The sequence below is a fragment of the Papio anubis genome, unplaced genomic scaffold (assembly GCF_008728515.1).
Source record: "Papio anubis isolate 15944 unplaced genomic scaffold, Panubis1.0 scaffold88, whole genome shotgun sequence".
Classification (NCBI taxonomy): domain Eukaryota; kingdom Metazoa; phylum Chordata; class Mammalia; order Primates; family Cercopithecidae; genus Papio; species Papio anubis.
In genome coordinates this window covers 1-144,179 of record NW_022169035.1, presented here as the reverse complement: position 1 = coordinate 144,179, position 144,179 = coordinate 1, and the positions used below count along the sequence as shown (strand labels likewise).

At 41.4% G+C, this 144,179-nt stretch overlaps 3 protein-coding genes, 2 long non-coding RNA genes, 1 other non-coding gene and 1 pseudogene across 9 annotated transcripts; 3 read left to right on the top strand and 4 right to left on the bottom strand.

Annotated features, from left to right (window-relative positions):
* The first annotated feature begins 7,898 nt into the window (after nt 1-7,898).
* On the top strand, nt 7,899-47,271 carry LOC101002710 (RNA polymerase-associated protein LEO1). Its single transcript, XM_003900946.5, has 12 exons — nt 7,899-8,106; nt 18,913-19,668; nt 22,975-23,079; nt 24,754-24,848; nt 25,447-25,592; nt 26,969-27,053; nt 31,082-31,176; nt 32,399-32,533; nt 33,353-33,488; nt 35,316-35,502; nt 37,894-37,991; nt 47,036-47,271. The coding sequence occupies exons 1-12, from the start codon at nt 8,049-8,051 to the stop codon at nt 47,138-47,140; spliced, it is 2,001 nt and encodes a 666-aa protein (XP_003900995.1). The 5' UTR covers nt 7,899-8,048; the 3' UTR covers nt 47,141-47,271.
* LOC116273565 lies at nt 31,636-51,622 on the bottom strand. 3 transcript variants are annotated; one of them, XR_004181878.1, is made up of 4 exons: nt 50,961-51,622; nt 47,626-47,882; nt 33,059-35,143; nt 31,636-31,981 (listed from the first exon to the last, which is right to left on the bottom strand). It is a non-coding gene; the product is annotated as an uncharacterized LOC116273565 (long non-coding RNA). The 3 variants fall into 3 exon arrangements; XR_004181877.1 differs by lacking the exon at nt 31,636-31,981 and having other exon boundaries at nt 33,082-33,817; nt 34,801-35,143; XR_004181880.1 differs by lacking the exons at nt 31,636-31,981; nt 33,059-35,143 and adding an exon at nt 47,448-47,497.
* LOC116273566 lies at nt 37,986-47,076 on the bottom strand. Its single transcript, XR_004181881.1, has 3 exons — nt 46,735-47,076; nt 45,252-45,531; nt 37,986-38,293 (listed from the first exon to the last, which is right to left on the bottom strand). It is a non-coding gene; the product is annotated as an uncharacterized LOC116273566 (long non-coding RNA).
* Nucleotides 51,623-53,845: 2,223 nt separating the features above from the next.
* Nucleotides 53,846-61,275, top strand: LOC116273563 (RNA polymerase-associated protein LEO1-like). The gene is made up of 8 exons (XM_031662706.1): nt 53,846-53,850; nt 54,263-54,272; nt 54,330-54,475; nt 55,510-55,594; nt 56,887-56,981; nt 57,866-58,000; nt 59,548-59,680; nt 60,838-61,275. Exons 1-8 carry the CDS (start codon nt 53,846-53,848, stop codon nt 61,165-61,167), a joined length of 939 nt encoding a protein of 312 aa, XP_031518566.1. The 3' UTR covers nt 61,168-61,275.
* Nucleotides 61,276-71,358: 10,083 nt separating this feature from the next.
* On the bottom strand, nt 71,359-132,970 carry LOC116273562 (tropomodulin-3). Of its 2 annotated transcripts, XM_031662704.1 has the most exons (10): nt 132,526-132,970; nt 117,985-118,184; nt 111,684-111,840; nt 95,325-95,447; nt 93,905-93,994; nt 88,965-89,095; nt 86,072-86,179; nt 82,608-82,751; nt 80,898-81,042; nt 71,359-74,687 (listed from the first exon to the last, which is right to left on the bottom strand). In XM_031662704.1, the coding sequence occupies exons 2-10, from the start codon at nt 118,108-118,110 to the stop codon at nt 74,653-74,655; spliced, it is 1,059 nt and encodes a 352-aa protein (XP_031518564.1). In that variant the 5' UTR covers nt 118,111-118,184; nt 132,526-132,970; the 3' UTR covers nt 71,359-74,652. The 2 variants fall into 2 exon arrangements, with proteins under 2 accessions (XP_031518564.1, XP_031518565.1); XM_031662705.1 differs by lacking the exon at nt 132,526-132,970 and having other exon boundaries at nt 95,325-95,449; nt 111,685-111,840; nt 117,985-118,186.
* Nucleotides 76,153-76,254, bottom strand: LOC116273568. The gene has a single exon (XR_004181882.1). It is a non-coding gene; the product is annotated as a U6 spliceosomal RNA (small nuclear RNA).
* Nucleotides 118,865-121,778, top strand: LOC116273567 (annotated as a pseudogene).
* Nucleotides 132,971-144,179: the final 11,209 nt, after the last annotated feature.

Below are 144,179 nucleotides of genomic sequence, written 5' to 3'. Positions count from 1 at the left end.
CTGGAGTGCAGTGGCGCAATCTCTGCCTCACTACATTCTTGACCTCCCGGGCTCAAGTGATTCTCCCATCTCAGTCTCCCAAGTAGCTGGGACTACAGGCACACGTCACCACACCCAGTTAATTTTAGTATTTTTTGTAGTGATGGGGTTTCGCCCTGCTTCCCAAGTCGGTCTCAAACTCCTAAGCTCAAGTAATCCACCCACCTTGGCCTCCCAAAGTGCTAGAATTATAGGCATGAGCCATCGTGCCCAGCCTATATTTACATTTTAATGGTAAATTTATATAAATATTATTCAGAATTTTTTTTCTTCTCCTTACCCTGTGTCTTGGAAATAAAATATTCTTTACTAAAATTATTAGTGTGTGGTGTTACGTTTTAAAAGTCAAATAATCCTACTAAACGGAAAATATGTTTATGTTATTATGTCTGAGCAAGTCTTCTTAGCTGTGTAGCTTAGGGCAAAGTCTCTTAGCCTCTCTGTTCTTCCTTCTCTCCTCTTTTCTTTTCTTTCTCTCTTTCTTTCTTTCTTCCTTCCTTCTTTCTTTCCTTTTCTTTTCTCTCTTTCTTTCTTTCTTTCTTTCTTTCTTTCTTTCTTTCTTTCTTTCTTTCTTTCTTTCTTTCTTTCTTTCTTTCTTTCTTTCTTTTCTTTCTTCTTCTCCTTCCTTCCTTTCTTCCTTCCTTTCTTCCTTCCTTCCTCTTTCTTCCTCCCTCCCTCCCTCCTTCCTTCCTTCCTTCCCTCCCTCCCTCCCTTTCTTTCTCTCTCTCTCTCTCCCTTTTTTTTTTTGTTTTCAAGGTCTCACTCTGTCACCCAGGCTGGGGTGCCGTGGCATGAGCATGGCTCACTGCAGTCTTGACTTCCCTCATGCCTCAGCCTCCCAAGTAGCTGGGACTACAGGGGTAAGCCACTATGCCTGGCTAATTTTTTTGTTTTTTTAGAGACCAGGTCTCACTATGTTGCCCAGGCTGGTCTCGAACTCCTGGACTCAAACGATCCGCCCACCTTGGCCTTCCAAAGTGTTGGGATTATGGGTGTGAGCCACCGTGGCTGACCCCTTCAAATTCTTGACATGTAAAATGGGAGGAATGTAATGTAATCTATGTTATAGGGTTGTTGTAAAAATGGAATAAGTTAGTTCTAGTCCACAATCCCTTTTTCAAAATTCTGAAATCCAAAAATCTCTGAAATTGTTTTCTTTAAAAAGTTTTTTTCTTGTTTTCTTTTAATAGTGTTTTAAGGTATCCCCCCCAAAAAAAATCTCTGAAATTGAGCATTCTTTCATAACTCATTTTGGTGGCAAATGCTGACCCAAACTGATCTAAACCTATTTAAAGTTTGTTTATCACTCTTAGTTTGAATTGTCATACATTTTACTACAGAAATCTCATTTTGATTATAGGATGCTGGTCAGCCCCTGCTGGGTGTGGTAATAGAGTTTAGATACTGTATTACTTTTTGAAATCTGAAAAAAAATCTGAATTTTAAAATGCTATTGCTCCAGGGGTTTTGGGTAAAGGGCTATGGACGTGTACATAAAAAACCTCCTGGGTTCAAGCCATTCTCCTGCCTTAGCCTCCCAAGTAGCTGGGACTACAGGCAAGTGCCACCATGCCTGGCTAATTTTTTTTGTTTGTTTAGTAAAGACGGGGTTTCGCCATGTTGGCCAGGCTGGTCTTGAACTCCTGACCTCAAGTGGTCTGCTTGCCTCGGCCTCTCAAAGATGGGAGACCCCGTCTCTACAAAAAATTAAAAAGTAAATTTGCCAGGAGTGATGGTGCACGCCTACAGTTCCAGCTACTCGGGAAAGAAACCTCTGCTGACTAACCTCCATCTACGTTGATCATTTTCTGGCTTTCAATTTTTAGCACCTCTTCATAGTTTATAATTAACTTCTAAAACTGAAATTGTTTAGATGTTTTAGAATATTTGTTTCATTTCCCCCAAATTCTTTTTTTATTATTATACTTTAAGTTCTAGGGTACATGTACACAATGTGCAGGTTTGTTACGTATGTATACATGTGCCATATTGGTGTGCTGCACCCGTTAACTCGTCATTTACATTAGGTATATCTCCTAATGCTATCCCTCCCCCCGCCACCCCACGACAGGCCCCAATGTGTGATGTTCCCCACCCTGTGTCCAAGTGTTATCATTGTTCAATTCCCACCTATGAATGAGAACATACAGTGTTTGGTTTTCTGTCCTTGCAATAGTTTGCTCTGAACGATGGTTTCAGCATCATTCATGTCCCTACAAAGGACATGAACTCATCCTTTTTTGTTGCTGCATAGTATTCCATGGTGTATATGTGCCACATTTTCTTAATCCAGTCTATCATTGATGGACATTTGGGTTGATTCCAAGTCTTTGCTATTGTGAATAGTGCCACAATAAACATAACGTGTGCATGTGTCTTTATAGCAGCATGATTTATAATCCTTTGGGTATATACCCAGTAAAGGGATGGCTGGGTCAAATGGTATTTCTAGTTCTAGATCCTTGAGGAATCACCACACTGTCTTCCACAATGGTTGAACTAGTTTACAGTCCCACCAACAGTGTAAAAGTGTTCCTGTTTCTCCACATCCTCTCCAGCATCTGTTGTTTCCTGACTTTTTAATGATCACCATTCTAACTGGTGTAAGATGATATCTCATTGTGGTTTTGATTTGCATTTCTCTGATGGCTAGTGATGATAAGCATTTTTTCATGTATCTGTCGGCTGCATCAATGTCTTCTTTTGAGAAGTGTCTGTTCATATCCTTCGCCCACTTTTTGATGCAGTTGTTTGATTTTTTCTTGTAAATTTGTTTAAGTTCTTTGTAGATTCTGGATATTAGCCCTTTGTCAGATTGTACAAATTTTCTCCCATTCTGTAGGTTGCCTGTTCACTCTGCTGATAGTTTTGCTGGGCAGAAGCTCTTTAGTTTAATTAGATCCCATTTTTCTATTTTGGCATTTGTTGCCATTGCTTTTGGTGTTCTAGTCATGAAGTCTTTGCCCATGCCTATGTCCTGAATGGTATTGCCTAGGTTTTCTTCTAGAGTTTTTATGGTTTTAGGTCTAACATTTAAGTCTTTAATCCATCTTGAATTAATTTTTGTATAAGGTATAAGAAAGGGATCCAGTTTCAGCTTTCTATACATGGCTAGCCAGTTTTCCCAGAACCATTTATTAAATAGGGAATCCTTTCCCCATTTCTTGTTTTTGTCAGGTTTGTCAAAGATCAGATGGTTTTAGATGTGTGGAATTATTTCTGAGGGCTCTATTCTGTTACATTGGTCTATATCTCTGTTTTGGTACCAGTACTATGCTGTTTTGGTTACTGTAGCCTTGTAGTATAGTTTGAAGTCAGGTAGCGTGATGCCTCCAGCTTTGTTCTTTTGGTTTAGGATTGTCTTAGTGATGCAGGCTCTTTTTTGGTTCCATATGAACTTTAAAGTCGTTTTTTCCAATTCTGTGAAGAAAGTCATTGGTAGCTTGATGGGGATGGCATTGAATCTATAAATTACCTTGTCCCCCGAACTCTTTTATATGAAAATAGTGCCTGGGCCAGGTGCAGTGGCTCATGCCTATGATCCAGGCACCCTGGAAGGCCAAGGTGGGAGGATAACTTGAGCCCAGGAGTTTGAGACCAGCCTGGGCAACATAGAGAAATCTCATCTCTACAAATAATTTAAAAAGATGTGCCGGGCATGGTGACTCATGCCTGTAATCCCAGCACTTTGGGAGACCGAGGTGGGCAGATCACCTGAGGTCAGGAGTTCGAGACCAGACTGACCAACATGGAGAAACCCATTCTCTACTAAAAAAAAAAAACAAAATTAGCTGGGCGTGGTGGAACATGCCTGTAATCCCAGCTACTTGGGAGGCTGAAGCAGGAGAATTTCTTGAACCCGGGAGGCAGAGGTTGTGGTGAGCCAAGATCATGCCACTGCACTCCAGCCTGGACAATAAGAGTGAAACTCTGGAAAAAAAAAAAAAAAAATAGGCCACGCGTGGTGGCATGCATCTGTGGTCCCAGCTTCGTGGGCGGCTGAGGCAGGAGGGTTACCTGAGCCCGAGATGTCGAGACTTCAGTAAGCTGTGATTGTGCACTCCAGCCTGGACAACAAAGTGAGACCCTGACTCAAAAAACAGCAACAACAACAACAACAACAACAACAACCACCTCACTGTGTCACCCAGGCTGGAGTGCAGTGGCATGATCTCGGCTCACTGCCACCACGCCCGGCTAATTTTTTGTATTTTTAGTAGAGACGTGGTTTCACCATGTTAGCCAGGATGGTCTCGATCTCCTGACCTCGTGATCTGCCTGCCTCAGCCTCCCAAAGTGCTGGGATTACAGGCGTGAGCCACCACACTCGGCCTATAATTAACTTCTAAAACTGAAATTCTTCAGATGTTTTAGAATATTTGTTTCATTTCCCCCACTCTTTTTTTTTTTTTTTTTTGAGACAGAGTTTTCCTCTTGTTGCCCGGGCTGGAATGCAATGGCGTGATCTCAGCTCACTCCAAAATCCGCCTCCCAGGTTCAAGCAATTCTCCTGCCTCAGTCTCCTGAGTAGCTGGGATTACAGGCATGCACCACCATGCCCGGCTAATTTTGTATTTCTAGTAGAGACGAGGTTTCTCCATGTTGGTCAGGTTAGTCTCAAACTCCCGACCTCAGGTGATCCGCCCTCCTCAGCCTTCCAAAGTGCTGCGATTACAGGCGTTAACCACTGCGCCCAGCCCCCCAAACTCTTTTATATGAAGAAATATGTTTGTTATTATTTTTATATCTGTATAGCACCCATTGTGGGAACCTAATTCAGTAATTCAGTAAGGAATCCAGTAAAGGCAGCCTGTTAGTGAATATCCTGTGTCTTCCAAGAAATGAGCTGAGTATTCACTTACTGCTATAGAGAGAAACTACAAGGTTCCTCTCTTGCTCTCTTTAATTCAGATCAGCCTGTTCCCTTCTAAAGGCCAACTCCTTCCACAAAGTTCTCAGAAAAGCCACATGAGCCTCCTGTGGAGTGGCAGTTTACCATAAATGGAGTGAATTTTCAGTGAATATATTCTGTTTAATCAATCTGTTGTTTTTCCTCTAAGTCTTTAAGGTGTTACACAAATTTAAAAAGATATATTCCTTTTTGTGTGATTTGGGGTAAGTATATATTTTATACATTTTTTTTTTTTTTTTGACGGAGTCTTGCTCTGTCTCCAGGCTGGAGTGCAGTGATGTGATCTTGGCTCATTGCAACCTCTGCCTTCCGGGTTCAAGTGAGTCTCCTGCCTCAGCCTCCTGAGTAGCTGGGATTACAGGCGTGTGCCACCACCCCCAGCCAATTTTTTCATTTTTACTAGAAACAGGGTTTCTCCATGTTGGTCAAGGTGGTCTCGAACTCCCAACTTCAGGTGATCTGCCCGCCTCGGCCTCCCAAAGTGCTGGGATTACAGGCGTGAGCCACTGCGCCTGGCCTCACCCAGACCTCTTTTAAAAATTAAAATATAATTGTGTTTTCCTTAAGATACCTTCTTCTTTAACCTGTGCAAATCATTTCATTTTTTTGAGCCCCTTTAAAGTTAGGGGCTTACCTAGCATTGACCATTTATGAAAACTCTATTACCGTCTGACTTTATAATGTACAACTAACTGTAGCAACATTTCCTAGCAAAATCAAGTTTTTCCTTGCAAAACAAAAAAGCCAATGGAAACCTCTGAATAATGTTTTTCTAGCTGCAGGTTGCAATCCAGTTGTAAGTAATGAAATCAAATTTAGTGAGTTGCACTGCCTGACAGCACTACAAAAAACTGAAATAGAATTAAATCGAATAGAAAATCTCAGAATGCATATTAGTAGAAAGGGAAATGATGCTTTGTGGAATACTTGCTTCAATTTTATACATAACGTATGTAAACATAAAGTGTTCACAAAGTGTGTTAGAATGTGCCTTTTCTGCTGCTCTAACAGAATACCACAAACTGGCTAATTTATAAACAGTATGTTTACTTGGTTCATGGTTTTGGATACTGCAAAGTCCAAGAGCATGGCACTGGCATTTGGCAAGGGTCAGTCACTCCATGGCAGGAGACAGAAGTGAGATGAGAAAATGGGGACCAAACGTATTCTTTTATTAGGAGACCACTCCTGCAATAACTAACCCACTCCCGTGATAATGGCATTAATCCACACGGGAGGGCAGACCACTCACGACCTAATCGCCTCTTAAAAGTCCCACCTCTTAACACCTTCACAATGGCAATTAAATTTCAACATGAGTTTTGGAGAGGACATTCAAACCAAAGTAGGAAGGAAAATCTATGATGTTTGAGAATCACTGCTCCAAAGCTGTGGTTGGATGGAGACTCTTTCAGGGGATCTCAGACAGCCCTGAGAGAGCCTCCCTTTTCCAATTACAAATGTATTTATGCAAGACCAGATTTTCTTCGTGTGTCTCAACAGATTGTAGAAACAGGTATGACAAATAAGACGTCTTCTTTTTTTTTTTTTTTTTTTTTTTTGAGACGGAGTCTCACTTTGTCGCCCAGGCTGGAGTGAGTGGCATCATCTCGGCTCCCTGCAAGCTCCGCCCCCGGGTTCCCGCCATTCTCCTGCCTCAGCCTCCCGAGGAGCTGGGACCACAGGCGCCGCCACCACTCCCGGCTCATTTTTTGTATTTTTAGTAGAGACGGGGTTTCACCGTGTTAGCCAGGATGGTCTCGATCTCCTGACCTCGTGATCCGCCCGCCTCGGCCTCCCAAAGTGCTGGGATTACAGGCGTGAGCCACCGCGCCCGGCAAGACGTCTTCTTTTAAGCTAGGCATTAAAGATATTTTCAAAACTAAAACAATTCCACTCTTCTAAAAATTTTTTTTTTTTTTAGATGGAGTTTCATTCTGTCTCCAGGCTGGAGTGCAATGGCACGATCTCGGCTCACTGCAACCTCCACCTCCCAGGTTTCAAGTGATTCTCCTGTCTCAGCCTCTCGAGTAGCTGGGATTACAGGCATCTGCCACCACGCGCGGCTAAAATTTGTATTTTAGTAGAGACAGGGTTTCACCATGTTGGCCAGGCTGGTCTCGAACTCCTGACCTCTGATGATCTGCCCGCCTTGGTCTCCCAAAGAGCTGGGATTACAGGCGTGAGCCACCGTGCCCGGCCTAAATATTTTTTAGAAAATAATGGTCTTTTCATTTATTTTTATTTTTTGAGATGGAGTTTCGCTCAGTCGCCCAGGCTGGAATGCAGTGGCACGATCTCGGCTCACAGCAACCTCCACCGTCCGGGTTCAAGCGATTCTCCTGCCTCAGCCTCCCGAGTAGCTGGGACTACAGGCGCCCGCCACCACACCCAGCTAATTTTTTGTATTTTGGTAGAGACGGGGTTTCACTGTGTTGCCCAGGCTGGTCGCAAACTCAGGAGCTCAGGCAATCCGCCCGCCTTGGCCTCCCAAAGTGCTGGGATTACAGGCGTGAGCCACCGCGCCCGGCCAAAAAAATGGTCATTTAAAGCTTAAAAAAGCTATTTGTTAACATGGATATTATTTTTAAATGAATTAACTTAAAAATTTATTGCCGTATTAGTAAGAATACAGTAAATATCAATAGCTGTACCCCACGTAAACAAAAGCTCTTTGGCATCCTCAACAATTTTTAAGAGGGTGAAGGGGTTTGGGATGAAACAACTGGATAATAGCTGCTCAGTAAGAAACAAAGGGCTTCAGGCCTGACTCGCGATAGGTTTAATTCAGCCAGAGGCCCTTCCCCAGGGAGCCCCAGTCACCGCCCAAACCATCCGCACCCGCACCCACACCCAAACGCAGGACGCCCCGCCCCCCGGTAAGAATCCTGGCAAATAACAGACATTGACGAAATGGCCTGGCTTGTATACCATACACACCCGGGAGAGGCTAGGTTCACTGGGCAAGCGAAAACTAGGTCACAGAAGGAAGTGTCTTCAGCGAATCTTTGCGACACTGTCGTGTTTCGGTGGTTCCGTGCCGTAAAGAGAGGCCGGGAGCTGCCCCTAGCCGAGGCAGCAGCGGACGTGAGCGACAATGGCGGGTATGGAGGAGCTCTTCGGGAGCGACGCCGACAGCGAAGCTGAGCGTAAAGGTGGGTTCACTGGGCTTCGGAGGATGGGTGCGTGGCAGGCCTTCCGCTGTGGGAGCCGGACAACCGTGGAGGCTCCGGCGCCGCGGGCAAGAGGTGGCATTTCCTCCACTCCTGCCTCAGCGCCCCCTGCACTCCCGGAGGTGCCATCCTCCTCCGGCGGGCGGGATGGAGAGTCAGACACAGTCTGCGCCTCGAGGCTCTGGGTGTCGGTGGAGTTGATGGTGCCTGGGAGCTTGTGGAGCGAAGGGGGCGCAGGGCAGTGGTGGAGGTGCAGGCGAGCCTGCGCAGCGCGGGTAGGAACGTTGGAGTCCTGTTCCGCCTTGCCTTGCACAGGCCAGCGCAGAGTAAGAGCTGTTTGTGAATGAATGGAAATGAATGCAGGAATATGGGATGGGGTAGGCGAATTTACAGATGACCTCAGAATGCCCTCTTGAATGAAACAAGAGCATGGTGTGATAGGGTGCTTGAGATGTCTGAATGAGGGATCTGAGACGGATAATGGGATGGGGTTACAGATAGATGTTTCACATTGGAGAGTATATGTTCTCTAAGAGCTTGTACAGAAACTACAGAATTTCCGGAGTCTGTGATGTTAGATTGGGGAGTGCATGGGGTTTGTGTGCAGAGAGGAGGAATGAAGGATTTGTTGATGAAATGAATGAATTAGTCTATGTGCATGTTGCATGAAAGTATTTCTGGCACAGGATTGTGGGTGTTTTTTTAAAGTTTACTTTTTTAGAGACAGGATTTCACTTTGTTGTTCAGGTTGGCCTTGAACCTGGGCTCAGGCCATCCTTCTGCCTCAGCCTTCAAGTAGTTGAGACTACGGGCATATGAAATATGAATAGGAGCTATTTGAAGTGAGAAAGAACCCAAGACCAAGTTCAGAATTCTTGCAACCCTCTAGGCTCCAAGTAACGTATCTGTGTACTTTTTTTCCTTAGTAAAATGCATTGTTCGGTGGTTCTTTTTCTTTCCTCCTCCATTTTCTCCAACTCCAATTTATTCATCATTTCTAGAGTGTAGTGAAGGCAGCACTAGGTTGAGGTACAGAGAACTAAATTCTAGTGTGAAGGCTTTACAGGGATGGGTATCCAGGAGATGCTAGTCAGAATAAGTGTGGAAATATAGAGCTCCGTATACTAACTCTTGTTCCACTACTTTTGCTCATGTTTTCATTTTTTCCTCATTTTTACTTGTGTATATCCCATTCACCCTTCAAGGCACAGTTCTATGTGAACCCTCCCATGGCTAATTTTCATGAAGTTATGAATTAATTTGATAAGTATTGATCCCCTATTGTGTTCCAGCTGTTTTGCTAGATTTTGAGGGCACAATGAAAAGATGATCCCCTTACCTCCCAGCTTACATCAGTGCTTAATACATAATTGATTAACTGGATAAGTAGAAACAATAGTTTCATAAGGTGTACCCTGCAGTGCTGTCGCATTGCAAACTCGGTGTATAGGGAGGTGAGGAGTGGAGCTGGTTGCATCTCTGGGCTTCATGTTTTACCTTCTTGTAAGTCCATTGAGACTTTCTTCCAGGATTTACTTCCAAATCTGGTATGCTATCCTTGAAGATTGCTGTTGGTCCTGAAGATTGTATGGATATGATTCCTTTTATGCCTAGCATATTTCATTATCTCCCTGGTCTGTGGGAGTTGTGGAAAATAACTACATCTGATAACTCTTGTTTTTTTAGATGGAGTCTTGCTCTGTCGCCCAGACTGGGGTGCAGTGACCCGATCTTGGCCCACTGCAAGCTCCACCTCCTGGGTTCACGCCATTCTCCTGCCTCAGCTTCCTGAGTAGCTGGGACTACAGGCGCTGGCCACCACGCCTGGCTATTTTTTTTTTTTTTTTTTTTTTTGTATTTTTAGTAGAGACGGAGTTTCACCGTGGTAGCCAGGATGGTCTCGATCTGACCTTGTGATCCGCCTGCCTCGGCCTCCCAGAGTGCTGGGATTACAGGCATGAGCCACTGTGCCCAGACTACATCCGATAACTCTTATTTTAACAATGAGTAGAACTTCTACCTAGGCCTAGCATGCTGCTTCCAAGTATAAATATGCCAGTTCTTAATTTCTTTCAACAATGTTTTGTAGTTTTCATTGTGTAAGTCCTGCACTTCTTAGGTTAAATTTATTACTAAGTATTTTATTCTACTGGATACTATTGGAAGTGGAATGGTTTTTTCTTTCCTTTTTTCTTTTTTTTTTTTTTTTTTTTTTTTGAGGAGTTTCACTTGTTGCCCAGGCTGGAGTGCAATGGCGCGATCTCAGCTCACTGCAGCCTCCGCATCCCAGGTTCAAGCAATTCTCCTACCTCAGCCTCCTGAGTAGCTAGGATTACAGGTGCCCACCACCATGCTCAGCTAATTTTTGTATTTTTAGTAGTGATGGAGTTTCTCCATGTTGGCCAGGCTGGTCTCAAACTCTCGACCGCAGGTGATCAGCCTGCCTCAGCCTCCCAGAGTGCTGGGATTACAGGTGTGAGCCACCACGCCTGGCTGCAAGTGGAATGGTTTTCTTAATTTCATTTTGAATTATTTAATGCTAGTGTATGGAAATACAACTGATTTTTGTATGTTGATCTTATATTCTGCAACCTTGCTGAATGTATGAGCTGTAATCTTCTTGTGTGTGTGTGTGTGTGTGTATTCTTTAGGATTTTCTATATGTAAGATCATGTTGGCTGGGTGCAGTGGCTCACACCTGTAATCCCAGCACTTTGGGAAGCCAGGACAGGAAGACCATTTGAACCAGGAGTCCAAGGCTGCAGTGAGCTATGATTGTACCTGTACATTCCTGCCTGAGCAACAGAGCAAGACCCTGTCTCTTAAAAAAAACTCTTGGGAGGTGGAGGATCACTTGAGGTCAGGAGTTTGAGACCATCCTGGCCAACATGGCGAAATCCCGTCTCTAATAAAAAGACAAAAGTTAGCCAGGTGTGGTGGCACACGCCTGTTGTCCCAGCTACTTGGGAGGTTGAGGTACAAGAATCACTTTAACCGGGGAGGCAGAGGTTGCAGTGAGCTGAGATCACACGACTGCACTCCAGTCTGGGTGACAGAGGAAGACCCTGTCTCAAAAAAAAAAAAAGAAAAAAAACACATATCTATGAAAGAGACAGTTTTACTTCCTTTCCAATTGGTGTGCTTTTAATTTCTTTTTCTTGCCTAATTGCCACAGCTAGAACTTTTTGTAAAATGTTGAATAGGAGTGGTGACAGTAGACATCATTGTGTTGTCTCTGATCTTAGGAAGAAACCATCTAGGATTCCACCATTACATATGATGTTATCTGTGAGTTTTTTTTTGTAGGTGCTTTTGATCAGGTTGAGGAAGTTCACTCCTGTTCCTAGTTTGTTGAATGGCATCAAGAGAAGGTGTTGGATATCAGATGCTTTTTCTGCGTTGATGATCACATGATTTTTTTCTTTATTCTTTATATAGTGTTTCGCTTTGATTCATGTTTAGATATTGAACTACCCTTGTAATACTAGGATAAATCCCACTTGGTCATGATGTATATTCTGTTTTTTTTTTCTCTCTCCTTTTTTGAGACAGGATCTTGCTCTGTTGCCCAGGCTGGAGTGCAGTGGCGCAACCTCAGCTCACTGCACCCTCTACCTCCAGGACTCAAGCCATCCTCACACCTCAGCCTCCTGAGTAACTGGGACTACAGGCACATACCACCACATCCAGCTAATTTTTGTAATTTTAGTGGAGGTGGGATGTTGCTATTTTGGCCACACTGGTCTTGAACTTCTGGGCTCAAGTGATCTGCCCACCTCAGCCTCCCAAAGTGCTGGGATTACAGGTGTGAGCCACCTCACCCAGCTTGGTATATATTCTTTTAATATGCTTTAGGGTTTGATTTGGGAGTATTTTTAAAGTGGTTTTTTCATCTCTATTTTGGTGGATAATTTGTCTGTAGTTTTCTTGTGATGTCTTGTTCTGGCTTTGGTAGAAGGGTAATATTGACCTCATAGAATGAGGTAGGAAGTGTTCCTTCACTTCAGTTGTTTGGCAGAGTTTGAGAAGGATAGGTGTTAAATCTTTAAAAACATTCAGTAGGATTTACCAGTGAAAGCATCTGGTCTTGGGCTTTTCTTTGGTGGAAAATTTCCCATTATTGATTCAAACTCTTGGTTATAGGTCTATTCAGATTTTCTATTCCATTTTGAATCAGTTTTGATAATTTGTGTGTTTCTAGGAATTGATCAGTTTCATCTAAGTTGTCTAATTTGTTAGTATATCGTAGTTTATAGTATTCTCTTATAATCCTTATTATTCCTGTAAAGTTGGTAGTAATGTCCTCACTTTGATTCTTGATTTTAGTAATTTTAGTTTTCTTTTTTTTTCTTTGTCATTCTAGCCAAAGCCTTGTCTGTTTTTTGATGTTTTCAAAGAACAGACTTTTGGTTTAATTAATTTTCTTCATTGTTTTTCTATTCTCTATTTCATTTATCATTGCTCTAATTTTTTTTTTTTTTTTTTGAGATGGAGTTTCGCTCTGTTGCCTAGGCTGGAGTGCAAGGGCATGATCTCGCCTCACTGCAACCTCCGCTTCCTGGGTTCAAGTGATTCTCCCGCCTCAGCCTCCTGAGTAGCTGGGATTATAGGTGGCTGCCACCACGCCCGGCTAATTTTTGTATTTTTGTAGAGATGGGGTTTCAGCATGTAGGCCAGGCTGGTCTTGAACTCCTGACCTCAGGTGATCCACTCGCCTCGGCCTCCCGAAGTGCTGGGGATTATAGGCGTGAGCCACCGTGCCTGGCCTCTAATTTATTATTTCCCTCTTTCTGCTTGTTTTGGGTTTAGTTTTCTTTTCAGTTTATTAGTTTTCTTTTTCTGATTCCTTAAAGTGAATGAATGGTTAGGTTATTGACTTGAGATTTTTTTTTTAAACAAAGTTTTTTACAGATATATATGTGTGTGTGTATATATATATATTTTTGTTGTTGTTGTTGTTGTTTTTTGAGACGGAGTTTCACTCTGTCACCCAGGCTGGAGTGCAATGGCATGATCTCGGCTCATTGCAACCCCCGCCTCCCGGGTTCAAGCAATTCTCCCGCCTCAGCCTCCTGAGTAGCTGGGACTACAGGCACGTGCCACTACACCCGGCTAATTTTTGTATTTTTCGTAGAGATGGGATTTCACTATGTTGGCCAGCCTGGTCCCGGACTCCTGACCTTGTGATCCACCTATCTCAGCCTCCCAAAGTGCACTGGGATTACAGGCATGAGCCACCATGCCCAGCCTAATTTTTTTGAGCACCTTGAGGACAGTTTTCATTGTATCCTTAAGTTTTTTCCCCCCAACCTCTGGGAGCACAGAACATGTTTCCTTACGTATTGGTATGCTGTGTTTTCTTTTTTCTTTTTTTTTGGGGGGGGGATGAAGTCTCGCTCTTGTCCCCCAGGCTGGAGTGCAGTGGCACCATCTTGGCTCACTGCAACCTCTACCTCCCAGGTTCAAGTGATTCTCGTGCCTCAGCCTCCTGAGTAGCTGGGACCACAGGCATGTGCCACCACACTCAGCTAATTTTTTTGTTTTTTAGTAGAGACTGGGGCTTCACCATGCTGGCCACGCTGGTCTCAAACTCCTAACCTCATTGTATCCGCCCGTCTCGGCCTCCCAAAGTGCTGGGATTACAGGCATGAGCCACTGTGCCTGGCCTGTGTTTTCATTTTTATTTGTCTCAAAATATTTCCTAATTTTCTTTGCGATTTCTTTATTTTTTTATTTTTTGAGACAGAGTCTTCCTCTGGTTGCCCAGGCTGGAGTGCAATGGCGCGATCTTGGCACACTGAAGCCTCAACCTCCCTGGCTTAAGTGATTCTCCCACCTCAGCCTCCTCAGTAGCTGGGACTACAAGTGCATGCCACTGTGCCTGGCTATGTTTTTTCTTCTCTTTTTTTCTTTTTTTTTTTTTGGCATTTTTAGTAAAGATGGGGTTTTGCCATTTTGCCCAGACTGGTCTCAAACTGCTAGACTCAGGCAATCTGCCCCCTTCAGCCTCCCAGAGTGCTGGGATTACAGCTGTGAGCCACCGCACCTGGCCCTCCATGTGATTTCTGTGAGTCCTTAGTTGTTTTAAAGTGTGTTTAATTTCCCCAAGTTTATGAATTTTTCAGATTTCTTTTTGTTACTGATTTCTAATTTTAATTCACTTGTGGTCAGAGAATGTATTTTGTATGATTTCAGTTTTTTAAAATGTTTGAGACTTGTTTTGTATCCTAGCATGGTCTATCCTGGAGAATGTTCCATATGCACTTGGGAAGATGCTATTGTTGGATGCAGCGTCCTATTGATTGTCTGTTATGTCTAACTGGTTTATAGTGTTGCTCAAGTCCTGTGTTTATTGATCTTTAATCTAGCAGTTCTATCCATTATTTTATTTTTTTGAGACAGGGTCTTGCTCTGTCACCCAGGCTGGAGTGCAGTGGCGTGATCTTGGCTCACTGCAACCTCCGCCTCCCAGGTTCAAGTGATTCTTCTGCCTCAGCCTCCCTAGTAGCTGGGATTACAATAGGTGCGTGCCACCACACCTGCTTAATTTTCGTATTTTTAGTAGAGACGAGGTTCACCATATTGGCCATGCTAGTCTTGAACTCCTAACCTCAAGTGATCTGACCACTTCGGCCTCCCAAAGTGCTGGGATTACAGGCGTGAGCCATCATGACTGGCCAGTTCTATCCATCATTGAAGTCTCTGACTATTATGTTGAACTGTCTATGTTTCCCTTCATTTCTCTTGGTTTTGTTTTTAGGTGCATATGTGTTTATAATTATTATATCTTCATGATGGATTTAATGATCCTTTGTCTTTTGTAACAATTTCTGTTATAAAATCTGTTTTGTCTAATATTAGTATACCTACTACAGCTCTCTTTTGGTTACTATTTACATGTAATATCTTTCTGTCCTTTTGCTTTCAACCTGTTTGTGTATTTGGTTCTAAAGTGAGTCTCTTGTAGACAACATATATCTAGTTGTTATTTTCATCACCCCCAAATAAAACACTGTGCTCATAAAGCACTTACTCCCCATATGCTCCTTCCTCCAACCCCTGTCTGCTATTGTTTCTGTACTTCTCTGTTCTGGGAATTTCATACAAATTGAATCATGCATTGTGGTCTTTTGTGTCTGGCTTCTTTTACTTAGCATAATGTCTTCAAGGCATTGTAGCTTGTATCAGTACTTCATTCATTTTTAATGACTTAATAATATTCCATTGAATGTATATATCCTAAATTTGTTAATCCATTTATCTATTGATGGACTTTGGGTTGTTTGAATTATGCTACTGTAAACATTCTTGGTTCAGGCAGGCGGATTTGCCTGAGCTCGGGAGTTGAAGACCAGCCTGGGCAACATGGTGAAACCCTGTCTCTACTAAAAATACAAAACGTTAGCCAGGTGTGGTGGTACATGCCTGTAGTCCCAGGCACTCAGGAGGGTGAGGCATGAGAATCACTTGAACCCGGGAGACAGAGGTTGGAAGTGAGCTTAGATTGTGCCACTTTACTTCAACCTGGGTGATAAAGTGAGACTCTGTCTCCAAAAAAATAAACCAATAAATTCATGTACATGTTTGGGTGCCTGTTTTTAATTTTGGGAGGAGGGTATTATGTAGGAGTGCAGAGTCATATGGTAAATCTTTAATATTTTGAAGAGCAGCCAAACTGTTTTCCATAGTGGTTGAGCCATTTTACATTACCACCAGCAATGCACCAGGGTTCCCTTTCCCCACATCTTTGCCAACAGTTATTTTAAGTTTTTATTTCTTTCTAAAATAGCCATCCTTGATGTTATCAAGTGGTGTCTCATTGTGGTTTCAGTTTACACTTTGCTGAAGGCTAATGATGTTGAACCTCTTTTTTTTTTTTTGACGGAGTCTCAGTCTGCCGCCGAGTAGCTGGGATTACAGGCACCCGCCACCATGCCCTGCTAATTTTTGTATTTTAAGTAGAGATGGGGTTTTGTCATGTTGGCCGGCTGGTCCCAAACTCCTGACCTCAGGTGATCTGTCTGCCTGGGCCTCTCAAAGTGCTAGGTTCAAGCGATTCTCCTCCCTTAGCCTCCCGAATAGCTGGGATTACAGGCGCCTGCCACCACACCCTGCTAATTTTTGTATTTTTAGTAGACATGAGGTTTTGCCATTTTGGCCAGGCTGGTCTCAAACTCCTGACCTCAGGTGATCCACCTGCCTCGGCCTCTCACAGTGCTGGGATTACAGGTGTGAGCCACTGCGTCCAACCGTTGAACATCTTTTCATATACTTATTGGCCATTTGTGTAACTTTGTTTGGAGAAATGTCTATTCAAGTCCTCTGTCTGTTTTAAAAAATTGGTTTTAGGCCGGGTGCGGTGGCTCACTCCTGTAATCCCAGCACTTTGGGAGGCTGAGGTGGGTGGATCACCTGAGGTCAGGAGTTCGAGACCAGCCTGGCCAACATGGTGAAACCTTGTCTCTACTAAAAATACGAAAGAAATTAGCCAGGTGTGGTGGCGTGTGCCCATAAACTCGGGAGCTGAGGCAGGAGAATCGCTTGAGGGAGGCAGAGGTTGCAGCGAAACAAGATTGACCACTGTACTCCAGCCTGAAGGATACAGAGAGACTCAGTCTCCAAGAAAACAAACAAAAAACACAAAAAAAATTGGTTCTATTGTTGAGTTATAAATGTTCTTTGTATATTTTGGGTAGTAGACACTTATCAGATACATGGTTTGCAAATATTTTCTTCCATTCTGTAGGTTGTTTTTTTCACTTTCGTTTTTTTTTTTTTTTTTTGAGATGGAGTCTCACTCTGTCGCCCAGGCTGGAGTGCAGTGGCGTGATCTCGGCTCGCTGCAACCTCCACCTTCCAGGTTCAAGTGATTCTTCTGCTTCAGCCTCAGCCTCCCAAGTAGCTGGGACTACAGGCGTGCACCACCATGCCTGGCTAATTTTTGTATTTTTAGTAGAGACGGGGTTTCACCATGTTGGCCTGGCTGATCTCAAACTCCTGACCTCAGGTGATCTGGCCAGCTTGGCCTCCCAGAGTGTTGGGATTATAGGCATGAGCCACTGCGTCGGGCCTACTTTCTTAATAACGTCCTTTGCTGCACAAAAGTTTTTCATTTTGTGGAAGTCCAATTTATGTTTTCTTTTGTCTTTCATATCACCTTAGTTTTTGAAGCATAATTGTACTGAATATAAAATTCTTGGTTGACAGTCTTTTTAGCACTTTGAATGTGTCCTCTTATGGTTGCCTCTGGGCTTCCTTGGTTTCTGATGAAAAATCAGCTGTTGGCCGGGCGTGGTGGCTCAAGTCTGTAATCCCAGCACTTTGGGAGGCTGAGACGTGTGGATCACGAGGTCAGGAGATCGAGACCATCCTGGCTAACATGGTGAAACCCCGTCTCTACTAAAAAATAACAAAAAACTAGCCGGGCGCGGTGGCGGGCGCCTGTAGTCCCAGCTACTCGGGAGGCTGAGGCAGGAGAATGGCGTGAACCCGGGAGGCGGAGCTTGCAGTGAGCTGAGATCCGGCCACTGCACTCCAGCCTGGGCGACAGAGCAAGACTCCGTCTCAAAAAAAAAAAAAAAAAGAAAAATCAGCTGTTACTCTTATTGAGGGTTCCTCATATCGGATGAACTGCTTCTCTTTTGCTGCTTTTGGAATTGTTTCTTTGTCTTTGACAGTTTGATAACAGTGTATCTAGGTGTGAACCTCTTTAACTTTATCCTACTTGTCATTTGTTGAACTTATTGGATGTGTAGATCTATATTTTTCATAAATTTGGGAGGTTTTCAGCTATCGTTTATTTATTTATTTTTTTGAGACAGAGTCTCGCTCTATCACTCAGGCTGGAGTGCAGCGGTGTGGTCTTGACTCACTGCAACCTCCACCTCCCAGATTCAAGCGATTTTCCTGCTTTCAGCCTCTCAAGTAGCTGGGATTACAGGCTTGCACCACCATACCCAACTAACTTTTGTATTTTTAGTAGAGATGGGGTTTTACCATGTTGGCGCGGCTGGTCTCGAACTCCTGACCTCAAGTGATCTGCCCACCTTGGCCTCCCAAAGTGCTGGGATTACAGGTGTGAACCACCGTGCCTGGCCTCAGCTATTATTTATTTAACAATTTTTTCTGCCCATTTCTCTTCTTCTGAGACTCCATTATGCATACAATGGTATAACTTAAGTGTCCCATAAATCTTTTAGGTTCTGTTCATTTCTCTTTATTCTTTTTTCTTTCTGTTTCTCAGACTGGACAGTCAAATTGACGTTATCTTCAAGTTTACCGATTCTTTCTTTTTCCTGCTCAAATCTTTGGTTGCGCCCCTCTAGTGACTCTTTGATTTTAGTTATTGTATTTTTCCTTTTCTTTTTCTTTTCTTTTCTTTTTTTTTTTTTTTGAGACAGAGTCTCACTCTGTTGCCCAGGCTGTAGTACAGTGGCACTGCCTCTTCCGCCTCCAGGGTTCAAGTGATTCTCCTGTCTCAGCCTCCTGAGTAGTTGGGATTACAGGCGTGCACAACCACGCCCGGCTAATTTTTGTATTTTTAGTAGAGATGGGGTTTCGCCATGTTTGTCCGGCTGATCTCGAACTCCTGACCTCAGGTGATCTGCCCACCTCGGCCTTCCAAAGTGCTGGGATTACAGTCGTGAGCCACTGCACCCAGCCTTAGAATGTTAGTTCTGACAGTTTTTTTGCCAGTTTCTTTATTGCTTTTATGTTGGGATGGACTTTGGGACTGCCTTACTCTGCCTTTTTTTGCTGATGTTATCCTATGTTTATATGATCCCATAGATTCTGATTCTGGATCTGACTCAGATTCTGATCAAGAGAATGCTGCCTCTGGCAGTAATGCCTCTGGAAGTGAAAGTGATCAGGATGAAAGAGGTGATTCAGGACAACCAAGTAATAAGGAACTGTTTGGAGATGACAGTGAGGACGAGGGAGCTTCACATCACAGTGGTAGTGATAATCACTCTGAAAGATCAGACAATAGATCAGAAGCTTCTGAGCGTTCCGACCACGAGGACAATGACCCCTCAGATGTAGATCAGCACAGTGGATCAGAAGCCCCTAATGATGATGAAGACGAAGGTCACAGATCTGATGGAGGGAGCCATCACTCAGAAGCAGAAGGCTCTGAAAAAGCACATTCAGATGATGAAAAATGGGGCAGAGAAGATAAAAGTGACCAGTCAGATGATGAAAAGATACAAAATTCTGATGATGAGGAGAGGGCACAAGGATCTGATGAAGATAAGCTGCAGAATTCTGACGATGATGAGAAAATGCAGAACACAGATGATGAGGAGAGGCCTCAGCTTTCCGATGATGAGAGACAGCAGCTATCTGAGGAGGAAAAGGCTAATTCTGATGATGAACGGCCAGTAGCTTCTGATAATGATGATGAGAAACAGAATTCTGATGATGAAGAACAACCACAGCTGTCTGATGAGGAGAAAATGCAAAATTCTGATGATGAAAGGCCACAGGCCTCAGATGAAGAACACAGGCATTCAGATGATGAAGAGGAACAGGACCATAAATCAGGTAATACATTTATGAGAACCAGAATGGCTCAGAAAGAAGCATTCAGCTACAGCAGGGACCCATTTAGTCTTCTTTCATTCCCATCTTTGTTACCCTGTTTTTTCTCTTCTGTCCCTCCCTTTCAAACTTTTCTAACTCTAAAATACATTTTGCTTCTTTTAAATCTTTCTAATCTACTTATTCTTTCTTACTGCTTTCCCTTCCATTTGTTCATTGATGGGTCTGGGGAAAAACAATTTAAAGAGGACTTAAAATTGAGTCTTAGAGAGACGGATATGGTGTAAGAAGAGCTACATAATGAGTTAAGTTGGTTCCGTTTCTGTGGATAACTGAAGAGCATGCCTCGTGTGAGAGAATAGATTAGCCTGGGGAAAAAACAATCCCATTGAAGTGTCCCCCCCACAGAGCAGCTGTACTGAGATGTGGGCACCACTGCTGCCGTTCAGCTTTTTGAGATCCAAAATTTGATCATCCAGAGATGGTGAAGCTCTAAGGAGTTTACTCAAACTAGTCAAATTTACAAGATATTAATATATAAAATGGAATTGCAAAATTGTTTCAAGAGGCTCAGTTATTTCTCCCTTATCATCATATGTTTCCCCAGGGGCAAATCTACAGTGGATGCCAAATTATAATAATCAGGAGGTTGCCTGGGGAGTGTAATATGTAGAAAGTGCAAACATGGCTGGGTGATCTTAGTGGACAGTGTCACTGAGCCAAGACAGATTGATGTGCATATCCTCACCCTACAGAGACGAGCTAGGATTAAAGCACTCATTCCCTAAAGACTACAGGAGGCATACACCTGAACTGTGGTCCTGGACCCTGCTTTTATCATTGCCATTTAGACTATTCTGCTCAAGTTAACACATTCTTCATATAGAATGTATAAAGAATTAGAGATCATATTTCTTTGTATTATATAAAAGTTACCTTAATTGAGTTGAAGTCTTCCTGAAGTGATACATGGATTGCTTCATTTCCATAGGTGATTGATTATATTAATTATATTTTGATCCTATCTTCTTAGCTTAAATAGCATCTAACACACACCTCACAGGACAGCATTCAAAAACCACATCTTGGTGTTATTAGAAGAGGAGGGCAGCATATTTCCAGAGATGAATATAGATCTGTGTAGACTATGGGACTGCAGTAAGTTTTGAATAACTAAATCAGAGTAGAGGCTTTTTTTTTTTTTTTAATACTTTAAGTTCTAGGGTACATGTGCACAACGTGCAGGTTTGTTACATAGGTATACATGTGCCATGTTGGTTTGCTGCACCCATTAACTCGTCATTTACATTAGTTGTATCTCCTAATGCTATCCCTCCCCCAGCCCCCAACCCCCCGACAGGCCCTGGTGTGTGATGTTCCCCACCCTGTGTCCAAGTGTTCTCATTGTTCAATTCCCACCTATGAGTGAGAACATGTGGTGTTCGGTTTTCTGTCCTTGTGATAGTTTGCTGAGAATGATGGTTTCCAGCTTCATCCATGTCTCTCATGTCCCTGCAAAGGACATGAATTCATCCTTTTTTTTTTTCTTTTTTTTTTTTTTTTTTTTGAGACGGAGTCTCGCTCTGTCGCCCAGCCTAGCCTGGGAGTGCAGTGGCGTGATCTTGGCTCACTGCAAGCTCCGCCTCCCAGGTTCACGCCATTCTTCTGCCTCAGCCTCACGAGTAGCTAGGACTACAGGCGCCCGCCACCATGCCCGGCTAATTTTTTGTGTTTTTAGTAGAGATGGGGTTTCACCGTGTTAGCCAGGATGGTCTCGATCTCCTGACCTCATGATCCGCCTGCCTCGGCCTCTCACAGTGCTGGGATTACAGGCGTGAGCCACCACGCCCGGCCACTCATCATTTTTTTTTTTTTTGAGACGGAGTCTGTCACCCAGGCTACAGTGCAGTGGCACGATCTTAGCTCACTGCAACCTCCACCTCCTGGGTTCAAGCAATTCTTCTGCCTCAGCCTCCTGAGTAGCTGGGATTACAAGCATGCACCACCACACCCAGCTAATTTTTGTATTTGTAGTAGAGAGGAGGTTTCACCATGTTGGTCTGGTTGGTCTCAAACTCCTGACCTCAGGTGATCTGCCCACCTTGGCCTCCCAAAGTGCTGGGATTACAGGCAAGAGCCACCATGCCCGGCCAAAAGTAGGGTTGTTTTTACGGTTATCGGAAAGAATCTTTAAGGCTCGTGTACTACATCCCAAATACTAGCAGACCAAGTCAAGGGCAGGGTCATAGTAGGGAACCTTGTAGCTGGTCATCGTGCTTATCTCTTACTAGTTCAACAGTGGTTCCATTGATTTTTGTGAAGTTTTTACGTAAACAATTGGACCTTCTAGAAATAATGATATATATGTCAGTTCCTTTCTAATATTTTTACCTTTTTTTCTCTGAAATTTGTCTTAGGTAAATTTGATAATAAGTTTTAGTGCTACTTTTCTCATTTCTACCAAGTTTTTCTATTTGCAGAAGCCAGTATTTATTTATTTATTTATTTATTTGAGACAGAGTCTCACTCTATCGCCCAGGCTGGAGTGCAGTGGTGAGATCTTGGCTCACTGCAACGTCCATCTCCCATATTCAAGCGATTGTCCTGCCTCAGCCTCCTGAGTAGCTGGGACTACAGGTGCACGCCACCACACCCGGCTCATTTTTGTATTTGTAGTAGAGATGGGTTTCACCATGTTGGCCAGGCTGGTCTTGAATTCCTGACCTCAAGTGATCCACCCACCTCGGCTTCCCAAATTGTTGGGATTACAGGAGTGAGCCACCACGCCTGGCGCCAGTATTTATTTTAAGAATTCTATTTTTTAAATCAACACACACTAGAGTTGATTTTTTTTTTGGCGGGGCGGGGGCGGTTCTGCATGTAAGCTCTATTCATGTTAACATATCTATAGATTTGTATAACCACCATCACAATCAGGATACAGAATAGATGTTACCCTGAAAAACTCCCTTACGCTATCCGTTTTGAGTCACATCTTTCTGCCATCCCTAAACCCTGGCACCTACTGGTGTCTTTTCTGTCACTATACTTTTGGCTTTTTGAAAATGTCATATAAATAGAGTCATATAGTAAATATGTAGTCTTTCAGATTGGCTTCTTTAACTTGGCATATAGCATTTTTGATTCATCCAGTTGGTTACATGTATCAGTAGTTCATTCCTGTTTATTGCTGAGTAGTAGTCCATTGTATGGGTGTATCACAATTTGTTTATCTCCAATATTGCTTTTAAAACACAAAATTCAACTAAGGCGACTGATTATGCAGAACTTCTAATTCTACCCTTATAGAATCTGCAAGAGGCAGTGATAGTGAAGATGAAGTTTTACGAATGAAACGCAAGAATGCAATTGCATCTGATTCAGAAGTGGATAGCGACACTGAGGTGCCAAAAGGTACCCCTATTATTATTATTTTATATATATATATATGTATATTTCCATACCTTTCTGCATTTAATTGTAGTGCATTTCTAACCCTGAGTGTGTTTATCCCAGATCGCAAGACCCACAGAAAAAGTGTGGATGCACTCAGTGTACCCAGAGAAGTTATATAGCTATGAGAAGCTGCTCATGCTTAATTAGTTGAATAAGAACTTGCTTCTTTGTAGTTTTTTTTTTTTTTTTTTCCCGAGACAGGGTCTCGCTCTGTCACCCAAGCTGGAGTGCAGTGGCGCAAGCTCAGCTTACTGTAACTGCTGCCTCCTGGGTTCAAGCAATTCTCCTCCCTCAGCTTCCTGAGTAGCTGGAATTACAGGAACGTACCACCATGCCTGGCTAAATGTTTTGTATTTTTAGTAGAGATACAGGGTTTCACTGTGTTGGCCAGGTTGGTCTTGAACTCCTGATCTCAAGTGTTCCGCCCACTTCAGCCTCCCAAAGTGCTGGGATTACAGGTGTGAATCACTGCACCCAGTCTGTTTATAGTTAGAGTGAATTCATTATTAGGGGGCTGGCCTTCTTATTGGGGTGGAGGTTACAATGTCCATTCTTCAGTTTGAATAATGACAGTCTCAGTGTTTTGTTCCTAAGTTCTTAACAGATGAAGAAACTGATTCTTTGAGCTGTGAGTTAGATGAAGAGCTCATAAAAACCCAGTGTTGGCCAGGTGCAGTGGCTCACGCCTATAATCCCAGCACTTTGGGAGGCCAAGGTGGGTGGATCACTTGAGGCCAGGAATTCAAGACCAGCCTGGCCAATATGGTGAAACCCTGTCTGTACTAAAAATACAGAACATTAGCGGGGCGAGGTGGTATGCATCTGTAGTCCCAGCTACTCGGGAGGCTGAGGCACGAGAATCGCTTGTACTTGGGAGGCGGAGGTTGCAGTGAGCCGAGGTCACACCACTACACTCCAGCCTGAGCAAGAGTGAGACTCTGTCTCAAAACAACAGCAGCAACAACACCACCTACCGCCGCCACCACCACCACCACCACCACCACCACCACCTGGTATTGTAAGTTGGAAGGATGAAAGTAGTTCTACCAGCCAGGTGTGGCAGCTTCCTTTTTCCTGCCTTAGCCTCCCAAGTAGCTGGGATTACAAGCACCCATCACCACGCCCGGCTAATTTTTGTATTTTTAGTAGAGATGGAGTTTCACCGTGTTGGTCAGGCTGGTCTCAAACTCCTGACCTCAAGTGATCCACCCGCCTTGGCCTCCCAAAGTGCTGGGATTACAGGCGTGAACCACTGTGCCTGGACTGTAATTTTGAATCTGGGATAGACGTACGGAAAATAGGTGTCTGTGGAGTGCTTCAGCCCCAACTTTGAGCATCTAGACTGTAGGAAACATTTGGGCTCCTGGGGAATAAAGGAAGGTGGGAGAACAAGGATGGTAAAAATGAAAGGAGAAATAAGTGCCTCCTGTGCAGCTTGCCTTTCACTAGATTTGCCCCCTTCCCTCTCCCCACACTGTCTTTTTGGGTCTTTTGAGAGCCAGGCTCAGCATTATGTTTTGGGTGGTTTTCTGATGCTGGTCCAGAAACCTTGGGAATGTGCTGAAGTGATGAGCTGTGAAGAACCTTAGTTACAGATAGTAACACTAATGCCTTTTTCCTTCTGCACTGAAGATAATGGTGGAACCATGGATCTGTTTGGAGGTGCAGATGATATCTCTTCAGGGAGTGATGGAGAAGACAAACCACCTACTCCAGGACAGCCTGTTGTAAGTCAATTACTAACATGAACTTATTCAAGGCCAAGTATAAAGTTTCAAAGGTGAAGAGTCTCCTTTATTCTAAGAAAGCAAGTTGATAACTGAATTCTAGTACAAAAATACAATGAACAGATGACTTTCTTCATTATGTAGGGAGCTCTTGGTTATAAGGGGAATGGAAATAATTGCCAAACATGAGGTTGGTGTCATGCCTTAGGGGACTGAACTGTGACGACCTGTGATTTGAGAACCATTGACTTGAATGTTTTTCTTGCTCATGCCAAGAAGTGTCTGCTGTGTTGATAATCTTCTCTGGTTTTAATTGATAGAGTGACTTCATATTAAAGTGTTAATTTCACACTTTTGTTGATGAGTGTTTGGAAGATAGATTTATCATAAAGGAGATAGTTTCTTGAACTGAGGTATCCAAATTGATCTTGTTTCCCATTTTGTGTGTGGGTGGGTTCAGATGGGGACTGGGGGCTTCTTTAGTCCTAAAGTGATATCTAATTATGTTTCTTGCACCCCAGAGTAATTAAAGGGTGGAGGTTGAAGGAAGCCATTTCTAAGCTCCCATCAAGCTCCAAACTTCTGATTCTTTCACTAGGATGAAAATGGATTGCCTCAGGATCAACAGGAAGAGGAGCCAATTCCTGAGACCAGAATAGAAGTAGAAATACCCAAAGTAAACACTGATTTAGGAAACGACTTATATTTTGTTAAATTGCCCAACTTTCTCAGTGTAGAGCCCAGGTAAGGAAATCCATTAAAATTTTTTCAGGATGTTGAATAGAAATACATAGAATGTTTATTTTTCTTATTTCGCATTGAGTTTACAAATCACAAAAATGGAAAATTGATCATGTATCTCTGAAAAAATTAGTCAAGCACATCCTGAGATAGAAAAAATATGTATTGGTAGGGGAGGCTTTTATTTTATTTTATTTTATTTATTTATTTTTTTTGAGACGGAGTCTCGCTCTGTCGCCCAGGCTGGAGTGCAGTGGCCGGATCTCAGCTCACTGCAAGCTCCGCCTCCCGGGTTCACGCCATTCTCCTGCCTCAGCCTCCCCAGTAGCTGGGACTACAGGCGCACACCACCTCGCCCGGCTAGTTTTTTTTGTATTTTTTAGTAGAGAGGGGGTTTCACCGTGTTAGCCAGGATGTTCTCGATCTCCTGACCTCGTGATCCACCCATCTCGGCCTCCCAAAGTGCTGGGATTACAGGCTTGAGTAGAGGAGGCTTTTAATGCTATAACTGTTTTGAGCAGTTTGATACTTTCTTATGAATTAACAGACACCACAGGTCTTCAAGATATTTTTTTAAGTAGTACAACCTTGAAAAGGCGGAAATTGAAAGTGATGAAATTTGCTAGAGAAATGCCAGTGTCCATTGTAGCAACTATTGTTGGTCTAGAAAAGGTAATGGTTTTGGACAATTAGTGTTTGATGGGTATTATTTACTAAGTTTATTCAAACTCTTGTGCTTTAAAAATTTTTTTTTCCACAGGCACGATGATGTTGAAAACTAGAGCATATGTTGCCTATTCTTTGGCAGAATTACATAATAAGAAGAAAGGATATTTTGAATATTTACCCTTGCTTGTACTTTATTTCAAGCAATATGTATTAACAACAAGTTTTAAGAAGTAAAATTATTGGCTGGGCATGGTGGTTCACGCCTGTAATCCCAGCACTTTGGGAGGCTGAGGTGGGTGGATCACCTGAGGTCGGGAGTTTGAGACTAGCCTGACCAACATGGAGAAACACCCTGTCTCTACTAAAAGTACAAAATTAGCCAGGCATGGTGGCACATTCCTGTAATCCCAGCTACTCGGGAGGCTGAGGCAGGAGAATCACTTGAACCCGGGAGGTGGAGGTTGCAGTGAGCCGAGATCGTGCCATTGCATTCCAGCCTGGGCAACAAGAGCAAAACTCATCTCCAAAAAAAGAGAAAAGTAAAATTACTACTTCCTTGAAGTTAAGCATGAAGATATTGATCATTATGATTTTAAAAATTATATTATGATTTTTTGATATAATGGTATTTATTAATAGAGATGTTATTACATAGCAGTAATATTCTTTATAAAATATGATTAATAGTTTATTTGGAAAACAATTTGTAGACCTTTTGATCCTCAGTATTATGAAGATGAATTTGAAGATGAAGAAATGCTGGATGAAGAAGGTAGAACCAGGTTAAAATTAAAGGTACCATTTCATGCTTTTTCCTTTTTTTTCTTTTATAAAGTAAAACCTGGAGAACTAACTTGAAACTTGAGCTTTTGAAAGTGATTTTTTTTAGGCCAGGCGCGGTGGCTCAAGCCTGTAATCCCAGCACTTTGGGAGGCCGAGGTGGGCGGATCACGAGGTCAGGAGATTGAGACCATCCTGGCTAACACGGTGAAACCTCGTCTCTACTAAAAATACAAAAGATTAGCCGGGCATGGTGGTGGGTGCCTGTGCTACTCGGGAGGCTGAGGCAGGAGAATGGTGTGAACCCGGGAGGCGGAGCTTGCAGTGAGCCGAAATCCAGCCACTGCATTCCAGCCTGGGAGACAGTGAGACTCTGTCTCAAAAAAAAAAAAAAAAAAGAAAGTGATTTTTTCACCTAACACTTCACTATATGGCTGTGTTCTTTTGATTGCTTTTGTTGACTATTAGGAGAAAATTTGTTGTACTAAATTCCCATTAATGCTTCTCTTTGATACCTCATACCATCTGGTCACACTATCCAAGGAGAGCCTCTAATCTTTTAAGTAAGGAGGCTGTAGGTTGAGTAGAAGTTTCATCTTTTTATTTTGAGACGTGGTCTTACTCTGTCATTCAGGCTGGAGTACGGCGGCACAAACACAGCTCTTGGCAGCCTCAATGTCCTGGGTTCAAGTGATCTTCCCATCTCAGCCTCCTGAGTAGCTAGGACTACAAAAAACATGCCACCATGCCCAGCTTTTGTTTTTTTTTTCCCCGTAGAGATGAGGTCTTAGCTGTGTTGCCCAGGTTTATCTTGAGCTTCTGAGCTCAAGTGATCCTCCCGCCTTTACCTCCCAAATTGCTGGGATTACAGGTGTGATCGCTACTGCACTTGGCCAAGTAGACATTTTAGAATTGAGTTGTACAAGGGAACAAGAGGTGGTTGAATGCATGATACTGAAACTGGAATTATGCATTTTCAGTTCTTAAATCTGAAGGATTTCCCATAAATTTCTTATTTTCCAGTGGGTATATATATATTTTTTGAGATGGAGTCTCGCTCTGTTGCCCAGGCTAGAGTGCAGTGGCACAATCTTGGCTCACTGCAACCTCTGCCTCCTGGGTTCAAGTGATTCTCCTGCCTCAGCCTCCCAAGTAGCTGAGATTATAGGTGTGCACCACCATGCCCAGCTAATTTTTGTATTTTTAGTAGAGACAGGGTTTCACAATGTTGGCCAGGTTGGTCTTGAACTCCTGACCTCAGGTGATCCACCCACCTCGGCCTCCCAAAGTGCTGGGATTACAGGTGTGAGCCACCACACCCGGCCTTGGTACCTTAAATAGTATTAAATTGTTAGAAAGGGATAGTCTGGCATTTTTTAGGTGCTGAATTTTTATATTTTTAATAGTACCATCTCTTCAATGTGGTGGATTAACAACTACCTAAATAACCTTGGTATAAGATGGTTTCTATCCAAAAACTTTTCAGTAGACTTCACTACTCCTCTTAATGGAAATGCAAATCAAATAAGAAAATTGAGATAAACAGATGCCAAGAATTTGTTCAGGATCACACAGTCAACAGATATAGTGCTTACACTATTTTTTTTTTTTTCCTGTCCTCCCTCTACCACCCATCTACTCGTCTCTGTTTATTAGCCCATCTGTTAATATTATTTCCATGGGACATGTGGATGTATTGATTTAGGCTTGTATCAATACATCTATTATATTTTTAGACCATGTGATACCAGATGCTAGTATGGGTATCAAACTTCCTAAATAAGGCTGGACATGGTGCCTCATACCTGTAATCCCAGTACCTTGGGAGGCCGAGGTGAGAAGACTGGCCTAGGAGTTTGAGACCAGCCTGAGCAACAGAGAAAGACCTTGTTTCTACTAAAAATAAAAAAAATTAGCCGGCAGAGATGGTGCATGCCTGTAGTCACAGCTACTCTAGGAGGCTGAGGTGGGAGGATTGCTTGAGCCCAGGAGTTTGAGGCTGCAGTGAGCTGTGATTGTGCCATTGCACTCCAGCCTGTGTGCCACAGCAAGACCCTGTCTCCCAAAAAAAAAAAAAAAATTTATAAATATGTATTTCACCCTAAAATTTCAGTGCATCAGACTATAAAATATTGGTGTTTAACATAAACTGTTGTCTTAAAACCTTGGTGTGTGATAGAAAATAACCCTGGACCCTTATTTTCTTGAGTGATGTTTAAGACTAGGCTGACCAGTCTTAAAGCATGTTGTAGTTAATTCTTTAAGAACAAGGAACCATGGAACCAGGTACAGCTTATGTACCTCTCTGAGGTTCCCCTGTCTTCAGAAATGCTATTATGTGTCCTTCATCCCGATAGATTAGGACCTAGCAATGTGTCCTATTATAGAATAATTACTATTTGAATCACTTTATATAATAGGAAGCATTTTTTTAGAATGGCTTCTCGATTAATAATGGCCTATTCGTTTTTTTGTTTTTTGTTTTGTTTTGTTTTTGAGATTGAGTCTTGCTCTGTCGTCGCCCAGGCTGGAGTGCCGTGGCACAATCTTGGCTCACTGCAACCTCCGCCTCCCGGGTTCAAGCGATTCTCCAGCCTCAGCCTCCCGAGTAGCTGGAATTACAGGCACGTGCCACCACACCTGGGTAATTTTTGTGTATTTTTAGCAGAGATGGGGTTTCACCATGTCGGCCAGGCAGGTCTTGAACTCCTGACTTCAGGTGATCCGCCTGCCTCAGCCTCCCAAAGTGTTGGGATTACAGGTGTGAGCCCCACGCCTGGCATATTTGTGTATTTATATGTGGCCAACCTATTGTGTGAGAGGGCAGACAGGAATAGTGACAGATTGTTTTGTTTTCATTCCTTACTAAGGAAAATTTCAAACATACGCCAATGTATTAAGAACAGTATAATGAACTCTCTCATGTGCCCATGACCCACTTCAACAGTCGTCAAGTTAACAATTTTTTGTCATCTCCACATTCCCCACCCCAGCTTCCCCAGACTATTCTGAAACAAATTTCAGGTATGACGCCATATTTAATTCATGAATATTATGGAGTTATTCAGTCAGCATACTTTATAGCTATTTGTGAGGAATAAATAGGGAAAGAGGAAAAACTGGAAGGGGGAATCATTAGGACCCAGTTGCACAGACATTTGCAACTAAGGGAGTGGAGATGCAGACGATCTCCTTGGGACTGGGAGCAGCTGTGTTTAGGATTGACACTGGGGGAACAGGCAGAGGGAAGCACGGTCTTGGCATTGGCAGTTTTCACATTGTTAGCTTCTGTCTGTCTGTTGCCAGCTTCATTCTCATTCTTTCTATCCTTGTCTGTCCTGTTTTGACTCTTCATTGTCATTTTAGTGGGTTTCCAGGAGGCAGCAGTGATAAACTGCATGCATTTAGCATGCTGTGTTTTCCTGGAGGTCCCACTGACTTTAATTTCAGTAACAGTGGTTTTCATTTGCCAACTCTGTCTGGTGTTTCCCCACCATGCAGGTAAGATAGGCTCTAAAACTATTGAAATCTGGGGTTTTAATTTTCATAGGGCACTTATTTATCCTTGCTCATATATGGGAAATTTTTCTCTTTGTGCCAATAGGCAGAGTTTTTTGGTCTCATTTTTCTAGAGTTTTTAGCTCTGTGAGAGAACCTGCTTTATATAGGGGTTTCAATTCAAAATTTCTGCCTCACATGGACTCAAGTTTTATCGCCTGTCCCTTGTAATTCTTACTGTGTCTTAACGTATCTCGGGGTTACTGTACATTTAGTATCTGCCATCTGCTCAAATGCTCTAAGCTTTCTCTATGATTCTGATACTGGGAGTTCAGAAATTCACTTAAGCATATTTTTTCCCCTGCTTTTAATTTATCCAACATCTCTAGGTGATTAAGAGGGTTTCAGTGTTGTTCATTTTCCTGCCACACATACATCTGTCACCTCTGTATGCTTATTCTGTGATTATGTGCCTCTTGAGGAAGAAAAAGATGCATAGAATCATTTAAACTGTAATTTTCTAAAGTACTTGTGTTGTGAAACAGGTAGAAAATACTATAAGATGGAGGATACGCCGGGATGAAGAAGGAAATGAAATTAAAGAAAGCAATGCTCGGATAGTCAAGTGGTCAGATGGAAGGTGAGCACAAAATGCCTAAAGGGTATTGACATACCCAGAATGGGTCAGGGATCAAGTTTTGAAATACTTTTTATTTTTAAATTTATTATTATTAGTTTTAGAAATGGGGTCTCTGTTGCCCATGTTGGAGTGCAGTGACATGATAATAGCTCAGTGGAGCCTCAAACTCCTAGTCCTAAGTGATCCTTCCACTTCCCAAGTAGCTGGGACTGCCTGGTGTGCACCACCCTGCATGGATTATGGGAAAAAATAAAAAAAGCCTGGGCACGGTGGCTCACACCTGTAATCCCAGCACTTTGGGAGGCCAAGGCAGGTGGATCACGAGGTCAGGAGTTCAAGACCAGCCTGGTCAAGATGGTGAAACCCCGTCTCTACTAAAAATTAGCTGGGTGTGGTGGCAGATGCCTGTAATCCCAGGTACTCTCAGGAGGCTGAGGCAGAGAATTCCTTGAACCCAGGAGGCGGAGGTTGCAGTGAGCTGAGATCGCACCACTGCATTCCAGCCTGGGCAATAGAGCAAGATGCCGTCTCACAAAAAAAAACCAACAAAAAACACTTTGTAGACACAGTTCTCCATATGTTGCTTAGGCTGGTCTTGAACTCCTGGGCTCAAGCGATCCTCCACCTCCCAAAGTGCTGGGATTACAGGCGTCAACCACCATGCCCAGCCACAAATTGACATTTTAGAAAAATTGCCCTTCACTGGGACTGTAGTAGAGCCTGGTAAATGTCCCAGCATGTGTTACTTCTTTGTAGTCAGTCAGTTTTTCTCATTATGACTTCTTATTTTCTTTCCTTCTGAATTCTATTTAAAGAGAGAGAGCAGCAGTTGAATCACGTTTTGTTTTGTTTTGTTTTTTTCCTTGAGATGGAGTCTCGTCTTATCGCCCAGGCTGGAGTGCAGTGGCACGATCTTGGCTTACTGCAACTCCACTTCCTGGGTTCAAGCAGTTCTCCTGCCTCAGCCTCCTGAGAGCTGGGACTACAGGTGTGCGCCACCACACCCAGCTGATTTTTGTATTTTTAGTAGAGACAGGGTTTCATCATGTTGGCCAGCCTGGTCTCAAACTCCTGACCTCGTGATCCCACCCGCCTCAGTCTCTCAAAGTGCTGGGATTACATGTTTGGGCCACCGTGCCCAGCCTGAATCACCTTTAAGTGAAGTAAGATGGTAGAGTGAAAGCTTTATGACTTTAGTATATGAAATGTTTCTTCTTTCCAGCATGTCCCTGCATTTAGGCAATGAAGTGTTTGATGTGTACAAAGCCCCACTGCAGGGCGACCATAATCATCTTTTTATAAGACAAGGTACTGGTCTACAGGGACAAGCAGTCTTTAAAACGAAACTCACCTTCAGGTAACTGTTATTATTATTATGTTTTTTTTTTATGGTAAAAGCAGTGAAACATAGATGTTTCTGTAATGCCTGCCACCTGATTGATGGAACCCCACGGTGTGATTCAGCAAGAACCAAGATCTTGTGCATAGTTCTGATGGTTCAAAGGTTATTTTGTCAAATACACTGAAAGTTGCTATTTCTTAGGGAACCAGGTCATGCTAACCAGACTTACAAGAGAATGTCAATGTATTTAATTCCAGTGACTATTATAACTACCTTGGGTAATGCTTATCTTTAGAGGGGGCACAATAATGTTGGTTATGATTTAGCTTTTTGAAATTGTAAAGGTCAACATACAGGCTTTGGAATCAGTTAGGCTCATATTTGAATTCCGTTTCCACTTGTGTGACCTTGTGCCACTTTCTCAATCTCTTTTTGCCTCAGTTTCCTAAATCTATAAAATAAGATAGTTATATTAACAATATTAACATATTAATACTAATTAAAAGTAATGGCAAAAGCCGTAATTACTTTTGCACCAACCTGTAGTATCTAATTCATGTTGCTTGAGCTCATCCATTTATTGCTTCTAGAAGGCGATCATGCCATACAGTCTTTTTTACAACCTTCTGTTTTCATTTGTGGAAAAAGAATGTCTCAGTGAGCCACAGAATGAAGAAAATCACAATCTTCCACCTGGTATATTCAGTCAAGTGTCCCTGCCTGTTTGTTCAGGTGACTAGGAAATGGTCACTGGGCTCTTCTGTGACGTGGGTATCACTGGCTCACAAATGTATCTGGTAAACAATGAGATGCTCTTTGTTTATTTCCTGGCAGACCTCACTCTACGGACAGTGCCACACATAGAAAGATGACTCTGTCGCTTGCAGATAGGTGTTCAAAGACACAGAAGATTAGAATCTTGCCAATGGCTGGTCGTGATCCTGAATGCCAACGCACAGAAATGATTAAGGTATGTTTGCTAAGCCTTATCCTGGGATTCTTTGTTAATTAGGAAAGTATTTCCCAAAATGCTTGTTCTTCATCTCTTATTGGCCCACCTTTTCCTCTTCCAACCGACATGAATAGGGAGCTGGATTCATTTCCTCAGCATTCGCCAAACAATGCGTGATGCGGCGATGACAGTAAAACAGACACATGGCTCAAGTTCTCTCTTCACCAGGCCCTGAGAGTTCAGCAACAAACCAGTGATTGAAATATCTGAATTTTCATGTATAAGTCCAAAGATCATTAAGTCTTCTATGTGTGGTTTAGAATCCATGTCAGAAGTCAGTGGAGATACTAGAGAGTAGTGTAAAATAGAGAAGAGACCAGGAGTTTGAATGAGAGAGTGCCTAAAGGAGACTCTGGTAAAGAATAAGACGAGCTTATGAGTTTTTAAGGTCAGTTTGTAACATTCTACCTGGTATATTTTCAAATGTGACCCAGCTGTTAATTAGGCACAAGTTTATTTGGGGCGTTGTACCTAATCGATAGAGCATGCGCTCATATTGGCCATTGGCCTTTCCTGCAGCACTATGTTTGAGAAGCCAGATGCAATGGTAGAGGCTCATCATTTCTCCTCTCCATCTCCTCTAATCCCTACTAGATTTTGGCCTTTGCCCAACCTGCCTTTGTGATTATATTGTTTAGTGAAGCAGGGCATGGTGAGGCTAAGACAGTCCAGTTGCCTCAGGGCCTTTCTTACTAATCTTATGGTCAGGCTCTGCTGCAGGTTTGGCTCTGAGCCCTTACTTTTTCCTCCATCCTATATTTGTTCATCGAGGCAGATTAAACCAGATCTCATAGCAGTACCTAACCCAGTGGTATATAGGGGCATTTGCTTTGGAGCTGGGCTTGTTCCATTTCCCCACCTTTTCTGTACAGGCTAAGGGAGTTGGAGGAACCTGCAGATTCCAGCCTCAGCATTACTGGAGGAGCTCTTGAACCACTTTAAGCATCCCCCTACACCCTCCTCCATGTCCCCAGCTCCTGTGAAAATGTAGACAAGGAGTCAGCTAGTTTGTTCTCAGTCCCTGTACTACTGACAGTGATTTTTACTCTAACCTCCGTACAGCCACATATTACAAAAACAATCTGTTTCATAGAATTCCTAGCAATAGATGTGGAGTTGTGTATGATAATACAGAGCAATTGGATGAGGAAGACCTTCAAAGAAATCCCAGAATATCCCTGAAACCTACTCGAACACCACTCCTACCCCCAACCTGGTTTAACATCAAGATGCAGAATGCCAGGCAGTGCAAAAGAAACGAAAGCTCTACCTTGTGGCTTTAGGACGCTCCCCAGCCTGTCATCAGGAGCCGTGAGGAGCTGTCTGGGTTGAGGGGCTGAGGGGCTGGGACCAGAATATCTGGAACTATGGGCGTTTGGTAGAGCTGGGGCAGATCAGGTGTCTGTGGTTCAGGGATGAACAGGAACAGCCACTGCTACTCCAGGGAGTCAGTTTAGGTGTCTGCTGGGCATGGATGGGGTTTCTCAGGCGGGTCGCTTCTCTCTGGGTTAAGTGGCAGCACAGGACACCAGCACGGCTCCCAAGGACACACCTGTGCCAATGCCAGTTGGGCCGGTTAGTGTCAGGGCTCCCTTGTGTTGCCTTCGCTCCTCCTGCAAACCAAACCAGAGGGTCCATGTGGAGGCACAGAGGTGTGATGGGGAACACACATGGGACAGCTGTTATCTTGACCAGACATTACATGCTGTTTGTGATAAAAGTGGGTTCAAGTGGGCACAAAAGTAGCTCCTTTTTAGGTTAAAGAGGTTATTTGCTTCTTTACAGAAAGAAGAAGAACGTTTGAGGGCTTCCATACGTAGGGAATCTCAGCAGCGCCGAATGAGAGAGAAACAGCACCAGCGGGGGCTGAGTGCCAGTTACCTGGAACCTGATCGATATGATGAGGAGGAGGAAGGCGAGGAGTCCATCAGCTTGGCTGCCATTAAAAACCGATATAAAGGGGGCATTCGAGGTGAGTCATGTGTGGAAATTACATTTCATCATTTCAGGATTCTGGACTTCATCCTAGCATTGGATGTAATCTGACTGCCAAGTCAATGGACCTTTTTTTTTTTTTTTTTGAGACAGAGTCTTGCTCTGTCATTCAAGCTGTAGTGCAGTGGTGTGATCTCGGCTCACTGCATCCTCTGCCTCCCGGGTTCAAGTGATTCTCCTGCCTCAGCTTCCCGAGTAGCTGGGATTACAGGTGTGCACCACCACACCCGGCTAATTTTTGTATTTTCAGTAGAGACGGGGTTTCACCATTGACCAGGCTGGTCTCAAACTCCTGACCTCAAATGATCTGTCCGCTTTGGCCTCCCAAAGTGCTGGGATTATAGGCATGAGCCACTGTGCCTGGCCAGGACATTTTTAAAGAACCGGTTGTCATGAGTGATCTTAGTTCATTCAGATGGGCTTGAAAGGTAGGAACTGCTGTTGTTCCCACTTTGGGTTTTATCCCTTGAGCTTCTGCTTTCTGACTTGAGAATCTGTCAATTATATTGGAACTTCTGTAAACTTTTTTTTATTACCTAATTGGGAATCAAGAAATTAAACTATTCCGAAATTATGTGATATTTTCTTTCATTCTTCTTCTACATTTCTCTTAGAAGCATATTTCCTCCTTTCGCAAGTATCAGTGATTTCTGATGGTTACCGTGTTTTCCACACATACTGAATTTTAGGCAGATGCTCAACACTTGACATGCATCCTATTTGATCCTCATAACAACATTATGATCTAGTTGCTCTTATTTCCTTGTTCTTATTGCAGAAACTGAGACTTTGAGAGGTTGAATAACTTGCCCAAAGGCACGTAGTTGCTAAGTGGTCAGTTCTTAAACCAAGGTCATCTGACTTCTGAGACATCTGTCCCACCTGGTTCTTACCCAGGGGTTCCCCCAAGCCAGTAGCAAGAAGACATGCTGAAAAGCAAACGAAGAAGACCTGGCTGGCCTCGACCCTGCCCACTCTCATCTCAGTCCTGCCACTTTTTAGTTGTGTAACTTCTGAAGAGTTACATAGTCTCCCTTAACTTCTGTTGCCTCATCATGACAAACACAACCTATTAATAATGGTAGTTAGAACATAAGGTTGTTTTGAGGATTACATGATATAATATATTTAAAGTACCTAGCCTAGAGCCTGGCATATAACAAGTAAATTTTTAAAACACCCAAATTTATTTTTCTCTGACTCTCCTGTGAAACTCATTTCTCCTTTTCTTGTAGTGACTGCATTTGGTCTGGTGACCTGTTACATATTACCTATCTATTATTTTTTTGGGGGCCACAGTACAGAGACCCTTTCTTTTTTGTCAATGCTGATTTCCCATAGAAAAAGATTCAATTGTGTGGAAATAAACCACACAAAAATTAAATAAAAATTTTAAAAATCTGAGGATGCTTTAAGGGAGAGAGGTATGTAACATTCAGGTCACCAGAGATTAAAAATCTAGCACATGAGTCTAGTAGTGCTCAGATCCATACAGTAATCAGATAGACAAGGAGCGGGGACAAAGGGAAGGCTTTGGGTTTTGAGGGGAGGGGCTTGGTCTAAAGTCCTTGGCTCTTATTCCACCCAGAGGTTCACCTGGGCTTGGGCAGCGGAGCAGATGGGCGCCCCTCTGCATCTCTCTTTGAAAAGTCCACCTGGCAACAAATGGTCTTTACAGGACCAGGAAAACACTTTCTTGCTTTACCTTCAAAGCTCATTTTGGAATTAACTGTTACTGGTGGAAGAATGTCTCAGGCTTTAATAGTTGACTTCGGAAGAGTAGGGTATCTGCTTCTTTAGAAACCTTGCACACAAGCCTTTTTGATCTTTAAAGGTGGTCAGGTTTTTGTATTTTGAGAGGCTAAGTCTGCTTTATTTCAACATATCTAAAATTTATATTTATCTTTAAATCAAAAACTTTAAAATTATTTGGTTCCTCTGGGAGGAAATATACAGAGGGAACTAAAGATATTTATGAGAAGAAACCATTTAAGAATGAATAGTTCACTGTCTTCGAAAGTCACTCACAGCTGGGCACAGTGGCTCATGCCTATAATCCCAGCACTGTAGGAGGCTGAAGAAGGAGGATTGCTTGATTCTAAGAGTTCAAGACCAGCCTGTGCAACATAGCAAGACTTCATCTCCACTAAAAGGAAAAAAATACTAGCTGGGCATGGGTAGGTAGTGCGCACCTGTGGTCCCACCTACTTGGGAGGCTGAGGCAGGAAGATCACCTGAGCCCAGGAGGTCAAGGCTGCAGTGAGCCATGATTATGCCACTTCTCTCCAGCCTGGGCCTCAAAGCAAGACCCTGTCTCAGGAAAAAAAAAAAAAAAAAGGTCACTCACAATCTATACTTTTGCTTTCAGAGGAACGAGCCAGAATCTATTCATCAGACAGTGATGAGGGGTCAGAAGAAGATAAGGCTCAAAGATTACTCAAAGCAAAGAAGCTTACCAGTGATGAGGTAAGACCAAATTTATTCAATTCTAGGGGTTTATCCTGTACTCAGGAGCCAACTGCTTTGAATGAAGAGCTTACAGATCAGGCAGGCACAAATTAGTTGTCTACACACTTCACTGAAATCCAGCGAGATAAATGCAGTAACAAGACAGAGTGCTCCAGAGGAGGGTCTGATACCAGTATTTAGAGAGGTCTTAGAAGGCTGCATGGAGGATGAGACTTCTTGCTGGGTGTTGAAGAGTGATCAGAAGCTTGCTGGGCAAACTGTCCTATATCTGGTAGGTCACTCTGGATAGATGGAAAGGCCTGGAAGAAAAGGTGCAGGTCCCTGACATACCAAGGCTCATCCAAGAGAGAGTGATAGATCATTCAGTGTGGTAGACCAGAGGGTGTATCTCCTTTTTGTAAAAATTCTCAGTATTTTTTTTTATTAGGAAAATAATTCATTCTTGGTTAGAGGTGGTGGCTTATGCCTGTAATCCCAGTATTTTGGGAGGCCTAGGCAGGCAGATCGCTTGAGCTCAGGAGTTTGAGACTAGACTGGGCAACATAGGGAGACCCCATCTCTCCAAAAAAGTACAAAAATTAGCTGGGGGTAGTGGTGTGTGCCTGTAGTCTCAGCTACCAGAGTCTTGAGGTGGGAGGATTGTTGGGGTGGGAGGATTGTTGGGGTGGGAGGACTGTTGGGGTGGGAGGACTGTTGGGGTGGGAGGATTCTTGAGGCTGCAGTGAGACATGATTGCACCACTGCGCTCCAGCTTGGGCAACAGAATGGGACCCTGTCTCCAAAAAAAAAAAAAAAGAAAAAGAATTCATTCTTGTGTTGGGAAAACATATTTTCTTTTTATTTAGATGAAATAGTATTTGGCCGGGCACGGTGGTTCACGGCTGTAATCCCAGCACTTTGAGAGGCCGAGGCAGGCGGATCACTTGAGGTTGGGAGTTCCAGACTAGCCTGACCAACATGGAGAAACCTCGTCTCCACTAAAAATACAAATTAGCAGGACATGGTGGCGCATGCCTGTAATCCCAGCTACTCACAGCCTCAGGAGACTGAGGCAGGAGAATCGCCTGAACCCGGGAGGCAGAGGTTGCGGTGAGCTGAGATCGTGCCATTGCACTCCAGCCTGGGCAACAGGAGTGAAACTCCATCTCAAAAAAAAAAAAAAAAAAAAGAAAAGAAAGTATTTGAAATTGTATTGAGTAATAAATTGAAATAAGTTTTCATTTATTATTGACAAAATAAATTATTTTAAACAGTATTCTTTTCCTATTATAAGAGAATAGGCCCTGAGAATTTTTCTTTTTCTTTTTTTTTTAAGCCTTGCTCTGTCGCCCAGGCTGGAGCGCAGTGGCATGACCTCGGCTCACTGCAAGCTCTGCCTCCCAGGTTCATGCCATTCTGCCTCAGCCTCCCGAGTAGCTGGGACTACAGGTGCCCGCCACCACGCCTGGCTAATTTTTTATATTTTTAGTAGAGATGGGGTTTCACCGTGTTAGTCAGGATGGTCTCGATCTCCTGATCTCGTGATCTGCCCGCCTCGGCCTCTCAAAGTGTTGGGATTACAGGCGTGAGCCACCATGCCCAGCCTCTTTCTTTTTCTTAATACCCCAGCAAGTATTTCACACCCCACTGGGTGATGCAGAGATACTGAGAAATTTAAAGTCTTTATTATACCAGTGAAATACTATATAAAGTAAAATACTATATATGGTAGAGCAGATGGTGAAAAGTGGTCAGGAGACAAATTCTGCAGGAAAGGGATATAGAGAATGTTCTGGGGGGTCTTGGGAGTTGGGATATTGTACTTTTAGAAATACTGTTCAGGGAAGCTCTCACTGGAATGGTGATCTTTGAGTAAGCATCTGAAGGTAGTGACAGTGAACTGTTCAGCTCTCTGGAGAGTGGTGCATGCAGAATTAGGAAGTGCAAAGGCCCTGAGGTAGGAACCTGCCTGGCATGTGTGAAGAAAGCACAGAGGCTGAAGCTGGAGCCTTGTGAGGGAGAGGGCAGAAATATGATGGGGCCAGATCACCTACGGCCTCACACCATTTGTAAGGCCTTTTTTTTTTTTTTGTATTTTTTGTAGAGACAGGGTTTCAGCATGTTGCCCAGGCTGGTCCTGAATTCCTGGACTCAAGCAATGTGCTTGCCTCAGCTTCCCAAAGTGCCGGGATTACGGGCATAAGCCACCATGACAGACTGATTTTTTTTTTTTTGGTTTTTTATTCTGAGTGGTTTTCGTTGGAGGTTTTCAGCAGAGGAGAGAAGATACGATTTAACTTTTAGTAGATCACTGACTGCTTTGTTGAGAGTATGTTGATTGTGCCTGTGAAATAATGGCCTTACCTGTTTCCCAGGTATCTATAGATCAAGGTAGCATAGCAGAGCTAAGAGAGTAGAGGCTTTGGAGTCTTAAAAGACTACCTAGGTTTGAATCCTGCTTCTACTACTGAAATCTTTTATCTTAAATATCTGGCTTTTCTGAACCTCATTTTTCTCTAAGCGTTGCTGTAAAATTAAAATTTTATATCATGTGTATAAATTAAAGTTTACACATAGTATATATAAAAGTATATAAATACATATTTATATTATGAAGATATCATTACTATTTCAAAGTGTGATGAAATTGGAATTTTTAAAAGGCACATGGAAACAGATTGTTGACCATTTCAGTTTGTTCTCTGACAAGTACGCCTAAACTCTCTTAAGATAAGGACTTCCCTTAAGTATCATTCAGGAGTAAATCAGTAATGTACCAGACAGCATGATTATTAGCAATTAAAAATTATAACTAATTTTTTAAAAATTCTTATTTCTATCCTTTACCCTAACTGGTACCTTTGTAAAGCTATGTAGCTGAAATTCCTATTTTCTTCGTTGGTATCTTTATCTGAAATATATTTTATCCTCTTGAAACATTTTCAGTGGTTATGCAATTTTAGAGCAATTTTCTTTCAGGAGATTTTTGGCTTCCATTATTATTATTGAAAAATGAGCTTTCTAATGGTGATTTCTTTTGGCACTTTGAATATGCCATCCTCTGCCTTCTGCCCTCCATTGTTCTGATGAGAAGCCAGCTCTTTATCGTCTTGAGATTCCCTTGTATGTGACCAATCATTTTTCTCTAGCTGTTTTGAGGAATTTTTTTGTCTTTCAGCGTTTTTACTGTGATGTATCTGCATGTGGTTCTCTTTGCATTTATTCTACTTGCAATTTGTTGAGCTTCTTGGATGTGTAGGTTAATGTTTTTCAACAAATCTGGGAAGTTTTCAGTCACTGTTTCATTTAATACTTTTTCTGCTGTTTTCCCTCCTCTCCTGCTGTTCCCATTAGGTATATGTTGGTGTGTTTAGTGGTGTCTCGCATTTCTCTGGGACTCTATTCATTTTTCTTCATTCTCTTTTCTCCGTTCTTCAGACTGCATAATCTCTTCGTTCCATCATTAAGTCTGCTGATCCTAGTTCAAATCTACTATTGTGCCCCTCTGGTCACATTTCATTTCAGTTACCCTTTCAGTGTAAGAATTACCATTTGATCCTTTTTTTTTTTTTTTTAATCATTTCTGTCACTTTATTGATATTCTCTCTTGATAATACATTATTACCAGGCCTTTCTTTCTTTTCTTTTTTTTTTGAGACAGGGTCTCACTCTGCTGCCCAGGCTGGATTGCAGTGGCGCAATCTTGGCTCACTGCAACCTCCACCTCCCAGGTTTAAGTGATTCTCCTGCCTCAGCCTCCCAAGTAGCTGGGATTACAGGTGTGTGCCACCACACCTGGCTAATTTTTGTACTTTTAGTAGAGACAGGGTTTCACTGTGTTGGCCAGGCTGGTCTCGAACTCCTGACCTTGTGATTCACCTGCCTTGGCCTCCCAAAGTGCTGGGATTAAAGGCGTGAGCCACCGTACCCAGCCTATTTTTAAATTTATTTAATTTAATTAATTTATTTATTTTTGAGACAGATTTTCACACTGTCACCCAGGCTGGAGTGCAGTGGCACGATCTTGGCTTACTTCAACCTCCGCCTCCTGGGTTCAAGCGATTCTCCTGCCTCAGCCTCCCGAGCAGCTGGGATTACAGGTGCCCGCCACCACGTCCGGCTAATTTTTTTGTATTTTTAGTAGACATGGGGTTTCACTATGTTGGCCAGGCTGGTCTCGACCTCCTGACCTCGTGATCTGCCTGCCTTGGTCTCCTAAAGTGCTGGGATTACAGGTGTGAGCCACCGCGCCCAGCCTATTTTTTATACACAGAGGGTCTCACTTTGTTGCCCAAGCTGGTCTCAAACTTCTGAACTCAAGGGATCCTCCGACCTCGACCACCCAAAGTGCTGGGATTACAGGCATGAGCCACTGTGCTCGGCACTAGACAAAATTTGTTGGTGTTTTTTTTTTTTTTTTTTTTTTTTGAGAACAAGTCTCATTCTCTTGCCCAGGCTGGATTGCAGTGGTGCCATCTTGGCTCACTGCAGCCTTCACCTCCTGGGTTCAAGCAATTCTCCTGCCTCAGCCTTCCTAGTAGTTGGGATTATAGGCACCCGCCACCATGCCCAGCTAATTTTTGTATTTTTAGTAGAGACGGAGTTTTGCCATGTTGGTCAGGCTGGTCTCAAACTCCTGACATCAGACGATCCACCTGCCTTGGCCTCCCAAAGTGCTGGGATTACAGGTGTGAGCCACTGCGCCTGGCCAAAATTTGTTTCATTGTTCTGCAACATACTTGTTTTAAATTAGATGAGGCAACATCTTAATGATACATTTATAGTGCTGAACTGTTGGCAAACGTGAGTCCTCATCTAAGCAGATGCTATCTTTTTCTTGGCAAATAGAAACTGTGAATGAAAATTGAGAAGTATCATGAGACTTCTGTCTATTCCTAGTATTCTCAGAAGTGAGTTTTTTTTTTTTTTTTTTTTTTTTTTTTTAAGTGATCCATCAGATAGCCTTCTTCTAGGCTGGGCAGTTGCAAACCTATACTGCCTGACTTAAAAATGCCTCTTGGGAATGGCCACCTAGCTATTACAGGAACCACCCTCTACCTCCCTTATCCAAATACTCTCTTTCAGGTCTTCCTGCACTCTTCCCTTTCCTGCCCTGACAACAAAGATTTTACTTCTTCCTGGACCTCTCAACCCCTGCCACTGCCTCTTCATGTTACCCTAGTGTGAGTCCTGGTCATGCGTTACAATGGAAGAAGGAATGGGAGCATTCCTGTTCTAAGTCCCTCTCTGTTCTTTGCACACTAAAGCCCACCCAAACATCGGGAGCCTGGGTATGCCTCTGATATTAAGGGGAGTTTTCAGACCCCAGGTCCATAGCCCAGAGAACACCATTATCATCATAGCATGCCTTGAAATGGAGGTGAGGGCCAGTCTATAGTAGAGTGAACTGCATCGATTTTGGTGCTACCCTTTCCCACTTGTATGGCCTTGGGCCAGTCATCTCGTATTTCTGAGTCTATCTCCTCATCTGATCAATGGAGTTTATGCTCCCTGTCTTGTAAAAATGTTGTATTACAGTATTAATAAACAACAGATTTGAAAGTAACACAATATGTAGTAGCTGAACAAGAAATACTATTTTCCCTTTTCAAACAGAGTCTAAGTTACCAAAAAGAAGAAAAATGTAAAGGAGAGCTTTTTATTCTCCCTCATTTTTTTAAGTAGTTAAAACTTTACAAAACCTCAATTACCTCAAAGATCTAGATAAACAGGTAGGGGGAGAAACCGTGTGCTGGTACTCTGTTCTCCAGGAGTCTGGGAAAAGGGAAAGGCCCGAACTGAAAGAAACATGGAGACAGTGGAAGGGAGAGGTATCAAGGCCAACCCTCGGCTTCTTAGACAAAAGAGGTACCTGCTGTGAAGGATTAGTTAGAACATGGTGCCAGGCAGCCTTCTCTCTGTGTCTCTTTCTCCAGCTCTCCCTCTTGAGACTCCATTTCCCCTCTGACAACCCTGCCTTATCTTCGTAACTGTGGACTGTTTCTGTACCTACAGGGACCTGCATTCGTGACTGTATTAGCAAGTTTTCTTTTAGACTTAATAAACATATTTTTGTCATTTACTGCATTTATATATGACACTGGGATCCATTCCAGTTATGTTCAGTAAGGCAGCATCCCACATCCTGAAGGCTTCTGTCACCTTTCTAAGTCCTGGGAGTCTGAGAAACTATACACCTTTGCTCTGTGTGATGGCTGACTGGCTGGCTTGCTTATTTATTTATTTATTTGTTTGTTTGAGATGGAGTCTTGCTCTGTTGCCCAGGCTGGAGTGCAGCACCGCGATCTCGGCTCACTGCATACTCTGCCTCCTGGGTTCAAGTAATTCTCCTGCCTCAGCCTCCAAATCCACGCCCAGCTAATTTTTGTATTTTTTAGTAGAGACAGGGTTTCACCATGTTGGCCAGGCTGGTCTCTAACTTCTGACCTCAAGTAATCTGCCTTCTGCAGCCTCTCAAAGTGCTAGGATTATAGGCACGAGCGACACGTGACCTTATTATTTATTAAAATTTTTTTTGTAACAATTATTATTATTTTTTTTTGGTGAAGACAGATGTCTTACCATGTTGCCCTGGTTGGTCTCACTCAAACTCCTGGCCTCAAGTGATTCTCCTGCTTTGGCCTCCCAAAGCCCTGGGATTACAGGCATGAGCCACTGCGCCCATTCCCTTTGTTGTGTTTTTCTGTGCTCATGTCTAGCTGCCAGAGAAGTCAGTCCTTGGCAGGCTTTTTTTTTTTTTTTTTTTAATGAGACGAAGTCCTGCTCCGTCTCACAGGCTAGAGTGCAGCAGCGTGGTCTCGGCTCACTGCAACTTCCGCCTCCTGGGTTCAAGCAATTCCCCTGCCTTAGCCTCCCAAGTAGCTGGGATTACAGGTGCCTGCTACCATGCCCGGCTAATTTTTTTGTAGTTTTAGTAGAGATGGGGTTTCACCATGTTGGCCAGGCTGGTCTTGAACTCCTGAGCTCGTAGTCCGCCTGCCTTGGCCTCCCAAAGTGCTGGGATTACAGGCATGAGCCACCACACCCAGACTTTTTTTTTTTTTTTTGAGACGGAGTCTCGCTCTGTTGCCCAGGCTGGAGAGCAGTGGCATGATTTCTGCCCACTGCAACCTCCACCTCCCGGGTTCAAGTGATTCTCCTGCCTCAGCCTCCTGAGTAGCTGGGACTACAGGCATGCACCACATCTGGCTAATTTTTTGTATTTTTCATGCAGACGGGGTTTCACCATCTTGGTCAGGCTGCTTTCAAACTCCTGACCTTGTGATCTGCTGGTCTCAGCCTCCCAAAGTGCTGGGATTACAGGCATGAGCCATCGCGCCCAGCCAGTCCTTGGCAGGCTTTCCAAAGCAGAACTTCACAGCTTCTCACTCCAGAGGATGGATTAGGACTGGTGCCAGTGAGACTTCTTTGGGAGAGACCTGGCCATCTCCTGGCTGCTGCTGTCCAGGGACCTTTAGGACAGGCTGGACCATCTTTTAGAATTACCATGCTAGTTCTTTTAGTGATTCAAATTTCATCTCCTTAAAGGATTTTAGAGCTGAAAAGACAAACACACCAAGGCTCATTTTTGGAAGGTTACCAAAAAATAGTGATTGCATGTAAAATGTTTAAGATAAGATTTTTCCTTTGAAAATTAAAAGACAAGTAGTGTGATTGAATGTGCTCTTTGCCTGTGGGGCTGGGAGAGAAGTATTTGGGTTTGCTCTAGCCTGTAGAGTAGACAGGAGGGGCTCTTGTTCCTTCTTGGGGGCAGGATCTATCTTTCAGTGTTGCTGTTTAGGTAATTTCCCTGCTGCCAGCTGGGAAGTAAATGGAGGAGGAGGACTTCTCTAAATCCCTTACTGTGGATTCATAACTTCCCCCCTTTGAATTCTCCTATGGCCTTTCAGGTCTGTGGGAATGTATTTGGGATAACAAGGCAGAAAACAAGTGTGAGATGCTATCTTGTCTGTCAGAGGGCCAGCCATGAGAACCATCAGAAAAAAGTGGGCATACCAGGTTGCATTCTACATCTAGCAGCCTGTGGTCACAGCAGCAAGATGTCTGGCTTTCCCTAACTTCAACCTTCAAACCGTTTGTTCATCCCATTTAATTTTTAATTTTTATTTATTTTTGAGACAGAGTCTTGCTTGCTCTGTTGCCCAGGCTGGAATATATTGGCGCGATCTCAGCTTACTGCAGCCTTTATCTCCTGAGTTCAAGCGATTCTCCTGCTTCATTCTCTTAAGTAGCTGGGATTACAGGCGCGTGCCACCACACCTGGCTAATTTTTGTATTTTTAGTAGAAATGGAGTTTTGCCATGTTGGCCAGGCTGGTTTCAAACTCCTGACCTCAGGTGATCCACCCCCTTTGGCCTTCCAAAGTGCTAGGATTACAGGCATGAGCCATCGTGCCCGGCCCATCCCACTTAGTGTCAGTTTATTTTAATCAGTATTTGACACTTAGATACTGACATGTTCAAATTCTATCTGTAAAAAATGTTTTTTAGATAACTTCCTAAATTATTTGTTTCTGTTAGAACATTTGTACAGAATGATTTTAAACAGAGGAAACTTGTGTATAGATGCCCTTTAATGTCATGAAATATTTTCTTAAAAACCTTTATGATGTGAGTTTTTAATGCATTGAAACAAATTGTTCCAAAAAACCCCAAATCAACAGTCTTTAAAATACTGAATTTTAGATAATGAAAAGAAGTGAAGTGCTGAGGAGGCAGAGAAAAAAAGCTTGAGAAATTACCTGATCATGGTAAAAATATCCCGACAGGACCAGTGATTAGACAGGCAGAACTTTTGGGAGAGCCCCGCCCCTTCTGTGGCAAATCCTGTCTCCAGTTTCCTGCACATCCTGCTCTGTGTTCAAAGGTTTCCCTGTGAGAGATTAGCTCACAGTTGCTGACACCTCACAATCTCCCTCACAATCTGCAGGAACAGTTACTTTGAGTTGTCAGAGGGTCATTCAGCTCATAGCTACTTTTGATAAACCATCCTAAAAATGTTCTTTATTGACTTGTACATTTGTAAAAATTGTATCTGTTTAGGAGGGTGAACCTTCTGGAAAGAGAAAAGCAGAAGATGATGATAAAGCAAATAAAAAGCATAAGAAGTACGTGATCAGTGATGAAGAAGAAGAAGAAGATGATTGAAGTATGAAATATGAAAACATTTTATATATTTTATTGTACAGTTATAAATATGTAAACATGAGTTATTTTGATTGAAATGAATCGATTTGCTTTTGTGTAATTTTAATTGTAATAAAACAATTTAAAAGCAAGTCTCTGTTCAAGAAATCTACTTTTCCGGCCAGGTGTGGTGGCTCATGCCTGTAATCCCAGCACTTTGGAAGGCCGAGGCGGGTGGATCACAAGGTCATGTTGGCATGCGCCTGTAGTCCCAGCTACTCGGGAGGCTGAGGCAGGGGAATCGCTCGAACCCGGGAGGCAGAGGTTGCAGTTAGCCGAGATCGTGCCACTGCACTCCAGCCTGACGATAGAGCAACACTATCTCAAAAAAAGAAAAGAAAAGAAAAAAAAAGAATCTACTTTTCCCAAAGCAAACTGATTTTGTTAATGCTTTACACAAAGTCTTAGGTCTCAGTGAATTCCTGCTGCTCTCTCAACCCCCTTACCTCTCATTCCCCACAAAGAAGCCTTCTGGCCAGGCTGAGATTCTCTCACAATTCTGGAGACTTGGAGTCTAAAATCAAGCTGTGGGAGGGCCATGCTGCCTCTGAAGATTCTTGGCAGGGATCCTTCCTTGCCTCTCAGTTTCTGGTAGTTCCTGGCAATCTGTGGCTTTTGACAGTATGACTTCCGTCTCTGCCTCTGTCTTCACATGACCTTCCTCGTGTCTCTGTTCCGGGTCTCAGTATCTCCAGATCTCCCTCTGTTCATAAGGACATCATTCATTGGATTTAGGGCCAACTCTAATCTGGTGTGATATCATCTTAACGAATTACATGTGCAAAATTCTCTATTTCCAAATAAGGTCACATACTGAAGTTGTGGGTAGACATGGATTCAGTGGGGTGTGGGGGGTGGGTCACTATTCAATCCACAATGATAACCATGATAAATATTGTTGTAATGTAATTTTTAAAATTGTATTCAAAATTAATGTCAAAAAAATCCATGATGAACAAAATGTCAAAATTTTAAATGAAGACGGGATCTGGGCTGGGCGCGGTGGCTATCCTGTAATCCTAGCACTTTGGGATGCCGAGGTAGGCATCACTTGAGGTCAGGACATCGAGACCATCCTGGCTAACACGGTGAAACCCCGTCTCTACTAAAAATACAAAATTAGCCGGGTATGGTGGCACGTGGCTGTAATCCTAGCTACTCGGGAGGCTGACGCAGGAGAATTGTTTGAACCCAGGAGGCAGAGGTTGCAGTGAGCCGAGATCCTGCCAGTGCACTCCAGCCTGGGTGACAAGAGTGAGACTCTGTCTTAAAAAACAAAAAATACAAAGGGAGGGGAATTTGATTCCTCTTGATTGGAAGAATGGCAAAGAATCTGCAGGTATGTTTGAAATCCACCACACACATATTTGCCTTCTCTGTGGAGCTCTTCTACATACACTAATCTTGTCCTTACTGATAGCCTCTACTTTGACTCATCTTTCTTCCTGGTGCTATTAGTCCAAACTGAGAGTGGCAGTTGTGGGAGGCTCACCCTGAAGCCTGGTTATAGATAAAGAAAAGTGACATCAAGAGAGGGGAGGCCTAAGTCATCATCATGTCACTTTCCTAACTCAGAAATCTTCAGTGCCAGCTATTTCCTGGCTTATCAAATGGAAACCCCTCTACCTGGTTTTTAAGAGCCTTCATTCTGACTCCACTCCCTCCAAGGCAACACAATTTTGTGTGTTTGTTTTAAACATGTTACCAGTAGACACCTGTGTCAGTTGTTAAGCTCTTGTCTCTTCTCCAAACCTACTCTTCTGTACCTGGCATGGAGGTGCTGGGGCCAGGAGTCCACAGACCAGAGTTGAGCTTCGCCAGCTGCCCCCTGTTAGGGGGCGCCAAAGGAAGACTGGAAGCCTGGAGAACTAAGAAGGGATTGCTCCTTCCTGTTTGCTTATGGAACTTTCTGGGGGCTTCCTGTTGACTTGCATTTTCTGAGAGGACCCACCAACACTTCTTCACCTGAGCAGAGGCAGAGCCTTTCTGCAGCTGCAGAGTCCAGTTTGCAGTTTTGCCAGCACTTGCAGAGCCAGCTTCATTTTACCCCCTGAGAGACATCAGGACCAGCTGGGCAGCAGCTTTTCCTCAGGTATGAGTTAAGCTCCAGGGGGCCCTTTATGTAAGTGTTTTAAGTTTTTATAATCCCCCCTTTTCCCTATCAGCCCCACAGGTGGAAGCTGTTCTTTGCATCTGCTACCTCTGTGAACCCTCAGAGTTCCTCTTTTTATACTTTCAGTAACCTAGTCCACAACTTTAAACCCAATTGCAACTTTAAAATATTAAATTATGTCTGTACAGCTGTACAGACAACTGGTGTGTTTTCTGTTCCCTGACTAGAACCTGACTAGGTGGTCAAGGCAACAAATCCTCAAAGATGGAGTTTAGGGGTTGGTTTGGATTTGAGTGCAATTCTGAGCTCCCCACCAATGAGCAGGGGGATGCTGGTAGCCCATGGTGTCCATTGGTATCATGATGAGTCAGATTATCTCCTTTACTAGAGTAGACTACAAACTGGGGAAAGGAAATACCCAGAGTTGGAGGACTACTAGATACTGGCTTAGTTGATGCTCACTCCTAGAACCTCAAATACTCCACTAAATACAAAGTGGAGACTGACAGTGGTCAGGTGATAGATGGAGTTTTAGCCCAAGTTCAACTCACAGTATGCCCTCCAGATTTACTGACCCACCTTGTGGTTTCCCCAGTTCTTAAATATATGATTGGAATAGGTATATTTTGTCAACTGAGAAATTCCCCACATTGTCTTCTGATCCATGAAGTACCATTAAAAAGTAGAAAGGACCAAGTGGAAGCCCCTGGAACTTATTTTTCTCACCAGGATAATAAACCAAAAACAACACTGCATGCTTGGGGGAATTGCAAAGATGAATGATACCATCAAAGACTTGAAAGAAGCAGAGGTGATGATACCTCTTACATCCCCCATTTATTTATTCATTAATTTATATTATTTATTTATGAGACAGAGTCTCGCTCTTTATGTATTTGTTTTTGAGACAGAGTCTCGCTGCATCGCCCAGGCTGGAGTGCAGTAGTGCAATCTCAGCCCACTGCAACCTCCGCCTCCCAGGTTTAAGTGATTCTCCTGGCTCAGCTTCCCGAATAGCTGGGATTACAGACACACGCCACCAAGCCTGGCTAGTTTTTTTATATTTTTAGTAGAGATAGGGTTTCACTATGTTGGTCAAGCTGCTGTAGAACTCCTGACCTCAGGTGATTTGCCTGCCTCAGCCTCCCAAAGTGCTGGGATTACAGGCATGAGTCACTGCACCTGGCCACATCCCTCATTTATCTCACCTGTATGGCCTATTGGCAGATTGATCTTGGAAATGACTGGTTATCTTATACCGAATCAAATAATGACTATATTAGCAGCTGCTATTTCATATATATTTCTTTGAGACAGTTTCATTCTGTCACCCAGGCTGGGTCACAAGGAAAGTGAGAAATACATTAAGCAGAGGAGGACATGTATCCTTCAAAAGCTGTAGGCAGGGCCAGGTGTGGTGGCTCACACCTATAATCTGAGCACTTTGGAAGGCCAAGGTGGGTGGATCACCTGAGGTCAGGAGTTCAAGACCAGCCTGGGCAAATGCTTTTTTCCCCTTCATATTAATATGTAAGGACAAACAGAAACAGTTCGCTTTTACTTTTTAGACCAATGGCACCCCTCATTAGACCAATGGTACCCCTTACTAGACCAATGAAACCCTTTGGTCTGAGGCAACAATCTTGCCTCACAGCTACATGGACTTACCTATATACTTTGCCATATGGAGTCTGCAAAACTCCTGACCATCTTGATGTTCCACATGTCACACTGGTCCACTGCAGCGATGACATTATGCTGATGGTATCTGATCTGATGAGTAGGAAATAACTGTACTTTAGATGCCTTAGTAATCAGCCCTCAGCGTGTAAACCACAGAGTGGGAGATAATCCCCATCAAAATTTAGGGGCATGCCACCTCAGTGAAGTTTCTGGGGGACTAATGGTCTGGAGCATGTCTGGATAGCCCCTCCAAAATGAAGGATATGGTGCTGTACCTTAAACCACCTACCAGTGCAAAATAATGCTTGGTGGATCTTTCTGGATTTAGGAGCCAATGTACACTTTATTTCATTGTGCACTTTGACCTTTTGCCAAGTAAGGCAGAGATGCTACCTGTTTTAAGGGAGGACCAGAATAAGAGACTGTTTTGCAGTAATTCCAGGTTACAGGGCAAACTGCTCTTCCACTTCGGCCTAATAACCCAGCATATCTGATAATGCTTAGTGTGTCTGTGGCAAATATCACTGCTGTCTGAACCCTGTGGTTAGAATCAACAAGAGAACTGAGTACAGGTCTCTAGGGATTTGAAACATAGCCACGTCCTCTTCTGTAGACAGTCGTTTTTTTTTTTTTTTTTTTTTTGGAGACGGAGTTTTTTTTTTTTTTGAGACAGAGTCTCGCTCTGCCACCCAGGCTGGAGTGCAGTGGCCAGATCTCAGCTCACTCTGCAAGCTCCGCCTCCCGGGTTTACGCCATTCTCCTGCCTCAGCCTCCCGAGTAGCTGGGACTACAGGCGCCTGCCACCTCGCCCGACCAGTTTTTTGTATTTTTTAGTAGAGACGGGGTTTCATCGTGTTAGCCAGGATGGTCTCGATCTCCTGACCTTGTGATCCGCCCGTCTCGGCCTCCCAAAGTGCTGGGATTACAGGCTTGAGCCACCGCGCCCGGCCTGGAGACGGAGTCTTGATCTGACCTCATGATCCGCCCGTCTCGGCCTCCCAAAGTGCTGGGATTACAGACGTGAGGCACCACACCTGGCCTAGACAGTCCCTTTTAACACTTAATCATGGAACATCAAGTAACCACACAGGCTGAGCTTCTCAGAATGAACTGGGCATTTTCTGTCCCAGGAAGCTGTAAGATTGGGCATATGTATGGCAGTCTTTTACCAATCTATCATCTGGGCTCAATAAGGTCGAGAAGGCATGAGAAGGTTTCTTGTATAGGTGGCTCAGGCTCCCTTAATACAGACTCTTGCTGAATTGTCTCTTCTGTCCCCTTCTCCAAAAGCAAAAAGCCTGGTTTCAAATATCCTCAATTTATTTACTCATTTGTTCAGTCCCCAGTATGCAAATAATAAAATGACTATGGCTGTCTGCTCAGCTCTGGGCCATACACAGTGGCCATGCAGGCCAAGTTCCCATTTAATTTACAGCTCAGAAAGCTCTACTCATATTGAGAATTAAAAAGATTCCAGTACCCAGAGTTTAAGAAAGGGGCAGCAACTGCAAATATCTTAAAGAAAACACCCAAGAAACTCCAACTGAATGAAATACTATGTGCTCATGTGTACTTTGCCAAATGATTTAAGATTTGACACAAATTAGGCTGGCTAATTTGGCTCACACCTGTAATCCCAGCACTTTGGGAGGCCGAGGAAGGTGGATTACTTGAGGCCAGCAGTTCAGGACCAGCCTGGCCAACATGGTAAAATACTGTCTCTACTAAAAATACAAAAATTAGCTGGGTGTGGTGGCGCACGCTGGTAATCCCAGCTGCTCTGGAGGCTGAGGCAGGAGAATCGTTTGAACCTAGGAGGCGGAGCTTGCAGTGAGCCGAGATCGTACCACTGTACTCCAGCCTGGGCGACTGAGCGAGACTCCGTCTCAAAAAAAAAAAAAAAAACCTGAAAACAAATCACTCTCAAATTCAGCACTTAACAACAACAAGCATTTACTATTATCATGCTGATTCTGAGGATTAGGAATTCAGGAATGGCTTACCTTTCACCCACCAACTCTGCCTCCTTCTTTCTCCAAAGACACTCTAGTTAGTTAAGCTTCTGAGAACCTGGCTTAGGGAGCCAGTTTGAGGTTGGTTTAATGGAGATTTGTTTTATGAAGCTTGGGACTATGTTGAAGTGGTGGACCAAGAACTGTGTATAAGAACTTTGGTTGGAAAAATTAATACTGTGCATTTTCCCCCAACACCAAAGATCCTAGTGGGACCATGGATCTGTTTGGAGATATAGATGACATTTCTTCTGAGAGTGATGAGGGCAATCAACCACCTACTCCACGACAGCTGGTTGTAAGTACAATCACCAATATCAACCAATCCCATTATTCAAAGCTAAAAAAAGAAAGCTTCAGAGGCTGATGGGTCTGTCTCATGTTGAGAGAGGATGTGGATAGCCAAACATCTGATGAATAGGTGACTTTCTTAGCTATATTGGGAATTTCTGGATATAAGAAGGCACAGAAGGAACTACTCAGAATAAAGCTGATGCCAAACTTTAGGGGCTAGACTAATATAAAACAATATAAAAATATAATACATAACATAAAAACCTTTGATTTAAAGGTTTTTCTTATTCAAGCCTATGACAAGAAGCATGAGCGATGCTGATATTCTCTGATTTTAATAGTTGTCTAGTATTGATGGGGTGAATAATTTCATACTTCTGTTGCTGAATATGTTATGCAAAATACGTCAATAAAATAGATACTTTTTTCCAATGTTGGCTAACGGATCCTGTTTTCCCGTGTTTTTTTTCTGTTTGGTTTTGTCTTGCTTTTTTTTTTTGAGACGAAGTTTCAAAGATTACAGACATGAGCCACCACGCCCAGCCTGTTTTGCTTTTTGTAGGCATGAGGTGAGGTTTTAGGGAGAAGCTTGGAAGAATTGCTGACTGTTTTGTCCCTAAAGTGGAGTGTAAATTTACTTCCCAGCCAGGCGCGCTAGCTCAGGCCTATAATCCCAGCACTTTGGGAGGCCAAGGTGGGCAGATCGCCTGAGGTCAGGAGTTTGAGACCAGTCTGACCAACATGGTGAAACCTCGTCTCTACTAAAAACACAAAAATTAGCCAGGCATGGTGGTGCAGGCCTGTAATTTCAGCTACTCAGGAGGCTGAGGCGGGAGAATCGTTTGAACCAGGGAGGTAGAGGTTGCAGTGAGCCAAGATCACACCACTGCACTCCAGCCTAGGTGACAGAGTGAAGACTCTATAAAAAACAAACAAACAAACAAACAAACATTACTTCCTGTCAAACCTGCATCTGCCTAGTGCAGGACGAGTAAAGCTAGCACATTTCTAATGTCTTCAAGCTCTCACATTCTGATTCCTTTCTTAGGATGAACATGGAGTACCTCAGGACCAGCAGGAGGAAGAGCCAATTTCTGAAACCATAATAGAAGAAGAAATTCCCAATATCAACTCCGATTTAGGAAATGAATTGTATTTTGTTAAATTACCCAAGTTTCTCAGTATAGAACCCAAGTAAGAGGACTGATTAAAATTTTCAAGATATTAAAAATATGTGTAGAATAAATATTTATTTATCATGAGTTTGCTAATCACAAAGATGGGAGATTTCTCATATAACTTTGAAAAAATTAAATCTAGGATGTGCTGTGGTAGAAAAATGAATCACTATTGAGAGAGAACTGTAATGCTAATAATTTTTCTAGCATTTTGGCACTTTCTTTTACATAAACAGATCACAACGGATGAAGGTGTTTCTCCCTAGTATAAAGCTGACAAATCAGAAAATAAGAGTGACAAAGTCTGCTAGAGAAATCACAAATGTTGTGGCCGGGTATGGCAGCTCATGCCTGTAATCCCACCACTTTGGGAGGCCGAGGCGGGCAGATCACTTGAGGTCAGAAGTTTGAGACCAGCCTGGGCAAAATGGTGAAACCCCGTCTCTACTAAAAATACGAAAATTAGCCGGGCGTGGTGGCTCACGCCTATAATCCCAGCTACTTGGGAGGCTGAGGCGTGAGAATCTCTTAAATCCAGGAGGTGGAGGTTGCAGTGAGCCGAGATTGTGCCACTGCATTTCAGCCTGGGTAACAGAGTAAGACTCTGCCTAAAAAAAAAAAAAAAAAAAATCACAAATGTTCAATGCAAAAGCCATTGTGAATCTAGAAAAGACAATTATTTTGTACTACAAAATAGTGTCAGTGGGTATGATTCACTAAGGTACATGCATGCAAGCTCTTGTGCTTAACACATTTTCTTTAAAAAATATGGGAAGACCATGTGTTACCTATACTTTGGAAGACATATTTCATCAAATAACATTTTGAATTATTAGTTGCATTTGAATTTTATTTCAGGCAATATGTTTTAGAAACAAATTTCAAGAAAGCATGGTACTTTGCATACTTCTTTGAAGGTTTACATGAAGTTATTTGTTTACTGTGATTTTTGGAAACACATGGGGACACCTTGTAGGGATGATTAAATATAATATTAATCATATTCCTTACTAAATATGGCTAACATGATGTTAAAAACACAATTTGTAGGCCTTTTGATCCTCAGTTTTATGAAGATGAATTTGAAGATGAGAAAGTGCTTGACGAGGAAGATAGAATCAGGTTAAAATTAAAGGTACCATCCCACACTTTATTCCTTTTAAGTTTTTCCTTTTATAAAGTAAAGCAGGGATGACAACGTGAGACTTGAGTTTGGGAAATCCTCTTATGTTTCTTGTTCAATAGCTCTTTAGACCTAGGAATTAAAACACCTTTTCAGAATATTTTTACGGGAGGAGGTATGTGCCCTTTTTCATACCTGTAGAATTGTCACTTTCTTCTTTTGGTTGCAGTTATGCTTTTTTTGACATAAGTAAAGATAAACAGTTTTGAAAATTGTTAGCTACTTCCTTCAGGATAAATAATAATAAGGCATATGGAATTGACTCCACATTTTACAGTTGGTAGATCCTGGTGATTTCCCACAATAGAAATGTCTCAACTCTTCATGGATATTCAAACTATGCACAAAAGAGAACTTGTCATTAGGTGGTTCCTCTCTTGAAGGCCGGGGACAGCAAAGCACTACCAACTGCTTTCACAGGCATGTTGTTCTTCCTTAAGGGGGTTTCCTTTAAAACAATTTTTTTTTTAACTTAAAACTTTGTTTGGGTTTTTTTTTTTTGAGATGGGCCTTGCTGTTTTTCCCAGAATGGTCTCAAACTCCTGGGCTCAAGCGATCTTCCCACTTCAGCCTCCCGAGTAGCTGGGTACAGGTGCACACCACCACACCTGGCGACAGGATTGCCTATGAGTTTCTACCGGGGCCCCAGTGGTAGCACTGGGCAGGGGAAATTGTTGTTGTTGTTGTTACTTTCCACCATATGGGTAGAATAAATTCAGACTCAAAAACAGGGCAAAGCACTGATCTCATGTTTTAATTTTTTAATTCGTTATTCTTTTTTAAAAATTGTAATTTCATGCCCAGAGCTTCCCTGTCTCACTAGGTGAATGGGGCACTTTTTTTGCCTGTCTTTCATTGGGTTCATCTTCAAGTGGCCCTGCCATAGGCAGAGGTCTCATTTTAACTCTCTACCTCATGTGGACCCAAAGCCTCATGCTGTCTCCTTTGGAGTTCTTCATGTGTCTTGTTTGATAACACCTCTGGCCTGCATGCTACTTAGCTCCTGCTTCCACTGATATGAACTGGAGCTCAGAAGAGATTTGAAGAAAATGTCTGGTTAGTTTAACCAACATCTCTAGGTATATGTAGCAGGTAGGTTTCAGTTGTGCTGAATCAGTTAGTTTTTGTAAGCTCACTCTATCATTACCTATCAAGTCTTTACACATGATTATAAATCACTTGAAGAAAGAAGAACATTTAGTTAAACTGGTTTAACTAACCAATGCCTTTGGGTTTTTAACCAGGTAGAAAATACTATAAGATGGAGGATACGCCGGGATGAAGAAGGAAATAAAATTAAAGAAAGCAATGCTCGGATGGTCAAGTGGTCAGATAGAAGGTGAGCATAAAATGCCTGAAAAATACTGATATGCCAAGAGGGAGGCCTGGGATGAGTGAGGTTTTCTTTGTAGAAACTTCTTTTGGGGTCATTTTCTTTTCTTTTCTTTTTTGTTTTGAGACAGACTCTCGCTCTGTCAGGCTGGAGTGCTGGAGTGCAGTGGTGTGATCTTGGCTCACTGCAACCTCCGTCTCCTGGGCTCAAGTAATTATTCTGCCTTGGCCTCCTGAGTAGCTGGGATTACAGGCATGTGCCACCACGCCCGGCTAATTTTTGTATTTTTAGTAGAGACGGGGTTTCACTGTGTTGGCTACGCTGGTCTCGAACTCCTAACCTCAGGTGATCCGCCTGCCTCGGCCTCCCAGAGTGCTGGGATTACAGGCATGAGCCACTGCGCCTGGCCTGGGGTCATTTTCACTAAAGGATTTACAAAAATTTAGGTCTCTGGAATTACCTAGGAAACTTGAGAGAAGTAAATAGGGTAGAGGTCTTATAGCTGTGCTGGTGGAGACTTCGGAAATGAACTGAAGATGTGACAAAAGCCATTGTATCTACCTTACTGAAGTGAAAGACTAAAGGTAGCTCCCATTGGTGAGATATCAGACATGACAAATTGATACTTTTGAAAACTTGTTTCTGCTTTGCTAATGAAGTGGTAGAGATTTGTAAAATTACAAAACAATTAAGAGGATAGATTTTTACCACTTTTTACTTTGGAAGGAGACAGGTTATTTACAGCATCTTTTCTGCTTTTCCTATGAATTCAGTATGAGGACAGGATCTAGCAGTTCCACACTATTTTAAGCAAAGCTCACATGGCAGAATGGAAGCCGTAGGACTCATTAAATATCCACCCTAATATCTGAACTGTTTCTCATTTCCAGCATGTCCCTGCATTTAGGCAATGAAGTGTTTGATGTGTACAAAGCCCCGCTGCTGGGCAATTACATCCACCTGTTTGTAAGAGAAGACACTGGTCTGCAGGGACAAGCCATCTTTAAATCCAAACTTACCTTTAGGTAACTATTCACACCGACACATGATTACCTGCAGTTAAGGAGTAACAAAGTAGAGATAGTACAACCCAACCCTGGACCACGGTCTAGTTCTCATACACCTTTTAAGTTGACTCCAAGCTGAACTGCTCAGGGAGCCAGTTCATCCTATCAGAATTCCCAGGAGAGTGATTATAACCCAGAATGTAGGTATGTTAATCCACAATGATCAGTACACTTGGTAAGAAGCCGGGAGGATTTGTCCTTGCAGCTCTGCTGCTCAGCAGGTCCTTTCCCTGGAGTGAAATTGACCTGGGAAGCTAGGCCATCATCAGAATAGTGCTGGTGTGTGCTGGCAACAGACCCTTGCCTGAGGCTGCTGCAGCCTGTGCCTGAGCAGTCAGATGCCGTGGCCAGCTAAGCTTACTGTTGTGGCCCCTTCTCCATGCCTTCCCTCTGAAGGACACAGTACTGTTGATTAGGAGTAGGCTTTCCTCCAGAGGTGGAGTACTTAAAAGACAAGCGCTCTTTTGGGGGACATGGAAGTTTTCTAAAATCAGACAGGGGTCATGGTTGTAAAACTGTTTAATTGTATACTTAAATGAATGGATGTCATAGTATGTAAAACATATTCAGTATATCTGTTGGTCTTTTTAAAGACTATAAATAGGGACAGCTCTCAGGTTATGTAATCTTGAGGAAGGGTTGCAATCTCACTAGTTTCCAGCTTCCTTATCTATAAAATGGCAATAACAACATCTACTGCACAGGGATGTTGTATCAATGAAGTCAAATAACACATAGAACATCACACAGAGACCTGGCACAAGTGCTGAGTGGTGCTCAATCCAGTCTCTTAATCATCTCTCCTAGAATAGCGTCCTAAAAGACGTGTGATTCTGAGCTTGCTTTTTTTCACTGTCCCCCGTGCTCCACACTGTGATATTTGACTGCCTGGCATCATCTCATTCTGGACGTCCCATCTCTCTGTAGCCATGCTCTCTCTTCCAGAGACTCTCCCCTAAGGATCATTCTCCTCCCCTCTGATATACATAATTAAAAGCTGCCTTCCTGTAGTCAGGAAGACATTTCTTTCCACCCAGGACTCCTGGTCTAGCTGTATTATCCCCCTGGGCTGTTATAAGGCCCCTGCTGCTACTGTGACCTGCCTCCTTGCTTTGACTTCCAATTTTTTCCAGATGGAGAGACTCATTGTTAATTCTCTAAATGTCCCTTCTGGCATCTGCACCTCCCTCTGGGAACTGAGATTTCATATTCCGTCTCTTTTCCTCTCTCTGACTGCAATCGGGGATATTCTTTGTAAAATACTTTGACCTTGCCACCTGCCTCTCCTCACTTCTGCTGCACTCCCACTTTAGCCCAGTTAGCTTTCCCCAGGAGGTGGGGCAGAGGGAGGAGTTTCTCAGGAGGCTGGAGAAGGAAGAACTGTGATCCTGCCTCCTCTGTCTGCTGAGTGCGAGGACCTCGTCCCCAGGTGTTTTTGCTATGGGTATGATTGCCTCCAAATGTTCATAGTGACCAGTGAGACATTTTTGTCCACTTCCTGGCAGACCTCACTCTGACAGTGCCACATACAGAAAGATGACCCTGCCACTTGCTAATAGAAGTTCAAAGACACAGAAAATTAGAATCTTACCAATGGCGGGTCGTGATCCTGAAGGCCAACACACAGAAGTGATGAAGGTATGTTCGGTAAGCTTTATCCTGGGACACTTGGAGTAGTAAGACCTATGTTTTCCAGAACATTAATTCACCATTTCTTATTGCCACTGCTGTTTTATTTCTTGCAGTCATCAGGGAACCAGCTTCACCTTCTAAGTGTGTAGTTAACCACAATAATGTCAGTGGCTGCTGGTGAGACTACCAAACAAAGGACTCTGAAATCTAGAAAACTGATGATTTAAAAAAATGTAACCTTTCACAAACATACATTGTGAACCCCAATGTGTGAAATGCCAGGCAGATTTAAAAAATGGAGTCTACCTTGTGGCTCAAGAACTGTCCCCTAGTAAGGCCTCTCCATTCTGTCACTGGAGCTATGGGGAGCTCTGGGTTGAGGGGTCAGGACAAGAGTATCTGGGAGCCATGGGAGTTTGGTGGAGCCTGGGCAGGTCAGGTCGTTGTGGCTCAGGGATGAACAGAAACAGCCTCTCCTGCTCCAGGTGGTCAGTTCGGGTGGGTTGCTTCTCTCTGGGCCGAGTGGCAGCACAGAACAGCAGCACGGCTCCGGAGGACAGGCCTGTGCCAACAGAACAGCAGCACGGCTCCGGAGGATAGGCCTGTGCCAATGCCAATCAAGCCGGTTAGTGTCAGGGCACCCTTCTGCCTCTTTTTTTTGAGATGGCATCTCGCTCTGTCGGCCAGGCTGGACTACAGTGGCATGATCGTGGCTCACAGAAACCTCTGCCTCCCAAGTTCAAGTGATTCTCCTTCCTCAGCCGCCTGAGTAGCTGAGGACTACAGCTACAGGCGTGTGTCACCACCCCCATCTAATTTTTGCATTTTTTAGTGGAGATGGGGTTTTGCCATGTTTCCCAGGCTGGTCTCAAACTCCTGACCTCAAGTGATCTGCCCGCCTTGGCCTACCAGATTGCTGGGATTACAGACGTGAGCCACTGCACCTGGCCCCTTCTGCCTCTTCACCCTTGCATTGCCTTCACACCTGCAAACCAAAGGATCCACGTGGAGTAACAGAGGTGTGATGGGGAATATGGTACCCCAAAGACACATGGGACAGCTGTTACCCTGGACTATGCATTATGTGTTCTTTATGGTAAAAGTAGATGCAAGAGGGCACAAGTTTTGGTTTTAGGCTGAAGAGGTTATTTGCTTCTTTACAGAAAGAGGAACGCTTGAGGGCTTCCACTCACCGGGAGTCTCAGGCAATCCATCTGCGGGAGAAGCGCTACCAGCAGGAGCCAAGTGTCTCCTACCAGGACCCTGGCAGTGACGGTGTGGAGGAGGAAGGCAAGGACACCTTCAGCCTGGCTGCTATTAAAAACTATTATCAAGGTGAATTCCAAGGTGAGTCAGGTATGGAGGTCACATTTCATCATTTCAGGGTGGCAGTGCCTGCTTTTGCTCTGGCGAGCTGTTACTCCTTGTCCTACTATTTATTGAGGACAAAAGTACGAAAGCCTTTTTGTTTTCTCTCCCACAGAAAAGATTAGCTGTGAAAATATGGCATCTGGCCGGGCGCAGTGGCTCACGCCTGTAATCCCAGCACTTTGGGAGGCTGAGGCAGGCAGATGACCTGAGGTCAGGAGCTGAAGACCAGACTGGCCAACGTGGTGAAACCCCATCTCTACTAAAAATAGAAAAATTAGCCAGGCGTGGTGGCGGATGCCTGTAATCCCAGCTACTCGGGAGGGTGAGACAGGAGAATCGCTTGTACCTGGGAGATGGAGGTTGCAGTGGGCCCAGATTGCATCACTGCACTCCAACCTGGGCAACAAGAGCAAACTCTGTCTCAAAAAAAAAAAAAAAAGAAAGAAAGAAAAAGAAAAGAAAACATGGCATCCTCCAAATAAAATCAATTAAACAATTTATGTCCTTGTGGAAGGAAATGTATATAAGACAGTTCCTCTGCTTGTATAATTAAAGACCCAATATTTAAGCTTCACAGTTCTTAAAACTGATATGTATGTATTTAAAAGTGATCAAATAACCTGACAACAAAACCTCTCAAATCTAGTCATTTCAGCATGTCTGAAAGTTCTATTTACCTTCCCACTGAAACTTTTAAAAAAAGTTGACCCTTTAGGAAAAATGTACAGTGGGAAGTAACAATATTTGGCAGAAGAAACACTGAGGAATAAACCATCTTTGAAGGTGAATCCCATGTCTTAAATTCCTTTGCTTTCAGAGGAACAAGCCAGCATCTATTCCTCAGACAGTGACCAGGGATCAGAAGATAAGACTCAAAGATTAGTGAGAGCAAAGAAACTCAGTAATGATGAAGTAAGACCAAATGTAGTCAATTCTCAGAGTTTACCCTGTGCTCAGGAGCCAACTGCTGGGAACAGAGCTCACAGACCAGGCATGCACAAATTAGCTGTCTACACACTTGACTGAAATCCAGTGAGATAAATGCAGTAGTAGGACTAGGAGTGACCCAAAGGTCTGATACCTGTGCTCGGGTGGGTCTTGGAAGGCTGCATGGAGAAGGAAGTCTCTGCTGGGTATTGAAGAATGAGCAGAAGCTTGCAAGCACACAGGCCAGGTTAGGCACTCTAGGAACATGGAAAGGCCTGTAAAGAAAGGTGCAGGGCCTGAGATATCAAGTCTCAGCTACAGAACTACAAATTGCTTCATGTGGGTAGAGCAAGGGTGGTCTACCATGTTCATTGTGGGACACTGGGTATCTTTTAAAATTTATTTATTTGAGATGGAGTCTCACTCTGTCACACAGGGTGGAGTGCAGTGGCACAATCTCGGCTCGCTGCAACCTCCACCTCCCAGGTTCATGTGATTCTCCTGCCTCAGCCTCCCAAGTAGCTGGGATTACAGGCACCTGCCACTAAGGCTGGCTAATTTTGGTACTTTTTAGTAGCGATGAGGTTTCACCATGTTGGCCAGGCTGGTCTCAAACTCCTGACCTCAGGTGATCCTCCCACCTCAGCCTCCCAAAGTACTGGGATTACAGGCATGAGATACCAATACCACCACACCCGGCCTTTTATTTTATTTTATTTTTAAGACAGGGTCTTGCTCTGTTGCCCAGGTTGGAATGCAGTGGTATGATCATGGCTCACTATAGCCTCAATCTCCTGGGTTGAAGTGATCCTCCTGCCAAAGCCTTCTGAGTAGCTGTAACGAAAGGCGTGCACCACCATGCCTGGCTAATTTTTAAAATGGTTTGTAGAGATGGGGTCTCAATATGTTGCTCAGGCTAGTCTCGAACTCCTGGCCTTTAGCAATCCTTCCACCTTGGCCTCCCAAAGTGCTGGGATTACAGACGTGAGCTATGGTGCCTGGCTTAAAACTGGGTGTCCTTATTGTTTCAATGTAATAGTAGTTGAGGGGTTATCTCATTTGTTATAAAAATATTTTCCTTTGTTTTCTTTTCCTTTTATAAGATCACAGGTACAAATAAATTTTAAGTCTTTTATTTATTTATTTTTTTTTTTTTGAGACAATCTTGCTATGTTGCCCAGGCTAGAGTCAGTGGCACAGTCTTGGCTCACTGAAACCTCCGCCTCCCAGGTTCAAGCAATTCTTGTGCCTCAACCACCTGAGTAACTGAAACTACAGGCATGCACCGCCATGCCCGGCTAGAGAGAGAGAGAGAGAGAGAGTGAGAGAGAGAGAGAGAGAGAGAGAGTGTGTGTGTGTGTGTGTGTGTGTGTGTGTGTGTGTGTGTGTCTTTAGTAGAGATGGGATTTTGCCATGTTGGCCAGGCTGGTCTTGAACTCTTGGGCCTCAAGTGATCTGCCTGTCTCAGCCTCCAAAAGTGTGGGGATTACAGGTGTGAGCCACTGTGCCTGGCCTTAAGTATGAATTATATAAGAGAATCACTATGGTATTGCCCATTGGCCATATTAATTCATTGAATGTTTTCTGAACACATGCTCTGTTCTAGGTTCTAGAGATACAGACAGGAAAAACACTGCAGTGACAACAGTGGTCACTGTGTGTTCATTTATTTTTTCCTCTCTCTACACAACACACAGTTGTCCCTCAGTATTCATGGTGGATTGGTTCCAGGACTCAGAGGATACTAAAATCACAAGTGCTCAAGTTGCTTATATAAGATAGTTTAGCATTTGCATATAAGCTATGCACATCCCCCTGTACGCTTTAAATCATTTGTAGGCTGGATGCTTTGGGAGCCCAGCACTTTGGGAGGCTGAGGCGGGTGGATCATTTGAGCCCAGCCTGAGACCAAGATGAGACCCCCCATCTCTACAAAAAAAAAAATTAAAAAATTAGCTGAGCGCAGGTAGTCCCAGCTACTCAGGAAGCTTAGGCAGGAAGATCAATTGAACCCAGGAGGTTGAGGCTGCAGTGAGCCGTAATCGTGCCACTGCACTCCAGCACAGGCAACAGAGCAAGATCCTGTCTCAAAACAAAAAATTATCTCTAGATTACTTATAATACAATATAAATGCTATGTAGGCCGGGTGTAGTGGGTCACGCCTGTAATCCCAGCACTTTGGGAGGCCGAGGCGGGTGGATCACCTGAGGTCAGGAGTTCGAGACCAGCCTGGCCAACATGGTGGAAACCCATCTCTACTAAAAATACAAAAATTAGCCGGGCATGGTGGTGCATGCCTGGAATCCCAGCTATTTGGGAGGCTGAGGCAGAAGAATTGCTCGAACCTGGGATGTGGAGGTTGCAGTGAGCTGAGATCACGCCACTGCACTCCAGTCTGGGAAATGAGCAAAACTCCGTCTCAAAAGAAAAAAAAAAAGTAAAGTGTCTCTTCAGCCTTGACCACTGCCTAGGGGAAACCTATTCAGTTGCCTGATCTAGACGGTGTCTGAGCTCTAGTGTGAAGGGCTGGCTCCCTCACTGTCGGGTCAGAACCATTTTAGATAAAATTTCCAAAAACAATTTATTTTAAAATGTCTTACCTCTCATATTTATTCAGGCACACCTTCTGGAAAGAGGAAAGCAGAGCATGAAGAGGAAGAAGATGATATAAAGCCCTAAAATGTGCACTCACTGTATTCAACAGTTTGTTTTAAAACAATTATGAAATGACTTGTTTTAATTGAAGTTGAGTTGCTTTTGCATAATCCTAGTTGTGAATAAAAAGTTTTCAAAAGCAAGTCCAGTACGTTAGAAAATTCACTTTTTCCCAAAGAGGAGGATTTTGTTCACTGTTTACTGTAGGTGGATTTTAGGTTTTAGTGCATTCCTGCTGTTAAGTTTGGCTCAGTTATGGCCTCCTCCAGGATGTCCTCCCTGGACTGCCTAGCTGAGTTTGGGGCCTTTCTGTGCTCTGTAGTCCCCTTAGTATGGCATTAATTCCATTTCCCATATGGCACTGTGCTCTTGGAAGAGCAGGTACAGCAGGGAGAGCTCACTGGATACCTGGTACTTAACCAGAGCTATGTGGGCTTGACCACTTCTAATCCTTAGGGCAGGTGCTATTATACCCCTTTTATAGATGTGGAAGCTGAGGTTTAAAGAGCTTAAGACTTTTGTACAAAGCTTTTACTTAAGTAAACAAGTAAGCTTTTCTGAGACAAGGGTTAGAATCTTCCATGCATAGTGATCACAATGCTGGGCTAATACTTTAGTGACCTTATGAAGATACCCAAAATATCTACCTGAGATAAACAGGCACCATTAGGTTTAGGGAAAAGTGCAATGGGAAACAAAATACCAGATTTGATTTCTAGTTTTGTGATTGCTACAACAGCTGGAACATAATAGAACCTAAAAACTACTGAATGAACAAACAAATGCTGTTGTGTTGGACAGTCCCTTCTCTGACATCAGTTTCTTGAACTAGGGGGGCTTTAGATTTGACCACATAAATCCTTCAATTCAATGTTTATATTTCTTTACCTCTGAGAATACTAGATATATATTTTAAAATGTTTTGTTAAATAGAAATGATCAAGGGGGAAAAAAATAGCCCATTTCACCATGCCAAAAATCCCATTTTACAATTCTATTTCCTTCCCTTTTATACTTTTACAGCATAATTTTGTGCTTGTATATTAAACACATTCACAATTAGCATTAGCTTCTAAAGAAGAATTGAGAGACTCATTCAGAACAATGAAGGGTACTAGCACAACTTAATTTTAACATCAGGTTTCTTTCTAAGGGGCTGGCCTTGAGGATCTGCTACGTCTGTGAACAGGACAGGGGCTAGGGGACTGGGTTGGGATCTACAAGCCCTCGACCTTTGCAGACCATGCAGGAAAGCTTAACAGTTGAAGGAAAAAAATGTTTGGCAATTTTAGACTCACAAGTGGTGAAGCCACTCCCACTATTTGGTACCTATAAGAGCAGTGGTAGCACCAGGCTGAGCATTTTTAGTTGGACTGCTTTGGAGGACATACTGTTGCCTCACAGCCAGTCCCTGGCACTCAAGTTCTCTTGAACTCAGGGGAGCAGCTCACAACTCACGCACCCGAGTCTCCCTGACTCACCAAAGGGAATATGCATCGAGGCTTCCTGTACATGAATATGAAGCTCAACAGCCATTCTCAGAAGGGAGAATGACATTAAAGATTCCAGGTCAATTTCTTTATTCCCCTAAGTTAGGAAAACTCTGAAAACTTTAAATTATTTAACTTTTATCCTTAAGTTTCCTCAAACCTATTACATGTTTCCCTGTTTTTTTTTGAGACGGAGTCTCACCCTGTCACTGAGGCTGGAGTACAGTGGCGCGATCTCGGCTCACTGCAACCTGTCTCCTGGGCTCAAGCGATTCTCCTGTCTCAAGCCTCCTGAGTAGCTGGGATTATGGGCACTCGCCACTGCACCTAGCTGATTTTTGTATTTTTAGTACAGAGGGGGTTTTGCCATGTTGGCCAGGCCGGTCTTGAACTCCTGACCTCAGGTGATCAGCCCGCCTTGGCCTCCCAAAGTGTTGGGATTACAGGCGTGAGCCTCTACGCCCAGCCTTTTTTTTTTTTTTTTGAGACGGAGTCTTGCTCTGTCACGCAGACTGGAGTGCAGTGGTGCGATTTTGGCTCACTGCAACCTTCACCTCCTGGGTTCAAGCTATTCTCCTGCCTCAACCTCTTGAGTAGCTGGGACTACAGGCATGTGCCACCATGCCTGGCTAATTTTTGTATTTTTAGTAGAGACGGGGTTTCACTATGTTGGCCAGGCTGGTCTTGAACTCCTCACCTCAGGTGATCCACCTGCCTCGGCCTCCCAAAGTGCTGGGATTACAGGTGTGAGCCACTGCACTTGTCCTACCCTGCTCTTTCATATTTGTCAACTCAATTCAATTTTATGAACAGACAGGGCCTAGTACTGATGATATTAGGTTGAACCTTATGAAATTACTATTTTTATGAGTAAAAGTGTTCAACTATTATAACTAATTTTACATGATTCATAGACTGAGTGGCTTAAATAACAGAAATTTATTGCTCACGTTCCTAGAGGCTGGGAAGTCCGAGATCATGGTTTGGTTCCTGATGAGGGTTCCCTTCCTGGCTTGCAGGCAGCTGCTGTTTTGCTGTATCTTCACGTGATGGAGAGAGTCTCCTGTCTCTTTGTATAAGAATACAAATGCCATCATAAGGGGACCAACCTTGTGACCCTATCTAGCCTTAATTACCTTCCAAAGGCCCCATCGGCAAATACCATCACATTGGGGGTTAGGGCTTCAACATGTGAATTTGGGGTGGGGGGCAGGTGTGGATACAAATATTCAGTCCATAACAGGTAGGACTGAATAACTCAGGGAAATTGATAAACTTGTTCTTGAAGAAGGATGTAAGGAATGAATTTTAGAACTTAGGAATGAAAGGGATTACATGCGTTTTCAAAAAGTCCAAGTTTACAGAATATTTGAAAAACTTTATTGAAACGATTTATCCCAGTATATATTGGTTAAGTTATAAATGCTTCTAGTACAGTCTTCAAAAGAAACATCACTGTGCTGTTATGAATTTGGATAATATTTTGTATTACTTAAATATCAGTGTTAAAATTCATTGCTTTTATACGTATAAAAATGGAAAAATAAGGCAATTACAATGTTGGATATTTTAGCATTAGAAAAAAATGTAAATACCTGATTTCATTTGACAATGAATGATACTCAAATGATTGTTACAAAGGTAATTTTCAAGCTTTTAAATGTAACTAAAACCAAATATAATAATTCATCCAAAAAACACATTTGAAATTATAAAAATTTTTATGTTATACATGTATATACATTTGAAAAAACAATTCTTAAATGGATTGATCTAAAAATTTAAAACCACTGAATCAAAAGCTTATCTTTCTGAGTACAGGTGAAATTTAAACTTCTAAAAACTGCTATATACACCTATCAAGAAGCACCAATAATTCATTCTTAAACCTTACTCTCTGAATGCATAGACTATAATATTTGAAACATTTTAGGCCAATTAATTGCTTTGCATCAATTAAGACATACTGAGTGTAGAAAAGGGAGTAAAACTTCATATATGTAGACTCTAAGAGGTGTCTGATTGTCTTAAGAATGTAATAACTTGGGCTGGGCACGGTGGCTCACACCTGTAATGCCAGCACTTTGGGAGGCTGAGGTGGGTGGATTAAGAGGTCAGGAGTTCGAGACCAGCCTGGCCACGATGGTGAAACTCCATCTCTACTGAAAATACAAAAATTAGCTGGGCATGGTGGTGGGCGCCTGTAGTCCCAGCTACCCAGGAGGCTGAGGCAGGAGAATCGCTTGAACCAAGGAAGCGGAGGTTGCAGTGATCCGAGATTGCACCACTGCACTCCAGCCTGGGCGACAAGAGTAAAACTCCATCTTAAAAAAAAAAAAAAAAGAATGTAATAACTTGTTACAGCTATATTAACAAAACACTGCTGGTGGTGTTTCTTAATACATATATTTTTTGGAGATGGAGTCTCACTCTGTCACCCAGGCTGGAGTGCAATGGTGCAATCTCGGCTCACTGCAACCTCCACCTCCCGGGTTCAAGTGATTCTTCTGCCTCAGGCTCCCTAGTAGCTGGAATTACAGGTGCACACCACCATGCCCAACTAATTTTTTGTATTTTTAGTAGAGATGGGGTTTCGCCACGTTGGCCAGGCTGGTCTTGAACTCCTGACCTCAAGTGATCCTCCCACCTCGGCCTCCAAAGTGCTGGGATTACAGGTGTGAGCAACTGCACCCGGCCATTACAATCTATTTTTATCTAGCCTTTAGAGCAGGTGTCCTAAGTGAAAGACAAAAACAACAACAAAAAAACTGCTGGGTTTTTTTTTTTTTTTTTTTGGAGACAGAGTCTCACTCTATTACCCAGGCTGGAATGCCGTCACATGATCAAAGCTCACTGCAGCTTCAACCTCCCAGGCTCAAGCAGTTCTCCCACTTTAGACTCCTAAGTAGCTGGCAGTACAGGTGTCTGGCTAATTTTTAAATTTTTTGTAAAGATGAGGTCTTGCTATGTTATCCAGGATGGTCTCAAACTCCTGGGCTCAAGTAATCCTCCCTGCTTGGTCTCCCAAAGTACTAGGAGTACAGCTCTTTTTTTTTTTTTTCCTTGAGATAGAGTTTCACTCCCATTGCCCAGGCTGGAGTGCAGCGGCATGATCTCATCTTATTGCAACCTCCACCTCCCAGGCTCAAGCACTTCTGCCGCCTCAGTCTTCTAAGTAGATGTGACTACAGGCATGCACCACCACACCCAGATAATTTTTGTACTTTTTGTAGAGATGGGGTTTTGCCATGTTACCCAGGTTGGTCTCAAACTCCTGAGCTCAAGTGATCCGTCGGCCTCGGCTTTCCAAACCAGGCATAAGACAGTGCTTGGCCAAAATTCTTCATGTGTTAATGAAGGCTTTCCAAAATACTTAGTTATGGCTTACAATAGTTTACTTAGCCATGTCTTTTTTTCTAGGTTGACCTTTCTGAACAATCAGACTGCAAGACAGGGCTTAAAATTAATAAAATATATTATGTTTTATTATAAAATTTCTAATTCATTCATTTTTTATAGGGAAGAACTTATAGAACTGAATTATAGTGGAGAAAAATCAATACAGGTTGAGTATCCCTTATCCAAAATGCTGGGACCATAAGTGTTTCAGATTTCAAATTATTTTGGATTTTGAAATACAGGGCATTACACCAGTTCAGCATCCCTAATCTGAAAATCTGAAATTCTAAATGCTCCAATAAGCATTTCCTTTGAGCACTATGTTAGTACTCAAACAGTTTTCAATTAGGGATGTTCAATCTGTAGATCTAAGAAAGAATGACCAAATTAAAATATAAGCATAAAGGCCGAGGTCAGGAGATCGAGACTCATGCCTGGCTAATCACAGTGAAACCCTGTCTCTACTAAAAAAAATACAAAAAACTAGCCGGGTGTGGTGGTGGGTGCCTGTAGTCCCAGCTACTCGGGAGGCTGAGGCAGGAGAATGGCGTAAACCCGGGAGGCGGAGCTTCCAGTGGGCTGAGATTCGGCCGCTGCACTCCAGCCTGGGCGACAGAGCAAGACTCCATCTCAAAAAAAAAAAAAAAAAAAAAGAGTAAGTCTGGGTGTGGTGGCTCAAGCCTGTAATCCCAGCACTTTGGGAGGCTGAGGTGGGCGGATAACCTGAGGTCAGTTTGAGACCAGCCCCACCAACATGGTGAAACCCCGTCTCTACTAAAAATACAAAAAATTATCCAGGCGTGGTGACGGACGCCTGTAATCCCAGCTACTTGGGAGGCTGAGGCAGGAGAATCACTTGAACCTGGGAGGTGGAAGTTGCAGTGAGCTGAGATTGCACCACTGCACTCCAGCCTGGGCAACAGAGTGAGACTCAGTCTCAAAAAAGAATATAGAAGTCTTTGCCTCTGAGTACTATTTTCTCAATTTAAAAATAATGAGTGAAGAGTTTCTTTGCTTTGTTGGTAAGCAAGTCTTAGGGCAAGAAATATCCAGAAACATTAATGATCAGTGAAGGAAAGGGTAATTTTACAGATACTTAGACCCCAAGAACTCACGGCCCTTAACTGAGAGCAGCAACCCGAGTTGTCTCTAGTGCATCCATATGTTTGCTTCTCTTGGGTGCCATGGGTCAATACATTCGAAGTGCAGTAGCACTGTAGAATGAGTGAAGTTGGGCAGTACTAAACTTGCAAAGAATGGAAGTGACTAAGGACTCCAGAGAAAGCATGATCCTTGCATCTGCTGAGAGGTTAACAACGGTTCCTGGTTTTATAGGGAAAAAGTGAGGCAACCCTGGGAACACAGACCCTAAATAAGATTTTATAAAACTCCATAAAGGCTGTCATCTTATTTTAAAGACAGCAAAAGTTAGATATAATGTACAACATGATATGAGTAACATTTTATCAAAACTTTTTTTTTTTTTTGAATGGGGTTTTACCCCTTTTGCCCAGGCTGGAGTGCAATGGTGTGACCTTGGCTCACCGCAACCTCCGCCTCCCAGGTTCAAGGAATTCTCCTGCCTCAGCCTCCCGAGTAGCTGAGATAACAGGCGTGTGCCACCACGCCTGGCTAATTTTGTATTTTTAGTAGAGACAGGGTTTCTCCATGTTGGTCAAGCTGGTCTCGAACTCCCGACCTCAGGTGATCCGCCCGCCTCGGCCTCCCAAAGTCTAGGATTACAGGCATGAGCCACCGCGCCCAGCCCCAAACATTTTTAAAAATAATTCTTATTATGTCATGGAATCCTCTTTTTAAATGAAAACACAACGGATACTTGGTCAACTGGAAAACAATTTATAAAGGTCTATTTACATGTAACTTCTCCAGAGTGCATCTCTTATACAAAGCAAGGATGTGGGTTATTTCATTCAAATAACATGAAGTTGCAATTAAATGACCAAACTAACTCTCCTCGAAGTCTCTAACCATCTGCTAATTTATTTAATACAAAAATGCTTATTTGGTCTTTTAATGACAGGCAACCTTTGAAAGTGTATTTCACCTATTCTTGAGACTTCTACTAGGCTTTAGCTATAAGAATATAGCACCAAAATCCATTTTAATAGTATTAATATTTGCCACTAATATTGAGTTTTTAATACATACAATTTCATGTAGGAATATTGGGAAAATTCAGACAAATATGAGTATAACATTTTATAAAATGGGTAATAAAAAGCTTTTTTAAAAATAGCAATTTAAAAACACAAAGAATATTCTTTTACAGAACCAGATAAGCTGGTTAGACTACAAAACCTAAGGTCTCAGAAAACCTTTGGCTTAAAAATTAAGATTACTGCAAAACCCTAATCTATTTATTATAAAATTTTAGAGCAATTTAGAAATACTGAAAGTTACTAAGAGGTGCCAGATTTTTAAAGATTGAAGTAAACACGATTTTTCTCCCTTATGCTTTTGGAAAGATTTTCTATATTCAATTGGATGAATGTTCATATTTAATGTTACTTATGAAGAAATCCTTTTTTTCAGTTATACAATGAACTATTATAATGCAGAATTGAAATGGTACAAGCAAAATACTCAACTTCATGCTTCGATAAACAATAAAGGAAAAAGATATTACCCATAGGTATGAGGCAAAATTATAGGTAGAGTCCCACTTACCTATATTAAAAAAAAAACCAAAAAACTTAAGGGATGAAGGGGGTACTAGTTATCAACTGATTGACTTACAGGACAATGCAAACGAGGATGCCTGACTGAAAGTCTAGGTGACCAATTCTTTCTGGTAGCCTGAGATGCCTGCTCCATGCCTGACTCTCAATCTTGCTGGAACTGTGCAGTCTCTACAAAACCAAATACAATCAAAAAGCTGCATATGGGCGCGGGGAGGGGAAGAGGGGTGAAGAAGAGAGGGAGGGAGAGAAATAGGGAAACAGAGAAAGTCGGAAGGGAGAGGGATGGAGGAAGGGAGGCAACAAAGCAAGCAGGTGAGCCTTGCTAACTTAGAAAAATATCAGTGGCCTTTAACTGACAGGGAATAGTGCAAGTTAATCTTTGGCCCCTATAAAACACTGGATACTGATATAACAAAACAAAACAAGACAAAACCAAAAAAAGAAACCAAAACAAAACAAAACAAAAAAACCAAAGACACATACCACAGTTCTTATGAGGGAAGCTTAGTCTATTAAGAAGGCTTATTAGCAGAGCACACAAGAAGCTGCCTTGCTTGTTAGATAAACTGTCCAGCCCAAGCCAAAGTAGCAGACGTATTGCAATTCAATTTCAAAAAGTTTTTTTTTTTTTTTTTTTTTTTGAGACAGAGTCTTGTTCTGTTGCCCAGACAGCAGTGCAGTGGTACGATCTCGGCTCACTCCAACCTCTATCTCCCAGGTTCAAGTGATTCTCCTGCCTCAGCCTCCCGAGTAGCTGGGATTACAGGTGTGTACGACCACACCCAGCTAATTTTTTGATTTTTAGTAGAGACAGGGTTTCACCATGTTGGCCAGGCTGGTCTTGAACTCCTGACCTTAAGTGATCCACCCACTTTGGCTTCCCAAAGTGCTGGGATTCCAGGCATGAGCCACTGCGCCCAGCCCAAAAAGGTAAAAAAAAAATTAATAATGATTAGCTACCTTGCCTCCCTCAGAAATGAGATTTTTTCCCTTCAGAAACATCTCTGTAAATGATACAGCCAGGCCTGAATTTTGAGGCCAGGGTTACCTCAGGTTCCATTCCTCCCTGTTTTCTGCAGCTGTAAATGCCTCTGCCATCTCCTGCTCCAGGGGCTGCCCTGAGACAGAACATGAACACAAGTCCAGATCCTCTTCCCACCAGCATCAGCTCTGCAGTCTCCAATCAGTCTCCCAATCACAGTACTCTAGTTCAATTGTTCACTTTAATACTTTGAGCAAGAAAGACTGCTTTTATTATAGAAATGACTTTTATAAATATGGACAAAAGTATAAGATGAAAGGAAGCATATACTAAAAATTAGATTTATGAAGAATAGCAGTTTTCCTTCTTGGCTGGAAGATCTGTAGCAGTGATTAAATACTGTATGCAATTCTGCACTGCAAATAGGAACTTCTTGATACTGTGTAACACCAAGTAATTTACATACATGCTAGCTTCCAGTTGACTTACAGTAACCATTAGTTTAAACAACTGTTTTGCAAGTGCCTCATACTGGAACTCTATCATATTTATTCTCTTTGATTTCATTGTTTAACAGTTTTCTTTTTTCTCTTACCCTAAATAATTAAGAGTTGGCTGTATACCTTTTTTTTGGGGGGGGGGGGCGGTGAAAACAGCTTTTATTTTTTACTATTAGCTTTCACAAAAATTTAATAATGCTCACTTTATTAAAATGAAACACTGGAATGAACTTAGACCTCACTATACTTTTAAACAAAGTATGTAACCTAGCAGAGCTGATGACTTTGTTTTAAGAAAACCTGGGTGTTGCTGTGTCTCATCAGACAAGTGCAGTAACCTGGAATGCACAGATGACCACCTCTCTCCCTGGAGACCTGCTTTAGCTCCAACACAGATGACCAGATTTTGAGTCAACTGTTTTAAAATTCTGGCATTTTGTTCTCTTCATAGAGAAAAATCACACCCTTGCAAAGTTCATGTATTTTAAAAATTTTTTTTAAATTTAGAAAAGTCTCCAGGTCATGGAGTGAAGAAAATACTGAAGTGTTTTATGTCTAAATGAAGCAATAACAATTCTGATACCAGCAATATCCCTTTTGATTTAAAAAAGATTGGTCCTCACAATGTTCAAATTATTCTACACAAATGACCTGTGAAATTTTTTACAATTGTATTTTTTTGCTCAAGAGTCATCATAAATCATTTGATTAAACTAAATTAAAATTGATTTCAGCAGAAAGTAGAAATGTTTCAGAATATAAAATATCACATTACTGATTTTACAATTTGAAACTGATAACAACTTAAACTATAAAAAAAAAAAAATGCATATCACTAAAAAAATTTTTCCAGTCTTTTCCCTTCTACCCAGGAAAATTTTACATCTGGTGTCACCAACATGAACCTTTGGTGATCTTCTGAAGTCTTCCAAAGATTACACCTTGGCAGACTTACGGGTGATCTCCTTCAACTCGTCTCTTGCGCACTATGAGAAAAATAAAAGAAACTATGTTGGAAATCCCTATTAGTTTTTACAATGGTAACTTGCTTATAACAAGCAAGTTTCTGCGTAAGTTATAAGTTCTACAAAATTGAAACGTCCATTTCCAGTTCACATGACCATTAATTAAAAAAAACAAAAACAAAAACCAAACCTACTTCCCATCATTCACCACTGTCATTTACTTGTTGAGAACCGACGGGCTTCAAAACAAGAACTACATGCCCTAAGCTCAATGACTCATAGCTGTGCTTACATAGCAGCAGCACTAGAAATCTAAATGGTCAGCAATCATCTACAAGTCATTTGTTTTTATTTTTAACTTTGTAATTTATTTTATTAATAAAATAGAGATTAGGTCTCACTATTTTGCCCAGGCTGGTCTCAGACTCCTGGGTTCAAGTATCTGCCCGCCTCAGCATCCCAAAGTGCTGGGATTACAGGTGTGAGCCACTGCGCCTAGCCCAAGTCATTTGTTTATTGAAAAAGTACATACTCAGGTTTAAAAAAACAGCTAGTAAATTAGTGTGTTAAATTTTGAAGTGACATTTGGGCAGCTGGGGTTAGAACATATTAAAAGTAGCTATTTGCATGCTCTCCTGATTAGACACTACAATGTATTTCCTTAGGCTGTAAAAGAATATACCAAAAACATTTTTGTCATTTTTATAGGTAAGTGATTTGCTACTGCTTTCTGAATTTTCCTTCTCTTGCTTCCTGTAAAATAAACCAGTTCAGGGTCTGATAAAACAACAAATGCAAAGTAATGAAAATCTCAGACCCTGGTAATATGGCGCGGTCACTTCTGACTACCATAAACTTTGGCTGCCTAAGTGGCCAACTTGCTCAGCTTATGCAGCAAAGAACGGTACATGTATGTATCTGAGACTACCAGCCTCTTCCTGGACTGGTGATGCCAAACTACTCAGGAGTGTTCTCTAGTAGCAGAACAAGGTCTTCAACTTCAAATCTTGCTACCTGCACTCTCACCTATCAGCCACTAGACAGCATTCACTGACTGCCACCAATTCAGGACTCTCAGCACTGTGGCCAGCTCCTAGAGAGGACAAAAACCACAGGTTCCAGAGTTGGTGACAAATAGAGTGAATCATGGCTCTGTCACTTCTGTAGTATGTATTTTGGCCTAAATTGGCTGTTTGACAGAGGAACTAGAAGCCAACAGGTGTACCTGGTGTCCTGGCCAGGCCATAGACACTCCACTCTTGTGCTACTCTGACTGCTGGCTTCTGTTTGTCAGCCTTTAATAGATAAGACCACACGTTCAGATGACGTATATAAAATCTTGTTCAGCCATAGGCTGGATGCTCGCTTGAAAATAAAACCAGAAGGACTAAAGTATCAGGTTCCCACAAACATTTTTATACTTATCTAATTAAGTTTGCCCAACTCTAAGTTTATTTTATTTATTTATTTTTTGCCAGAACTCAATAAAAATAGGGATTGCTTCATGAATGTGTGTGTCATCCTTGCAAGGGGCCATGCTCATCTTCTCTGTATCATTCCAATTTTAGTGTATGTGCTGTCAAAGCAAGCAACTGACTCTAATTTTAATCCATGCTAACAAGGACAAGTTTCATGTGTTCACTGAAGTATTAAAAAAAAATTAAATGGAGACTTGAGCTCTCAAATATCAAATCATGTATATAGATCTCTGAAAAATATAGGAATGTCTGAAAGGCAAACTTCAGATAATTCTTTAGGGTAGAACATTTCAAAGAAAATTTTGAATTGCAGCAGGGTTTGGATGTTATTGGCATACCACTTCAGATGCTAAAATGCATGCTATAAAAAAGGACAGAGTGCAGCAAACAAAAAAGGTCTACAAAATGGAATATGTAGTTAGCTAGTGCAAAGATAGTAATGTGAGACTCAAAAGTAAATAGAATATTGCATGTATACCATAGAACCTCTTTGCTGTTACAGCTGTGACACTTCTTAGCTGGAGAGATGGAGAGTAGGTAGAATTATTTCAATGAATAGCTGAGACTAAGAAAACAATGAGAGAGGGAACGATGTTATCAAAATCAGAACTCAAAGATCTGATAAAGCCCCCTCTACAAGGTGAAAAAGAACTATATGCCCAGGAGATTCTGCACAAGTTTCAAGTATTGTTCTTTGATTATCTCTTTTGTGTTAGCACATATCAGGCTGCTGAGACCAGTATGTCAGAAAACATGGTCTTCAGACTTTCCATCTTTATCTTCTAGGCAGAGGTCAGAGTATACAGCTGAAAAAAAGTTAAGCTGAGCGGAAGAATGAGAAACTGCTGCCACTGTGTGTACAACAGAGGACAGTGGGGCAACGGGCCATTTCTGCCTCCTCTTTCTCACCTGGTGCTCACCTGTTACCTTCCAGCAATTCCTCAGCTCATCCTCTAGATGGCAGGCTTATAAATGTTGCCCTGTTAACAATTTTTTGGATCTGGTCCAATTTCTTTCCAAAACACACTCCACTGATAAAAGTTGTCAATACGTCATCATTAGTTAATTGTGAATGTCCTAACTAACCTCATTTTCTAACTCTAAAAGAGCAATAAGGGCAGTTTTTTTTTTTTTAAGTATCTTAATCATGTATTCAGTGTTCTCTAATGGCTCTCAAACGCTTCCTGCATAAAATCCAAATAAATCCAAGTTCTTTAACCATGTAATTTTAGTGTATTCTACCAACACTGCCTCTTAAATCTGCTGATATCACATTTTTTTTTTTTTTTTAAGACAAAAGTCTCACCCTGTCGTCCAGGCTGGAGTGCAGTGGTGCAATCTCGGCTCACTGCAACCTCTGCCTCCTGGATTCAAGCAATTCTCATGCCTCAGCCCCCTGAGTAGCTAGGATTACAGGCACCTGCCACCACACCTGGCTAATTTTTTATTTTTAGTTTCACCACATTGGCCAGGGTGGTCTCAAACTCCTGACCTCAGGTGATCTACCCATCTGGGTCTCTCAAAGTGCTTGGATTACAGGCGTGAGCCTCCGCACCCAGCCTTGATCTGCTGATATCACTTTGTAAATACTAGCTTTAAACAACAAGTACTTATTGAAAGTTTATTCTGGAGCCAGCCTCATGATAGTCAGTTCTTAAAATCCACAGGCTGTCATCAGCACATAAATAACTTGCTTGCTCTCAAATTTGAACTTTTATCTATAATTGCCCTGTCCAGGAATGTGTTTATTGTCATTTCATGCCTGAGACCCATGTCTGAAAATGTAGTTTGGATCAGAATGAAACAGTGTAAGTGGGAGTCTACAGAGTTCCCAGCACAAAGCTGCTTGCTTTCTCTCGATTCTGCTTTGGGTCAGAACACAGCTTCTTCAACATGGCCTTCAATTCCTCTATAACACCCCACTGTGCACAGCTATTCAATTGCTCAGTGCCAACATAAAGCAGTCTAGGAAGTGGTTTTCATTTGCCCCCCCCATCTTGCATTTGCCCAAATCTCCCTCACTCTAACACTGGACATTTCTTTTCTTACAGAAATGCAGGCAAAGTGCCTACCAAAACAGGCTTCACAAAAAAGCACAACTGCGGAAGCCTTGCAAAGGTCAGCACCCCTGCCATGACATTTATGGGCATTCACTGTACTGCCCCTGGAGGGCCAGTTGCTGGAATCACCTGCCTCCTGGAGGGAGGTAAGTAACAGAGCTGGTTGGGGCTTGTTAAGTTGGTTTCCAAGGAGAGGAAAAATGGAGGATACTTCTGGCTTAGTTTATGGCCATTTAGGTACCAGAAAATTGTAACTTTGAGAGAGTTCAAATTCTACCACTTATTTATTCACTTAATCCAGTTTTCTTAAGTACCTATTGTGTGTCAGGCATGGTTTTAAGAGAGTTGGGATTCAATAGTTGGACATGGCCCTGCCAACAACATAGTCCCTGCCCTCAAAAAGCATATAGTCTTTGGAAATAAGACTATTACATATAATTAATTTTCTGAGTAAAAGGCAATTTAAAAAATAGGACAAATGCTGTGTTAAGTAGAAGACATATGGGGCACACCTGCTTAAGATGTGTAACAATGATGAACTCAGAAACTCAAATATCCACTCAACACTGGAGAAACAAGCCAGGGTTTCTGAGTGTGAAATGACTTCAACCCAAATCCCATCATAGACTAAATCAGAACCTCTAAGGAAATTCGCTCTGTCACTTTTCTGTAGTGTGTTTTTTGGCAAGTCAGTTAACTTCTTTGAGCCTCAACTTATCCTGCATAACAGGAGAACAACAGTATCAGTACCTCGTGGCTGTGTAGTGCACTAATGAGAACATAGTAAACATTCAACAGAGCACTTGGCTTCACTATCCATCAAAGTAGGGTTATGTGATGGTCGTGAGGCCCTGGTCAACCAACTTTTTGGGGTGAAGAAAGTCATTTTAAGCCAATAATGTATGTGTTTTTAAACCTCTCCAATTATTTATGAAGTCCAGCTAGAACTTTATGAAGTTCTCTTAAAACATTGCTCTAAGAAGCAAAATTAAATGCCTGAAGGAAAAAATAGAAGCTAACTAGTGAACCAATACTAAAACAATTAGCATGACTTTGCAAACTACATTTGGAATCAACAATACACCAAAACACACCAATTTTCTATTTTCAAAAGCAAGCAGCTAACATCTCCTCTGGGAAACCATAGTGATACAAAGGACAGAAAGAGTTTGAGCTAATATTTTCCACAGTGATCTGGAATAAAGAAATGAAGTGCTATTTTTTTCCTGCTCCAGAAACTTTTACAGAATGCAAACTCAAATATGGCTGAAGCTTAAGAGAATGGCAACACTTTGAAATGTCACTCCTTTTGAGAAGTCTTGTTTTACTTCTTTTCTAAAAGGCATCTTTAAAAATACTTCAATGGCAAACATCCTAGTTTAAAAGAATCAACTTTTGGAAACATGTAGAAATAAAATTCTAAGCACCATATTCTTTAATTCAGCCTTGGCTGGAAAGTCTATTTCAAACAGAAGCCACAAGCCTCAAGCAATTAAATAGGAACCACAGGAGAATGAGAGATTACTGACCTAGATGTATGCAGTGAGAAGAGAGTTCCACAACAGTCCTGTTAGAAAGATGAGCAAACACCTACATACCAGACTGTAAAACCTGGGTGAGGGCCCAGGTGCGGTGGCTCACGCCTGTAATCCTAGCACTCTGGGAGGCCAAGGTGGGCGGATGGTGAGGTCAAGAGATCAAGACCATCCTGGCCAACACAGTGAAACCCCATCTCTACTAAAAATACAAAAACTGGCTGGGCATAGTGGCTCACGCCTGTAATTCCAGCACTTTGGGAGGCCGAGGTGGGTGAATCACAAGGTCAGGAGATCGAGACCATCCTGGTTAACATGATTAACCCCGTCTCTACCAAAAATACAAAAAAAAATGAGCTGGGCGTGGTGGCAGGCGCCTGTAGTCCCAGCTACTTGGGAGGCTAAGGCAGGAGAATGGCGTGAACCCGGGAGGTGGAGCTTGCAGTGAGCCGAGATCATGCCACTGCACTCCAGCCTGAGCAACTGAGCAAGATTCTGTCTCAAAAAAAAACCAAAAAAAAAAACCAAAAAACAAAAAAAAACACCCAAAAATTAGCTGGGCATGGTGGTGCACACCTGTAGTCTCAGCTACTTGGGAGGCTGAGGGAGGAGAACCACTTGAACCCCAGAGACGGAGGTTGCAGTGAGCCGAGATGGCACCACTGCACTCCAGCCTGGCAACAGAGTGAGGCTCCGTCTCACAACAACAACGACAAAAAACCTGGGTGAGAAATATAATTATTCTCTATTTTATATATTTCTATATTCCATATTCTATCATATAAAACTGAATTTCTACCGGGTCTATTTGATTAAAAGGGCAAAAAACTTTCCTTTAATGTTGAAATCTTTGTTTCAATAGTTCCAAGGACTGATTTGTAACTGAGAACAAATTGTTTGTTGTAGAAAACTGGTTACTTACAAGTACGAAATATGCTTGTCACAGGAAGCTGACTTTACCCATTGACCCAATCATCACAACACCCTCTCTTTAATTGAACTAGAATTCAATCGGTATAAAAAGGACCATGTAGATTTTAGAAACAAAGGCCAAATAACTTCTTTGTTAGAATTTATTCTTAAGAGGGAAAGAAGTTTCCTCAATACATTAGCTTATGATAGAACCCAGAAACTCGATCGATACTGTCTATGTCTTACCTAAGTCATTGTTTTTTGTTATAGCATTAGCTGCCCTGGTTCGTGGTCCCTGCTGTGTAAACTGATATCCAAATTTAAGGATATTTGTATTTTCCTCAAGCATCTTGGCCATTTCCAATTCTACAGCTGTCCCCAACTGCTGCCTCTGGAATAATTAGAAAAAAAAGAACAATATTAATAAACTAGATCAAAATACTTTTCTAGGTATATTAAGACATTCAGGCACATGCTGATTCTTTGATCTCTTTAAAAAATGTTCCCAATTCCTACAACATATACATAGTTCAGTAGTTCCAAGGACTGATTTGTAACTGAGAACAAACTGCTTGTTGTAGAAAACTGGTCACTTAAAGCTACAAAATGTTTGTCACAGGAAGCTGATTTCACCCACTGACCCCATCATCACCACAGCCTCACTGGAACTTTACACGCACACACACAAAATAAACTTTTTAAAGTTCAGTAATATGATCATACAGACATCAAAAAAGTGTGAATTACTACAATGAGATATACTTCATACCCACTAGGATAAGTATAATAAAAAAGATAGATAATAACAAGTGTTGGCAAGAATGTGGAAAAATGAGGACATTGCTGGGAGGAATGTAAAATAGTACAGCTACTGTGGAAAACTGTTTGGCTGCTGCTCAAAAAGTTAAACATAGAGTTACCATGTGACCCAGCAATTACAATCCTAGCTATATAGAGAAATGAAAATCTATGTCCATGTAAGAGTTTGTAATGAATGTTCATAGCAGTATTATTTCCAGTGGCCCATACGTGGACACACCCCAAATGGAATAGAATATTATTCAGTCATAAAAGAATGAGGTACTGATGTATGCTACAATACAGATGAACCTCCAGAACGTTATGCTAGGTGAAACAAGCCAGTCACAAAAAGATCACATATTGTTTGATACCCCAGATACAAGCTGTCCAGAATAGGCAAATCCTAAGAAACAGAAAGTGGATGAGTGATTGCCAGAACCTGGTGAGAGGGGTGAATGGGGAGCGACTGCTAAAGGGTATGGGGTTTCTTTGTGGGGTAATGAAAATGTTCTGGAATTAGTGGTAATGGCTGTAAAACTCCACAAATATACTAAAAACCATTTAACTGTATATTTTAAAAAAGTGAATTTTACTGTATGTAATTATATCTCAATAAAAAATTAAAAACATGGATTAAGAAGCACTGGGTTAAATTTTAAGACATAATCCTCTTTTCTACCTTCATAGTTTACAAAAGTTGTTTGAAGGACTGAAGGAGACATTTACCAAATATTTTTTCAAATAACTGGAGTTATTTTTTCAAATAAAAAAATTAATAGCTAATCTGGATGGAAACATTGCTAACATGTATCTCTCTGCCTCTTACTTACAAAGACCCTACAATGTGGACCTTGCCAGCACAGAGCTGAAAAATTGGAAGGTGGACTAGGTCACAGGTAAAAGTCCTCTCAGTTCAAACTAGATAGCCATCTAAATTCTCTTAAAATGATCTAGGGAGAGTATACACCTTTACATTGTATACACTGTTATATACACTAATATTCTAGATACCCCAAATGTCCGCTCTCCATTCAGCCCAGAATCTTTCAACAGGGATCCCTGACAGCCCACCTCCCATCCCCATCCTGAGTCGCCAAGCCCTACATAGCAGTGTGGGCTGTAGCTTCCTCGACGTTATTGTTGTAGAACATTGACCTGATTGTCAATCTTGAGCTCTGCCAGGGTTTCATTATCTCTTAATGCATCAATCAGTGCCAGAATCCCAACTCCTGTGATAAAGTTGGACTCCACATTTAAGCTCTTCAAAGTTTTGTTCACTTTCAGCATTTCTGCAAAAGCCTAGAAATTAAAGAAAATATTAAGAGATGAAAATTTGATATAGTACCTACTACATATTGTACATGTCATAAACAAATATATTAATTAACATAACTGCCTTAATGTTTGTCATTAGTTGTTTCAGTTTGACACAGTAGCCCATAGCTCTCACAGGTACAGTTGTCCCTCAGTATTCATTGGGGATTCGTTCCAGGACCACCTGCAGATACCAACATCTTCAGATGCTCAACTGCCTTATATAAAATGGCATAGTATTTGCATACAACCTGCACACATCCTCCTTTATACTTTTCATTATCTCTAGGTTACTTAATATACCTAATACAATGCCTACACATCATTTCATTTTTGTGGATTCAACACAGTATCTGGCATACAGCAAATTCAGATTTTGCTTTTAGAAATCCATAGAATTTTTTTTCCCAAATATTTTTGATCTGAAGTTGGTTGAACCCATGGATGACTGTATCTACTTTTCTTTTTTTTTTTTTTTTTTTTTTTTTGAGGCAGGGTCTTGCCCTGTCACCCAGGCTGGAGTGCAGTGGCACGATCACAGCTCACTGCAACCTCTGCCTCCTGGGCTCAACTGATCCTCCCACGTCTGCCTCCTGAGTAGCTGAGACTACAGTTGTGCACCACCATGCCCGGCTAATTTTTGTATTTTTTTGTAGAGATGGGGTTTCACCATGTTGCCCAGGCTGGTCTCAAACTCCTGGGTTCAAGCAATCCACCCACCTCGACTTCCCAAAGTGCTGGGATTACAGTTGTGAGCTACTGCACCTGGCCTGTACCTATTTTTCATATGCACCCTGTCATAATCTTTAGATTTTTTGGTCACGTGTAATTCCCTGTTGGTGACATTCTCTACTCCTCATTCCCTACTTCATGCTTCTTTCTTCTGTCTCTCTCTCTCTTTCAGTTTCTGTGTCAGACCAACTTCATCAATGTCCCTGGAACATCTTTTCTTATTTGGGTCTTGCCATAGCTGGACCATGTGAAGCCAAAATGAGGGTAAATTATGTACTAATTTCCAAGGCAGGGGCCAAAAAAGTGGTCAAGGCAGAAGGCCAGAAAAGAACACAGATAACCAGAACCAGAAGAGCACAAAGGCCATTGAGAAGAAGGGGCTAATGACGTATTAAATTCCTCAAGTAATGGTATGTCTTCAATCTGCTTCTGTTTCACTTCTCATAGGATACGGCACAGTATTAGACATTTGACTCAGTGCTTAATAAATACCATATTGATTAATTAACAGAAGCCTACAAGTGAAAAAAGAAAGAGGAGGGAGACTGGGAAGGAAAGAGAAAGAGACAGAGAGGTAGGAGAGAGAAGAAGGGAAGGAAGGAGGGGAAGGAAAGAGAAAGAAAAAAGAACGATCATGAGTTTATATAAAACAGCCCCGTAGGGGGATTAAAAGCAAGCTTAAACTACAGAAAATATGGGTAAGACCAAGCTTAAAGTTAAAGGAAAGGCAATAAGGGGTAGAGATACTACAAAAAACTGTGGCTGATACCTACATACTTGTTTTTTCTATTAGCAACAACTAGCTATGTGAGCTGGAACAAATCCCTTATCCATACATTTATTCAAATATTACTGATGGTCTATTATTTGATTAGCACTGTTCTAGAGATTCAGAAATAAAACATATTGGTCCTTGCCTGGCAGAATGTTCCTTCTAGTTGGGGAGGGACGCAGATAATAAAAGTAAGCAAAGTGCAATGTTAGAAGGTAAAAAGAAAAAAGGCACAATAGGGTAGAGGGGGAGTACTGGGGGTGGAAGTGGGGTTGGTATTTTATATAGCATGGTCAGGAAAAGCCTCACCTAGAAGGTGACTTTTGAGCAAAGAGTCAAAGTGATAAGGTGAAGTTATGTGGATTATTTTAGGAAGAAAGTTCAAAGCAGAAGGAACAAAGGTACGGGCCCTGATTTGGGAGTCCACATGGCATGTTGAAGAAGGCTGTATGGCTAGAGTAGAATGAAAGAAAGGGCAAGTAAAGGAGATGAGATTGACTTATGTGAAGCCTTATAAGGCCACTGAAAGATTTTGATTTTTACTCTTAATGAGATGGGAAGCTGCTAGAGGGTTCTCCGAATAGGAATGAGATAATTTAACTTAAGTTTAAAAGAATCACTCTTAGTGCTATGTAAAGAATTGATTTTGGGGTAGGTAAAATAGATGAAGGTAACTCAATTAGGAGGCTGTTGCAACAATCCAGGTGGGAAAAGATGGTGGCTTGGGTCTAGGTGGTAGTTGTGAAAATGGTGAGAAGTGGTTGGATTCTGAAATATTTTGAAGATAGGGCTAAAGGTATGTTTAAGGTTGCAAGAAAGGGATGTCAAGAATTATTCCATTATAATTTTTTTTTTGCCTGAGCAATTAAAGATTGAAATTGCATTTAGTAAGATAGAAAAGAGCAGAGAAAAGCAGGCACAGGATGGAAGTCAGGAGTTTGGTTAAGGACTTACATGTAAGATGTAAATTAGACATCCAAGTAAAGCTGCTGAGGAGGTAGCTGAACATGAATACAGAATTCCGGAGAGAGATACAAACTGTAGATAACAACACCGGGAGGCATCAGCAAGTATATGGAGATAATATATATATTTCTGAGATTACCCAGGAAGTCAATATAGACTGAGAAAAGAAGGACCAAGTTCTGGGCCGTTCCAATATTTAGAAGTTGAAGAGATGTGGAGAAACCAGTTCAGGGCTTTGAGAAGGACTGTCCACTGAGGTAAGGGGAGCCCTCAATGGAGTGAGTGATATTCTCAAAGCCAAGTGAAACAAAAGGTTTATACCATGATCAAGTGGGATTTATCTCAGGAATGAAAGGTTGGTTCAACATATAAAAGTCAATCAATATACCATATTGACAGAATAAAGGACAAAAACCATATGATCATCTCAAGAGACACAGCAAAAGCATTTAACAAAAATCCACCACTAAGGATCCATAAATGGAATCCTCTGAAGATGTTAAAATAATGTGGTAGATCCCTAAGTATTGATACAACAAAACTTTAAAGATAAAACGTAGAGTAAAAAATCAAGTTGCAGAACAGCATACACTATATGATTCCATTTATGTTTTAAAAAATTCATAGGAAGGAGGGGGAAGCTGGGAGGGGGAAAAATTCATAGGAAGGAAATACAGGAAAAAATAAACACAAAAAGGTGGTAAGTAATATACTGCCTCATAGTGAGCTAAAAGATTAACTATAAAATAAAGGGGTAAATCTCGTTCATAAAAATCACCACTGTAACACACCCTGGGTATGTCATAATTTTGATATTCTCAAGTAGCTTACTTACAGTAGCAACAGGGTCATTGCTCCGGGTGGCTGCAAGACTGAAACATTTCACATGTGTGTTGGTTTCCAAAGCCTTTGCAAAATCTTTTAGGGTTGGAATTGGGATATTCTTGAAAGACAATAATATAAAACATCATTACATTTCAATTTTCATTATATTTAGTTTCCATTAATCAAATTTTTTTTTTTGCTTTAAAATTCAGAAGTTATACAAACTCGTAAGAATTAGTCTACAAATGAAAACAAATAATGCAGTTTTCTCCACATTTATCTGACTTATTTATGATGGAGCATTTGCATAAACTACTGACTCAGAGCAGTGCACATAACACCATTTCTCTAGCACTTAGATTTAAAAAAATTCTCACTATTCTCACCTTTCATTATTCTTTGTATGTATGTATGTATTTATTTATTTATTTTGAGACGGAGTTTCACTCTTGTTGCCCAGGCTGGAGTGCAATGGCACAATCTCAGCTCACTGCAACCTCCATCTCCGGGGTTTAAGCAATTCTCCCGCCTCAGCCTCCCAAGTAGCTGAGATTACAGGCATGCGCCACCAGGTCTGGCTAATTTTGTATTTTTAGTAGAGATGGGGTTTCATTATGCTAGTCAGGCTGGTCCCGAACTCCTGACCTTGGGTGATCCACACTCCTTGGCCTCCCAGTGTGCTGGGATCACAGGCGTGAGTCACCGCTCCCGGCCTTCATTATTCTTTTTATATGAAAATAAAAGTGGATTTACTTTTCTACAAGGAGAGAGATGAAGGAGCCCATCTCTGATGGAGTATGATTCCTGAGGCAGACAGACTGTTCTCAGTCACTTAGTTTAAGCTACAAAGTACTAAGAGAGATTAACCCTACACTACTTGAAGGAGAGAAAATAAAGTATTGAAGATGCTGGTTTTTCTCAGTAGTATCTGAGACTTCAATTCCCCTTAGCCTGGTTATTTTCAGATCATTACTGTTTATTTAGAGAAAGGGATACACAGGGACCAAATTAAAAAAATTAAAATAGGCCGGGTGCAGTGGCTCACACCTGTAATCCCAGCACATAGGGAGGCCAGGGTGGTCAAATCACTTGAGGTCAGGAGTTCAAAACCAGCCTGGCCAACGGTGAAACCCCATCTCTACTAAAAATACAAAAATTAGCCAGGTGTGATGGTGGGTGCCTGTAATCCCAGGTATTCAGAAGGCTGAGACACAAGAATCGCTTGAACGTGGGGCGGGGCAGAGGGTGCAGCGAGTCAAGATTGCAGCCTGGGCAACAGAGCGAGACTCTGTCTCAAAAAAAACAAAAAAACAAACAAACAGGCCGGGCGCGGTGGCTCAAGCCTGTAATCCCAGCACTTTGGGAGGCTGAGACGGGCGGATCACGAGGTCAGGAGATCGAGACCATCCTGGCTAACACGGTGAAACCCCGTCTCCACTAAAAACTACAAAAAAACTAGTGGGGCGACGTGGCAGGCGCCTGTAGTCCCAGATACTCGGGAGGCTGAGGCAGGAGAATGGCGTAAACCCGGTAGGCGGAGCTTGCCATGAGCTGAGATTCAGCCACTGCACTCCAGCCTGGGCGGCAAAGCGAGACTCCGTCTCAAAAAACAAACAAACAAACAAACAAAAAAGTGAGTAATCAATTATGAATATAAGCTTTCTCTGAGGCTTTCCTTCCTCCACTCACAGGAAGGATTACTCCCTAGAGGAGCACAGAGGCTTTCTTCCCTAGGCTCGTGATTTCCAGATGCTCTCCTCCCCTTGTCCCCCAGTTCAAAAAAATCAAGTTTTAAAATAAGGAATTTATAATGAAGCTTTTACACAATGGCTAATATCTAGATAATCTGAGTTTACTCTTCGGTGATTAATTACCCCTATGCCCTCCTAATTTCTTCTTTCCTTACTCCAGGGAACAGTTGCATTGTTTAAAACTCAAAGTAAGATCCCAGAAAGCCTATTCCTAGGTGATTACTCAAGAGAATTTAAAGCATGTTCACACAAAAACCTGTGTGTGAAAGTATATCGTGGCTGTATTAATAACCATCCCAAACTGGAAGGAACCCATATGTCTACCAACCGATGAACAGATAAACAAACTGCAGCGTATCTGACACACTCACCAGGAATGAATCTCAAATGCATTATGCTAAGAAGTCACACCCCAAAGGCTACATACTATAGGATTCCATTTATATGACATTCTGGAGAAGGCAAAATGATAGGGAAAGAAAATAGGTCAGTGGTTGTCAGGGGCTAGAGCTGGGGGGCAGAGAATGACTACAAAGGGGTATGAGAGAACTTTTGCAGTGACAGATACATTCTACATCTTGAGTGTAATGGTGGTTGTACAAAATTGTATGCACCTGTCAAAATTCATAGACCTGTACATTAAAAGGGAGATTTTTACCATATTTAAATTTTACCTCAAAAAAAACCAGGTTTTATTTTTTAAGATGGGGCGGTGGCAGGTCTCACTACGTTGCCCAGGCTGGTCTCAAACTTTTGGGTTCAGGCCATCCTCCAGCCTCAGTCTCCCAGATAGCTGGGATTACAAGTATGCACCACCATACCTAGCTAAGGAACCAAATTTTACAAAAGCAAGACCCAAGAGGCTAAATGTTCTTAGAAGCGGTCAGTATTTAGAAAACCCGAGAGATTTATTCTGACAGTTTGTAGGGTTTACATTTTTAGATGATAAATTTCTCAAAAAGCAAGTGAGAAAATACTATACCATAACACTTCAGTATCTAAAATATGAAGAAACCTGTGTCAGCATACTGGTAAGAGCAAAAACTTTACCTTAAAGTAGAAAGAATTAGACTATTTTATCAACTGCCCAGCTCTCATCCTAGGTTCAGCCGACTCAAAGCAATACAAAACCACTCTGACTAGCACACTTACCTTTATATTATTCAAATTAACTTCAACAAGATAAGCATCATTTTCTTTAATTCTCTTCAAACTCTCTTCTACGTTGGTTGGATTTGGTGGCTCATCAAATACTGGAAGAATCTTTTCACCTTTGACCACATCTGCAGTGATAAATGAAAAGAGCAGCAGTTGATACTTTTTTTTTTTGAGATGGAGTCTCGCACTTTCACCCAGGCTGGAGTGCAGTGGCACGATCTCGGCTCACTGCAAGCTCCGCCTCCCGGGTTCACGCTATTCTCCTGTCTCAGCCTCCCGAGTAGCTGGGACTACAGGCGCCCACTACCACGCCCAGATAATTTTTTTTTTTTTTTTTTTTTTGAGACGGAGTCTCGCTCTGTCGCCCAGGCTGGAGTGCAGTGGCGCGATCTCGGCTCACTACAAGCTCCGCCTTCCGGGTTCACGCCATTCTCCTGCCTCAGCCTGCCTGGTAGCTGGGACTACAGGCGCCCGACACCACACCCCGCTAATTTTTTGTATTTTTAGTACAGATGGGGTTTCACATTGTTAGCCAGGATGGTCTCGATTTCCTGACCTCGTGATCCGCCCGCCTTGGCCTCCCAAAGTGCTGGGATTACACGCGTGAGACACCGCGCCCGGCCCCCGATAATTTTTTGTATTTTTAGTGGGTTTCACCATGTTGGCCAGCATGGTCTCAATCTCCTGACCTCCTGATCCGCCCGCCTCAGCCTCCCAAAGTGCTGGGATTACAGGCGTGGGCCACCGCGCCCGGCCTGGAGTTGATACTATTACAGTGGATGCAGATATTCACTTGGTAACATCTCTTTCTCTCTCTCTCATACACACATATTTATTCAAGGGGACAGATTTAAAAGTTTCAGCCCCACAATTCCGAAAAGATCCTTTATGTGTTGACACATATTTATTTATTTTTTTTAAATGGTTTTTTTTTTTTGTTTTTTTTTTTTGAGATGGAGTCTCACTCTGTTGCCCAGGCTAGACTGCAGTGGCGTGATCTTGGCTCACTGCAACCTCCTCCTGCCACGTTCAACTGACTCTCCTGCCTCAGCCTCCCGAGTACCTGGGACTACAGGTGTGTGCCACCATGCCTGGCTAATTTTTGTATTTTTAGTAGAGATGGGTTTCATCATGTTGGCCAGGGTGGTCTCGAACTTCTGGCCTCAAGTGACCTGCCTGCCTTGGCCTCCCAAAGTGCTGGGATTACAGGCGTGAGCCACTGCGCCTGGCCTTGACACACATTTAAGGCATCCAAATAAAATTTTACTGAATATAAATACCAAACATATTCAATATTTAATTTATTTGCCATGTATCAGTCTTCAAAAATGAATATTTTCATTGTCTTAGTATATTACAAGATATTTTTACCACTCAAATATATTTGATAGCACAAGTTGATGATGCCATTTGTTTTTAGCAATATTTAAGATAAAGTACTAGTATGATAAAATCTAGCATCTCATCATTTCTCTGAGATTTAACTGATAATTGGCATAAAGGCAGTAAGAATCACAGACTTAAAGAAATATAGCCTAAATGAGAAGAATAAGGTGATGGCAGCGCACATTACCTCTTCCTCCCATGGGGAGTACTCTGCAGTGGGAGAGTAGGGAGAACTTTCTGTGAGCAAGAAGGAATAGGAAGGAGGGTGGGAATAAGGAGCAGAGAGGGAGAGGAGGTAAAGGTACACGGAAGAGCTACTGAGACAGAGTCTCCAAAATTTACTGCCCTCCCTCACTCTCACTCCCTAATCTTTACCTCAGCTACCCACACGATAGGAATATGATGCTTCAGATGTGAACAACAGAGGCCCTGAAATCCTTGAGCCCTTTCAAGAGATCACTGTGCTCTGCTGCCTGTGTGTGGGGGTCCATGAACAACTATAACAGGTAAACTTTTATGGATACATTTTCTGGGGAAAGCATTACTTTTTTGTGGTCATTCAAGTCAAAGACCACAAAAGGCTCACAAACTAGTGAATGACCACAAAAGAGTAAGAGCAATTGACATGGAAAGACTGACCGGGTTCAAAATGGACTACTATCTGGCTTTCTTCCTTCCTGCCTTCCTCTAGATTTTAGAAGCAAAACTCATCTTGAGACAGGGTGCACTGATTATCCAATAAATTCCATTAAGGATATCTTGTTACTTTCAAATATCACACACACACACAAAGCATCTTGAAGAGATCAACTTAGATAAAGGTTTGAAAATTACTTTCCTGAGGTAGGGTGAAAAATCTGAATATATTTAGTCTGGAGAAGTACATATTAAAAGAAGTTATGCTAGCTGTTTTCAGATTTATCCTGTAGAAGCTGAGAAGAGACAAATTTAGTGCTGTTCTGAAAGGCTGGGTTAGAACAAGTATAGATTGCCAAGAAGCAGAACTTGGTTCAAGACAAGGAAAAGCTTCCTAATGGAGCTCTGCTCAACAACAGAGAGTGGGCTCCCTCTCACTTGAGTTCAGCAAGGTAGTCTTCAAGACAGCTAGGGAAGAACTTCCTCATTGAATGGAAAATTGAGTAGTTCTAATTTTATAAAACCACAGGATGTGTGGAATGGGGAAAGAAATCTCGAGAGTCTTGCACCTTAATGAAATAATGAATCCAGTCAATGGGATGCAGGAATTATTAAGCAAAAGGTTCATGGGAAACTTAAAAAGGATGGATCAGGCTGCCTACATTTGAACCCTGTGATCAATCTCATTCCCCCAAAGAGGAAGGATTAGATTTGATAAGCTAAGTTCTTAATATGATTCAATCACCACCCATGAAGCATTCTTGCCAAAAGGGAACTGCACCTGCACCTCATCAAGCCGCTAGAACTAAAAGTTTATGGAAACACAGGTGATAGAAAAACATAAAATGATACCATAAGGTTGAAATCAGCCAAATCCAGAATGTGGAAAATTCTATGAAAAATAACCCAGTTTCTTAAAAAATAAATGGCATGAAAAAAAAGAAAAAAGAAAAAAAAAAAAAAAAGGAAAGAGGTTGGGGAGGAGAACTGTTAAGAAATTAAGGGAGACTAAAAAGACAAACAACCAAATGCAGTGTGTAACCTTTTTTGAGTCAATAATGAAATGACATTTTGGAGAGAATAGAGGAAATCTGGACACAGACTGGGTATTACATGATATGAAGAAAATACTGTAAATTTTAAACTTTGATGATGGCATCATGATTACATTAAAAGAAAAGCCTTTATTTGTGAGACACACATATGGAAATATTTATAGGTGATGTAATACAAATGAACAGGGTTTGCTTTAAAATACTTCAGGAAAAAAAGTAGAAGGGCTAGGGAGGGAGACAGAAGATGAATAAAACAAGGCTGGCAAATGTTAAAAAACAGCTGAAGCTGGGTAATAATATATTATTCTCTCTTCTTTTATGTATGTTTGAACACTTCTACAATAAAAACTGAAAAATGAGAAGCGGGATGGTCAAATTGCAAAACATCGTAAAAAGGAATGTTATACACATGTCTGAATGAGGTAGATGTATACATATTGACTAGAAAACATGGTCCACTGCTAAGTGATACACTATATAACACGGGTTAAAATCCTTACCACTGACTTTGTGTAAAATATTGAGGTTACTTAATTATTTTAAAATCTCAGCTTTCTCACATGCAAATTAAAGATAATAATATCTATTTCAAAGAACTGTTTTGAGGGCTGAGAGTACTCCACGTCCAAGAGCTGTGCATGCAACATGGCCCACAGTAAGCATTCAAAAACATTTAGTTGGCCAGGGATTGTTGGCTCACGCCTGTAATCCCAGCACTTTGGGAGGCTGAGGTGGGCAGATCGCCAGAGGTCAGGAGTTTGAGACCAGCCTGGCCAACATGGCAAAACCCCGTCTCTACTAAAAATACAAAAAAAAAAAAAAAAAAGTTAACAAAACATGGTGGCGAATTCCTACTGAAAACTTAAGTTGCAATAAATACTTACAGTATAATCTTTTTTTGTAAAAAACAAGAGACTATGTATAACATGTATACATTAGTACAAACAGTGAAAAGTCTGGTAGGGTATATACAAAACAGGGTGCTGTTTGGGTAAGCAGAGGGCATGACAGCTGCAGACAGAGACACTTTTACTTCTTCCCATAAATACTTATGTATTGTTTAAATGCGCTACAAAGGCATGTATCACCTTGCTAATTTAAGAACACCCTATACATGAATTTTTTATCTGTTTTTTGAGATAGGGTTTTGCTCTATTGCCCAGGCTTGAGTGCAGTAGTGTGATCACGGCTCACTGAAGGCTCAATCTCCTGGGCTCAAGCCATCCTCCCCTCAGTCTCCCAAGTAGCTGAGACTAGAGACATGTGCCACCATGCCCAGCTAATTTTTAAAATTTTGTAGAGATGGAGGTCTACATTTCCAAAGCTGGTCTGGAAGTCTTGGACTCAAGCGATCCTCCTGCCTCAGCCTCAGAAAATGAAATTACAGGCATGATCCACCACACCTGGCCCCTATAAGTGAATTTCTGAAAAGCTTTGCTTTAGGCTATATAATACTTCACAGCAGACTGAAAGGTTTAGGGGTTGAATAGTTTTGTGGTATCGCCTGAATCTGATTTTATAATGTAATTTCTTTGTTTAAGTATTATTATCTATTTCTTGAAAATTAGTAGTAGTGATAATAAAATGTCAACAAAACCAAGTTTGACTAGCTTTTATACTGTTTAGTTATTATTTAGTGAGGTAGAGTGGTTCTTACTACATTTGCTGACCCATTAAGCACAAAATATTTAATACTCTATTTTCAATGTCTTTCTTGGTTAATACCACCAAATTGAAATATCAGGTTTCAAGTACATATATATAACATCTAGTATGTGAATACTTAAGCTGACACAAGGCGAAAACAAAATATATTTAATAAACGATTAGAATTCACAAAGCATTTTAAGTACTCACCTGAAAAATGTTCTTGGTCAACACCATTACTACTTCCCATCATATTACAGAACTGTGTATTCGTTATCAAATTGTGCATCCCAAGAATTGCTATATAGAAAAAGAAAGTTTTTATTGTTTTAAACATGAAGAGTTTTACAACTAAAAATTTCTATCAATAATTTTAATATTCTCTGGACCTTTTCCTATAAATTATAGATCACACACACACAGAAGAACAAAATGATTAAAAATCACCTACAATCTCATTCTCATCAATACTTATTATTTTTCCCCACATTTCTAAATTTACATTTCCCCGCATTTCCAAAATCAGAGTTGGAGGCAGCCTAATCCTGAACGTAAATCTATGCTTAGCTCCATCTGGTGGCTAAGAGAGAAAATGCAAAGGATCTATTTTTGCCGTTAATTTCACAAGGTTTCTAGGAACATCATGTGACAAAAAGCAGATTTTCAACTTTTAACCTTCATATTTTAATGTATGTTAATCTCATGTCATTAATTTGCATTTGGACTCCAGTTAAGAGTAAAATACTAAAGTATTAGGTTCTTGTATGTAAGAATATGAGCACCCTTCAAATATGACAGGAGGAAAAATAAATTTGGTTTTAGTTTTTGATGCCCTTGTGTACAAATAAGGCAGAAGTCAGAGGATGTCCTTGGCTCATTCCACTCTGATGAATGTACTATTTACAGATCTGTCAGTCCTCAGTCCCTCAACACAAAGACTCCTGCTCTGGCTGTGGCATCACACCTTGACCTGTCCCTTTCCAAGGTCCTTCCCAAAGGACCATCAGTGCTACATTCAAACTTTATAGTTCTTGGGGTTATTTGGTATGAAGAACTCCCCATGCATCACACTTTTCTATCTAGGAAAGTAGGTCGTACATGGGTACGGAGGGGAAGATACTGGTCTAGATAAGAAATTGGCAATAATGAAAATAATAGAGAGGTTTGGAGTGTTTCATATACACTTCAGAAAAGTTGGGAAGGTGGTGAGTATAGCTCAGAACTGACTGCTTCAATCTACTTTCTAGTTACTCATCTCTCAGTCTTCTGATAAAGTAGGTCAGCAGTTGACCCTGAAGACTCTTTTTCAGTGTTCAGATGGGACAGCTTCTAGCTGAGCACCAGCTGATGAAAGATTTTTAGAAAGACTTTCAAATATGACAACATGGGAAAAGGTGTCGAACAACACAATACATTCTCTTAACATAAACATTTCACTATTGAGAGTATTTAGAGAAATGAAACTCTTTATGTCAGCTTTATCGTGTAAAATATAAAGCCAAATATGTGGTTACTGATTCAACAGCACTTGCTAGGTAAAGAAAACATCTGTATCATGTATATAGGTATGTGCTGGTATTTCCCACTCCACCCCACGTTTATTCACAAATTAAATTGTTTTAGGTGATACCTGCGAGGTCACACAATTCTGTATCAGAAGCACTTGTCAAAGCTTCTTCTAATTCTGGATCAAGAGACACTTTTTCTTCTGTAAAAGTCTGTACAGGTTTTTGTTTGGGGATAAATATTTTCCCTGTAAAATAAAGCACTTTGTTAATTCCACTATTACTGCTATTAACTCATTACCATTTTATCCTTGTAACCAAAGTATGTATAATTGAACCTGAAGGAAAAGATTAACATTAACAGTAATTTTGTTTTATCTCTGACATAGATTTTTAAGTTTCCAGTGTAATATTTTGGCTGTAAAAGTTGGAAAGAAAAGGTCAACTGAGAAACTTTTCATCTGTGGAAATAAAAATGGGCTCTTTTTAGAGTAATTGCGAGTTGCTTTACAAATAATCAATCAATAAATGAAGGAATAAACAAAAAAACCTATAAAACTTTAAAGAGATTGAAAAAAAAAACCCCCCAAAAAACCAGATTCCAATTTCCTTTTTTTTGAGATGGAGTCTCACTCTGTCACCCAGGCTGGAGTGTTGTGGCGTGATCTTGGCTCACTGCAACCTCTGCCTCCTGGGTTCAAGTCATTCTCCTGCCTCAGCCTCCTGAGTAGCTGGGACTACAGGCGTGCACCACCACACCCAGCTAATTTTTGTATTTTTAGTAAAGACGGGGTTTTGCCATGTTGGCCAGGCTGGTCTTGAACTCCTGACCTGAGGTGATCCACCCGCCTTGGCCTCCCAAAGTGCTAGGATTACAGGTGTGAGCCACCGCGCCCGGCCCCAATTTCTTATTATTAAGCAACAAACTGTTACTGTCACATGGGGGATGGCAGAGACAATTATGATTCTAGAAATTCAAATTCTGATTGCAAATAAATTTCTACGTCCTGAGTGGCACTCTGAAATTTTTAGTCATTATTCCTCCAAGCCTCAATGTACATGAACAAGAAACTAGTTACTTTAGAAACCTAAAGACTTTATCATATGAAAATCATGTTTATGACCATATGTTCTATGCAAGATTGAAAATACGAAGGGAATGGAAAAATGCTAATAATTATAACTGCAGCACTAGCTGACCAAACAAGATGTACTCACACAACTTGGGTTACTAAGCTTGCATAGAACAGAATACCCAATTAAAGTTGGTTTAAACTGGTGCTTCAAAAGCTCTGATGTTCATGTTAGTCACCAGGGATCTTACTAAAGTACAGATGCTGATGCAGCAGGTCTGAGTAGGGCCTGAGATTCTGCATTTCTAACCAGACTTCCAGATGATGCTGATCCACAGACCACTCTTAAAGCAATAAGGGTTCAAACAACATGAAGTTTTATTATCTCACTTAATAAGCCCACAGGAAGGTGGTTCTAGGGTTGGTTTAGTAGCTCACTGTTGACATCAAGGATCCAGGTTCCTTTGTTTTTCTCTTTGGCTATTGTGTGGAGGCCTTTGTTCTTAGGCCTTCACAGTCTCAAGATGACCTTTGTAGCACCAAGTATTATGTCCCCACACAATAAAGCCAGAACAGGAAGGAGTTCTTTTTCAATTGCCAACTTTTTTTAAGGCTAGTCAAGTGAAGCAGCGGGAGTAGAAATGGAACAAATAAATCTGTAACTGGTTGTGATCAATTAGCTGTAACCACCACTGCACTTGGACCACCCTCAACTGCCAACTTTTACAAGAAATCCTGCACTGCAGATTTTTCCTTTGGTCTATGCCCCAGCTGCAAGGGTGGCTAGGAAAGCAAGCATCTGTGAATGGTTGTTAAATGGGCAACTATAGTGTCTGTCCCAAACTGAAACCAACTAAAGTACTTTTATATTCCCTCAATTCCCTGAACATTTCACCATAGCTACACTTAGACATTGTGCAATGTGTTTGTCTTTTGCATGCTTTTCAAGGGGATGCTGTATGTTCTGTTCATCCCTGCATCCTTGCCTAGAACACAATAGGCAATCCAATTTGCTGAATAAACAATTTGGTGATCACCTTCAGTCCAATGACCCCATTTTATAAAGTATAATTTAAATACATGGGCTCAAAGTCACACAGCAGAGCTAATACTAGAACACAGGTTGTCAAACTCTTAAGGCCAGGGCTTCAGTGCTTTTTCCAATTAACTGGCGGCTTACAAACTTGATTTTTTTAGCAACAGACTTTCCCCCCGCAAACAAATGCCCACCTATATGGTGGTATGTATAACTGATCTTAGTACCAAATTTTGGAATTCTGATGACTGGATAATCTTTTATTATTGGTTCACAGGTAAAGAGAAATCCAAATCATTAGGTCCTGATAATTCCATACTTTTCATAGTGGTTGAGATTACAACTAAAGTGACATACATTTCAGGGGGGCATAATTTTAATTGCCATTTCAGGATAATTACATTTTCCTTAGCTCAATCTACCAGTATTTTCAACTGTGTATGGCAGTAGTTCTAAATGTTATATGCACAGTGGCTTCACTGTGAGAGCTTTAAAAAATTCTCATGTCCAAGCCCCACTCCAGAGATGCTGGTTTAGTTAATCTTGTATGCTGCATGGGCAGCTGAATTTTTTAAAGCTCTCTAGGGATTTTGATGCATAGCAGCCAAGGTTGAGAGCAACTGGATTATGGTATTCACTGACTAAACAAAACTACTCAAGCTACTTGCCACAAAAAATGATCAGTATGTGAGGTAATATGTATGTCAAATTTAATTTAGCTATCCCACAATGTGTACATGTAAAAAAAGTTATACACCATAAACAACACAATTTTTACTTGCTAATTTAAAAAAAAACTACACAAACTATCAAATAGCTGCCCATGTCTTATTTGAGGGACTGATGGAATCTAAAGCACTATAAAAATCTAAGATGCTTATTTTTTATAATCCTTATACACATTCCTTAAGAGGCATTATTCGTATCTAATTTCCCCCATACATAAATTTTTGCTAATGCTTACAAATACAAAATGAATCTCGGCAGAAAAATCAGTAAGGCAAAACAAAACTCCCAACGACCTAGAAAAATTTTTCTGTCATACAGAATTTTGCTCGATTTCATAGAGTTCTGACATAGCTTGGCACCTCTTCTGGCACTCCTCTTTGGCACTTTGGGAGGTCAAGGTGGGTGGATCACCTCAGGTCAGGAGTTTAAGACCAGCCTGGCCAACATGGCAAAACCCCGTCTCCACTAAAAATACAAAAATTAGCCTGGTGTGGTGGTGCACGCCTGTAGTCCCAGCTACTCAGGAGACTGAGGCAGGAGAATCACTTGAACCCAGGAGGCAGAGGGTGCAGTGAGCCGAGATCACGCCACGACACTCCAGCCTGGGTGACAGAGTAAGACTCCATCTCAAAAAAAGGAAATTGGATTCTGGTTTTTTTTTTTTTTTTTTTTAAATCTCTTTACATAATTTTTGCTATAGAGCGATTTAGCTTGTACAATATTGTTTTTTAAAATACAAAAAGTAATTACTTCATACTTTCTTCTAGGTTAGTTGAACACTAATACACTGTAATAAGTTATCTTTTAATGCATATATATGAAGTTTAGTTATAGAAAAGTAGAAGTAAAGAAATTAATTTTGTAAGAAAGGATAAACTAGGAAGGACCTAAGTTAGTATTATGAATACAAAACCTAAGGGGCTCTCAGCAAATTAATTTACAGATTTATACAATCTCTTTCAAAATCTCAGTTGGTTTTTTTTTATAGAAAGTGACAAACTGATCCTAAAATTCATATGGAAACCCAGAATAGCCAAGAACACAGTTGTAAGTAAGACTTAAACTTCCCAGTGTCAAAATTTAATGCAAAGCTACTATAATCAAAACGGTGTTGGTGCACTAGGAAAGACATTTAGATCAACAGAATATAACCAAAAATCCAGAAATAAACCCTTATACTTATGGTTGATTTTCTACAGGAATACCAAAACAATTCAATGGAGAAAGAACAGTGTTTCAACAAATGGTACTAAGACAACTGCACAGTCACATGCAAAGTTTTTTGTTTTTGTTTTTTTTCTTTTGAGAGAGTCTCTCACTTGGTCACCCAGGTTGGAGCGCAGTGGTGCAATCTCAGTCCAATGCAACCTCCGCCTCCTGGGTTCAAGCGATTCTCATACCTCAGCCTCCCAAGTAGCTGGGACTACTAGTAGATGGGGTTTTGCCATGTTGGTCTTGGTCAGGCAGGTCTTAAACTCCTGACCTCAAATGATCCACCTGCCTCGGTCTCCCAAAGTGCTGGGATTACAGATGTGAGCCACCACTCTTGGCCTCATATGCAAAGTTGAATCCTTACCTCACACCATACTCAAAATAGATTATAAACCTAAATGGGACGGACATGGTGGCTCACGCCTATAATCCCAGCACTTTGGGAGGCAGAGGCGGGCGGATAACCTGAGGTTAGGAGATCGAGACCAGCCTGGCCAACAAGGTGACACCCTGCCTCTACTAAAAATACAAAAACTAGCCACGTGTGGTAGCACACGCCTGTAATCCCAGCTACTCAGGAGGCTGAGGCAGGAGAATCGCCTGAACTTGGGAGGCGGAGGTTGCAGTGAGCCGAGATCGTGCCATTCTACTCCAGCCTGGGCGACAGAGCAAGACTCCGACTCAAAATAAATAAGTAAAATAAAAACAAAAACCTAAAGGTAAGGGCTAAACTATAAAACTCTTAGGAAAAAAGATAAGATTATATCTCCTTGGCAGGCTGAGGCAGGCGGATCACCTAAGGTCAGGAGTTGAAGACCAGACTGACCAACATGGAGAAACTCCATCTCTGCTAGAAATACAAAAGAATTAGCTGGGCATGGTGGCGCATGCCTATAATACTAGCTACTCAGGAGGCTGAGGCAGGAGAATCGCTTGAACCCAGGGGGCAGAGGTTGCGGTGAGCAAAGATAGTGCCACTGCACTCCAGCCTGGGCAACAAGAGCGAAACTCTGTTTCAAAAAAAAAAAATTTATATCTCCGTGACCTTGAGTTAGGCAATGGTTTTTAGATATGACACCCAAAGTATAAGTAACAAAAGAAACATAGATAAATTATACTACATCAAAATTAAAAACTTTTATGGGGCAAATTATACCATCAAGAAAGTGAAAAGACAATCTGCTGAATAGGAGAAACATTTTTTGAACCATGTATCTGGCAAGAAATTTTTATCCAGAATATATAAGGAATGCTTGCCAATCAACAATAAAAGGACAACCCAGTTTAAAAGTAAGCGAGGATTTGAAGAGACATTTCTACAAAGAATATGTACAGCTGGGCATGGTGGTGCACATTTGTAATCTCAGCTACTCGGTCGGTTGAGGTAGGAGGATTGTTGAGCCCAGAAGTTCGAGTCCAGCCTGGGATGCATAGCAAGACCCCATTTCCAAAAAGCAAACAAATATACAGTAGTCTAACAGTACATGAAAAAATACTCAGTATCATTGGTTATTAGGGAAATGCAAATCAAAACCACAATGTGATATTACTTCACACCCACTAAGATGGCTATAATAAAACAGACAACAAGTATTGAAGCATGTGGAGAAATTTCAACCCTGGTACATTACTGGTGAGAAGGTAAAATACTGCAGCCACTTTGGAAAACAGTTTGGCAGCTTCTCAATTTGTTAAAAAATCGTTACCTTATGATCCAGCAATTCTATTCCTAGGCACATACCCAAGAAAAATAAAGACATATGTTTATACAACAACTTGTATAAAAATGTTCATAGCAGCATATTCACAAAGCTAAAAAGTGGCAACAACCTGTATGTCCGTTAACTGAGAAACAGATAAACAAAATGTGGTATCCATACAATACAATATTACTCAGCCATAAAAAAGAATGAAGTACTGACACACACTGTAATAAGATGAAACTCCAAAACCTTATGCTAAGTGAAAGACGCCACAAATACATATTGTATGATTCTGTTTATAGCCGGGCGTGGTGGCTCACGCCTGTAATCCCAGCACTTTGGGAGGCAGAGGCAGGCAGATCACGAGGTCAGGAGATCGAGACCATGCTGGTTAACACAGTGAAACCCCATCTCTACTAAAAATACAGGCACCTGTAGTCCCAGCTACTCTGGAGGCTGAGGCAGGAGAATGGCGTCACCCTGGGAGATGGAGCTTGCAGTGAGTTGAGATCACATCACTGCGCTCCAGCCTGGGCGACAGAGCGAGACTCTGTCTCAAAAAAATAAATACATAAACAATGATTAGATCAGATTAAAAAACTCTCGGATAAGTATGAAATGATACATTCCCCGCCACCAAGTTAAACAAAACAAAAATAAAGCTGACCCTTAGTTGCTAAGAGTGTTAAAACAGTTTAGTAATGTTTTTGCAACTACAATACAGCAGCTAAGGAAATGGAAGACACTGAGATAAGAATTCATATAATAGTAACTTAAATGTATGGCATTTATCCAAACCCATGTTTGTGCCAAGAAAAAAAAAGAAAAAGAAATATCCTGTGCCAAGATCCTTGTTATTGTCACAAAATCAGTGAGAAATACTGTGATCCATGTTAGCAATTCCATTGCCAGGACCTTTCTTTACTAGTCTTCATCTCTTTTGCTCTGATAGCAAGTTACAGCTGCAACAAATGTTAAGAATTATCTTAGTCATAGCTCCCACCCTTGTTGAGTATATAAAAAATATAGTAACAAGAAACAGAGATGGCTCTTGGTTACTTCATTCCTACAGAGTTGAAAGGCCCTAGCTAACTTTACTGTTTGTTTATAAACTGCCTTGTTCCAGAAAAGACTGAAGGACCCTATGCCACTATAATCTCCAGGAGGCTTTGCGATATATTGTTTGACAAGCAGCACACAAACCTCAAACCAATCAAACTAAAGGATGAGGGGACAGAGCCTAGAAAGACGTTTTTGTTTTGATACAGTGACACACACCACACCTGCTTGATGCTGCAATATGGTCACCAATAAATGCTTAGTCAACAAATGTTTAGTGAGTGAGTTTGTGTATACTAGACAATTAACTAGAAAGACACCACAAGGAAAACAAAACAAGAGATCCTTCACTTTGGGGAGCTAATACTCTAACAGGGAAATAGAATAGCAACTGAATCCTAATCTGGAGGATCTTATGTCAAGATGGGGTAATAAGGACAGAATTTACCTACATGCCTGAAACAACTAAAATGGATAAAATATATGAAATAAGTTTTACACACACACACACACACTTTTAAAGAGATGGGTCTTGTTATGTCGGCCAGGTTGGTCTTGAACTCTTTGGCCTCAAGCAATCCTCCTGCTTCAGCCTCCCAAAGGGCTAGGATTACAGGCATGAGGCACCATACCTGGCCAGAAACAACAGTTTTCAAGACACTGGCCATCAGGCAACAAAGGACAGTGATACCTATGAAATGGGGAAAAAAGAGGTGAGCCCTATGATTACCTAGCTTATTGCCTGGAGAAAGGTTCCAGGCTGCAGATCAGCGAGCAGAAATTCAGGAAGAGCCTGGTGAACTCTGAGCTGAGGAGACACAGCTGAGGTCCAGAAAAACCAAGGCAGCCAGTGTTTGAAGGATAGGGAACCAGAGAGGAGGGAGCTGCACACAGAGGGAGCCCAGGAGTTGTGCAGAGGGTTGCACTGAGTGTTCAGCAGAGCACCAATTGGTACGTGTATGTGAGGAGCTACCTTGAGCCAAGGAAGAAAAAAAAAAATCTGAAAGCTTAGAGGTAATAATGCCCGTGTTCATGCAGAGCTGGGAAAAGAACCTGTTCCTACCAGCCAGACTGGAAAAGCTGACAATTAACAAGGCTCATAATTGGGTAGGGAACTCAGAAGGGTCTTGCCTCAGTCTTGGGGAAATAATTAGTCCTAGACTGAACACTGCTCTAGTCTCACCTAACAAATCTTAAAAGCAAGACTCTAAGGAATCAAACTGTTTCCAAGTAACTTAATTGCATCCCAGAATGAAACTCAAGAATATATATAGGGATATCAATACATCCAGCACCGGAAAGTTAATGTTTGATACCCAACAAACAATTACAAACATGCAAAGAAACGGGAAAATCTGATCTAGAAGAAGAAGAAAAAAAATCGGTCTATCAAAATTGACTTAATGATAGATGATAAAATTGGCAAGTTAAGGACATTAAAAGTTACTGTAATTATATTACATATGTTCAAAAAGTGAAGTAAAGGCATGAAAGATTTTTTAATTTTTTTTGAGACAGAGTCTCACTCTTTTGCCCAGGGTGGAGTGCAGTGGCATGAGCATGGATCACTGCAGCACTAAACTCCTGGGCTCAAGCCATCCTCCCACCTCAGCCTCCAGAGTAACTGGAACTACAGGCGCACACCAACACATCCAGCTAATTTATTTTCATTTTTAGTAGAGAAAAGGTCTCACTGTGTTGCCCAAGCTGGTCTGAACTCCTGACCTCAAGTGATCCTCCCGCAGTGCTGGAATTACAGGTGTGAGCCATCATGCCTGGCCGAAAGATTTTTTGTTTTTTAAAAGTGCTGGGTGCAGTGTCTCACATGCGTAATCCCAGCTACTCAGGAGGCTGAGGTGGGTGGGAGGATTGTGTGAGGCCAAGCATTTGAGAACAACATAGCAAGACCCACCTCTAAAACGAATTTCAAAAATTAGCCAGATATGGTAGCACATGCCTGTAGTCCCAACTACTTAGGAGGGTGAGGCAGGAGGATTGCTTGAACCCAAGAGTTTGAGGCTGCAGTGAGCTGTGATCACGCCACTGCACTCCAGGCTGGAGTACAAACAACAACAACAACAACAATAACAACAAAGAACAGATAGGACAAACAGCAAAGATATACCATGCCAACTAATCAAAAGAAAGAAAGATAGGCTCTAGTAACATCAGGCAAAGTAGGTTTTATAGCAAAGAATATTACCAGAGACAAAGGTCATTTCATAACAACAAAAAGGACAATTCATCAAGGGGATATAACAATCCTAAAAACAAATAAACAAAGCCTCATAGTACAAGATTCTGAAACGATCAAAAGCAGTATTTTAGCCTGGGCATGGTGGCTCACATCTGTAATCCCAGCACTTTGGGAGGCTGAGGTGGACAGATCACGAGGTCAGGAGACCGAGACCATCCTGGCTAACATGGTGAAACCCTGTCTCTCCTAAAAATAGAAAAAAAATTAGCCGGGCGTGGTTGTGAGCGTCTGTAGTCCTAGCTACTCAGGAGGCTGAGGCAGGAGAATGTTGTGAACCCGGGAGGTGGAGCTTGCAGTGAGCCAAGATAGTGCCACTGCACTCCAGCCTGGGCAAGACTCTGTCTCAAAATAAATAAATAAATAAAAAGCAGTACTTTATGGTATGTAAATCATATGAAGAAATATTGGAGGAAAGGAACTATCCAGAGTGGGTGTAGTTATCCAGGAAAGGTTCCCCATAAAACCGGGTGTTAACATGAGTAACAAGCCATCCATCTGGCTAACTCCTTACCCTAAAGGAGTTAACAGTGAATCATTCAAATGATATTGCATGACCCGTCTGAAAAGGAGATGCCAGCATCTGCATGACTAATGTAAATAGCCCATTTCAAACATCAGCTTCAGTGCCTGGGAAGACCACTTTTCAGGTCTACAAGGGACGTTTAGGATTCATAAAATATGATTACAAAAATAAGAGCCAGTTTTTATCTTTGGACTTAGCGGAAACCAATTGCCCAGTGGTGGTTATGTAATCCTGTAGATGTAGGCAGGTTTGTAACCATGATCTTTCTGGTTTACTAAGGGATCACATCTGTCTTTCCTCCAAAGAAATCACATATTCAGAAAGGTGAGAAAGAGTAGGTTTTCTGGAAAGCTAACATAACTGTGAATAAATAACTTGGACAGTATATGGGAAGTCCTTAGTTTAAGGCAACTGGGTGAAATTTACCTTTAGAAGAGCAGGGAGGGGCATGTGGAATTCTTGGGAAAGAACACAAGGGCGTTCCATTCTCGGGATAGGAAAAGAGAAAACAACCACCAAAAGGCATAAACGGCTGTACCCCAAGGCCCAGCAGGAAGAAAAGGAGTGTGGTGCAAGGAAGGGAGGAGCCCACAGCGGGTGAGTCAGCAGCTCAAACAGAATTAGAATGCACATCTCTGTATGGGATATAAGGTGCAGCCATGGCTCTGGTCCATCCGTGAAGTAACACAGGGAAAAAAAAAATCTTAGTCTAGGTAAGGGTGGAGCATGATACTAGCAACAGAGAGGAGGAGTCCCCAGCAAAACAAAACAAAATGACAGGCAGTAAAAAAATACTGAAGACTGGGACACAGTATTTCTGTAAGTGATAAATTCATGGCAAGGTTCTATGCCTCATCTATCTTTGAGACAGAATACACATGCTACGTAAAAATATCATGGGAACTAATAATCAGCACTGAGAATTTTCACCATTCTCTGAATGAGAACAAGCTGGATGAATACTCTCTTTCACCCTTGTGCTGGCCTATGTCTCAGTTATATACTTTGCAAAATTTTAAGGAGGAAGAGGTAAAAAGCTACATGTACCTTTCCAACATTTTAACATGATATTTTTAAGCAAAAGGAACATATATTGAAAATATGGACCAGGACGCAGTAGCTCACACCTGTAATCCCAGCAATTTGGGGGCTGAGGCAGATGGAAGTGCTTGAGCCCAAGAGTTCGAGACCAGCCTGGGCAACATGGCGAAACCCTGTCTCTATTTTTTTTTATTAAAAGAAAAAAGAAAATATGTTATTAATTTTGTTAATTTTTTTTTTTGAGATGGAGATTCACTTTTGTCGCCCAGGCTGGAGTGCAGTGGTACGATCTTAGCTCACTGCAACCTCTGCCTCCTGGGTTCAAGCGATTCTCCTGCCTCAGCCTCCCAAGTAGCTGGGATTACAGGCATATGCCACCGTGTCCAGCTAATTTTTGTATTTTTAGTAGGGACAGGGTTTCCCCATGTTGGCCAGGCTGGTCTTGAACTCCTGACCTCAGATGATCCACCTGCCTTGGCCTCCCAAAGTGCTGGGATTACAGGCATGAGCCACCACACCCAGCTGTTTTAATTTTTTTTAACAGACAGTAAGAAGAGGTAGATTGTTTTAATTTTCTTAAACATTCAGTTTCTCAACATTTTGAACATAGTAGACTCATAAGAAAGACATTTCCATTCATCTTTGTCAAGATTATTTGATATCATGATACCATTCCTACCGAGCTTATTAGATTTAGGCGAATTTAACATGTGTATATTGTGGGTTCTATGGTAAATAATGCACTTAAAAACAATCCGTGACACACCTTTTGTCAGCTTACCTTTACTAGCTAATGTCTTTTTGCTGTTAATAAAACTATAGTATTAAACGTAAAACATTCACCAGTATAGGACAAAATATTCCCCCAAATGCATGTAAGACATAAGGCCTTGAGCTTCACTTAATTAGGATTACTTTCTTCTTCTCATATATTGACATATGCTTTCAATTCTGTAAAACATATAAACAATCATTTCACAAATCATGAGGTGAAATTATTAATGGTTTTACATATAATAACTCTTAAGTGTCCTTAGTCTATCAGGCTTCTAAAAAACATTTTTTAGCAATCTAGAAAATAAAATTTGGCATGGATATATACTTTTTTATTGGTCAAAAGGAAAAACCCTACCATGTGCAATTTTTAGTTTTATAAGGATTCCCTCCTGTCCTGGCCAGTTATGTCTAATTTTGGCTCCAGAAACAGAGTGTGCCTTTAAGTGAAAAAATAACAAGTATAATTAATTGTGAGTCTCAGAATATGAGAAAATAGTCTAATGACTAGGTAAGTAATCCTTTTAGTGGTTCCCAAGTTTTTGCTCTTAAAAAAGCAGTCGGCCAGGTGCAGTGGCTCATGCCTGTAATCTCAGCACTTTGGGAGGCTAAGGCAGCAGATCGCCTGAGGTCAGGAGTTCGAGAGCAGCCTGACCAACATGGCGAAACTCCGTCTCTACTAAAAATATAAAAATTAGCCAGGCGTGGTGGCAGGCCACTGCACTCCAGCCTCGGTGACAGAGTGAGATTCCATCTCCAAAAAAAAAATTAGGCAGTCATCTGATAGACCCTTTAAAATAATTAATTTATAAGTTTGGCATATAACTTGGAAAGAGTTCAAGGAACTGAATGACACTGCTATAACATTCCCTGGTCAGAAGGCTAATATTGCCATTAGGTACTGCACCCTGAGGCCAGTCATGTTTGAATGAAAAAATCATTTAGAGAACAAGAGAACATCTTATGGATTCTAACTAATCTAAATGTACCAAGAAAGTAAAATGCCTTTGTTTCTCAATAGAGGTAGGTTTGCAAACTTTTATGAAGAACGAGGAAGACCTCTATTGTAGGGGAAAGCATCCTCAATCTGAAAGTCCATCTCCACTAAAATAAGCTATTAAGTAAAAAATCTGAGACTCAACCCAGGTGTTCAGGGCAGAGTCATAGGAGAGGCATCTTTAAAAAACAAGCTTCTGGATTTTTGGAGCTACAGAGGAGATTAACATTTAGCTTGATGGGAAGTATTCTAATAAGACACAGATGAATTACTCTGAGGACCTTCTGGAATGTTATCAGGATCTTGGAGATTAGATGAAGAGAAAGGATGGCATATTCGTGACTAAGGAAAACTAAGGCTAACTGCTTTAAAGATGAGAGTCTAGGGTGGATTTCAGAACACTAGAGGTGGCTTTTTGCTATATTTCAAAGCAGAGCTTTACAGCCAAAGTTGCTTGATTATTGAAGAGGAATCTGCCCTCCTTCAGGTCCGTGGTACTGTGACATGGCTTATAAGGCTTGATTCTACCACATCTGATAGTATGTGTTTCCATCTGATAGATTGATGAAACTCACAAATTCACCCCATGGTTGTTCTGGACCACTCCTCCATGACAGAGAATGAAAATCTCTTGTTTGGTAATCATCTCCCATATGATCCTTTACAGTGATTTCAGTGTACCCATTAACAAATTTGGTCCTCAGCTGGGTGTGGTGGCATGTGCCTGTAGTCCTAGCTACTCTAGAGGCTAAGACGGAAGGATTGCTTGAGCCCAGGAGTCCCAAGTTGCAGTGCCACTACATTCCAGCCTGGGCAACAAGAGAGTGAGTCCTGATCTCTAAAAACCAAACCAAAACAAATTTGGTCCTCACAAAAACTGTATGACATAGGCATGCCAGATGCCCGGAATGTATGTTTCCATCAATATAAAGTTCAAAACAAGCAGAACTAATCATTTTATTAGACACTATGTTGGTTATTACTTTTCAGAAGACAAAAGGGAAAAGTGACTGGGAAGGAGCATGATAGGGCCTTCAGTGGGTGCTGATGTTATCTTTTTTTTTTTTTTTTGAGACAGGGTCTCGGCTCTGTCGCCCAGGCTGGAGTGCAGTAGAGCAATCTTGGCTCACTGCAACCTCTGCCTCCGGGGTTCAAGCGGTTCCACTACCTCAGCCTCCCAAGTAGCTGGGACTATAGGCACGTGCCACCACGTTCGGCGATTTTGTATTTTTAGTAGAGACGGGGTTTCACCATGTTGGCCAGGCTGGTCTCGAGCTCCTGACCTCAAGAGATCCGCCCGCCTCAGCCTCCCAAAGTGCTGGGATTACAGGCGTGAGCCACCGCATTTGGCTGCTGATGTTATCTTTACCTGAGTGTTTAGATAAACCATGGTGTTTATTTTATAATTCACTGAGCTACATACAGATGATCTGTGCATTTTCTCTACGTAACAAAAAGTTCATTATTTTAAAAAAAAGCTATCATTTTAATCACTGCATCAGAACTACCCATAAACAATATTTAATAGACATATGTAGCTAAAAGATGCAGTAAAAATACTGAATGTACTATAAAGAGAAACCACTGATTGTGAATGTAAAATTACTTGTTCAACTACTTCCATTTATTCTTACCCATCTAAAACCTAAAGTAAGAAGTAAAAATTTAAAAAGATACATAGGAGGACAAAGATATTCTACAATAGTTGAGGATACAGCACTTTTTCCTAATGTCACCCATATTCCTCACCTCTATCCTTTTCCCCCTCTTGTATTTTCTTATTTTCCATAATTCTTCTCTACTTTCTTTCCTATTTCCTCTAATCCTCCAAGGTATTTTCCTAGGTAACTGGAGATTATGAAACAAGGGCATATTAGGAAGCTTCCTGGGTTAGCCTGGGACAAATGCAGCTTTCTTTCAGGTCTCTTATTTTTTCTCCTTGTCCTCAAATTCCATAGTTTTTTTCTGACATCTCTTTTTCTCACATCTCTCCCTTTGTTTCTACCTCCATTCCTTTCCAAATTATACCCCCAGAGTCCACCTAAAACACACAGAATAGAAGGTGATCAACCAGTATTTTTTCCCATAAAATTATGTTCTCCAATTTAAGCAGGATTAAAGCCATAAACACTGACATCTGTATGGCTGTACAGAGAAAATATAACCAGTAGTTTTCTTGGACAAATAAAAAGGAAGGGATGCCTCTGCCTGTCTTTATGATTCTCCACATTTCAAAATTCTGCATTGGTTTTGAACTCTTTTTCTGGCCCCAAACACCTGAGGGACAGGACATTCCCACCTGTAACAGTGGTGTGATGGTTAGTTTTATGTGTCAATTTCGCTGGGTTGTGGTGCTTAGATATTTTCTCAAACATTCTTCTAAAAGTTTTCATGAAGGTTTTTTTTGTTTGTTTGTTTTTGTTGTTTTGGATGAGATTAAAATTTAAATCAGTGGACTCTAAGTAAAGCCAATTAACCTCCATAATGTGGCTGGGCCTCGTTTAATCAGTTGAAAGCCTTAAAAGAACAAAGATTCATATCCCCAAAGTAAGAAGAAATTCTGCCACTAGACTGCCTTTCGACAAGAACAGTAAATCCTCCCTGCATCTCCAGCCTGCTAGATTTTGAATTTTAAAAGCCTCCTTAAAATAAACTTTTCTCTCCCCTCACATCCCATTGGTTCTGTCTGTCTGGAGAACCCTAACTCAAGTAACAAAGATAGTGATCCTTAACAAGAGATGAAGGGGAGGAGGACTCTAAAGAAAAAGCACAGGGGCTGAGGTGATGGATAATTTTGGAAAAGTCAAGTGCTGAGTTTACGGCTTACCTACTATTACCATTCACTAGCCTTCCTCTACTATAGAAGCTGGAGTGCTAAAATGAACTTTCTTGCTTCCCTTGCAGCTAAGGGGTAGTCATGTGACACAGTTCTGGCCAAAATTATTGAGAAGGGCCTCTTTCTCAAATAAAAAGCCCAAGTACCATTCTTCCTGCCCAGACTAGAAAGAATTCAGACATAAAAACGGTGCCTGCAAGAGCTGATATGCAGCTCTGCCACTGCTGTCACCATTCCCCAGTATTCTATACACAATATTCCAAATAAGAGTGAATGTAGAATTTGCGTTTTTAGGTCAACCTATATTCTAACCTGTTTGGAAAGCTGAAAAACTTATCCTGTTTCATTTAAGTATATATATAGAACTTTTAAGAACACAGCTGTGGCCAGGAGCAGTGGCTCACGCCTGTAATCCCAGCACTTTAGGAGGCTAAGGTGGGTGGATTACTTGAGGTCAGGAGTTCGAGACCAGCCTGGCCAACATGGTGAAACCCCATGTCTACTAAAAATACAAAAATTAGCCAGACGTGGTGGCGCGCACCTGTAATCCCAGCTACTCAGGAGGCTGAGGCAGGAGAATCGCTTGAACCCGGGAGGTGGAGGTTGCAGTGAGGTGAGATGACACAACTGCACTTCAGCCTGGGTGACAGAGCAAGACTCTGTCAAAAAAAAAATCAAAAAAAAAAAAAAGCCACAGCTGTACTTAAGCTCCACTGAGGATACATAAGCACAAACACTTAAATGAGGGAGACTTGGACTAGAAAAATTTCCTAAAAGTACTGACTACGAAGCATTAGCAATCATAACCATGAATTAATAAGGATGGCTATAGAACAGCTTTTAAAAAGGGTCTTTGAAAATATGGCATGAATTGTTTTATGGCATTCCACTTTAAAGAATGCAGTTAGAATAGATGCCTTAACATCATTTGTACTCTGTAATCTACCACTGGATTTAAAAGTTTCCTTCAATACACTTTTAGATCTGTTACAGTAGAGAATTAAAGAATGTTATACAAAATCATTGTGTAATAAAACTTCACTAACATCATTAAGAAGAAACTTATTGGCCAAGTTGATGAAAAATGTAAATAAAGTGTCTAAAGTAATAAATATTTAAGTCAACAGTATCCTATATTTAAGGCTACCAATGATGTACCTCTAAAAATATGATTTTCTCCATACCCACCTATAAAAAGAAAAATCAAGTGTTACCACATAATAACTTCAAAATTCTGGGCTTACCTTTTTTTTCTCCAGTGTAGGGCACATAGTCTTCCCTGTCTTTATGCTCCAATGCTTCCTTCTCCAGATATGAAAGGAGATGCTCTCTATCAAATGGCCCTGTGGCGGACTTTGATGTCTGGTTCTTCTGCCGGAACCCTGCAGGCAGAAGGGCATTCTGCCAGAGAGAATGAATCAGCCAGTATGACCAAAAAGAATGCTAATGCTATATGCTTCCGAAGATTACCCATATAAAAAAGAATTACAGACCGGAATGTGATACAGGCACTAAACACTTCATTGCAGGATTTTAGGACAGCAATATACAACTGCTCCAAACATGAAACTTCTTTTTTATTAGGTAGAATTCACTTACATTATTATTAAAATAGGCACATACATTAGTACAGTTTCTTTTCTTTTTGGAGACAGAGTCTCCTTCTATCCCCAAAGCTGGAGTGCAGCGGCACAATCTTGGCTCACTGCAACCTCCGCCTCCTGGGTTCAAGCCATTCTCATGCCTCAGACTCCCAGGTAGCTGGGATTATAGGCGCCTGCCACCACACCTGGCTAATTTTTGCATTTTTGGTAGAGATAGGGTTTTGTCATGTTGGCCAGGCTATTCTACAACTCCTGACCTCAGATGATCTGCCCTCCTCAGCCTCCCGAAGTATTGGGATTACAGGCATGAGCCACCGCGCCCGGCATATGTTTTCTAATAGAACATTTTCTTCAGAGAGGATTCTACTAGCAGGAAACAATCTTTAGTTTTTAAGTGTTCTGGGATACTAATAAAAAGGTTTTATTAACCACATACCGCATCTTCTCACTTACCTAAGTGGGAACTAAATGATGAGAACACACAGACATATAGAGCACACACACTGGAGCATAGAGGAGGGAGGGTGGGAGGAGGTAGAGGATCAGGAAAAATAACTAACAGGTATTAGGATACCTGGGTGATGAAATAATCTGTACAACAAACCCCCATGACACAAGTTTACCTACGTAACGAACCTGCACATGTATGTCTGAACTTAAAATAAAAGTTTTTTTAAAAAGTTTTATTAATCCTTAATTGCTCAGTGTATATGTACAGAGAATAATTCTATTACAAGAGTGTTAAATGACTCCGTACATGATATTCCTTCATGACTTCCATTTCATTGTACAGACTTTTTCATGATTAAAACATGTATACCACACAGTAGAATATCAGATTGTTTACTTCAGTTTAAACACGATGTGAGATGTTCCACTTATGTGTGTATGCATACATATATACATGAGCACTAGGATGTACTTGCAACAATCACTATCATTGTTTCACATGCCCCAAGGGACCCCTGAAATACTCATAGCAAGAGCTATGTTCCTGGGTTTCCACATGGGTAAAGCTTTTGAGTGCATGGACTGACTTAGAGTTGAGGGAGGTGGAGTAGAAGGTGATAGATTAAAGTTTTCTCCTGTAGTCCCTTAATTTTCACTAAGCGCAGTAAACACAAGGGCTGACTAGACAAAGAGAGCACCGTCCTTTTGCTTGTCAAAAGCCAAAGAGGTAGGTGATACTGCCTTGTCTCCTATTTCTGGGTATATCTTTGCTTTGAAACTGGGAGGCAGCCAGAGAAATCACACAGAAGGGCCAGCCCTCTTTTGCAAAACCTCCCAATTGAATTTCATGGGTGGTATAAGACAATTTTTCATTATAAAGGGTAATCTTATAAGGGTAATGTTAATAGAAAATATTCAATTTGTAACTAGGAAATACAGCACTTCAACTGTGGTCATTTGTTGAGATACATAATAATTTTCATAAAATTCACCTGTGTTACCCTTTATGTAATGGTACCTACTACACAGAAAGCTGAACTATAAAGATGAAACACACAGGACGTCCATTCCTAACTCTGTACCAAGTATATTTCTGTAATACAAAATTGTTTATGGAACCATAAAAAAGAAACATAAGATTTCTACCTTTAGACTTAGAAATCAAGAGAGGAACTACACATGAAGAATCCATTTCCAATTGACCTGCAAACCCTACTCTTTTACTTCCTGAAGAACTCATTCATCTTTTTCCCATCTCCAACATTATTACTTTGGTCCAAACTATGATCCAAGCTTGCTGAGACTGTTACACTAGCTTCCCAACTGTATCAGTTGCCTGATATTTTTTATCCTTCACCACCAGCCCCTCAGTCTGTCACCCTAGGCTCATCTCATACATCCTCTCCATTCCAGTCACACTGGACTTTTTTTTCTCTCTTGTACTTGCTACATACTTCCTTCTACCACCAGGCCTCTATGTGTGTGGTCTCCCTTCCCTGGAATGCTCTGCCTATCCCTTTTTGCAACTCATTTTTCAGATTGTAGCTCCATTCCCCCAGGGAAGCTTTTCTTAACCTCTCATCACAAGCTCTTACAGTGTGTAGCATTTACCATTCTTTTAATATGGTATGATTATTTGATTAATGTCAAACTGCTCCTATTCCTACCAGCCTGCGTCATGAGGGCAAATACCACATTTGTTTTGCTCATTCTTGTATTCCTAAGCCTAGCATAGTACCTGAAATCTACAAGTTGTCCCCAAATATTTACTGAATAAAGTAAATGGTAGAATGCTTTTAAAGATTCTCATTAAGGCAAATTAATAAAAAGTTACTTTACTTCTCCATCAATAATAAAAAGTTACTTTACTTCTCCATCAATAATGCATAGATGTATATATTGCTATTTCATGGCGGTGGTAATGGAAGTTGCACTACTCTACCTGCCTGCTCAAGCCCATGCGACACACAGTCCTAAATATGATAGCTGAAATCCTGGCTCCTTAGAAAGCCTTTTTTTCTTTCTTTCTTTTTTTTGGAGGGGAGACAGGGTCTTGCTCTATTGCTCAGGCTGGAGTGCAGTGATGTGATCATAGCTTGCTGAAACCTTGAACTCCTGGGCTCAAGCAATCTTCCTGCCTAGGCCTCTGGAGTAACTGGAACTACAGGTGTGCACCACCATGCCCCCAGCTAATTTTTATAATTTTTTGTAGAGGCAAGGTCTTGCTATGTTGTCCAGGATGGTCTGGAACTCCTGCTCTTAAGCTAATCTCCCTTCTAGGATTACAGGTATGAGCAACTATACCTGGCCAAAAACAGTCTAACCACAAACTAAATGACAGCTAGCTGGTTTTAGAGGCTATAAACTCATGAACCAAGCTTCATTAGAAATATACTCTAATCAAGTAAGCTAATAGATCATAATTACTTTTCAGATAAAAATTTTCTTTAATATGATTGTCACTAAAAATGACATGTTTCTCTCTTGTAGTGCAATTTTGCTGTAAAATATATTCCCAGCCTTCGGGGGTGGGGCAGGGGAAAGCTTTTGCTAGGCTGGCTGTCTTCTGGGGATAGATTTTTTTTTTTTTTTTTTGGCAAAAATGCAGTGAGTTAGCAAACACGTACACTGAATACAGCAGGAGGACAGTAAAACAGTCCTCCAAAATATAAGGTACCACACATACCTTCAACCTACTTCCTGAGACTTTGTAAGTTACAGTGGTGTTTCGCTGCTACTATCCTTGACCTCTTTCTTACCTGGTTCTTTACCAGAATGCTTTCCAAAAACATGTCACCCAACAAACAGATGCTGTCATAAACATCATTGTTCTCCTAGTCTCAACTAACAGTATTGAGGTTAGGGGAGTTATGACTGGGGTTGGGGGGTTTGCAAAAGACATTTAGAGGCTAATCAAGCCTCCCCACACAAGAAGCAGGCCATGGATTTACAAATGAAAAATAAGCCATCAGATTTCAGACTGATACCATAGTGCATGAGTTGGGAGGAGACTCAGTGTGGTTTAACAGAAAGACTGCTAGACCGCCAGGTATCAATGAGGCAGTGAGGGACCTAGTCCCAGCTCTTTGCCTAATTGTAATAACTGACGTAATTTCTGTTTTCCATCTGTAAAACAGAGGGCATGAACTAGATCAATGTTTCTGAACCAGTAGTGTTTTTGTCCCCTATGGGACATTTGGCAATGTCTGGAGACATTTTTGGTTGTCAGCTCAGGGGGAGGAGTATTAATCACGGTTTTCAGTCTGGGTAACATAACGAGACCTTGCCTCTACAAAAAATTTTACAAAGAAATTAGCTGGGTATAGTGGTGCTTGCCTGTAGTCCTAGCGACATAGGAGGCTGAGGTGGGAGGATCGCTTGAGCCAGAAGTTCAAGGCTGCAGTGAGCTATCATTGCACCACTTCACTCTTGCCTGAGGAACAGAGTGACAACTGGGCTCCAAAAAAAGTCATGTTTTTTATTTTCTGAGTTTTCTGATGCTTTGACATCTTGGGGCCCTGCTAATCCTGGAGATCACTCCTTCCAGGGCTAGCTAGAGAGCACTACTCCCTACCAACCTCACCCTGAGCACACCTTTCATATGCAAACCAACCAATTCTCCTAACCACCTCTTTTTTAACTAATTCTCACTTACCAAGCCAGTATTTCCCCTCCCCCTAAATCACCCAGAGCCAGATATTGGACAACTAGAGACTACTTACATAGCCCTGAGCCTGTTAAAATTATTCAAACTATCTAGTCCTAAACTTGTTAAAATTTGCCTATCCTGACTCACCCATTCATTCCTATTGAACCACAATAAAGGCTCTTGGCCATGCTTGTTCCTTGATCCTTTTGCCGCCTGACCAACCTGGGTGCTTCCCCATGTGCCTCTGTGTGGCATGGTGTGCCTCCTGCTCTTGGAACTGTAAGTAGTAAACCCTTCTTTCAAGGCAGTAGTTTCAGTGTCTGTCATCCATTACCAAACCTGATTAAAACAACATCCTAGGAATATTTTAAAACAGGAGGAGTGTGCTACTGGCCAGGGATGTTGTTAAACATCCCTCCAATGCACAGGACAGCACCCCTACAACAAATTATGCAACCTCAAAAGTAAATAGTGTCAAGATTGAGAAACCTGGACTAGGGACTAGATAAAGGCTTATGCTTTTTCCAGTTCTTTTATTTATTTATTTATAAATTTATTTATTTATTTATTTATTTTTGAGATAGTCTTGCTCTGTCACCCAAGCTGGAGTGCAGTGGTGCAATTTTGGCTCACTGCAACCTCCACCTCTCTGGTTCAAGCAATTCTCATGCCTCCGCTTCCCAAGTAGCCTGGGATAGCCTGAAACTACATGCATGCACCACCACGCCCAGCTAATTTTTGTATATTTAGCAGAGACGGGGTTCACTATGTTGGCCAGGCCGGTCTCGAACTCCTGGCCTCAAGTGATCCACTCACCTCGGCCTCCCAAAGTGCTGCGATTATAGGTGTGAGCACTCGTCCACTTTTTCCAGTTCTAAAACCATTTGATTCAAATAGGTCTAATAGATTGAACTGCCTATAGAAGATATTGCTGTGATGTGATAAAAACAGCACTGTTATCCTGAGTAATCCCCCTCCAATTAGGTGTACTGGGAACTTTTCCTTATAATAGTAATTATGGTTAAGGGACTTGATCTATGGTATAGACACATCATCCAGTAACAAGAACAATGTTATAAAATGAACTCCATCTCAGTCCTTAGAGGATACTTAAAATCAACATCTTGGCATAAAGAAATGTGGTAAAGAAAAGAAGCCTAGCAAACAACCATTACCTTCAGGACCTTCAGGTTCTTACCTCACTGCCCCTCCCCTGACATATCAGGGAATAACAATTCAAGGGTCATGGGTGTCTATCTAAGCCTTGTGTAATTTATAAGACAAACAACATCCACCTTGCAAGTTAAAGCTTACATACATATATTCAGGTCTGCTCCACAGTGGACTGCTGTATTGTCAAGAAATTACTTAGATCTATTCTTCCAATGACTGGAAACTTAATCGATTGGGTCAGCATCTTTCAGAAAAGGAACAATTAGATTTAGGGTCATGAAGAATCTTTTAGAGGCATCCTACACTGGAGCCACCTGGCATACAAACTCGGAAGAGACAGAGGTTGGCGTGTATCAAAAAGGTAATCATCTGCTGCATTGTACTAAAAATATCCCTGCCTGCACAGAGGAGAAAAATTTCTTAGAGGAGGAAGAAATTTCAGGAGATGTTTGAAAATAAGGATACTGGAGTAGTTTAGGACAGTCATGTTAGTAAACATATGGAGGCAGAAGTGGGGAACTGGAGAGGAAGCCAAAAGCAAATTGATTTGGAATAAAGAGGAGGGGGTAGAAGGTGCCAGAGAAAAGTCATGAAAAAGCTCAAAGGCAGCTACTGAGTTTCAAAGAATTTGAAAAGTTATTTCATTTCTCTTCATCAGCTAGCACCTACCTCTGGGTCAAGATCATCCAAAACAGTTTCCAGTTGTTTCAGTTCTGTTTCTGACAGATTCCCAAGGAGCTCATCTTCATCAAGGTCTTTGTACTTTTCTAAGTCCTTACGGAATGGCAGTGCCATGATTTACAGTGTAGCAAGTCACTTAATTTTTGCTGTTCAGTACAGTCAGAAGTGATCTCTACTTTTTCTTAAAGCTATGGAGAGAAGAAACAAAAACATTTTAAATAGTGAGTCATCTCCACCTACTTCGATCTAATTCTTAGGTTAAGTGAAATGTAATTTCCATATGTCATATATTCTTTGATCATATATCACATGCTATTCTTCTTTATGAATCATTCAATGTCCTTTGCCTTGTGTTGAAAAAAAAAACCAGGAAAAAAGAGGGAAAAGATAAAACAAAATTCAAATCCATTAAGGCAGTCACTTGACAGAATTTAGAATTTCTAATAATTAAATTTTAGGGGGAAAGAAATTATGTGCCAAAATAAAAGTTTTTCCATCAATGGTTTTCAAATTATTTTACCAGAGTACTTTGCTTCAGCACAATGTGTTTAAGGCACATTTGTTTTTCTATATATTATTCAGGAGCACAATATGACTCAATATTAATATGGGGGGATATCAATACATTCCACATGACAGGAGTGGTCTCTTGCCACTAGGAAAAATTTTCTTTTGAAAAGATGCATTTGAAAATATTTTTCTGAGGTGTTTTTAAAGGAAAAAATATAGCATTCTGAAGATGTTTGAGTAAAATACTCAAAATCATGCTGGGATATGTCACCCACTGATTGACAAGGTTGGTCGGAGGGTCTGACTATGGGAAGGGACCATCATCGTTTCCTTATTGTGTGATCTCTCCTGGACAGCTATGAGGTTAATCAACAAGCAGGTTAATAGAAGCTCTAGAGACACAGAAGTTGGCATATATCAAAGAGCTAATCATCTGTTGATTTGGCAGGATTGTTCTATAGGAAAGGCGAAAAACCAAGGATTTCTCTATATTCCAGTCATATGTATGAACCATCTGTCTCATAAAATATACCTAGTACTGGGCCAGATGCAGTGGCTCACATCTGTAATCCCAGAACGTTGGCAGGCTGGGGCAGGTGAATCGCTTGAGCTCAGGAGTTTAAGAGCAGCCTCAGCAACATGGTGAAAAATATGAAACATCAGCCAGGTGTGGTGGTATACACCTGTGGGCCCAGCTACTCAAGAGGCTGTGATGGGAGGATGGCTTCAGCCCAGGAGACAGAGGTTGCAGTGAGCCGAGATCATGCCATTAGACTCTAGCCTGGGTGACATAGCAAGACCTTGTCTCAAAAAAAAAAAAAAAAAAGTACTTACTACCTATGGAAATACACTTTAGACTTAGTGATTTGGTTTTTTCTTGACTGCAAAATGCTCAGTACTTCAGTTTGACATATTTACTACTCCTTCCCTCAAGTTTTCTCAACTTAATATTTTAGTATGTTTTTCCTGCCAAACCAGTAACATTTTAAGGCTCCTTTGATGTGTTTCCATCTCCCATGAATGGAACTGTTCAAAGTGTTTAGAAAGGCAGGCTCACCGCAAGAGTCTGACAGCAACTTGACCAGCAACCACCTTAGGTCCAACAACAAGCAAATGGGGGAGCTTCCTGCATGTGTTTGTGGTTAAGAACCTCCCCATGGGGTTGTAGAGTTTGGACCTCATTGTAGAGATAATTCAGGAACACAAAGATCAGCTCCCCAAATTGCAACAGCTGGAGCACATTGGACTGTTCAGTCATGCAGAGATTAAGGCTATCATTAAGAAGGCTTCTGATCTAGAGTAGAGAATCCAGGGAAGAGCCCTTTTCAAGGATGACTTTACCAATTATGTTCAATATGAAATTAATCTTTTGGAACAGATCCAGAGAAGAACATGCATTGGATATTCATTTAGAAAGGATGAGATTGAGAATTCTGTTGTACACTGGGTACAAGGTGTTTTCCGATGTGCCTCAGCAAAGAGGAAAGATGATATTCAACTTTGGCTCTCCTATGTAGTTTTTTGTTTGTTTTTTGAGGCGGAGTCTTGCTCCGTTGCCTAGGCTGGAGTGCAGTGGCATGACGTCGATTCACTGCAACCTCTGCCTCCCAGGTTCAAGCAATTCTCCTGTCTCAGTCTCCCGAGTGGCTGGGACTACAGGTGCCCGCCACCATGCCCGGCTAATTTTTGTATTTTTAGTAGTGATGGGGCTTCACCTTGTTGGTCAGGCTGGTCTCAAACTCCTGACCTCAGGTGATCCACCCGCCTCGGCCTCCCAAAGTGCTGGGATTATAGGCGTGAGCCGCCGCGCCCGGCCTCCTATGTAGTTTTTCGTAAGAAATGGGCTACTAAAACTCAACTTAGCAAGGTATTTTCTGCCATGTTGGCCATTCATTCCAACAAGCCAGCTTTGTGGATTATGGCAGCCAAATGGGAAATGGAAGACTGATTGTCTTCAGAAAGCACAAGGCAACTATTTCTTTGGGCACTGCACTTTCATCCAGAGGGCCCTAAACTTTATCAAGACTATTTTAGAATGAGGCTGATGCATGCTGAAAAACTGAGGAAGGAAAAGCAAGAATTTGAAAAAGCCAACATGGATGTGGAGAATCCTGATTATTCTGAAGAAATCCTTAAGGGCGAGTTGGCACGGATCATCTACGAAAATTCTGTAAGCATAATTTGAGGTGCAGAATTTCATGTGTCACTGCTTTCAACTGCACGGCGATTTGACTTTGCCAAAGGTCTACAAAAAGAAATTTATGATGACCCTCAGGCTCTACACACAGATGATCTTCTCACTTGGGATTATGCGGCAAGATGAGAATTAGAGATCGAGCCACAGACGGGAGAAGAGCAGCCTACAACGAAGTAAGACAAAGCAGAGGAGGGCCAGAAGGAGGAGAGATGTTGCGCCGTATATGAAGAGGCAGTGAAGACTCTGCCAACGGAGGCCATGTGGAAGTGTTACATCACCTTTTGCTTGGAAAGATTTACTAAGAAGACAAATAGTGGGTTCCTCAGAGGGAAGAGGTTGGAAAGAACCATGACTGCATTCAGAAAGGCACAAGAACAAGCTTCTGCCAGAATTCCAATATAAGCAGTTAACTTGAGTTGTTGCTGTGCCATAACTTCCTGAGGGAAGCTCTGGAGGTGGCAGTAGCTGGGACTGAATTATTTAGAGACTCTGGGACAATGTGGCAGATGAATGTGCATGTGGTGATCGACTCAAAGAGCCCTGACATAGCCATGCTTTTTGAAGAAGACTCTGTGCACCTGGAACCCCAGGTTTGTCTGCCATTGCAGACTTCTTGACAGAGTGGAGTGAAGATGCCAAAAGCCAAGAAGACACTGAGGCAATCTTTAAGAAAGTTCTCTTAGCTGTCACAGGTGCCAACTCAGTAACCCTGAAGGGTAAGTACCTGGATTGGGCTTATCAACATGGTGGCTACAAAAAAGCCAGAGCTGTGTATACAAGTTTACAGGACAGTCATCCATTTTCAGTTGACTTTTTCAGGAAAATGATTCAGTTTGAAAAGAAGCAACAATCCTGCAAGATGGTGAACATAAGAGAATATTATGAGAGGGCTTTGAGAGAGTTTGGATCTGTAGATTCTCATCTTTAGATGGATTATATCAAGGAACCACTGAACCACCCCCTTGGTAGACCTGAGAACTGCAGACAGATCTACTGGCGAGCAATGAAAATGTTGCAGGGAGAGTCAGCAGAGGCGTCTGTAGCTAAACATGCTATGGAGACTGGCTGTTTGTGAAGAGGAAGAATACAGCCAGCTTTGTGAAACAGTATTGCAAGCCCTGTGGGCAAATATGTATTATGAGTCCATTTTTGTAATTTGTTCAGAGATGGCAGACAAGATGGCTGTCTGATTTCAAGACACATCTTAATTTTATGTTAACTTGTTAATTTTTTAAAAAATTAAAAACTTTAATTTTTTGATTGAAAAAACTAATCATGATTGAAGACAGGGTCGTGTCCTGGCTGGTCTTGACCTCCTGGATTCAAGTGACCCTCCTGCCTCAGACTCCCGAGTAGCTAGAATTATAGGCACAGGACACCATGCTCATGATGCACTAATCTCTAATTCCAGGAAAGAGAACTACTGATTTAATGTTGAGATGTTGAGGTCAGATCTACCATAGGTCCTAAATGTTTTCCAGAATACATGGAAAGCATACGACTGGGTTTTACCTATCCCAGTTCAAGCATGAGTATCTCTAGCTAGGAGTCAGTTAAAATGAAGGAGAAAGTACAGTTTTGTTGGTTTATTCTCATTATAAAAGATACATTTATGCATTTGTTCTGGAAAATATGGAGGAAATAGAATAGTGTGTCAAAAAAATTTAAAAATCCTGTAATCATAGGAAAAAAAAAAACCAAGCAAATTAACAGAATTTGTTTATGCAGATATTACATTGCAGGCAACTTGTGTAACTGCCCAAGACAGGTCTGGTTTACACCTGTTTTATTGGCACCTCTTCTGGTTTACTGATTATCTTGAAATTTTTTTCTTTTTTTCTTTTTTTTTAGCAAATTATTATCATTGTCATTACTGTTTGTTAAGCCTCCATTTTGTACTTCCAACTTTAAGATAGCAAGCTTGGCCAGGCACAGTGGCTCACGCCTGTAATCCCAATACTTTGGGAGGCTGAGGTAGGAGGATCACTTGAGCCCAGGAGTTTGAAACTAGCCTGGGCAACATAGTGAGACCTCATCTCTATGCGAACTTTAAAAAAATAGCTGGGCATGGGGGCACACACCTGGATTCCTAGCCACTTGGGAGGGTGAGGTAGGAGGATTGCTTGAGCCCAGGGGTTTGAGGCTGCAGTGAGCTATAGTTGCATCACTGCACTCCAGCCTGGGCAACAAGGTGAGACCCTCTCTCTAAAAATAAATAAATAAATAAATAAGCAAGCTTACAAGTATATTTACAGTGTATTTTCTCCATTAAAAAGAATACAGTCTGCAGAGAAGATTCAATGGAAGATATCGGCACTTTCCAATATAATAGCCATAAAATGTAATTTTGAAGAAGGTAAACTTTTTAAGGGACAAAAATAAAAAATAAGACCACTCAAAAAATTTTTCCCTTTATAAAAATACCAATGACATAGTATTTCAGACAGATAAGGGTAAGAAACTGATAAAAGTATATAAATATGTACCAAGAATAATTTAGTTCATGCTATTTTTTAAATGTTTGAATAATTACTATTTTAAAAGTTTTTAATGTGCTTTAATATATTTTTGAAAATTTCAGTATATAAGCCAATTTTCTCAATGAATATTTTAAAATAGACATAGATATAAGTTTAATTATTTTATGCATCCCTAACTTTACTTTTTTTTTTTTTTTGAGACGGAGTCTCGCTCTGTCGCCCAGGCTGAAGTGCAGTAGTCGGATCTCAGCTCACTGCAAGCTCCGCCTCCCGGGTTCACGCCATTCTCCTGCCTCAGCCTCCCGAGTAGCTGGGACTACAGGCACCCACCACCTCGCCCAGCTAGTTTTTTGTATTTTTTAGTAGAGACGGGGTTTCACCGTGTTAGCCAGGATGGTCTCGATCTCCTGACCTCGTGATCCACCCATCTCGGCCTCCCAAAGTGCTGGGATTACAGGCTTGAGCCACCGCACCCGGCCCCTAACTTTACTTTCAAGAATGTCCTAGTATGGGTCATACATTCAATGGTCATTCTAACAGGGCACTCTAACAGGCAATATGATAGGAATGAGGTATCAGGAGCAAAGGCAAGCAATGCTGTATGCCACCCAGGTTCTGTAAAGTTGGAACATGACATTCTACATTCCACGGAGAGACTAAATAGCTTACTCCAATACATTGCTTCTCCTAATCCCAAAGTAAAATCTACTACACAAAGCTTGTTTACAATATTGCTTAAAGAATAAAATGAACACCCTGCCCAGCATAAAAAAGAAAACATTACTAATACCCTCATGTTCATTTCTCTAGTTGCATCTCCCCCTCCAAAAGCAGCCACTCTACCAGATTTTGAATTAATCATTCTCTTGCTTTCCTTCAGAGTTTTGCCTTATTTGTACATATCCTCAAGTTTTAGATCTGCCCCTTTTCTTGCATGTTATGTAAACAGACTCGCAGAGTATGCACCCTTCTGTGACTTGCTTTTTTCATTTAATGTTGTTCATTGTTTTGAGTTGATGCTTAGAGCTATACTACTTTCTTTTCATTTCTATAGAGTATTCTGTTGTATAAATGAACATTTAAGTTGCTTATAGTCTCTCCCCTCTATTTCTTTGCTATAAACAATCTTGTTACCTAGTTCCTGGTACACATGTGTGAGAGTTTCTCTGACGTTCAAATCTAGGAATGGAATTGCTGGGAAAAGGGTATGCTTATACTTAACTTGATTAGGTAATGCCAAACTACTTTCAAAGTGATTGCATGAATTAATGTTCCCAGCAGATTCGGCACATGACAATTCACATTGCTCCTCATCCTTGCTCATTGTTGGTATTATCAGAGTATTTATTTTTGGCCATTCTGGTGGTATTTCACTGTGGTTTTAATTTGTATTTTGCTGAATTATGATAAGGTTGAGCATCTTTTCATATGTTCATTGGCCAATGTGTTCCTTATTGTGTGAAGAATCTTTTGCCCATTAAAAAAAAATGCCCTTAATATATTCTTTGTTAGTTATATGTAACAAATCTCTTCCTTTTTTTTTTCTTTTTCCAAGTCTTATCAAGTTTATCATGGCATATCCTAGGGGAAAACGTTTCTAAGTGTTTCTCATTTTAAAAAAGTTTACTTCTTTAGCTAGGTTTTCCTTTCCAAAGCAGTGGAAAATGAATTTCCTTCAGATTCAGATTATAGAATTTTGCCATGAGGCAAGAACTTCTGGGTAATACACCAAAGTTCAAAGTTTCAGTTCTGCTTCAATAAAAAGCAAATAACTGTTGCTCATCCTATCTAATGATGCTCAAAACTTATCACTTTTTGTTTGGTTTGTTTTTGTTTTTTAAGACAAGGTCTCATTCTGTTACCCAGGCTGGAGTACAGTGGTGCAATCACGGCTCACTGCAGCCTCTGCCTCCTGGGCTCAAGCTATCTTCCCACCTCAGCCTACCAGGTAGCTGGGACTGCAGGCATGTGCCACCACACCCAACTAATTTTTGTATTTTTTGTAGAGATAGTGTTTTATCATGTTGCCCAGGCTGGTCTTAAACTCCTAGAATCAAGTGATCTGCCTGCCTCAGCCTCCTAAAGTGCTGGGATTACAGGTGTGAGCTACCCACTGCACCTGGCCACTACTAGCATTCTTTCCTCAGATGTTCCCATTCTCAGATTCTCTTAACTTGATTTTACCTTCCCTCTCAACTCTCATCCTTGATTGAGGAATATGTGTATTCTGACAACATTCCAAGTGCCAGCAGGAGCTCAGAAACTGCTTAGGAAGGGAAGTTCTGGAAGGAGTGCTTTGCTTTTCTTTCTGTCCTGGGATGACATGTCTCTCTTGTTTGTCTTTTGACATCTGTCTTCTAGAAGAGGAACAAATTCTGAGTGATGAAGAGGTGAAACCAGTGTGCTAGAAAAGTACTTTAAATCTACACTTTGTCTACAGAAACTTTTAATCTCTAAGCTAATGTATACTGTATTTCATATAAAAGTAAAAAAACAATTTATATTGCACAAGAATATGGGAATTGGTTTTCAAAGCATAACATTCTCATGATCATTTAAGAAAAACAAAACTTTTTGTAAATAAGCAAGTTCTGCCAGCTAAGTTAGGCAAAGCTTAAGAATTTTTAATCTGGAATTCTGGTATGTTCAGACTATTTTTCTTCTTAACTCACTTTTTACAGCAGTGTTTCTCCTGCTTTTGACGGCATCATAATCTCCTGGTGGGCTTGTTAAAACACAGATTCCTGGGCCCGCCCCCAGCGTTTCTTGATTGGGTAGGTCTGGGGTGGGCAGATAATGTGCATTTCTAATAAGCTCCCAGGTGGTGCTGATGCTGCTGGTCAGGAACTACACCTTGAGATGTACTGCTCTAGAGGTACTCCCCTCATCAGTTCTGACAACTACATCTCATACTGTGTGGCAGAGTATATTTTGTTTAACTCAAAATTCTTCGAAGGCTGAAGAACTTTGTTTAAATATTCCACAAAGTCTATGGGTGCTGTTGCTTTTCTTCTTTCCACTCACCCACTGCTTCACTGAACTTCAGCTAGTGGAGGCTATACTTAAGGACATCAAGAAACTCCTGGAATATTTTCAGCCAAAAGTCTTCATCCATTTACCATCTTCCTTTTCATTTATCACTTATTTCTAGAATCCCTGTTTTTCACACTGGACTTCCAGGACCATGCTAATTTTTTAATGGAATCTCAGCAATCTCATTTTGCTAAGAGTTTTAAATTTTAGCTTTCTATAAGAATAATTTCTAAAAATTAATAGCCATATTCTAGATCCTTTGGATCACTTAAAAAGAAGCAATGTTGTAGAATTTCAGTTGCCACATTTACATTTATATTTATCATTGCACCAGCACCTGGTAGAACTGCTTTAATTGTTTTGATTGTCAGTTAACACTAGGGGCCCGACAGCTTTTTTCCTTTAAAAGGGATCTATATATAAGTTTGAGAAGCAATGTTCTACTCTATTCAACCAATCTCCACTTATTTTCTTCAAGCTTTATATTTGTATAGGGAGTAAGGTGTCAACATTGACTATATTTTTAAAAATATGGAATCATATGATTCAGAGAGATACTCTATGAGTTGTTAACCTCCATTTCACCACCATTTCCATAGGGCGGGCTCAGAGTTTTCAGATTCTTATCTGTTCTCTCTTTAATGTATACATGTGATCATATTGTTCTCTGGTCCAAAAGCCTTATATAATTCATATTACCCACAACAGGGTTAGGCAAACTACAGCGGGCCAAATTCGGCCTGCTGCCTGTCTTTGTAAATGTTTTATTTGGACACATTCACGTTCATTCATTTCTGTACTACCTATGGCTGCTTTTGTGCTACAATGGCAGAGTTGAGTAATTGCAACAGAGACCCAATGGCTTGCAAAGCTAAAATATTTACTATTTGGCCCTTTACAGAAAAAGTTTGCCCATCCCTGACCTACAAGAGAAAGTCCAATCTTCTCAGCATAAGATACACAGTTCAGAAGCTGGTCCTGACTAGCTAGCTTTCCTATATTATCTCGGGCTGCTCCCCATCACATAGCCTATACTCCAAACAGGCCACAAACTTTAGGCCTCTCTATTCCTTTGCTTATTACGTTCCCTCTCTCTAGAAAAAATGCATTCATTCCCATCTACCCCTATCCTCAACTGAACCTCACATATTCTTCAAGACCTGGCTGAAAATGTCGTATCTTCCCTGAAAATTTCCCTGGTCTCCATTCTCACATACAGGCAAAATTAATGATTTCTTTAAGGATGTTGGCATTATCTTTTTTTTTTTTTTTTTTTTTTTAAGAGACAGAGACTTGCTCTGTCAGGCCAGAGTGCAGTGGCGCAGCCTCAAACTCTTAGGTTCAAGTGATCCCTCCTCCTCAGCCTCCTGAGTAGGTAGGACTATACGCATAAGACATCATGCCCAAACTGTTGTTGCTATTATCTTTCTATATACATCCATTAAAACCACAGGTTGTATTGTACATTGGTAACTTCAAAACTTAAGGGTGTAACTGAAAATACTGACATAAAATGATAAGAAGGTTTCCTAGAAAATCAGATAGAACAAATTACTATAAAATGACAGTACCATAACTAAAGAAAGTCCAGGTGCAGTGGCTCACACCTGTAATCCCAGCACTTCGGGAAGCCAAGTCGCGAGGATTGCTTAAGTCCAGGAGTTTGAGACAAGCCTGGGCAACATATTGAGACCCCCAATCTCTACAAAAAATAAAAAATTAGCCAGGCTTGATGGCTCACGTCTGTAGGCCCAGCTAGTAGGAGGCTGAGGTGGGAGGATCACTTGAACCCAAGAGGTCCAGGCTGCAGTTAGCCATGATTGCACCACTGCACTCCAGCCTGGGTGACAGAATGAGACTCTGTCTTAAAAATAAATAAACAATAAAGAGGGCAATATTTCATCATCCAGTTATTTCCTCTTATTCTTCTCAATGTTCAAGATATCTTCTAATTAAAATTTGGCTATTCATGTAACTTTCCTCACTAGATATTAATAAACTGATATTTTGGCTCATGTATAAGTCTTTTATGATTATGGTTGCTACGGGCCAGTTTTTAAGAGATTAGACACCTACCAGTTGACTGAAATTGTGTCTCGGTAAAGATAAAGCTGTGGGCCATCACCTGAAATCCTATCCAGAGCTACTCCATAAAGATACCCCTCAAACTTACTTCAAACCAACATATGATACTGATTGGAGTTAGTCTTACACCTGTTTCTCTCACTAGACACTGTAAAGTTCTTGAAGGGCAGAGGCTCTCTCCCAGATCTCATTCCTCACTGGATTGCCATCGCGAGGTACAGTACCTGGTAGTACACAGCTAACACAAATTTGATATACTTGAATCATACATCAATCTCTGCTTTCCCCTCTTTGGTAGTTCCCTCTTTCTCCTCCAGCCATGTAATGTCCTCTTGCTCCCAAACTCTAATCCCCTTATCACAACTAAAGGGGGACTGAAAAAGAGTTTTTGACACTTGTGTTGATCCTTTGTAGCCCCTTCTTCACCTTTTCTTCCCTATCAACTCATCTGAGCATAGGATTCAGAGTTCTCTGCTATCTAATCTCCCCCAGTTGAAAACGAAACAAAAATATCTGATCGTCAGTCATCTGATCTCTGAAATTAAATGAAAATCTGATTTTTTTTAGGTAACCAAATGAGTTTGGTTAGGAGATACCAGGCCTGAGGTTAACTCCACTTCAGGTGCTGGAGGCCTTCTCTTCAATTGCGCTAGGCTTAAGACTGTGTTATGTTGTCTTTTCCCCATTGGCTTCTCCTAGGATTCCTGGGTGCTGAATCTCCACAACCCACCAGATCAGAGAATTTTTTTGCTCTCAAGATTCCCAGATGAATATTTGTTTTTCAATATACTTACTGTTCTTTTGACATATATTTTTGAACATTTCCTACACCATGAATTATTTGTTCTAGACAACAGGCATAAGCAGTATAGAAGACAGACAAGTTCCCTGCCCTATTTTAAAGGTGGCATACAGACAAAAACCAATGAATAAAGGAAGAAGGTAATATGAGACAGCAATAAGTACTATAAGGAAGAAAACTTAAAGCAATGGAGGTGGGGAGGATCAGGAAGGCTAACTTAAGTGGCTCAGAAAGACTGTTCTGAAAGATGACTTTTGAGCTAGGACCTAAGGTCTCTAAGAAGCTCTCTCAGCCTAGGACTATGCTAATAGCTGCAATCTAGGTGAGAAATGATGGCAGCTTTGCCTAGAGTTGTGGCTGTGGAGATGGAGAGAAGTAGATAAACGTGGTATGTTTTGGAAACACAGCGGTTGGCTGTAGGGGATAAACACATGAGAGGCTCAAAGGATGACTTCTAGGTCCATTTCAGTTAGTATTTAATAATATTTCTTATTCCACACCTATTTTTTTTTCCTGAGGAGCTGAACATTGTCCTATGCCACCTATATTTCTAAGCCTGCTTTAAAGAGTTTCTTGGTTGATATTTTCATCATAGTCTGTTTTGAGATCCACATTGTGAATGGTCCTAATATAACAGTTTATGAACAAACCCATAATAATGATAATCAACTAACTAAACAAAATCAATCAATCAGAAGTTACTAAATAAAACATTTGCTGGCTGTCCTTAAACATACAGTCTAAACCAAAGAACATGTCTTTTTGTTAATGCCATTTCTGGTATCATTTTTTGCAAAAGATTGAGTCTAAAAAGTAAAACAAGCAAATAACTTGTCATGCCTTAAAAAAAATTTTTACACAATTGCTGCTTCTTATTTTCTTTCCAAAATCTTCAATGCTTACTGGTCAAACTGCTGAAGAAGAATCATGAATCTGACACCCAGGAACCATAGTGATGTTTCCCTTACTCTGAGTTCCCTGACCGTCTTTCTTCTAGCAGTCCAGTCCTCAGCTTACCTCAGCTGAACACACAGTTATCACCCCCCAACAGTCCTTATCCTTACCAATAAGCATGCCCCTCCATAACTCTCAACATCTTTGACCCTGTCTCTCTGGAACTCCTCTGGCAAAACTCCACATCTGATTAAAACTAACTCTTCTGGCTGGGTGCGGTGGCTCACGCCTGTAATCCCAGCACTTTGGGAGGCCGAGGTTGGCAAATTACGAGGTCACGAGTTCAAGACCAGCTTTACCAACATGGTGAAACCCCTGTCTCTCCTATAAATACAAAAATTAGCTGAGCATGGTGACACATGCCTATAACTCCAGCTAAGGAGGCTGAGGCAGGAGAATCACTTGAACCCAGGAGGCGGAGGCTACAGTGAGCCGAGATCGCATCATTGCACTCCAGCCTGGGCGACAGAGCCATACTCCATCTCAAACAAACAAACAAACAACCTAACTCTTCCTACTTCTCACCAGCACCAGGGTGGCAGATGAAGCTGGAGAAAAAACATAGGAACTGACTGGCTACATTTAAAATGTATCACCACTAATGTCAAAGAATACCGCCTAATAATTCTAATATTCTAGTATTTCAAATCCTAGTCCAGTCGCTCTCCTACTCTCTTAGATGACTTTTTTCTACTTCTTTTTTCTCAAACCTTCAATACTGCCTACCCCTCACTCTCTGATGACCTTACCTTAATATTTCACTAAGAATACAGAAGCAATCATAAAATAACATCTGAGTTCCCATCATATCTACAAACCTACCACACCTGTACCTACACACTCTACCTTCCCTCTTGCTGTTATGGATAAACTGTCCAGTCTCTTACCCAAGGCCAATCTGCCTCTTGGAACCAGATCCCATCCCTGCTCATTTATACAAGGGTTCCAGTATACATTTATACAAGAGCACAACTATCCAGTACTTGTGCTCTTTTTCTACTGGACCATGCCCATTAGCACACAGACTGTAATACATACCTCAAATAAAAAACATACAAACTCTCCTTCTACTTCACATCCCTCTCCAGACACTACCCTACTTCTTGGCTCCGCTTTACAGCCAAACTTAAAAGAATTGTCTATATTTGGTACCTCGAGTCCTCTCCCTCTTATTGTCTCAAATATTCTCCCATCTGACTTTCATCCCCACCACTCACTCCACCCAAAGTGATCTTGCCAGCACAGTGCTAAATCCAATTGTCAATTTTTAGTCCTCATCTTTTTCTCTTTTTGGAGACAGAGTCTCGTTCTGTCACCTAGGCTGACATGCAGTGGTGTGATCTCGGCTCACTGCAACCTCTGCCTCCTGAGTTCAAGCGATTTTCCTTCTTGAGCCTCCTGAGTAGCTGGGATTACAGGTGTGAGCCACCATGTCTGGCTAATTTTTTTTGTATTTTTAGTAGAGATAGTAGTCTTTACCATCTCCACAGATTCCTTCCACTCTGGTCCAAGCCATCATCTCCTTCTATCTGGGCTATTGCAATAGCCTTCCAACTTCTGAAAGCAGCTTATCGGGAACATACGCCAACAAACACTCCACTGAGTGCCAGTCAATCATTGTCATACTTCTACAGATTATGTTAACCTGCTATGGCCTCAGAAAGTTTGCCAATCCCTGAATTCCGCAATTCCCCAAAATAAGAAATTGGCCTGCTCTACTTAGAGAAACTGTCTAGCCAGCACTGCTCTCCCTTATTACAGTAAGCATTAAATTCAGCTTTGCCTTTGCTTCAGATATTGACTGGCAGTCTTATCGTTTCATGCTGAAGAAAACTTTTGGTCATTATATATGTTTACTTTTAAACAAAACTATTTCAGTGTTGACACATATTAGATAATAGTAGTTAGGATCAAAATATTCCCTTTGGATGAATATCCATGTAATCTTTTGAAGTACATACGGTTCACTAGCCAACAATTTCCCAAGTATCTGCTCCAATTTACCTCAATTAGAAAAATTCAAATTGACATTCCCTTTTCTTTTTTGTTTGGACATGGTTCAAAATTAATCTGGAAATAATGCAACAATAAGTTATCTCTGGCTGGAGATTTTAACATTCAAAACATCAAAATACTCTTCTATTTAATGTTAAGGTTGAGTTTCATCTCTGCTGGTTTAAGGAACATTCTCTTTGATAGAGAAGGCTGAGGTAAAGACAGTCATCTATGTATTCTTGGGATTGTTGAGGCTGAGTATGAATATCTGTCAAAGACAATGTGGCAGATTCCTCAAAGGCAAGGGAGTTTCAAGACCTCATAAGGTCATATCCTTTTTATAAGCTTATAATTCTAAATAACACTAATTATAAACAAAGAATATATTCAGTGACTGTCTTAGCCCATTTGGGCTGCTATAACAAAATACCACAAATTGGGCAGCTTGTAAACCACAGCAATTTATTTCTCACAATTTCCAGAGGCTGAGAAGTCCAAGAAGACGCCAGCAGATTCAGTCAGGTGCGAGCCCACTTTCTGATTCACAGATGGAGCCTTCCAGCTGTGTCCTGAAATGATGGAAATGCAAGGTAGCTCTCTAGGGCCTCTTTTATAAAGGCACGAATCCCACTCATGAGGGCTCTATCCTCACAACCTACTCACCTCTCAAAGGCCCCACCTCCTAATACCATCATATTGGTGATTAGGTTTCAGCATATGAATTTTAGGAAGGTACAGACATTCAAACTGTAGCAGTGCCCACCACGCTCAAAGCACTGTATTGGCAAACATATTTACCTTCTAAAAAAAAATGCCCATTTTATTGTAGTTGTATATAATGTATATTACTTTGATAGTAAATGGAGGAGGATAGAGATGGGGTCTTGCTTTGCCCAGAATGGTCTCTCGGCTTCAAGTGATCCTCCTGCTTCAGACCCTCAAAGTGCTGGAATTATAAGCGTGAGCCACCATTCCTGGCTAAGACTTTTTTTAAAGAAAATACACTGGATGCTAAATTTATCCTTTTGTTCGGTTCACTGACTCTTCTATACAGTGAAGCCTAAAAGACAGTATTTTAATGATTTTTGTGGCGTTTTGGGGATGCTATCGCTTGTTGTCTCAGATATTAGCACAGCTCAGTGAGATAGCTGCTTTGCACACAGTCGTTTGAAAAAAATAGTGGTTGATTATTCTGTGTAAAAGTCCCACAGAAAATAATCAACCTAAGTATGGGATAAACTATGTAGCCCTGTTTTTCCTGCCATTGCTACTAATGCCATCTTACATTTTAAAAAATGAAATCTATAGATCGCAGAGAAAACAGTTAGAAATCTGAAGGCAGTGCAGAAAAATTTGTTAGGGCTAGAATAAGGGAGATGTAATTAGACACAGGTCACGGAGGACTACCTTAAAGTAGAAAGTAGCCAGATCAGTTCTGTGATTACTACAAGAAAATACTTAACAGGTTATTCATATCACCTTTTTCAAAAACAATCTTTCAACAAGACCCTGCTGAGAGACTTTGTGGCTCTCTTGTAGGTGCCCCACTTCCTTTTCTGATGAATAGTAGCAAACCAGCTCCCAGTCCTATCCCACCTCCCCTTTTTCTTCTTAGTGGAGCTGCAGCATCAGAGACACAGGGCAAGGTCAAAGAGGAACCAAACCCACTCTGTGCATACCAAACATGGATGCCAAAAGAGCCACACCCTTAGCATATCCAGTTTCTCGGCACCAAATGTTTTTCAGTTTTTAATTTTTTGGTTTGTTTGTTTAATAGACTGGGTAGACTGGGAAATGTTTTTTCCCAGTTGTTGCAAACTCAAAATATCTTTAAAAAGAAATGACATCATACGAACAAGTCTCTGACAGTAATAAGGTTACAGAGGCTGGTTAACTGAAAAAGAGACTTCTACCAGTCCTACTGGGAACAAAACTAAGTATGATATGAAGTGGCTTACAGGGAAAGATTTATCAGAGCTCAGCCATCAATCAAAATGCTGAATCCATGCCAAGTGCATAATGGTGAGATTAATCTGAGGGTTTTCTTTCTCTCCCCCAAAGGGAAGCATCACCATGACTCATTCTTCCTCTTGCAAGAATTTTCTTAATCCACCAAGTTAGTAAGCATTGAAGAACACATAAAACCTAAAATAAACTAGGCCAGGTCTAAAAGAAATCATGCTGAGAGCAAGTTGAACGTTATGCAGTGAACAAAAGGTATTATTTTTCCTCAGTTTCAATCCTTCCAAATTTCCTGGGCTTCAAACTAGATTTGGTTTTTGTTTGCTTTTTTTTTTTTGAGACAGGGTCTCACTTTGTTAACCAGGCCAGAGTCTAGTGGCATGATCATGGCTCACTGCAGCCTCGAACTCCCGGGCTCAAGCAATCCTCCCACTTCAGCCTCTCAAGTAACTGGGACAATAGGTGCGTGCCACTATGTCTGGCTAATTTTTATTTTTTAATTTTTTAATTTTTTTTTTGTAGAAATGGGGTTTTACCATGTTGCCCAGACTGGTCTCAAACTCCTGGGCTCAAGTAATCCATCTGCCTTGGCCTCCCAAAGTGCTGGGATTATAGGTATGAGCCACTGAGCTCAGCAAGTAGTGCATTTTAAAATTTTAATGGAAAAATCTTCAGTCTTAAAAATAGATTAAAAGTTTTTAATTTTAGCTAGATTATATAACTCAAGCTCCCTTTCTTTGCTAGAATAAGGAGAACTTTCTGTACCTTCTGACTCCTTGACTGACTACTCTGAAATTCTGTAACAAACTGTGACAAACCTATGTAATTAATAGGATTCAATTATCACCAGAGGAGGAAAAACAAACAAAACCCAGATGAAACCAAAATTCTTCTCTTGTTTTATTTTTTGAGACAGGGTCTCCCACTGTCACCCAGGCTGGAGTGACCACAGCTCAATGCGGCCTCGACCTTCCGAACTCAACCGATTCTCCCACCTCAGCTTACTGAATAACTGGGACTACAAGTGTGTGCCAACCATGTCCAGCTATTTTTTAATTTTTTGTAGAGATGAGGCCTCACTATGTTGCCCAGGCTGGTCTCAACTCCTGAGCTCAAGCGATGCTCCCACCTCAGCCTCCCAAAACACAGAATTACACATGTGAGCCACTGTGCCTGGCTGGAACCAAAATTCTTCAGGAGAGAAAGTCTAGCACTTAGTTAGCTCCCAGCATCAAACTGAGGGTGAGCAGCTCTATGGATTTAGGGGTTCTGACTTTAATCTCTTCTTAGTTTCCTGGGCTAGATGAAGAATAGCTAAAATATAGTCCTGGTTCTGACAGGTGAATCTTCCACGTCCATGACAAACACAGCAAATCAAACAGCCTTTTTTTCACTGAGCACAGATCCTCCCTCAGTCCTTAGGCAGCTACTACCAGTAGATGAGATTTGGCAAAGGTTGAAACCTATTCATTTTATCCCTGAGCCTGATGGACTCAGGTCCCTGCTAATTCTAATTGTCTATGATTTTAAGGAAACACCATTTAACCCAATCTTGGGGGAAAAAAATACTGATGTGCCTTCATCACTGCCAAGGTGAACAATGTATAAGTAAAAAGGAAAAATATGAAAGCTGAATCATGCTAGATATGCACATACAAAAGCTGAAATACTTCAGGAAAGTGACTTGAAAAACCAGAACCAGATAGACTTAAAAAGTGAACAAAGTAAACAATGAAGTCAAGCATGAGCCAATGTTATTAAGTAGTAGAGGGAAAAAAAGTTACAGTAGTATGACCATATTAATACTTTCCCGAAAACTCACCAAATAAAGCAAATTTATACAGCTGATTTTCTATTTTCACATTGATTTCCATAATAAAGTTAGACATGTTTCCACAAAAACATGAATTCCCTACATATCAGAAATCATAGGAATGAATGCAAAAAGTTTCAATCACAAAATTAAATATAAATTCTGTCAATGTAGTATGAATACTAAAGTAGCACATTCATTTCTGCCTTGGTCTTTATTTCCTTTTCTTTTATTAAAATAAATTTAAAAGTATTTAACTACTGCCTCTCTTTATTTTGATTAAATTTTATAACCAAGACTCTCAAGAGGAGAAGAGTACTGAAAGATATTAGAAAAAAGACTTCAGAATAAGAAAAAACAGGTTAGAAAAATGGACTTGGAATTTGGAAAGAGGCCTTTGGGAAACAGGTTTCATAAAGGCTTTAACCACAGAAGGTGATATTTTACGGAGTTTCAGAGGGTTCTCCTCACCCCATCATTCATTGACATCTATTCCTCAAATGTGGCCCACTTTTTTTGGCCCACTTTTTTCTAGTACCTCAAGAAAGTCTACTGGTTAACAAAAGACCTCCAAGGTCCTTCGAAATCTAAATAATCAACTTTTAAAAACAAGTACTTGAGAATAACTCTGGAAGGATCCACAAGAACCAGAGACAAACTAGTTAGCTGAGGATACAAGTGAGAGGGTTCACTCAGCATTTGCTATATATCCAGGAGGACCCCAGGAGTTTTGTACCATGTGCATTTATTAATTTTATTTTTAATTTAAAGGACAATTCGATCATTTGTTGCATTTTGATGCTGTGTATGAAAAAACAACAAATATTATCTCTGACTTTAGAATTATGCATGCCACACTCAGGTAATAGCAAGAAATGCTTTGGTAGAAAAAACAAAACGATTAGCCATCAAACAGTCCTATTAGAATTTCAGAACGTTATTTAAAAAACAAACAAAAAACTAGCAATCTGTGAAACGAATAGCAAAGCTCATTTTAAAAAATATGTAATTATATATTCTCCCAAGTTCCACAGCTTTGGACCAAAGGCCCTATTTAAGTGAAATCCTGAAACTGGGATTGAGGCCAGTTTTGGGGTATGTTTTCTCAAAACCTTTTCCCTAAGGAAACATCAAGAGAAAGAACTTTCTAAAGTCCTATGCAGGCTCTTCAAAGCCCTATGTCTCTAAGCCCTGCCCCTTCCCAGGAAAGGTTTTAGGATCTAGATAAATTTCTGGAACCTCATAAAGAGAAGTAAAAAAATACTGCTTTACTAAGACCTCTGTCACACCAGGCTCTAGACAAGCAAACTGACTCTAAGCTCTTGTTTTCCTGCTCTAACATCTGCATCTTTCCTATAGTCACCTAAAACACTGCTTTTAAGATTTTACTCCTTTACTTAGAAACGTTTCTTGTTAGGTGTTTGTAGTTTGACAGTTTCTTGGGTGATTTTGATAAAACACCCCTTCCTACTTGCTCTAAGAATCCTCTGCTTTAACCAGGCTAGATTCCTCAGGGCCTCACAGATACCCAAACTTCATTTTCACCTGGCTGCCTCATTGGTTTCCCACAATGGTGTCACTCTTCTTAAACAATCCTTTTTACCCCAGGCCCAAATTTCACTTCTCTATCTTATCCGCACACTGCACAATTCAAAGACTAGCTGAAGTCTGTCCTCTCCAAAGCCCTTCCTAGCTCTTCCAACTCTGACTACTCTTTTTCCTCCTCTCAAGGTCAGCAGTGCTCCAGGTGTGGCACACCATCTAGCCCCACTGCTCACCACTGAGTCCTGAGTACGGTGCCCCAGCTGGTATGAATGAATGCTCCTCAATGGACCATGCCTCACTCCTACATGGTGAAGGCATTCATACGCACCTTCAGAGACACGGCACACTTCTGACTTAGAGATACCACTAGAATTACTCTAATCAACTTCAGGGGCCTGGAGATATAGCAAGTTTTATTATCACAATTAATTTTCAGATTGAAAGAGTAGTAGTAGTTACAATAGGTTTTTCAAGAGATACAAGCCTAAAATTTGCATAATGTATTTTGTACTTCATGAGGGAGGTGGGGAATATAATACTACTCAAAAAGAGATTTGGTAACTCCTGGAGTTAGGGTATAATTCTCATGAGGTGGGATAAAAGCATGAACTCAGCCAACAGTAGGGCAAAACAGAGTCAATTCTTCAAGAAAATGACACTGCCCCACTACCTTGACCCTAGGCCCTAAATGCAGAAAACCTCATGCCTAATGAGGTTCTATGATATCCAGAATGAACAGCTGAAAAATAACCAACAGGGCACTTGTAAGTAACCACACAGCAGCCACAATCGGCATCCACACAACCCCCCATAAGCAATTTTTGGAACACAAAGAGAAAGGGCAAGATGACTTATACACCACAGACAGCTCGGAAGAGGGCTTGCTAGGAAAAGTAATTTGTTATCATCAAGCTGTATACTTAAAGTTGATGGTATATAAATTATGCCTTGATAAAAGCATGTTTTGTTTTTTTGGTTTTTTTTTTGAGATGAAGGCTTGTTCTGTCGTCCAGGCTGGAGTGCGGTGGCACGATCTCGGCTCACTGCAAGCTCTGCCTCCCAGGTTCACGCCATTCTCCTGCCTCAGCCTCCCGAGTAGCTGGGACTACAGGTGCCCACCACCATGCCCAGCTAATTTTTTTGTATTTTTAGTAGAGATGGGGTTTCACCGTGTTAGCCAGGATGGTCTTGATCTCCTGACCTCGTGATCCGCCTGCCTCGGCCTCCTAAAGTGCTGGGATTACAGGCGTGAGCCACCGCGCCCGGCCGATAAAATTGTTTTTTAAAAAAGTAATCTGGTGACATGAGCTAGGGTATTCACCTATGGAGAAACAGCATGCAGTCCAGTAAAGTGAGGGGAAAGGGGTATTCACTAGGTTTTCATTGGCAGTTTCAAGATAGCAGGCACAAAGCCTCTGGCACAGAAGTAGAAATGCCTCATGATGTTAAGATAGACAGTTCACTATAAATGATAAGAACTACCACAATATAGCCTTTGGAAAGTACACACAAACATATAATAAAAAGCCAAACCAGGCCGGGCACAGTGGCTCACACCTGTAATCCCAGCACTTTGGGAGGCCAAGGTGGGTGGATCACTTGAGGTCAGGAGTTCGAGACCAGCCTGGCCAACATGGTGAAACTCCATCTCTACTACAAGTATATACAAAAAAATTAGCCAGGCAAGGTGGCCCATGTCTGTAGTCCCAGCAACTTGGGAGGCTGGGTTAGGAGAATTGTTTGAACACGGGAGGCAGAGGTTGCAGTGAGCCAAGATCGTGCCACTGCACTCCAGCCTGTGTGACAGAATGAGGCTCCATCTCAAAATAATAATTTAAAAAACCCCAAACCATATAAAACTACTGAAATAATGAGAACCATACAGCTAAGTGGGGATTGGGGATAGTTTCAGAGAAAGGAGAAATGGGAGGGGGTGGAGGCAGAAAGAAAAACAAATTAATACTTAAGACTGGTGATAGCTAAAGAAAGCAGAACTGATGAAAGAAGGGAAGTCTTAGAAATCATTGCTATTGGCCAAGAAGCTTGGTTCACAGTCTCCAAGACATAAGGTCTGCTTTGGGATAGGTTTTTTAAATGGGGGCTAAAGGACATTTTTCCTTTAATATCAAATGAGGGAAATCAAGGGAGCCACACACAAGTAAAAGACAATAATGCAGGCAAACAGAGGAGGTTGCTGAGAGCTTAGTAGAAGGACCCAAAACAGGAGTTCAGGATAATATTTCTAAAATTAACACTTATGACAACAACTATCAATTATCTTTAGTGATAGAATAAAACTCGTTATATCTTAATTACATCATAGGAAAACATTTATTTCATTTTTTACTTTAGTCTCTCAGAATAAAGGGATCATGTCCCATATCATATTATAATGAAGTGAAAAAGAAAGGCATCAATTTTTGTTTATATACGTGTTAAAATGCCAGGCACTTTATCGTACACATCTCCTCATAATAACCTTGCAAAACAGTTCTATCTCCAATTTACAAATGAAGACACTGAGGCTCAGAAAGGCTAAGAGCCTGCTCAAGGATATATACGTTTCAATAGCGGATGTGAGATTTGAACCTGACCCTAAAAGCCATACATTTTTACACAATATCACACTTCCTCTAAAACATACTCAATTTTTGCCATGTTTTTAGTTTTATGATACTAGACACTACACATTAATAGAAGCAAATTAAGTGATATTAGGTGACAGCAACAAGCCACAGCTGGATATAAAAGAGAAGGAAAAGCTACCAACTAACCAAAACACAAAAGTGTGGGACAATTTAATGCAGTTTCTAAGAGCCTATAAACTTCAACGATCTCAGAAGGGAATTCAATAGCACAGTACAATAAATTGTGCAAAGAAAATGAATTCTAAAGTCGATATTTCCCACATCATTTTGGCTAAATTAAGCAGGGACTCCATTTAAGAAGGGCAGGAGAAATTATTATAATACATTTTATTTTTAAAATGACATTTAAAATAACTTACAAAAAAGATTTTGACTTCTTGCTAACTTTATAACCTTGGGCAAGATACTGAACTATTGTTTTGTCCCTCTGTTTTCTCATCTGTAAAATAAGAATAATATTCAGAGTAACTATCTCATGGGATTGATATGTTAATTTGTTAAATGAGGATAACATATATACATCACTTAGAATAGTACCTAACACAGAGCACATGATCAATAGTCAATATTATCTTCATTTTTAAGGAACACTTCATTAGTTCATGTTAAGTAAATGAGATATTATTCATACTATACTCTGATCCACATAATATAAGCAATTAATTGCAGAGATTGAGAGAGTTGGAAACTAAAGAGAATATAGAAGAGTGAGAGATCGATGTACACAAAGAAAACAATAGAAGAGAGGTGCTAGCCACCACTTTGCCCACACTTCTATCAACATTTATCTCACCAGACCGTAATCAGTTGCGTAAATATCTACCTCCACCATAGATTGTGAGCACTTTGAGGGCAAGGACCTACTTTTACATTATCAGCCCCTAACATAGTGCCTGCAACGTGACAGACACTAAATTAACATAAAATAAAGTAATATAAGGGGACTCAGTAAGCATTGAGATCAATGATGTGAGTACTTAGTTTTATCATATCCTAATGGGGCTGGCAGCAGAGTCAGTAAAGTTGTACTGTATTGTCACTCTTTGATTATCAATATTCTACTCCCCTATTCTTTCTGAACTGGGAAACAAATTTCAAAAAGTAATGTTTAAAAAATATTTAATCTGCTATAAAATTAGAAAATTTCCAAATGATAATACAAAATTTAGTAATTCATTTTAAGTATTACAAATATTGCTCACTAGAAAAATTAGCCAGGTGTGGTGGTGTAAAAATCCCAGCTACTTGGGAGCCTGAGGCAGGAGGATCGTTTGAACTCAGGAGTTCAAGGCTGCAGTGAGCTATGATCACACCTGCACTCTAGCCTGGATGACAGAGCAAATGCCTGTCTCAAAAAAAAAAAATTGTTCTGAATTGACTATTATACCTAAAAGTTAATCCTAATGATCAAATGGTCAGTCATAGGAATAAACAGACACTAAATAAGAGAAGACTGAGTGCGGTGGCTCACATTGGTAATCCCAGCAATTTGGGAGGCTGAGGCGGGGGGATTGCTTGAGCCCAAGAGTTTGAGACCAGCCTAGGCAACATAAAGAGACCCCATCTCTATAAAAAATACAAAAAAAATTAGCCAGGCATGGTGGCACTTACCTATAGTTCCAGCTACTTGGGGAGGCTAAGGCGGGCGGATTGTTTGAGCCTGGGAGGCGGAGGTTGCAGGGAGCTATGATCACACCTGTACTCCAGCCTAGGCAATAGAGTGAGACCCAGTCTCAAAAACAAAACAAAATGGAAAAAAAAAAAAAGAGAGAGAATTACATCTATTTCTTAGCTGTCAATCTGCCAGATGCAGGGAACATACCAAAAAAGAGAAGGTATGGTCACTTCCTTCTGACATCAAAATAAGCATGTTTTGAGATGAACAACCCCAAACCTCCTTGTGTGTGGGAACCCACTCCTTACTCCAGTCCCTGTGAAATATACAGCCAAAGCAACAACATAACAATGTCCCATTTTTCACAGCTGTTTGGTACAGGGGTCACCACCCTCAATCTAACCAGGATGGACCAAATTCAATTCTTCTCCAGGAATCGGGAAAGCTGGGAGACAAAACTCAAGTTGAGACATAAGGTTATCACCAAGTCTGGAGACACTACCATAACAAGCCAGTCACCTTGAAGCTGAAGCTAAGAGGAAAGCACAGGTCAGTCTGTAGGGAAGAGAATGAAGCAGGGCTGGGGCTAGAGGGAAGAAAGAAAGGAGAGGCACCTGCCTCAGGCACAAGACTTAATAGGGTGCAAAAAGCTCAGCAATCAAGATAAATTACATAGTAATGCACACTACTTTTTTAAAATCAAAATTAATGTCCTAAAATGGAGCAGAGGCACAGAAAGAAGCCCAAGAGAGCCCCACAAGCAGAGAGAGGACAGAGACTTTCAAAGTGTCTGCTCTGGGTTCCAGCTGTAGGTCATTTCAGGAACCTCAGCGGCCTTACTATAGTAACGCACTACAACTCCCAGCTCTGCCACCATACCATCTAGCAAGCTAGCTAAAGTCGGTTTGTGTTCCCTGAGACCTAAACACCTTGACTAATATACTCTATTTGGGAAAATGAGACATGCACATAAAGTGCTTTTTTTTTTTTTTTTCCAAGAAAATATATAATTAACTGCCAAAAGGATGGTACTAGCTATTAGTGTACAGAAATTCAGAGATCACTGTGGGTGGTCAGGGAGGGACAGAATTAGCTAGACAGAGAGGGGTGAAGAAGTATATACTAAGCAAAGAGATCAAAGCACAGGCTGAAAAAGCTTGGGGCTGGGAGGGAAGCCAGGGCAAGAAGTAAAGGGAAAGGGGCAATCTTCACACACCCTGTGTCACACAGAAGTAAGTACGCCTCCATGCTCTTCCGCCTGCAGCCCTTACATCACACGGTTCATTACACAGGAAATGTCCTTTTGCACTCTTTCTCATGTTCAAATCCTTTCACATCTTTCAGGGACCAGTTCAAATAACATTTCTGCAGAGGATCCCCTTGTGTGCTAGACCAGATTCAGGCAGTGAGAGAAAAAAAGAGGAAACAGTTTCTTCTGAGGTAGGAGGGAAGGTTAAGGGGCTTAAAGCAGTGGCAGCTATTCTCTGGTGGAGGGCACACTATATCACTTGGAATGTTGGCCAATGTCTAAGGAAAGCAGAAAGTGAGATGACTTGACAAGCAATAATAATGGGGGTTCAAGAAAAGTGGCAGAGGAAAGGCAAGCATAGAGGGTGTGCTGAAGACTAACAGAAGAGCCCACCTGCACCAAAAGCCTTGCAGAGGTGAAATCCTACACATCTCCCTTGGTCCATTTCTGTGTAGGGTTCTGTAATTTTTCTCCAAGAAACTAAATTTTGGGGACAACAGCAGAAAAACAAAACGGGAGGGAAATATATGGTAACTAGCCCTGGATCAATCTCAGTCAAGTCCCAATCTGGAAGAGGAGCATAAAAATTTTATTTTTAAGATCAGGGTCCATGCTTAAGAAACTGACAATATAAGCACAACTAAAATGCAAAGTAGCTCAGCTGATGAGCTAAGATGCCAAGTCAATCTAATGGAGAAAAACAAACAAACAAAAAAGAGGTTTGTTTTGTTTTGTCTTGAGACAGGGTCTTACTCTGTCACTCAGGCTGGAGTGCAGTGGCACGATAACAGCTCACTGCAGGCTCCACCTCCCTCAGATGATCTGCCTGCCTCAGCCCCCCAAGGCAGCTGGGACTATAGGTGCATGCCAGTACTCCTGGCTAATTTTTGTATTTTTAGTAGAAATGGGGTTTTGTCATGTTGCCCAGGCTGGTCTCAAACTCCTAGGCTCAAATGATCTGCCTGCCTTGGTCTCCCAAAGTGCTGGGATTACAGGTGTGAGCCACCACTCCTGGCCGAGAAAGGAACGTTTTTCTTAAACCTATCTTTAAAGTTTTCTTTTTTTTTTTTTTTTTGAGATGGAGTCTCGCTCTGTCGCCCGGGCTGGAGTGCAGTGGCCGGATCTCAGCTCACTGCAAACTCCGCCTCCTGGGTTTACGCCATTCTCCTGCCTCTCAGCCTCCCGAGTAGCTGGGACTACAGGCGCCCGCCACCTCGCCCTAGTTTTTTGTATTTTTTAGTAGAGACGGGGTTTCACCGTGTTAGCCAGGATGGTCTCGATCTCCTGACCTTGTG

Coding starts and splice junctions, on each gene's coding strand:
- LOC101002710 (XM_003900946.5), top strand. CDS start 8,049: ATGGCGGGTATGGAGGAGCTCTTCGGGAGCGACGCCGACAGCGAAGCT. Junction 25,593..26,968: donor TTTCTCAGTGTAGAGCCCAG/GTAAGGAAATCC, acceptor AACAATTTGTAG/ACCTTTTGATCCTCAGTATT. Junction 37,992..47,035: donor AGAAGCTTACCAGTGATGAG/GTAAGACCAAAT, acceptor GTATCTGTTTAG/GAGGGTGAACCTTCTGGAAA.
- LOC116273563 (XM_031662706.1), top strand. Junction 55,595..56,886: donor GAATCAGGTTAAAATTAAAG/GTACCATCCCAC, acceptor GTTTTTAACCAG/GTAGAAAATACTATAAGATG. Junction 59,681..60,837: donor AACACACAGAAGTGATGAAG/GTATGTTCGGTA, acceptor GCTTCTTTACAG/AAAGAGGAACGCTTGAGGGC.
- LOC116273562 (XM_031662704.1), bottom strand. CDS start 118,110: ATGGCACTGCCATTCCGTAAGGACTTAGAAAAGTACAAAGACCTTGAT. Junction 95,448..111,683: donor CTACACTGGAGAAAAAAAAG/GTAAGCCCAGAA, acceptor TTTATTTTACAG/GGAAAATATTTATCCCCAAA. Junction 93,995..95,324: donor AGAATTGTGTGACCTCGCAG/GTATCACCTAAA, acceptor TTTTCTATATAG/CAATTCTTGGGATGCACAAT.